Source organism: Lonchura striata, chromosome 9 (assembly GCF_046129695.1).
Source record: "Lonchura striata isolate bLonStr1 chromosome 9, bLonStr1.mat, whole genome shotgun sequence".
Taxonomy (NCBI): Eukaryota; Metazoa; Chordata; class Aves; order Passeriformes; family Estrildidae; genus Lonchura; species Lonchura striata.
In genome coordinates, this window is record NC_134611.1 from 18729044 (window position 1) to 18873222 (window position 144179).

At 38.6% G+C, this 144179-nt stretch overlaps 2 protein-coding genes across 2 annotated transcripts; one reads left to right on the forward strand and one right to left on the reverse strand.

Annotated features, from left to right (window-relative positions):
* Window positions 1-2639: 2639 nt before the first annotated feature.
* SELENOF (selenoprotein F) lies at window positions 2640-25399 on the reverse strand. Its single transcript, XM_021526737.2, has 5 exons — window positions 25291-25399; window positions 22179-22346; window positions 12880-12943; window positions 5249-5298; window positions 2640-3631 (listed from the first exon to the last, which is right to left on the reverse strand). The coding sequence occupies exons 1-5, from the start codon at window positions 25357-25359 to the stop codon at window positions 3500-3502; spliced, it is 483 nt and encodes a 160-aa protein (XP_021382412.1). The 5' UTR covers window positions 25360-25399; the 3' UTR covers window positions 2640-3499.
* Window positions 25400-26170: 771 nt separating this feature from the next.
* HS2ST1 (heparan sulfate 2-O-sulfotransferase 1) lies at window positions 26171-104119 on the forward strand. The gene is made up of 7 exons (XM_021526700.2): window positions 26171-26404; window positions 82549-82787; window positions 89259-89344; window positions 92876-93014; window positions 96426-96523; window positions 97579-97736; window positions 99501-104119. Exons 1-7 carry the CDS (start codon window positions 26281-26283, stop codon window positions 99725-99727), a joined length of 1071 nt encoding a protein of 356 aa, XP_021382375.1. The 5' UTR covers window positions 26171-26280; the 3' UTR covers window positions 99728-104119.
* The last annotated feature ends 40060 nt before the right edge of the window (window positions 104120-144179 follow it).

Here is a 144179-nt window from a genome sequence, read left to right on the forward strand (position 1 = left end):
GTGACAGGAATGGGAAACCAGTACCAGCTCCAGGGGGAGATGCTGCTCTGGGGTCAGAGGTCCAGGCTGAGCTGAGGGGTCATGGGGAGACTTTCCCATGGCCAGTGACACACCTCTGACTACTCCATGCAACCAGGAAAGTCAGGTTGTGGATCTTTTTTGTCACAGTCCCTTCAGCAACCTATTGCAAAGGTCGAAAGTGGCATTTGGCCAATGCCCTTGGGTCTTGCTGTATGTGGTGCCCCTCCAGGGAGGCCAAGTGTCCTGTGTGAGGAAAGCCTGGCCAGGCTCCCAGGGAGGCGTGTGGCAGAGGGGCCCTGGAGTTCAGAATGACAGGTCATAAAACTTGATCCTGTGTGACTGATACAGATAATTGAGTAAAGCATTAGCAAGACTCCACTCTGGAGACACAGCTGAGCATGTGTCTGAAACAATAAAACAAGTACAGAGTGGAATACTTGCTTTCTTCCCATGATTTTAATGTCTGCTGGAAGGTTTCCCTTAGCTCTGAAACAGATTTTTGCTTGCTACAATCATATTATTCAGGTTCACATTACAGGAATCTATGACTAAGCAAGTTCCCACGAAACCTTTCCAAGTGGCTTGTACACTATGCTTCAAATTCCTCTACATATCATATATAAGTGTAAAATGGAGTACAAAACACACTTTTTTTCTTAAAAGCACAGATATTTTCTCCTGAAAAAAGACTGCTTTTTTTCCTTAGAAGTAGTAGATGGACAGTTCATGTTCCAAATCGGTCATGCATGCTTGCTGCTTTTATTTGTCCTTTTATTATCTCTGAAGATTTGGCACAACAAGAGCATTATATAAGATTAAATAATTCTTACATAAGTCTGAGTGAATGCCTTTCATGAAGTACTGGGTGCTTATCATGGCTATAAGTAAAAATGAATCACTTCCTTTTTTAAACTGGAGCTTTCAACCTTGTATTCTGTGTGGTTAATTGCCACAAACCAAAATAACCTTTTGAGCTCTATGAATTTTCACAGCTGCAGACTGGAGGAAAAAACCTCTCACCAATAAATAGAAACTTAAGAATTTCAAAAAGAAATTATTCCCCATTCTAATTGCCTCTTTTAGCACAAAGCCCAGCTCACTTATGCCAGAATGCTAAAAGCTCCTAACAGGTCTGTAGAGCCAAGAACCTGAATATCATCCAAAGGACAGAATGAGAAAGAATAAAAACAGGACAGTATGAATTCCACATTTTAGAGCAGCACAGAGCACAGCCAACAGGTCAGGAAGTGTAGGTAATTAGCTTTTGCTAAAAGCTGCAGACCGAGTAGGATCAGGGCTCAGCAGCCCAGTAACAGGATCAGGGAGAACTCTGAACATGTCCCTAAATACAGGGAATTACAGGAACATACCTTGTGCATGCTTTTAAACTATGGGACTATGAATCCAAGGCCAGATTAGTCTGTGGAATAGGAATTGGCAAATCAGGAACCTAGGAGGAAAGTGGGAGAAAGGCTTATTTCCAGTGTCCTTAATAGAAATACTTGAGAACCAGTACTAGAAAAGGTCAGAAACTGTAGAAACAGCACTGGAACTCTGTTGTAAAACTCAGTTATGCTGGAGGAAAAGTTCTTTGGCCTGTCATCCTTCTCCTCTCTGGGAAGGTCATCTCCCGGTACAAGAGTTCCTTGCTTCTCTGAAAGACAAGTAAGAGCAACCCTGAAGGATCTGGTGTAGAAGTTCTGGGTGGGCAGTAGGAAGACATGGAAATAAAAGGGAGGCTGAAGGTCAGATAACCACTGGCTGTCATGTTAAGGAGGTAGCGTAAAGAAATGAGGAAAGCAAAGAGAAGTGACAGATATCAAATGAAGCAGACAGTCTCACTGAGGAATAGTAAAGAGTTACCTAAAGCTGGAGAGGAGGACAAAGTTAAAAACATTCTGCTATAACAGCGTGTTAAGTCATCAATACAGAAACTGAAATCCCTTGTTGGCAAACACAAAAATGCTAAGTGTTGGATACAGTCGGTATATTAAAAGACCAGTGGATGGCAGCATATTTTTAATACCAGGATACAGGGTTGTCATGCCACATGTTTTGGTTGTAGCTCATCTGCTGACTAACACATCATGTGTCCCAAGAACAAATCTGTGTTTGACTCTGCTAAGTCAGCACAAGCTGCAAAGATCTGTGCATTTTATGTACAGATCATGTTTCTCCAAGACAGTGGTGACCACTGTTGTAGCTGTCTCACACTGAGTCATCTGGAAGACCATGAGCATATTCACAAGAACAGGAGTCAGCTGCATACACTCTCTCTGAGTTTATAAGAATATTTGAGGAATAAAAATTCCAAATACTATGCCTGAAGAATCACCTTAGGGCATTACTTCTGATACTTCAGTGTGGTCTCAGTCCCAGGTTTATTGCTATGCTATAAAGCTGATGATTTCTTCTCAAAAGCTGGAAATAAAGTCTGTAAATTATAGACACATTTTTTTAGATATAAAATTATATATGAAGACAGAAACTGTGTACCACTTCAGGTCATAGCATAATACCCATCCAACCCAAATCTGGTGAGCATGAAGCAATTACAGCAAACACTTATTTGCTAATTAGACATCAAAAAAAAATGCCCAAAAAAACCCAAACTCACATTATTCTTGATTACCATATTTATTGACTCTAAGTGGAAAAAACCCAACAAGTCTTAATGGATTTGACTCATTACCATACATACTGTCTATATTCCCTGTTCATGTAAGTTTCAACCGAGAAAAATACACATTTTAAAAGAACAGTTTCTAAATTAATTTAATAAACAAACTTCCAATAAACTTCTGAAAGTTGGAAAGAAAGCTTTTCAAAGAGTTATAGCTCATGTTTTCTGAAGCAAAACATTTGATGTAGAGCACACCTGACATCTGACTTCATACACCTCAGAGGTTTTCTATGTAGTCTTCACTAAAGTGTACTTACTAAATGTTTCACATTATCAGAGCATGAGTTTCTCCATCAGCTTTCAAACCTGTGAACTATGTACTCACTGTAAACAAGGCTTCTATAAAAGGACAGTTCAAATACAAATAAAAAAGGGCATTAGTAGCCAAGTTTCTTTGGGAGATAGGTTGCATTTGGTTCTAAATTCCTTAAGAAAGAGCAGCAGACAAAAAGCATGGTAATAATTTCTATTATTTGAAGCTCTTCAGTTTTAAGAGTATTTGTAAAAACAGATCTGATTATAACAAACTGAGATTTGCATAATTAACTTTGAAACAAAGCATTCTTAGTGATAAATTCATTAAGAGTTGAAATAATGTTAAGACAAGCTATTGTTTGTCAACTTGTCAGATATGTGTGCTCAAGCTTCCCTTCTAATTATAAGATGTTTAGTACAGCACAACAGATATTTTTAAACTAATACAGATGTTGGAATGTTTCTTCAATTGTAGTGCACTTCATCTGAGAAGATTACCATGACAAAATATGAAAAGGAAAGAGGACAGAAAGCAATGATTTATAGACGTTCTAATTTTTCACTTAGAAATTCTTCCACACTATCTGTATTCCATTTGAGGATGCTCAGTTCTTCTGCAATGTTCCCACTGTCGTCCAGCAGCTTTAGTACAGGGTCAGAACCACGCACATACTGGGGGGAAAGAAGGAAAGTCAGTTACCTTAATCAGCAAATGCATTCTCCATGCTAACACTGCCCCTGCTCTCAAGTGATTTTAATCAGTTCAGACTTCTGACTTACATTTAATGTCAGAGAAAGTGGAGGAACAGGTTAATTGAAGGGGGGGGGTTTGGTCAGAAACATCTCCTGGTTCTCTTTGGTGCATCACAGCAGTTACTGCCTGTGCAGAGGGGCATTGCCATTGGCCTGGCTTTGAAGGAGGGTAAGAAGGATTTATTCCAACTGTTTTAAGTTACCAAAGCTAGATTTTTGATGATGAATGATTTATCTTATATGATCAACAGCCTTTTTACCATTTTAGAAATTCTGAGTCACTTTAATAGGTTGAAATTCTACTATCAATTTATAATGTAATCACATTCTTTCTTCCTGTGTTTTATCTGTGCCTACTATGCTAGCTGGTAACATAATTCTTCAGCATTTCTCAAAATCACTAGGTTCCAAATTAAGTAATGCAAATAAATTTAACTTTATGGAAAGATTTCCCCAGGAGTATTCCACTTTGCTCAGCTGAGCTAACCTAGTTGGTTTCATTTAATGAAGCTAGTGGTACCTCTTGCGTTTTCCAGAAGTCCTGTGAAATAAACAGATTAATTTTCACATTTTTTTCTGGTAATACTTGATACCAATTGTAGTCTAGACTGCTTTGATGTTCAATAAATCTTCAAAGTTAAAAAAAAAAAAAAGAAACAGACGTACAGAAGGAGAAAAAGCTTTTGAAAGAAACTGGGTAACACGGAGACACAAATGCGTGAGACAGACAGAGGAAATCTGTTTTACATAGAATCTGCTGCTGAGAAGACAAATCACTTATTGCAGCCATGCATAGTATGAAATGATTCCAGATGGTGCCATTTGGGCAACAGAGATGGCAGCACAAGATGTGAGAATCAAGATGTGTATCTTTGAAGTACACTTGAAGTTCACATAGGATTTTAAGAGGAAGATGAAGTCTTAGATTAGATCTTGAAACCAAAGAATTGCTGGAGCTTAAGGCAGTGCAGCTTATGCAACTTTGCATATATGCAAGTCTTAAGAAACACCAGTATATGCATTTTTATAAAGCTGGATGTCTGAAGTATATGGAGAAAAACCAGCACAATAGAACACAGCAAAGGAATTCTGACAGGGAGAAGAAAAACCCAAGAATCACTGAATGTATGGAAATGGGAGCTCCATAGGAAAACCAGGGGAGAACAAAATAGGAGAAACTATGACAAAATAGCTTGAGTAAATCCAAGATATCTATAAAGTAAGAACAGAATATAAACATTCCTCAGATTCTTTTCCCATCTGCTATAACAATAAGTTTTTTTGGATTAAAAGCAACCAAACAACAATAAAATAAACCAGAACCTCACCACCACCAAAGAATTACTACCAGTTACTAAGCAGTAAACAAATCAATATTACTAGCAAGAACTTCTAGAGATTCACACTGGCAATGCAAATATATGTCCTCTACTAAAGGATGACTTGATCAGCAAATAGAAAAGAATCCACAGGACTGTCCCCACCAAATGTAGTTCTTCATAACATCACAAACAAAAAAGTTAGGCTTCTACTTACCTTGATTTGCAGTCCCCTGAAGAGTTTTGGCTTATCACTCCTGACGAAAGCTACAGTTTGGAGAAAAGAAAGAAAATCAAATTCTCCTCTACTTGCATTAAGTAAATTTATGTCAAATTAGTATTCCCCAAATTATTGGTTTTTAATTATGCTTTAGAACATATTTTAATGTTTAAATCTTAGTACCTTCACAAAATTAATAATACTAAATTTACTATGCCAAAGAAACACCTATTTTTGCTGGTGATCCAAACAGGAATTCTGTCTGCTTGGAATTTCCTTGAACACTAGTGCAAAAGTGTAAGGCACTTTATCTGCACACACAACTGACAGCCTTCACAGACTGGCCCATATGCTGCTGCTAGGGAAATGGGAGGAAAAGCGTTGGAGCAGTCAAAATCTGGCTGAGGATCAGCTCTGTGAGGGAGGCTGAATGTGACACCCATCTCATCACGCTGCAGCTCTGCGGGGGACAGGGCACACAGGAAGCTGTGGGAAGAGGTGTTATTCTCTGAACAAGATGGGCAGTATTGTCTTGCAGAGATCTCTGAGATTATGTGTTGAAAACCAGCAAGAAAACAAAGCTAAAAACAGGAAGAGAAGCTTGTATTGCCTCTCCTCTCGACACTCCTGAAGGCTGTCGGTATCAAGGCTCTATGGGCCGTCAGGCAGCTACATGGAGAGAAGGCCAGGTCTGAGGTGAGCTGCTGTGCACCACTCCTCACCTGCAGTGCCTGTCAGCAGGCATTATCAGCAGCACAGGCCCTGCATTAACCTTAACTCTGAAAATATGAAGTATTTCAGGACAAAGTGTGAGCATAATCCCCTACTTCCTAGCACTTCACCCTAATGAATGCCTGAGTTCTAAAAATATTTAAAATTTATTAAGAAAATAACAGTTCTCATTCTTCTTCTTCTTCACATGCTAAAAGCTGAATTTAGTATCTATATTGACATTAAGTGGATTCAGGATGCTCCTGTAGTATGTCAGCGGCATCTCCCCAAAGATGAACCCTGTCAGTACAGACTGACTCCTACCAGGGTGCCAGCTGCATGTTAAAGCTGCTTTTTCAAGGTTAGACAACAATGAATCTCTCACAAATTGCAGTGCATCCAGCTGGTGCATGGAGATGAGCGCAACCTCAGGACTAATGTTTCAAACTGCTTGACAAAGTGTAGTGCTTTCCTCAGTAATTGCAGACATATCCCCTGGCATCTTTATACCTATCTTTACATTACTGCAGACAGTTACCTTAACACTTTCTCAGCATGGTTATACAAAATGGTATTTACTTTCTTCCCTCTTTCACCAAGCTCCTAGTACAGATAAAAATCATATACACTGCTTGCTGCACCAACTACTACACAATATAAACAAGTTAAAAAAATACTAATGGCCCATGGAGCTGTCAGATGTACCAGGGCCCTGAAGAAAATGAGTTGTCTCATTCAAACTGTCTTTATTCCTTCCACAGAGTACACACTAATGTCACTGTAAGCTGTGTACAACAATTTCAAATAGCACAAAATAACCAGTACTTGCTCACATACTGCAGTTTGATTCTGATTTAAACTCCAAGATGTATTTTGAACTTCAGTATTTCCCATGCTCTTGTGATACGTTGTCTTGATTGTTATCAAAAGTAATGTGCAAAAAAGCAGCAAAGACATTTCTTATTATTTGTTAAGTCCACAGACTGTTGAAGTGTTTCTGGAGGAATTTTCCATATTTTTCTTCAACTTAAATCTAAAGCTAAAACCAGTCTCTAGAGCTTTATATGAAAAGAAGGTTGTAAGAAGCAGTCAGTACAGTAGGTGACTAATTACAAAATGGTAAGAGAGCATAGTAAAATGGATAAAGTTTCTGAAGCAAATCTGAACTCTGGAACTTGACTGTAATAAAATATTGCCTTTGGGAAACAACCTCGGGTTACAGCACTTCAAGCTTGTAACAGGTGTGCGGATTTGTTACTTGAGTGATAGATGAAAGCTTATTTACACACAAGAGGCTGTTCTCTGGCTGCAGTGTTGGACTGAACAAGCTCACATAAAATAGAAACACATTAGGTGGAAGAAGAAAGTATTCTATAGACAGCATTACATTCTGCCACATTAAAAGTAACTATTACACACTTGTATCAATGTCAAATGTCTAAATCTTCTGAAAGCTGAAGCACTACAGAATGCTTTTCCTGAAACTTTAGACAGCTGGAACAAAATTAGTTTCTGTTATGGCATATTTATTTCTAATGCTGATCATAGTAACTTTCTGCATCACTCACTTGAATTGCAATGCAACAAAGAAAAACACTCAATGTACAAATAACTTAATTTGTATATTCTGAATTTCAGAAGCTAAAATGAGAAACTCAAATACTGACATGCGTTAAAACCACAGATTATCCTATCAAACGCTTTTTTTTTTTTCCCTTTCCACAAAATCAGTCCTTGAGTTGAATTAGCAATCTTTGAAATGATGGGGTTAGGAAGTCAGATGCAGTTACAGTGCACATTTAGGGACATATGACTGCTTGCTTATCATGGGATATGGTGCACATGCTCCACCTTCACACTGCTCCAACAGCTTCCCCTCTATACTCTGACATCAGCATTACTTCTTATGGGTCTATCTATAAATGGTATTTACACATCATCTATACACTATTATTTAGTAGTTTGTTGTTTAATACTAAATCCTATTCAAGCTATCTCCCCATTTTCTTCTCTCTGTAGCAGCTTTAGAAATTACACACCACAGAGAAATAAATCTTTCTCTAAGCTATCTGTGGATGAGCAGGGGAGGCATTTTCCACAGTGACTTCTGCAAGATGAACCCTCAGCTCGGTGCCATGACACCATGTTCTGGTGAATTAAACCCCAGACCAGAAGTCAGAGCTGTTCTTCAGACAGCTCTGCAAAACCACTTCACCTTATGCTCCACTAAAGGATGAGCAGTACCAAAGCACTTCTGTTGGAAGGCACTCCTGAGGTGTTCCTGAAGAGCAGTCAGGACTGCCCCACAATCAGCTACAACTACAGGGTCAGAGAAGGATCAAGTGTGTATGAGCATTTTAAAGCCTGGCCCACACTGAATAGTGCTTTAAGGACATAAAACAAGCCTTTACTTACTACCACAGTAGAATGGAGAAGTCACTCCTATTACAATGTCCATTTGTTTTGATACAGAAAACAGAGGTGTAATAAAGTCTTGTGAAAACTAGTTTGTTGGAGTAAAATCCCAGAGCCCTAAGTGGAGACTGTAGGAGCCTCAGAATCACTGTGGCCAAAGGGCGAGTCTGTGTATATGCACACACACCTGCACTACTCTCGGAGGTGCAGCAGGACACAGCACAAGAGAACTTCCTGACCCAAAATGGACATGAAGCCTCTCCCCAAGCAGAACAAACAGTTGTTCTGAGTAAACTTGAATAAACAGCAAGTGTAATATTACTTCAGATAAGCTAAAGGGTAGTCTGCTTGCTTGGCCATGAATTATTAGACACAAGCTGTTTGAAAGTAAGAAATTTTACTGAGATGCAAGTGCATAATGTTGCAAAATTTTACATAAAAAAGGCACAAAGGACTTGACCATACAGACTTGACAATTTTATACCTGAAATGAACTTGAATTAAAAAACATTTTATTGAGGCATTGCCAATTATCAAGTGTTAAATCCATGAAAAAGAAATCAAACAAAAGGTAGAGTAAGAGAGGGACATTTTATGAAGACAGGAAATTCCAACCTTTAATAATGCCACCAATAGTAAAGCATTGCTAAGAAAATTGGAAATACTTGCTAGAAATGTGAATATGTAAATCACTGGGCAAGGCAAAAGCACTGTCTTCCCTGAGACATTTGTTTTGGGCACAAATACATGCTCTGCAGTTTTGAAGATGGTATGAGTCTGCTTCAAAAGTTACAATGAAAGCCAAGCAAAAAGACTGAACTATGGCACACAGCAAGCATTTATTTACATTTTAATTACTGTAGCTCTGTACCTTTTGGAGACCTCAATTTGAGATAAAAAATTAATAATTCATATGGCACATCAATAACTACTATTTGTAGTCTCCTAATCAAGTTACAATGCAGCTGTTCGTGATTTTATAAAAAGCATCACATGCTTTCAGAAATGAATCCAAGACAGAGCTCCAATCAAGCCTGAAGAAGAAACTTCAAAAAATCCCAAAGATGGGGTATTTTGTATAAGCAGTTGGGCAAGAGACATTTCTCAGTCTGAAGGGAAGTACTGTTTTAATTTGTGCATCATCTATTTGCAAAAGATTACAATAAAGCAATGCCTCTCTCCCACTACAATATCCATAGTTCTTGGCAAGAGTTTTAGTAAAGCTTTTATCTGTGCAAGATTTAAGGTTAATAGAATTTTCTTTCTTTTGTCAGTATTTATGAATTGCAGATTAAAATAACTAGGAAATGAGGGATCTTACCTCATACAATACAATCCCATGAGAAATTACATTTTAGTAGCTAAAAGAATTCCATTAAGACTTGGAGAAGTTAGGTGATATAAAGTGCTGATTGACTCTGAAGTCAGAGTATTTAATGTAGCTGCACACTGCATCAGTTCAAGGATTAAGGACCTTGTTTCTAGAATAGATTTGCTGGGAGCATGTCCATTTCTTAACTCACAAGGAGAGGTGAGAATTATTTTATGGAAAAAAGAAAAAGAATGGAGAGAAATATTACAGGAATGTTCAATGAAAAAACCCTGTCTAATTCAGTTTTTTAAACAAACTGGAGAGAATGTAGAAGTCTAAACACCAATCTCTTATCTCATGGTGAGCAGAACACAGCTGCCACTGAAAAGTCAACTTAAAACAAATATGCAAGATTAATCACTGACCCAGCTAATTCATTATTCTATTCCAGAGCCTCGGTTTTATGGATGTCTGCTAAAAAACTGTCATTGTGTTACCTGATATATTAAGATATTGCTTCATCTATGAATCTTGTCACTTAGATTTTTAATATTCTACTTTGATAGAGTGCTTTTATATGACAAATATTTAAGAACAATTTTATACAGAACTATTTCAAAATATATGTAATATAGAAATTAATTTTAGAGTACAGAATTTATAATGAAGCACTTTAAGGGGAACTTATCAGTAAGAATATTTCAGTACTGAATTTAAAGGAGGCATACAGAAATGTGGTCTGTTATCAGACTTATCACAAGAAACTGTATCTGAAAAACCTAACAGACATCCTTAGCCACATCACAAATGCCAGATTTAGTGGTTTGGTGTGGCACTACAAACATTAACATCCAGTTCAAGACTGAGATAATCTTGCTGAAGACCAGACTTTTCCATTCTCTTGCTGAGGACTAGATTTTTATCATCACTTTTCACTCCTTTGCTTTCCTAGTATATACAAATATATTCCATATGTAATGATTCTCACATTTCAGGCACACAGGTGGATTGAGCAACTGTTTATAGCTGAAGATTATATAACCAGTAATTTTGAAAGAAACTTTGACAGAGAAGGACTGAGCAACCCACAGCTTCTTCCAACTGTGTAACTTTTACAAACCTTTATTAATTCAACAGATTTCCATCCTTAACTATTTTAATATGTGAATCGCATAATAGAAAATCCAACCACAACAGAAAAACAATGAAACAACACTGCTCATCCCTTAGCCAAATAAAACAATCCAGATGTAGCCTGAGACACATCAAATCTGTGGGACTAAGCCAAGTAACAAAACAATTTACACAGGTATTTAGAGGTCAAGACTTCACAGTTATTAATCTCAGAATACAGTAGTAACATACATTAATCCATGTAAAATTCTGCAATTAACAATGCCATTTTGTGTATATTCTTGGGAGAAAAACCAAACACATCTAAACAAACTCTTGACAAAACCCTCACAGAAGCTATGGAAAAGGATTCAGTTATTTGTGATGAGACATTGTTGGTGACAGGATACACAGTTGAATGAAGCCTACACAGAAAATGCTTCAAAAGCAGCAGCATGACTTTAAGGCAATTACCTTCCATAGCAAATGTCCAAGTGAAAAGCTGAAATAAAAACACTTCTTGAATGCAAATGTCTTAAGATGGAGACATTAAAAACTGTTTCTGTTAGAAGTTAAAATAAAGGAGAAAATCTGGGTATTCTGAGATTAATACTAGTGAAGACAAGTACCAGTAGAAAGAATATATTCTACCGCTTTTAAAAATTTCTAAGTATGCTTCTAATACATATGCCATCTTCCAACCTCTTCTAGTACCCTAGCTGTAAATTTGGTTAAGGTAAGTTTAGATTGAGTAGCTGCAGAAATTGGTGATGAAAACACAAAAAAAAATTAAGTGCACTGCTCAGTTCTTTATTAATTCTTACTGTACTAAATCAAAACTGGTGGTCAGAACAGAGATCCTTTTTAAAAAAAAATGAAATGCATCCAGCCACTTTAAAAAGTAACCTATATGATAAAAAGAATGTAAATATTTGAAGAGGTTCAGATAACTAAGAATTGAAAGGAAAAAACACCAGTCATAATTTTCAAGTTTTTCCTTCTGCACCATTCCAAGTCTTTGGAACATGTTTCAAAGTGTGCACACAGCAGGAATTGAGGGCCATTCCCTTCAAGAATCTACACATGAAGATAACTGAGGACACAATGCAGGCTGGAGTCAGCCTAACAGGTTAACCTTTTCCTTCACACCTATGGCTCAAATGAGCACTTAACTGTTACAAATCCAGAACCATAAAGCAGTTGAGTGAATGGGCAACAACAGTAGAGAATATTTTTATCTTTGCTAAATTTGAATGGTCATGGAGATAATATGGACTCCTGCACTAATGAAGTTAATCTCCTTATGCCCCTCAAGTATGACAAGTCATTTAATGAATTCTAATTTGGACATTTTATACAGTGGAAAAGAGAAGAGAACTCTGGCCTTGTCATTCAACTCAACTGTGTGGGCAGAGGCGCAGGAAAGGATATAATGCAGTACAACTTACGTAAATTGTAACCTGTTTTAAAACCCTTTTTTTTCCACACTGTTTGTCAGCCAGCCTTCAAACAGGAAGGTATTAATACTTCCCACAGTAGATGGAGACATGCTGTTTGTGCAATTTTAAATTCTGAAGCTAGATTAGTACTTATGTCCAACTATGTCCAAAGCACAGCATTAGGGAGTATAGTACTGGTGTCCTCATTACAGGAAAAAACCCAAAATAACCATAGTACTGGTAGTACCTAAGCTCCTCCCTAATTTACAATAAAAGCCCAGTTTGAAAGTTCTCAGAGATTCTTTTCCTGCAGCTTCCTCCCATCAGACACTGATGGTACTGATTTTCCTTTTGCACTACTGTATTCTGTTCCTGTTAGTTGACTGTCATTATCCACTGATAAAACAATTATATGGCAGGATTTGTGAAAATAAAATTGTTCCATAAGTGCACAATATAATTTCATCTATCATTTACTGGAGACCAGTTCTATGAGTTTCTGGTCAATGCAACTTTACTGATACAATATACTGAATTTATGACTACTTGTAATGTACTTGAAAGTACCTTTTCAGCAGTACTTCATTCAGCTGTGACAGCATTTCATATTTGAAATACATACTAGTGGCTTTACTTACCCTGGACTTGAGGGAACCGTCCCAGTTTTCATCCACATACTTCTAAGACAGCTCCTGCATAAAGCTGTAATAATAAATAGAAGCTGTTAATGACAAAAGTAATCTAAATTACTAGTTTATTTATAGTGTGTTATCTGTTGAACTATTTTTCTCTGAGGAGACAATATGCTACTCTGTTGATACTAATTACAAGATCCTAGACAGAATCACAGTTCCAGACTGGTCTCAGATTATGCAACAACTGACTGTTCACTCAGGATACATGATAATTTTCATTCATTATACTAAAAATGTAAAAACAACAACAAAAAAAGATCATAAGATATACTGTTGGTGTAAAGAAAGATTCATTTTAAATGCAACTGGACATGTTACAATAGCAATTATGGGTTAGTAATAGGAAAACTATTTCTTCCTTCCTAAAGATACTAACAAAATCTCATTAAATGAAACTTTATTTTCCACTTTAAACCTAACTTGAACAGTGAAATACTTATAATAAAGATAAGGCAGTGACTTTAAATTTCCCATTTGGGCTACTGGTTGATTTTAGTTGATTGTGTTTACGGAAAGAGCACAGATTACTACATTAACAGGTCTTAGGTGAAGTAATATGCACAGGCTGGGCTAACTTTGATACTTGCACTTAAAGATCAATCACTTCCGTCAGCTGTGCAAGTTACTCAGATTCAGTCTCCTTAAAATATAAGTTAGTTTCAATTTTATACAATATCTAAACTTAAAAACTGTTCACCTAATTATCTTGCATACTGTCATATTTTTAGACTATTTTGCAACATGCAAATGATTCTATAGTTTGGTGAATCTTAAATAAATTAACAAGATTTTCCAGCTACTAAAATAGAAATTCACACTTCAAAGTAAGGCATTTTAATATTACACATAGTATATATACTATATATATATAAAATAATGTATACCAAATCACTTCCTTCTAAGCCTTAAAACCCAATGTTTATAGATAAGCAGACAGAATGGGCTTAATTAAAGAATTTTTAATTTGTCACCTTTCATAAACAATTTCATGTTCTTTTAGACAATGTTTTCATAAGAAATTAGCAAGTCTGAGTATAGAAAATATAACCTTACTGGAATTACATAAACTCATGTTTCACTTAAAATATGAACTGTGAACACAAGTAATTAAAACTAACATTCATGAACCCCTCTGAAAAACCAAACCACAAATGATACAACAGAAATCTCCAAGACAATTTTATTAATATTCTGTCACCTATCTGATGGGGCATTATAGACTACCAAAAATACATGTTCATTTCTGAATATTCAAATTCTGATTCAGGGCCAACTCAGTATTTGCTTAAATACTATGAATTAGAACATGAGAAATACTCTAATCATTTGCAGGGAAATCACACCTTCTCTCTTGGCGTGAACTAATCAATAATCATTACTTCCATGGGAAACTGAAATGAGATTGTTACACTGCATTATCTGTTCAGAACAGCATCTCAGAAATTTGCCTAACTACAGGTACATTCTCAACTAAACATTGTATTTAAGATAAAAACCTAAGATTTGACTGTTAAACCCCCAAAATACTATGAAACAACACTCAAGAGATCATAAATACTCAAGAGATCATAAATAATAGACTTCTGAAAAGCTTTTTCACCACCCAACTCAAGGTTTTAATTAAAAAAGCCAGTGATAAACAGCTCAGATACTAGCTTGCATAATTAAAATTTCTCTGGAATTAAAACTTGAAGTTATTACAAAGATGGAGGAAACATGGCACAGGGTTAATAAACTTCACTTACATTGTCTCTTTGTAATTTAAAAAAAATATTCAACAGTTCTATCAGCAGTTCTAGATTTAGATATTCCTTTGCATAATCACTAATCCACTGAACATTTATACTGATTTATCTGATGCTGACAGCTATCTGCATTTTTCTATCAAGAAGTCAGTATAAAGAAGTAGACAAAAGAATAAATAGCCTTCTATCTAGTAAATTAACTATTTTATGTAAGTCTATCACAAGCTAAGTGCAATCAAATTTAGGACAACAGTAAAATGAACATTTTTGAATTCCAATTACTGCAAATTATTCTTAGTAATTTTCCTTCCAAACAAAATTTTTATGGAACAAAATCACTGTATGAATCTACAGTATGTATTTTGTAACACCTCACTACTCCCAGTTTGTAACTCCTGGCCAATATCTTATAGAAATTTAAGAAAGAAAACAGCTCAATCATTGATGTCTACATTTTGAGCTTGTAATTCTGCCATAATTGAAACCTAAATGTTCTCATACAAAAAGATTTAGATTCATGCTGGGAATAACATCTGCTTTCTCGATGGCTAGACCAGGAAAAAAGAAGAATCAACTGGCTTCATTTATAACTCTAAACAAAGGTGTCTTTTGCAAAAAAAAAAAAAAACAGGTTTATTTGCATCACTTAGCCCACCACAAAAGCCTAGTTGTTAATATCTACCATCTCATTGTGTCCAGAGCAGATGTTCTCCAAGTTTCCTTCTGAAGGCAGTCACTGTGTTCAAGTATTAATAAGAATGACTTGTATCACATGGAAGCACACAAACATCTCGAGTCAGTTCATTACACAATGCTTAACTCATGAGTTAGTTCATTTTAAAGTAATGCTTCACTTGTTTTACTGCTCATGGAAGTACTAGATGCAATGAAATAAAGACATTCTAAAGTATTATTGGTGTCCATGTTAACATCCAAAACAAGTGCTGATTCATGTCTGCATCTATAAAAAGAACTTAGCTTTTTTTTATAACATTTTACTACCACGTTTTCTAAAGTTACTGTGACAATGTTTGAACTTTTCCCTCATCTTTTTCAAAGCATCAACTTGAGTTTATTTCAAAAGTTTTTGGAAAGCATCTGAAACTCTTGTAAGAGTCCATACTGATGCAATCAGGATGGCTCTTCACAAATGAAAAGTGACAAACCACATTATTGGTCATGCCTGCTTTAAATATGGAGAGTGCTAATTATATCAGAATAACACCTTTTTGCGTAAGAATTATGGTAGTTAAAAATATGCATTGTAAAAATAAGGAACTTTAACTTATATGAAAGAAAACATTTTGCCTGCTATTAAGAAGAGAACTGAAGCATTTTCTGCATGACACAATTCCCGCAGTGCTTCATTTATACATTGATATGGTATTGTTATCAGTTACTCATGGTGAAGACTCCAGAAGAAAAGTGATATTCATGCTATATAACCATTAATGTTTACAACCAAACAGGAATTCAGACCAAACTGAACTGCAAAAAGTGGTATTGAACAATTTGATTGATTGTAATAAAATTCTGTTAGATTAAGGTGACAAAAAAGAGTTAAATAAAATACAGCAAGTTATACCTCATTTCACTTCTATGACATTTTATATTTTACACACTGCTTTCTTCTAATTATTAATTCGAGGTGACCCTGCCTGACACAGGTAACAAAGTGTCATTAAGGCTGGATTTGCAGAGCTGTTTGTAACAAGCTGACAGTATCTGCATGTCTTAAAACATGAAATGAAACAGGCTGGTAAGGCAGAGCCACAAAAGGGGCTTTATGGTACCTGGACTCTCTCCAATATGTCCTCTCCTAATATCAAACAGTTTCAAAAATATAGTTAAGTTCTGAGAATAAGCAGAAAAGCAAACTTGCGACTACAGCTAAACCTCTAGAATTTTCACCTCAGATACAAGATTATCTTCCATTAAATATTTAGTAACAACTCTCTTCCAATGTAAACACTGTTATTATGAAATTCACTACAATTCTAATTTCATATTATGATATAAGCAGGTCTGCAGAATACAGGTCCTCATCTCCTATTGACTACAAAAAATGTCAAGAAAAATACAGATGTTATTATTCTTAATGGCCAAAGTTCCTTAGTATAGGCAAAATGGTACTGTTGAAAAATAGGGTAAATGACCTCTTATAAAAGCAGGCAAGTTAATTTTTACTGTGTTCCATCCACACAGACAGAAAGCAAAGTTGTCCTTCCGAGAAATTTACAACAAAAAGAGATTTTGTTGAAAGTTTCTTTTGCTTTTTTTCTAAACTCTTCTAACTAGCAGTTCATTTGTGACTTTTACTAGGAATCTAATCTTCTGAACTAGAAAACTTCAAAAGAATATACACTGAGATACAGACTATAAAATATTTTCTGTGGGAGAGAATGCACTTATATAGGAAGCTCAAAGTTTTCAAAATCCCTCTTGTCTTTCCTTTTCCTGGAGGCAGAACATGAGTAAGAATCTGTGGGTTAACAGGGAACAGCCAGAAAGCCTCACTGCCAGGAACATTATGAATTACTGCTCTATAATACAGCAAGCCAAGAAAGTCACTTCTACACACACACACATCATTTCGAACTGATGTCATCAGTAAATTTAGCAACAAAGCAACTTCTACCACTGACAGCTCATTATCCTGTGAAGGGAGATGCCTAACTCTAAATAAGAGTGTGGAAACAAGTCTAACAGTCAAAAACCAGTTATGTGAACCAGTGCTACTCCTGTGATTAGTGATATGTACCACAGGCAAATTGCTCTGAACAAAGCTAAGCAGAATCTAAGCTCTCATTTATTTGTGGGGAAGGAAATTCCGACTGAATGTAAGGGTGAAAAGAAGTCACAATGATGGTGTTTAAGCACTGAGGAATTTACTATGCAAGACTGTATAACCTGCATTCTCTGAGATCCTCAGAACTTTGAGATCTGCTTTGAGTAGGAGACTCAAAGGAGACTTTTTATTCTATACATAAAAAATTCTAATTAAAAAAAATTAAAAAAAAATTCTAATTAATTTCTGTAAGTATTGATATTACTTACACTTCCTTTACATCTCTGAGATGTCAAACTAAGTAGTTCTCTGTTTTTAACCATTGAGTTGAAAACCAGAAGTTCCAATGAGAGTAGACCTATTCATGTTAAGAGCCTCTGGCAGAACAAGAAAGCAGTCAGCAGCAATTTGAGTGTAGCACTCTAATTAGTGTAATGAAAATAAAAAAAAAACCTGAAAAATGAATGTAAATTGGGTCATACAGGAGTAGCCAGAAATATTAAAAGCATTTCAAGTTATTTTTCTTCCACCAATTATTGTGAGTTTTGTAAATGATTTTTTGAGTTTTAAAAAGTAAGTCTGAACAAGAATGTGACCTTATTCCTCCTTATAATTCATGACAGCACATTTAAGAATTCTACATGTGTAAAAGGGTGGAGTTTTAAGAAAGCTTTCAATTTGTTTTGTTGGTTTTTCTAATAGAAGAAGCACCTAGTCATTACACCTGGTGTCATGTTTTCCAAGTCACCAAACACCTTAACATTACAATACGACAAATACTTGACAGCAGAAATTTAAAGTGCTGAAATTCAACACATATTAGAGTGAGCAAAATACATTTTCCAATGCTCTATCTAGATATATTGATAACTTTTATGGGTTGTAGCAATCCTGAACAGTGCAACTATAAAATTTAATGTATTGCAAATTTTATCACAGAGTTGATTTTTAAAATAATTTGAATTTTGACACACATATATTGTTGGGATAAATCTAAGATTATAAATAAAATTAACGGAATATGCTCATAGCTATGTTTGAAATGATCACACAGCCTATGTGAAGCTGCAGATGGAGTGCAGCTATTTTCAGCTACTGCAAAATATGGACAATCTCTCCTGCTACTACAATTTCACGCACAGTTAGCTTCACCTCCATTTCATCCTTCTCTGTTTTACACACCAGCAGTACTCTGCATCTGACAGACTGAGGCTTAAAACTTGCAGCTGTCTAGAGCAATACTGTTTAAGCTGGCTTCTGAATTAGTGTGAGATTGCATACAAAATCTCTAGAGGAGAAGAAAATAACCAAAACAATTTTCATTTTACCCACAGTCCAGTTATGAAGTAATTAAAATATTTCACTGGACAGGTGTCAGCAGAAGCTCAGAGCAAGACAAATTTTGTGTAACAATAATATCTCACAGCTATTTTCCACAATGTCAATTCACAAACTACTGGACCAATAACAAGAGCAGGATTAATAAATACACTTCTTTCAAGGCTATGAAACAGTTCAAATCTATAAACATCACATTTGAGGTTGGACTGATAGTATGCAGCATGAAATATTTTTAGGCCTGAGGATATTTCATAGATGATTTGTGAAGAGCACCAATTATGTAAAAATTCTCATATAGATGTGCTATTACCTTTAGTTTTAAATTCTCATTTAGAACTCAGGCACAAGTCACACAATAAACTAACTCTTGATTTTCCTATTTCTAGTATTTGCCATGTGACTGCAAAGACAATAAAATTCAAATCCTGGCATGTCCTGGAAGCCCAGTAGCTGCCAAGGCTGTTTGTTGCACAGACCACCAGTGTGCTGTGGCAGCTCCTGGGAAGCAGCAGCTGCTGGGTAAGGAGCGAGCTGGGTCACACACTGGGCTGTGCCTCAGAGCAGGGCGGCTCCTGCACTTGAGGATGTTCAAGCACAGACTCAGAACTTCAGCAAAGCCAGAGCACCCCTGCTCTGGAGCTCAGCAACATGCCAGGCTGCTAATCAGAAAGTCTAACATCTTACTCTGAAACCCTGCATCTCAGTGTAAGATGAAAAATTCTACAAGCAAGAGAGTAGGAAAAAAAAGCCTTTAAGAACTTTCAATATTCATTCACTCTTTCCTATCATATTGTCATTAGAAAGATTTCTGTGGTAACAGAAAAAAATGGGGAAAAGGAAAAACTATAGCAAAAGGCAGCATTCAGTTTTCATAGTCTGCATACCTAGCATGAAAATTCTTGTTTAGCAGGATGCAACTAAAAATTATATTAGTTTTTATGCAATAATAAAATCTCAAGCTCAATTACAGACATCTGTTACAACCAGCATTATGTTAAAACACTAGTCAATTCAAAATGTGATGATTCTGAATGCAGTCTGTTAAGGTAATATTAACTGTCTCCAAACACTAATTTTCCATTGGCTAGTCTTCAAGAGAATTTACTGAGTATGAGTTTAAAAAAAATGTAAAACCTCCCAACAATCAACAAATCTGAAATAAACATTTCCAAACAGTAGTACCAGTATAAAAAATTTCTACTTCCTGAAACAGCATTCATAAGAAAATTAGAAATGATGCTACAATAAATCATAATGTTAGAACAACCCAATATTTCCATTCATGCACACAATATGGAAAGCCTGCATTCAAACTCAGATATGAAATGTATGAAAACACTATCATAATCACTCCTATACTTCAAGCTGATGCTTACCGTATTAGCTCCAAATCTCAAATATCATTCGTAATACATTTCTTCAGAAATAAGGAAATATAAAGTAATAATCAAAATCTACATTGTTCACATTTACTACAAAGCCCAAGCAGAAAATGAAACTGGATAAAACACAAATAGATTAAAAAAACAACAACTTATGAGATACAATTTCTTGGTTCCTGTGAATATACAAGGAAATTGGATTCACTATGAAGGAATTTGTCAAACACCCTTGAGACCCTGTCCAGCTCTGAGCTATTTATTTTACTTCATTGATCATGACTAAAATAGAAAAAGTTTTCAGACTAATAACATTTACAACATGAAGTCCTAACCACAAAATGGCATTTGCTTATCCTTGCACAGAAAGTGTAATTATCCACTCAATGAAATCTAGGTCTGATTCAGGAAATTAAGAAGGCTACCTATTAATTTAATTTCTGTTATTTGATACAACTTTTATTAATGTGATGTTTACAGTACAAACTAACTTAGATCCTTAAGCATATTATTGATAAATTAAGACATTTTTCTCACAAATTACATTGACAGAAATGCAACATAGTTCCTCTAACTTATTTTCCCATCAAAAGACAACAGAAATTGTCCTGCTCCATAAGTTCTTCTGCTACATTTTATGCAGAGGCAAAACTCTAAGAATATTACCTGAGCAAGTTAAAGCATCCTCTCTTTACACAAGGACACAAAGCCTTGCTGCTGCTGCTGCCAGCACAACTGTACCTGAACATGCTGGAGACCCTTTCTATTCTGTCACTCCCTGTTTAGTACATTTCCTTAGACTATATTCTGAAACTTTTTGTGTTATGTATATATACGTACATATTTATATATGTATATGTATACACACGTAAAATAACTGGAGCTTTCCCCAGAGACAAACTTTCCTTTATAAGGTTCATACATCTAGCAAAGAAAAAGCCTTGCATATCAAGTCCCATAAGGATTGTATTTAAATATTACCTTGTTAATGCATAAAACTTACAATTTAAAGTCTGTCAATATTAGGAAACTACTAATTAAACTATGAATTCTCTGCCAATCTCAAACATATGCTTCTTGATACTTAATATATTATACCTAACACTGTAATCAGTAATTTTATTAAAAATTAAAGGCAGGCTTTCTTTTTTAAATATTAGGCTGAATTTAATTGACAGGAAAAACCTGCTAGATTTCATCATTAATTTCATTACATCAGTTATTTCACTATCTCCTAACCCTTAAAAATAATTTCAGCACCTCTCATCCTTGAAACTTCTACTTTCTTGATAATTCATTTGTCTTCACTATATTCTAGAACACTCTTAAATTACCACATATTAGAAAACATGCATTCTAACAATTCTTCATTGATAACATACCTTAAGGATCACAGATATTTATTTACTACAGATAAAGGAAAGGTTTTGCCTTAAACAGATTGAAGCACAGCATGAGCTCTTTAGACAGATCATTCCCAAAATACCCAGCAGTTCTCAGGGCTGCAGGATGGAATTGAGCAGTCATGCTGCCATCAGGTTTGTGCCACTCCAGGAGCTGGCCTGGAGGCTGCAGCAGCCTCTTGTTGCCCAGGCCTGAACTCAGCTATCTTGGCCATTGTGCTATGGGCCAGTGACCAAGCAGGAGCTGTCATCAAGCACCACTCTCCTCATCCTCTTCTTCTGCCCTCTTCCAATCCCATGGATCTTCCTTTTAAAAGAAGCTGGATATAGTTCCCAAATATGGTGATGTCACACCAGAGAAGGGCTGCCAAAGAACCAAAGGTTCCCTGTTGGTACAGGGCCATTATTTTACAGCAGTATCGCAAGTCTGGAAATCTAGACCCTGTAAGATTTATATTTGGCTATGAATAAATGCTGCTTTTTCCTCTTGAGATGATAACCCAGATTCTCATGTATTTTTTTAAATGAAAAGTTTCATAAAGATGACATGTTAAATTATTCCACAAGGGATTAGTCCAAAACTCACCTTTCTAGTTTCCAGCTGAGCTTCTTCTTGGCAGCACTCCCTGCAGAACGGGTCCAACTGATTCAGATTGAACTGCCCAAGAAGGTTGCAAGAACTGCACAGCAAGTTACTGGAGAAGCCCAGCTCTCTGCAAGCTTCTGATGACAACTGTGCTCCATAAACACTTACCTGAAAGTCAACACAATGTTACACTTAATATTAATTTATTTTGTTAAAAGATGGCTTTAAATGCTGCAATGATTAGAAAGAACAAGTTAGTCACTTGTGACTGTTTTACAGTAATGCCTAAATGGTCAGCCCTAGGGTTCAAAACACCACCCTACTGAGGAGGAGGGTCTTGACCTATCAGGGAGTTCTAGACATTCGTAATATATACATTCCAAGGTATCAGACCTTCCAAAAATAATTTATATACACTTCTGATAGCTCTATTGCTTTCTTATTGCTAAGTTCAAGTTAAGAAGAAAACCCAAAGGTAATGAATTAGCTGAAATGCACATGATTACAGCTTTCCAAAGCCTCCTCTTCAAAAAGAATTTCAGTAAGTTTTGGATCACTGAAAACTCTCAAGGAAAGTAATGTAACAGCTAAACTCAGGAAAAACACACCAGGAAGTGATGAAATTAACCAAAGTGCTCAAAACGACATCCAGGTAGGATTTTAATTTCATGATTGCATTAATGTTCCAGGAAAATTGCACACACTATTAAGTGGAAGTGCAGATAAAAACCTGCAATTCTGATTTATCAGCAAAAGTTTAAGACAGGCCATTCAATTACATGGTTTCTATGCAAAACACCATCTCTGCTTTTTATCGGCGCCAAAATAACGCAACCAATGACAACACTGAAATGATATTTGGGTTTTGTTCTCATAGAATCACTAAGGGTGGAAAAGACCTCTAAGATTATAATTGAGTCCAATCATTAACCCAGCACTACAGTGTTCAGCCCCAAACCCTGTCCCAAGTGCCACATCCATGTGCCTTTTGAACACTCCCAGGGATGGTGATTCCACCACTTCCCTGGGCAGCCCATTCCAGTGCCTGACCACCTTTTCAGTGAAGAAATTATTCCTAATATCCTCTCTAAACCTCCCCTTGTGCAAGCTGAAGCAATCTTCTCTCATCCCATCACTTGCTACCTGGGAGAACAGGCCGACCCCCAGCTGGCCACACTCTCCTTTCAGGCACTTGTAGAGACTGTGAAGCTCCCCCTGAACCTCCTTTTCTCCCAGATGAGCTCCCCCAGGTGCTCCTCACAGAACCTGTGCTCCACACCCTTCCCCAGCTCCACTGTCCTCCTCTGGGCTCACTCCAGCCCCTCAATACCTTTCTTGTAGCAAATTCTCATTCCCACTTTTTTACACATTGGCTTAAAACCTCCCCTTGCAGCTGCTTGCTTTGGAGGGGAAAATGTGAGAGAGGAAATAAGGAAGGGAGAGACAGGAGGTGGCTTTCCCAGATGCTTTTCAGTCTGGGTAAAAGACCCCAGGCACAACCCAGTACATGCAAAGCACCAGAGAAACAATGAGCATCACTGTGCTCAGAGCTGTGACAGGCACCAGCAAACTCAACTGGATGATGACAAGCCAAGACTCAGAAGAACTATGCTGGGTCCAACAGAAAAGTACAGGAGAAAAACTATGTTTGTCATTCAGCAAAACAGACTTCTCCTCACATTCACATGCCATCTAATCCATGCAGCACACCCAAGTTACGTAGAGACAAAACCCATTTCCTCTGCTGAAGTGGCCAGCCTGCAGCTGAAGGAAAGACATGTCACTTGTGTGACAGATAGAACACATTATGGATTGAGGATTGGTAGAAAATGTATTAGGTGCCTCATTATTCTATTTCTCTGTAGGTACTAAAAAAGTCAGAGTTAAAGCACGAACAGAGAAGTATAAAACACAAAAAACCTACTCTGAAATCACTATTTTATCAGGAAAAAAGCTATTTTTCTTCTTCCTACATGGCACTGTATGACAATGGAACCCTGTTCTACTGGAATAATTTAACCTTTTTTAAGGATTTTTACTAAGGTAATTAGTTTTCAAAGTACTGAGTATTTACCTTTTTTCAAGTATTTGTTTTCTAAGGAATACTGGCAATAAGAAATACAACAATGACACAGTAGTATAAAAAGCCCCCAAGGAGCATTCTGAACCCTGCTGAAGCTATATTTTAATTATGGCTCACTTATTAAATTAATGATGCCAATAACTAAAACCATTTTCTTGCACCTTGCTGCTTGCCATCCGCCCCTTTGATGTTTTACTGTCATGTTTTCACTTCAGTGTCACTGAAGTGTCACTGTTCCCCTGGAGCAATAACTGGGCTGTAGCACTGTCACTTTGCTTCCAGCAGCCTCTCTGTGACATCTTTGCCCAGCAGATCCCCAATCCATGAATGTAAAGCCAAGAATCTCCTGAGGACTTTTTTTTTTTGGGTTGTGTGTTTGAGAAAGAACCAACCAAAACACTAACAGTGTATGAAAGCAAGTAAAGGCTCCATTTCATGATAATTCCTCACTCAAGTGGTTTTGGTTACATAGCAAGCTCAAAACACCTTGAGAATAAAAGTACACAGAGGTAAAGGAAAAAATAAATAGAAGAAAGTCTCTATCCCTAATATTTTTACACAATTTTTAGTATCTTAACTACCACATTTTCAGGAAACAATAAATCACTAATCATAATAAATGTCTCTGATTGGGATTGGAAAAAACCCCTCACACTTCAGAAAGCAAATTCCCATCAGAACAAGGTAATTTCAGGCACTTAGTAAGTGATGCGCCTCATTTCATCAGCGTTTTCTCCACAAAGGCTTTGGCTCCAAATACATACTACACTGTTGCTTTGTTTTCACACCAAATAATTTACTGTATTAAAAAAAAAGGCAGCGCCAATGCAAACTATTTTAGAAAAAGGGCAGAAGTAGAGCCCAGTTTCCGACACGGAACGCAAAAGAGGCGCCACGGCCGCAGGAGCGGGAGGAGGCGCGCCCCGGGCCACGTCTTACGCCGCCTTCCCCGCCCTCAACCCCGCTCTTTCTCGCAGGAGCTGCAGCCGCGCTCAGCCCCGAGCGCGACCGCGCCGGCCGGGCTCTCACCGCCTGCAGCCCCAGGAGCCAGCAGAGCCAGCGCCGCCCCAGCGCCCGCAGCTCGGCCGCCGCCGCCATCTCGGTGCCGAGCGCCCCGCCAGCGCCGCCGGGCCGCGGAAGGACCTCACCCACGGCGGGTGACCGACACACCGCCTGATGCGGGAGAGCATAGACTTGCTCCCAGCCCCAGCACTGCAAGCAGAAACTGCTAACCCAGAGTATCTCCTGGAATTCTAGAGCAAAGACATTTTAGCCTGTTCAGAGCAGTGCTTCGCAGCGAGGCTGGAGGAACTACCGTTCCCCAACGCTGGTCGGGCATTGCGGAAACCACCCCGAATAAAGCCCTTTTCCCTTTCTCGGGAACTGCCAACCGTCACCTCGGCCCCAGCCCGGTGACTGACAGCCGGCCCGACCAATACCATTGTGCTTTCCCCACGGCCTGCGGTGCCCGTGCCCAACGAGGAGGGGCGGATGGGCGGGACCGCAAGCAGCGCCTTCCAATCAGAAAGGGACGCATAGAGGCGGGACACCGCCCCGCTCCGGCGGCGCAGCGCGGCTGGGGAGGCGGGGCGAGTCCCGCGCCGGGCCAATCGGACAGCGCGAGGGGCGGGGCCGCGGCAGCGCCGCCCAATGGCGGGGCCGCGGGGCGGGGCCCAGCGCGGCCGGCGGCGGCGGGGGCGGGGCGGGCGCGCGGCCGGGCGTTCGGTTGCCGAGCAGCGCGCGCAGGGCGGGCGGGGCGGGGCGGGGCGCGGCGGGGGCCGGGCCGGGCCGGGCCGGGCCGGGCCGCGCGGGCGGGGCGGGCGCGCTGCGGGCCGCGCGCGGCGATGTGAGAGCGGCGGCGCCGGGCCCTGTGCGCGCCCCCGGGCCCTGTGCGCGCCCCCGGCCGCGCTCCCTCCGTCCCTGCTCGGCCGCGCCGTCGCCGCGGCTCCCGCCGGCCCCCGCGGGCCGGGCCCCGCGTTATGTCGTGATCCCGGGCGGGCGGCGCTGCTGCTGCTGCTCATGGGGCTGCTCAGGATTATGCTGCCGCCCAAGTTGCAGCTGCTGGCGGTGCTGGTGTTCGGGGTGGCCGTGCTGTTCCTGGAGAACCAGATCCAGAAGCTGGAGGAGTCCCGCGGCAAGCTGGGTGAGCGGCGGCGGGCGCGGCCGGGGGCGCGGGGGGCTGCGGGAGCCGGGCCGGGCCGGGGCAGCCCCGGCCGCGGGCGCTGCCGTGCCCCGGCGCCGCGGGACCGGGTCGGGGCGGGCCGGCTGCTCTGCAGCAGGGGCTGTCCGCGGCAGCCTTGGCCTCTGAGCGCATCTGTTTGCTCTGGGCGGTCGGGGCTGGGAGGACAGGCGTGTCTCCCGTGTCCGAAGGGGCTCTGGCAGAGCCGCGGTGCCCCCGGCCGTGGGCAGCGGCCCCCGGCCCTGCCGGTGCCTCCTCGGGCACCTGGCGAGGCAGGGGAGCAGCAGCCGCGGCGCCCGAACCGAGGCTGGTGCTGCTGCTGCTGCAGCCAATTACCATCCTCACATCTCATTCCTAATTCTGACTTTTTACTAACGCTTGGCACTGTAATGGAAAGCACGGTGTAAAGGAAAGAAAGCTAAAGATTTTGCTCTTAATGACAAATGGGTAATTTGTTTACCACTCATTTAATGTAGGATGTTATTTTCTGCATTTACTGAGTGTAGTTAGTGATTTCCTAGACTGTCACTGAGCTGTGCTAAAGTGAAAAGCGGTGAACTAGAAATCTCTTGTGTAAAATTTCTTCTACTTTTCCTGCCTGAAAGGATATTTTTAGAGTAATATCTGCCTAATAGGTAATATTTTACTTATTTTACTACTTTTTTCTGTTGTACATAAGGCTGCAGAACTTGTAAAGATTTTACATTGCTTAATTAAGGGTCTCCTGGATGTGAAAAAACACCATTCTCAACCTAATTTGTGGTGCCTAGGAGTTGTGAAAACAGAGCACTGAGACTTCTGGTGTATACAAGATAAGGAACTGGTTTGCAAACATTGTGGATTTGCTTTCTCCTATTATTTAACTATACAAAATATTTACATTATTAACAGTAGTTAATAGAGTAAATTGAAGTTTGTAGGAAGAAAAGTGCACATTGTGTTCCTTCTGGTGTTAACAGTAGAAGTGGATTTGAGTGACATGGGAAGTTTAACAATGAGTTTTTAACAGAGTCCACATAACTTAATGTTGAGCTGTATGAATGCCATTGGGATTTTACTTCACAGCATTTCTTTTCCTCTCCACTCTCTGAACTGCATATTAGTGATTAGGGCCCTGGAAATTGCAGTGGTTGCCTGAGGTGAGGGAGGCCCTTACTCTGCATACTTTTCAACTGAAAGTTCTTACCAGTTATAATTGAGGCATTTTTTTGCAGAGTCTCAATAACTGTAAACAAGCATTTGAAGAAGAAAACTAAGGAAATTGGAAGATAAAGCAAGCAAGTGTTGCCACAGTGCTGAAGGTTCAGTGGTACTTTGTATACATCTGCTTTAAAGTGGTTCATAGCCATGGCTTCAATGCTTCTGTTGCTGACAGTGTGTGTTACTTTAGGGAAATCTCTTGGCATGAAAAGGATAACATAATGTGTGTGAGAATAAAGAATTTTGCTGATAAAACTTCTTCCTCCCTAATATATATGCGATGGACATGTTTAACTTACATATTTAGAGGATTAAAATACTCAAACTGCTTTGGGACAAGAATCTAATCTGATTTTTTTTCTTGAGGAGAAGGGAAAACTATTGTGAAGTTTCTTAAAATTAAAATGGAAAGATTTGCTTTGTGTGCAACTTACTGGTGGCTCTCCAAAACCTGTGGAAGGAAGGGGAAAAGAACTTTCTACAGCAGCTTTGAACTCAGATTCCAGTTTTTTGTATGAGAGTATGCTTGTTAAAAAGCTTCTAATTGTCTGAATGTCTCCCTTATCACATCTGGTATGTATTTTATGACTAGCAAATATTCATATTTCATTATGGCTGTTTTTTACTATCATGATTGGTTAGATTTCTCCCGAGCTGCATTGTGGAAAATGTTTTTTCCAGATCAAAGTATTTAATTGGCCTAATACACTTGAATGCAAATTTTCTTCCCTGCCTCCTAAAAGAATGGTGTGGGTATGTGTGGAGTGATACTATGCTTTGAGGGTAAGGACAAAGTAGCTCTTTCAGTTTTGTTTCAGTGGGTGCTTTATGTCAAAAATCTTGTTACACAGTGTTTGGGGACTGGGTTTTGAGCTATGCCATGTGTTTACATTGATGTATCATATGATAAACTGTCATCTTGGAAAGTTCTTGTAAGAGTTAGGCATTGGCTAGGAAAACCAAATTACTTCAGATTTGATAGGAAAATAATTGTGCAGTCTTATTAGCAGTTCTAAAAATGTTCAACTGTACTTTCAGACAGAAAGGGCTTTATCCAAATCCTTCTCATATGAGCAACTCCAAATTCTGTAGTGAACAATTGGGGGCCCTAATTTCAGTTTAATAACTTAAAATATCTTGCCTATAAAGTGAAATTGGAGCGTGTTTCAGGGTGAAAAAGGAATAGGAACCACTTTTTTTTTTTTCTCTAAAACTTTATATGGGTAAGCTTGGTCACCCTGGCAGGCTTCTTAGTTGAGAAGTGAAGGACATATAAGCAAATGACCATCACAAATGCTGCTGCTTTTTGTTGACAAAATTGCTATGATCCTTTAAAAGGGTATTTATAAACATGTGGGCTTTTTCATATGAAAAATGACTTCCTAATTAAAGAAGGTAAATCAAAATATTAACTTCTTCGCAGCTATGTACAAGCAGTTTGTAGTGGTGAGATCACAAGCAGAATGTGAACAATTTGAAATATGTTTTTTGTGAGATTTCTACCTACAGCTATTAATCTTTCATATTATTTTCAAGTTTACATGATAAATTTGCATGCTCTCCAGACTAAGCTGTCCCTAATTGCCAGTGAGAACTTTAAAGTTTTTATTTAAGCATGGTGTAGGTATGTGCCCTAGCTCTAGGAATGCACAGGTCTAATAGAGAATATTGCACATGAAAGGCAAATGTTGAGGTTTAACTGTTGTTCGTGGAACAGAAGGACAGAAGTAATGTCTGGCTGTCCCTTTTGGGTTTTGGAGTGCAGCTCTGCCTTCGGTATAAATTGACCTAGCATTTAATATGTTTTATGTGTACCATGCCATCTCCTGCATTGTCATTAGTATTTGTGGTGCATTGGATCAAAAAAATGATCCAGCTGGATGTAATCAATCTTCTCTTCCCTCCACAAGATTTTGTAATCTATTGGTGGGGAGAAGGAAGAGCTAAGTTCTTATGTGTTCTAGTTCTTCTGTTTAAATAATAGTGTTTTAAACACCAAGCAGTAGATGCACTTCAGGTTTTGCTAGGAAAGTGGGAGAAGACAGTGTCTCATTTGAGGATTGAAGTCTGTAGGACTGATGAGAGAAGGTGAGGATAGGAGATGGAGAAAGATTGCTCTTTGGGGGGAAATGAAACAATAATGCTGCTTTCTAGCATTTTAGTGATGTTTCCATATTGCATTGGAAAAAGGCTTTGTCTGAGAAACAGAATATACCATAACAGGGAAAGCAAGGATTGAACCTGCTTCAGATCATGTTGAAAAACTTCATAGCTGTAATGTGGGAGTGTTTCTTCTGTTAAGTGATAACAAAATAATGGCTCATATCTGTTAATTCAGCACCTTGAATCCAGAGTATGGAAGTCTGTCATTTAAAGAAATTCGTAATATTTTACTTTTTACTTTTTCCCTTTTTTTTTTTTTTTTTTTTTTTTGTTTAAAAATACTTAAATTGTTTGAAAGGCTAAGGCTCTTTTCATCAGCCCACATAAGAAAATTTATTTATGATTTATTGACAGATGTAAAAAAAAATTAAGGCAGTTTCCTACTACCCTTGCTGGGGTAGTATCTTTCTAAGCACTGTGTGCCTAATAAACCACTGTTCTCTTGAAGTTAAAGGATTTAATTTCCCAATGGTTAAGTCTTATGCTTTATGGACATAAAATACTCTGGGATGATGAAATGATAGGCATTTCATGTTTCCTTTATTTAGAAATAAAAAATCTCCTGTTGTATGTTGTTGGGAAATCCCTCAGAAAATGTATTAAGTTGTCTGTTCTAGTATAGCACACATGGTTCCTTAGCATATTGTTATTTTTGCAATTGAGCATTTATAAAGAGGGACATAGAACATTATAAAGAGGAGTTTGTGATTGTTGGCAGGTCTGGCCACACACAGCTATGCAAATAATTTCCTAGATTTTTTCCTAAATATTGCCCTGTTACACAGTAGCTATTATTTGCTCTTGAGTAGCCCAAGGCATTCCTTCAGAAGCTGTTTTATTGTATGCTGGGTTTCATGAAAAAAGAATTGTAATGGTGCTTCTTCCCCATCCAGTGGAACTTTCTTCCACTTTGTCTTGCTGGTTTTATCACACTTTTTCACTTGGTTCCCTCTTACTGTTCCCTTTCACCATGCCTCTGGTTGTCCCAGGCAGTCTCAGAATAAATTTTAAACTACTCTCGTACTACAATTGTACTTCCCATTGAAAACTGTGTTATTGAACAATAGTGTAAATGTTGTTCTGCTTTTTACTTATGTTGTTGTTTGTGGTTTTTATATTTTTAACAGCTTTTTGGGGAATAAATGTTACAGCTGTTGGTGTTCTGTTTTCTGTGAAATTGGTAATGTCTGAACTTTGACTAGTACAGAGGTGTGCACATTCCCAAGCACACATCAAGGCAGCTCAGACTTTCTGATGGGGTCTGTGACTTGATCTCACCACTGTTTGCTGGTACCCCAGCAGCCAGTTCCAACAGTGGCAATAAGAGGCATAACGTTCTAAAATATCTTTCCCCTTCTGAAAGACTGCATGTGAGGAACTACAATATTGTTGGACCTACTTTGCAGGCATTGTGCTTTTAGTGAAGTAACTTGGAGAATTGGTGATCTGACAGGGGGATATTTTGTTAGAGGTATTTTGAGGGCAATTGTGAAAGTTTAAGTGGATTTGAGAAAACAGATAAAGCACCTCCAGTCCCTCCAGCCATGGGCAGTGGATGAAGTAATCACCAGGTAAGGCACTCTATCTTTCTGGGTTCTCCATTGAAAAAGGCCAGATTTGAGCCAGTAATAGCTATGTTACTTAGTAAGGCACAAATTTAAGTTGAAGAGCACATAGAACTATAGTACAATTCTCCATGGAAATCCTGGAGAAGAGGCATATTTGCAGTCACCTCTTCGGGACAGAAAAGGCTCGTGGGACAGTCAAAGGAATGTGAGTACTTTGTTCTTCATTGTGAATTAATGCAATAATAAAAATTGGTAAGGATAGCTGTGAGATAGCTCAGCTGTGAGTTCAAGGCTGGCAACTTCAGGAGAAAGTGTTCAAAGGAGTTCTCCATGCTCTTCTTCCATATCATTGTTTTTTTACTTAGGAAGATAGATTGGGTTATTTTAATAATGAAATACCTGTCAGGCTTTTCTACTGTGCTTAGCACTCTAGAAGGAAAAGTGGTAACAAGACTGGAAATCGGAAAAAAAAATACATTTGATGCCTTTATTTATTCTGTTCTAAAGCAACTAAAACAATAGCATTATGGCATAATAGCATGCCAATGCTCACTTTGTTTTTCTTGTCTATTTTCTACTTCTGAGCATGGCAAAAGCATGTAAAATTTTCATATCTGCAATATACCTCTGAAATCCAATAGTTGGAAGTTTCTGTCTTTTCCTTAGCTCTCACTTAGGCTAGTATATATATACTACCTGTCCAAAAGAGACCTTGTGAACTATGTAGACCTCGGATTTAATATAACATGAAACCATTGCTTTCCAGTTTATCATGGTTGACAAGGAAAGTTGAGGATGCCCCATCCCTCGCAGTATTTAAAGACAGGTCCTATGCCTCTCTGAGCAACCTGCTCTAGTGAGAGGTGTCCCTGCCCATGGTGGGGATGTTGGAACTAAATGATCTTTGAAATCCCTTCCAACCCAAGCCATTCTATAGTTCTGTACACATGTGAAGTGAAATAAATTGTAGAAATTTTTTTTCTTCCGTATTTCAGAAAACTGACATATTTGAAGCTGGATTTTTTTTTTTTTTTCTTTGCGTAGCTTTGTATTGCCCCAGGCTATTTAAGTTAGGGATAGTTAATGGAGAAGTAATTTCCATATCTACTCACTGGCAACCATGAGTCACTCACTGCTAGACTTATGGCCAGACTGGTCTTGTCTTCTAATAATGCCTTCTCTTGCCTTCTCTCAAGTTCTTGCTTCTCCTTAGGAAATAGATGGCTTTTGCATGTGGAATCTTCAATTTATTACTTCAATGGATCAAAAGACAGTCTTTTTGTGTAACTGTGTGCAATCTGTAGTTTTTGTCACTTATCTAAAGTGTATTTAAACCTTGTCAAAGCAGTATTAAACTAGTGGTAAGAGCTTTGCTTGAAATCTGTTTATGTATCTGAAATACTAACCTGGCAAGCATAATGAGAGTTCCATGCTGCAGAAAAATAGCTGAACTAGTACGTGTATTTGCATTATTTTTTCAACTGGAAATAGAAGATAAAAGACTGAGTGAAAGGACTCCAGTGTTGAGAGAAGTATCTGAAATTTGGCCAGCTGGCTGCAGCCTTTCATAAATATGTACAGACTCTTAGCTGCAGTCTGGGGGATAGGCAGTATCTTTTTCAAACCCTCAGCTTCATGTGGTGCTCAAGCCCGTCCATTGTGTTGGATCTCCCGCTCCCTGGAAAACCCGCGGCTCTGTGAAGTTGTGTTCAAAGCCCAGCATCTTGAGAACGGTGGCATTCAGAGAAGTCTTCACCACTTAGGAGAGAAAAGCAAACCTCTTTCCTTGCTGGAATTGGTCCAGCTGGTTCTTCATTCATCTCCCAGCTCCTCAACACTTGAGCTTTTAAGTTCTAGAGAACTCAAGTCCCTCCATTTGGCATTCCTAGCAGTAATTACCTTTATCAGAGTAATTTCAAATGCTGATTATAGTTGGCATGCCCAGGCACTACCCTAAAGATACCAAGTGTCAATACTCATGGAAGCATTCCTGTGGCACAGATTTGTATGGCTCTGTGTTGGTAATATGCTGACAACCGGGACATCAGTGTTACTGCAGGATGTGCCTGCGAGTGTCAGGGACTGGCTTCATACTTAGTGTCTGTTACTGAGGGGTTATTTCATTGCTATAGTTAAACTTCTTAGGGCTTTAAATTAAGTGCATACTTTGACCATACAGGTATTGTTTGCAGATGTGTCTGCAGAGAATCCAGCTGCATCCACATGTCTTTTTATTGTCTCTAGTACTCAGTATATTATTGCTGTCCTTACTTTGCAATATCCTTGTGTCATAATGGTTTCAATAACATTATTGCAATAATAATTATATTCAAGTTTTCTGGTACTGATAAAATTCATTGTGAGTAGCTAGAAGTCCAGAGCAGTGAAAGATTACAAGAAGTATTTGGAAAGAACCTTTCCATCACTTTGGCCCCATCTTTGTCTTCCTTCTTCATGTCCACTTTCTATATCTGGTTAGAGATTAAAATGACAGCTGACATCCTTTTTTTTTTTCATCAGTCTGCTGTTTAATTCTGAATACTGATTTGTGTTGAAACATATGTAAAACTTAAGTGCTGTTTTGATAAAACAGCTTTTGATGATTTTGAAGTGTTTATGCAAACCTTGTGCATAATTGCTGTAAAGCTGTAAAGAGTGTGGAGATGGGTTCTTAGGTTCCTTAAATTAAAATGCATATATTCTCCATTTGCTTCTGTAGTGGCTTTTCACTCAGATGATCTTATTTTCTTCTTCTTTTTTTCTAATATGTATAAAAATACGTAGGTGAGAAAGAGTATGAAGTATATAAATTTATTGTACGTATAATGCTATGAAATATAAATATGATCTATGTATATATTCCTCACCCTGATTGTCTGTATTTTCTGATGTTGTAATATAGGATTGATCTTTCTTGCACAGCGGATTGAAAGGCAGTAGCATTTCATTTCACTTTGAAAAAGGTGCAAAAAGGCAAGCAATTGGACAGAGATTATGCTTATGCATCTTGCTTTCTGCAAAATGAAGGGGGAATCCAGTTTAATTTTTTTTTTCCTCTTGAATCTTTTCCCTGTATATCTTTCCTCTTTCAGTATTTCTGTTACCTTTTCTTCTGGATATATTGTTGTTGAACATATTCGGGATGATTGCATGAATAGCGTATCTGTATTTTAGTTATTTCCATTTCTTTGCATTAGTTCTGTGGAGAGCTTGGGGAGAATGAGAAGTCTCTTTTTGCAAAACATGGAATTTGCAATGGATTTTAATATACAAAATCTTAATCAACAATTGATTATATTGGAGTTGGTATTGATCATTCATTCTAAGCAAAGGATTTCACTAATTCTAAGAAGGATTTAGAAATTTAGAGTAAAAGTCAAAAGATAGGATGTAAAAATGATAGAATCTTACTCTGACACATTAAATAGATAAAAAATTGCCTTCATAATGAAACAAAGCACTAAGATTTCGGCTCCTTCAGCATTTGAGTGACAGACGTAAACTGGGGAGAATATTATTTTTGGACTATGTAATTCAAAAGTTTTTATTCTTTCAAGAAAAGGGCATTAATATTTATAAAAGCTAAGTCCAGCTGTGTCCTTCCATTGGTTGCAGTAAAACTGAGATCTCCCAGGGTTTTATTCCCAAGCTGAAGGACAAGAACCCTATACCCTGTCTCCTGACCAAAACACTTGAGCGCAAGCACGTGATTGCTTTCTGAAGATGTGGTTTTTTATGTGACACACAAAATAGCTTACATGAGGATCTGAATTTTTTGAAACAAAGCCATATAATGTTAGGGTTTTTGTATGCTGGAGTTGAGTGAAGTTTTTTATTGGTAAAATCTTACTTCAGCTGCACTCTCAGAACTTCAGAGCCAAGGTTTTTCAGCATCTCACTTGAATGCCTTAGAGTTTGTCCCTCTTTCCACCCTCTCAACCGTTTTTTATATTTAAACCAAACAAAAGACCCTTACAAAGCCTTCCTTCTTATCTGAGAATAATTTAGACTGTTTTAATAGATTTTTAGTCAGAGTAGCTATTTTGTATTAAGTTTGTTGATTCTGCTAACAAGGCAAGCTTTTGAAGATAAGTACCTAATAAATAGTTTGCTGTTTTGTGATGAAGTGATTAGATCTTGATGTCCAATTTGATGACTTCAGACTGTGTATAGTGGGATTGGACTGAGTGTGTTTTTGAACTCCATTTCACTTTGAAAGATAACATTTCAAGAGTAGATGTGTATTTGCTGTTTGAAGACTTCCTGTCATAAAAATGGCCTTTTGGTGTATAAGCATTTAGTAGGAATTGGAATGTTTTGTAAATTTACTGTCTTTCTTTTTTCATCAAAACAAATATTTTTAAAAAATATTTCTGGGTGTCTCTCCCTTTGCTGTCCACATTATTATCCAATGTGCTAATTGCACTGCTGCTCTCAATTTGAGTGAGGGCAAAACTTGCTCTGGTGTTTTCTCAGAGCCTCTTTAGGTTTAAAGTTAACTTCAACAGGAGTGTCTTTAGTATTTTTGTTTGATCAAGCTATAAAAAACACCCTATACAATTTCTAGCATATTGCTTGATTTATGCCTGTAAACAAAGGCTTACTGTCTGTGTTGATTGTGTATACAGTAGTCTAGGTAGTTTTGGCTAAAAATGCCAGAATGCCTTACTTTCTAGTTGGGCTAGTAAGATTCATTTTAGTCCTTGAACTGCCCCACAAACGTGCATTCTGAGCCAAAAGCACAGGCTGAATGACCAGAAATACCTGTCTAAGCTTACACTTAAACACCAGTGTTTATGACCTGTCATGTCTGGTACAGTCTTGAATTTTATCTTTGAAACTATTCAATGGCCAAGGCAGCTAGGGTTATGTAAAACCTTCTACACAGAATTCAATTGGAGCTGCTTTGATTAAAAAATTTTGCATTTTGAGGGAAGATTTTGGAATGGTTGATGAAATAAAATTTCTTTTTAGGGGCATAAGAGGGCTGGAGAAGTCATAGAAGAGCTATTGAAGTTAGCAGAGAATGTGTGAAGTGCTCTCCCAGCAGTGTACCTGGCACTCTGATGGGAGAGTTATCACCCCAGTGATAGCCAGGGTAGCAACCAGAGCTGTATCCAGCTCCTCCACCAGCAGGAATCAGAGCTTGGAGCATGAAGTTAAAGCACGCTTGATGTCATTATCTGTGAGCTGCCCACAGTCTTTCTGATCCCAACAAAAAGTCAGTGAGTATTGGGGAATATGCTTGTTTTCAAGGCTGGCTTCACTAGTTTAACACTCCAAATGGACTTGCTTCTGATTCTTATTGCTTTGTCATTTACCCTCTACAATACCATTAAACCTTTCTTTCCTTTCTGATATAAAAAATAAGCATAAAACTGAGGTGTTGGTTTAGCACAAAGAAATGATAAATCAAACAGCAAAACATTTAAATGTATCCTCTTCTGGTTTTCCTGTTTGTGCTTTCTAAACCATACTCTGAAAAATATGGTCTCGCTGACATGCTTTTGGGGGCATTTTTCTAAACATTTGTGGTTGCTGGAACAACCCAAAGCATTGTTCTACTGATTTTTATGCGCCTACTTAAATTTGATTGAAGATGGCAAGGCAGTCTTAGTAGGAGAATTAAGAAAGAGAAATAAATTATAAATTATTCACATATCAAGTTTAAAGGAAAAAAAGTGTGTGAAGGAAGAATGAAGATATTGAAATTAAAGCAAGGTTTTATTCCTTGTTTTAATTCATAATGAAAAGCCCTTGGAAACTGAGTGACTAAGGAGCACTGGTGGTGATTTTGTGGAGGTTTTCAATATGTGCACGCTTTGGGGATGGAAGCCTGTGTCAAGGTTGCAGTTGAAAACACATACTAAGTAATGATATGTAATAAATTTTGTAAACTGGTGCTATAAAATACTCATACAAGATAGTTGTTTTGATGGAAATGATGAGTAAAGGTTTTAAATGTTGAGATTGAAATTTTAATTTTCAAGAATGAATCCAGGAAAATGGTAAACTTTTTTTAGACTTCTCATTATTTATCTTAAAACAATGTGGAAATAAAAATAACAAATAATGTGCTTTTTAAATATGAGAAAACCTGCTGAATGTCTGACATGACACTTAAGCAACAAAATCTGTCAAGTATTCATACAACAGCAGCATATATGAAATAAAGTGATTGTTCCTACATTTATTATACTTTATATATTAAGTATTTGAATGTAAATATAATCTAGAGATAATTACTATGCAAAAGAAACATATATGAACATCCTCTCAGATATCCAGGAATTGAGTTGGATGAGTTTTCTGGCCTTGATGGAATTGCTTGTCTACAAACTCTGCAAATTCTGTTAAAATCCTTCAACCTTTACTGTAATAGGTTCCACAATTAAATAGGAACCTAAGTTAGCTTTTCTACAGAAAAAGAGGTTGTTCTTTTTCACTTGGTTAAAACCTTGTTGCAATGAATTTGAGGAGCTAAAAAGCCTATGATGTTCAAGAATCAAAATGCATTGATTTCAAAATTGTCTAGTCTTGTTCTATTGTGTAATTTCAGTTGCATCCTTCATAATTTTCCTGTGGTATGAATACTTTTGTGGTTTTTTTATTTTTTTGGTTTTTTTTAATAAAGGGGTTGTTGTGACCAGAAAATGTCAGTGTAAATGTCTTGTACTTGACAACTGTGTGTGGTAGATGCACATACTGAAGATTCTTGTGGCAGTCTTGTGACTAGGGGGTTTATTTCCTAATAGTTGGAATGAAACTATGCGGTGACACTGTCTTTTATGATTAGTTGATAAAGAGCTAAACTTTGTGTTGGTGTAAAAAGGACTGGTTTGGAGTTTTGTTTTGGGGTTGTGTGTAGGGGGGTGCGTTATTTCTGGGTTTTTTAACATGGACATCCAAGAAGAACATTTGAGAATGCCAACTGCTGAAGTGACATTTTCTAATGAAAATTTAAGATTTCTTGCCGTGAGTGGTCTGACAACCACTGGATCAACAAAGTGCGCATGACTTTCCTTGTTTGTGTGTTTTGTGGAAATTTTCCTTTTTATGCTTTGTGAGCCTTGGCTACGGTGCTAGAATGAAGAACAATTTTATTGAGCTTTTTGCCATTTTACAGGTTAATTTGTGAACCACTGACTGAATAGGACAACCTTTACAGACTGTAAAGGGCAGCCTTTAACATGGAGTAACAATCAAATAAAACAGTCTGTTGGGCAGAGTAATTTTCCCATGTTTTACATAGTCTGTACATGAAGCAGGAGGAAGGTTGGGGCTGCAGGCCTTGGGATGATTCACAGCAAGAAAAGCAATGATGTGATGGTAGGAGGTTACTGCTGTGGATCACTGTAGGCCATCAAGCATGGAAGCCTGCAGTAGCTCTTCTGCCTCTCCTCTCTGTGCAGTCACAAGGATGTAGCTGATCAGCTTGTGTGTGTGGAAATGGCACATGTCCTTGTATTTTTAAAATACCCAAAAGAGCCATCCTAACACCAAAACAATACAGTGTGTTTGATCTGTGTCCTTCACAAGTGCATTGCAGGTATGTGACATTACAAACTTGTATATGTACTAAAAGCTACTGTTTGCATTTATATTTGAGTTTAAACTTGGTAATTCTTAACAAAATTTGATACATGTTGCTATGGAGAATAAACTGTATTGTACCACCTGACAGAGAACTGCTTTGTCTCCCTTACTCTGTTAAAGCTCCATGAATTAGGTTTGAATCAGCCAGGATGCTTACTCAGGCCACTGCAGCCTCTCTGGGGGCATGGACTTGGCTTCTTTAAGCCTGTTCTGACCAGCTTTTGATCCACAGCTCACTTAACATTGCTGAAGTGTTGCATTTATGATGTAGGTTTAAGCATGAGTCTGTTCATGATGTGTATTGTCCTGAAGTGACTACAAATAGAGATTTACAGGTCTTCTTTCTGTGTCATTTGTTTGTCTTCACATGAAATAAGGAGAAATTTCTTCCCTTGAAGTCCTGTAGTCATCCTTGTGCTGAGAGAATCTTTATAGTTTGGCTTAAATTATTGACGTATTTTTAGTTATTTGTCCATATGGATTGTTAATTATTTAATAAATTATGCTCAGTATGCATTGAAATTAAACCCTTTATAGAGTCAGATACATTTTATATTAATTGGAAGTAAGCTTATTAAACTGACATTTCAGAAGAGTGTATGTTGAGAAGACCAATGACTGTTTTAGAGACAGTGTATAATTTCTGCACAGTACTTCATAATAAAGTCATGCTATTAAAGACTTTCCAGTGTTTAATGTGTATATGGACAAATATGTTATGCTTATTATTTGACTCCTCAAATAAGCAGTAGTCTGTCAGTCCTAGGAGCTCACTGGCTATTTCAAGAATTTAACCTCCTTTTGACACTTCCATTTTTTCTTCCTGTGAGCAACTTGAATGCCACTTACTCAGCAGTAAGTAAAATAAAATCAGCTTAGGAGAGCAGCATACAGTAAATGTTGCTGGTAACAGAAAAGGCATGTAAAATTGCTTGTAAGATGATAACATTTCATAATGTTCTTGAAAACAACCTCTCATATATTGATTTTTTCCCATATTTTTTACCCCCCCTTGCAAATATGAAATGTAGTCTTTCAAGGAGTCTTATTTCTTCGTTGAAGACTTGCTGTATTGATCTGAAACCACAGAACTGAAATTGATAATATTTTAACAGTGTTCCTTTTCTAATGACAATATATGGCCTTATGTTTAAGTGGAAATCTTGCTGCAGTATTTCTGTTACTGGAATTTGTGGACCAGTCAGGGAAGGACGTCACTAAAAACCCCTTATGAGATACTGCAAATGGAATACTTCACTGACATCTGTGTGAATGGATAGCAGACCTTTGTAGACATGATTCATGGAAGCATACTGCCAGCTTGCTTCAGAATAAAGTGATGGAAGAGGAAAGATACTGAATAATCCTGTATGAATGGATACAAATTTTTGTGGTTTCTTTTTGGTCTGGTGCTCCACTTATCACAGGCCAACTAACGAACACACTCTTGTTAGTGCAACTTTAGGTTTCTGAGCTATGATAAATATAAGAAACTTCTCTCAGAACAAGAGACGATTTCACTTTCTCTCTTGCTCCCTTTGCCAGATGCTGAAATTAAAAGTGTATTAATTATTCCCCATGATAACTATGTTGGGGTTGTTGCAAAGCCTTACTGCTACTCCAAAAACATTGTAAGTTTAATAAAAGTCAGGACTCTAAAATTAATGAGAGAACTTCTCCCTCTCTCTGAAAAAAATGAGGGTGAAAAATTGCATAAGAAAGCATACAAAAAGGCTTAGGGTGATTTTTTTCAAAGTCTGGTTCTGAAAACAGAGGAAGTACAGAAGGTCAGAATAACAGTGTAGAATTTTTGATGCTTTCCAGTCTCACTTGTCCTCTTAACTCTACTGTCATAAACCTGTTGCTTCAGAACGTGGCAGAGTGTTTGTAATCCCTCAGAGGAAATGAGTTTCAGTTACAAATACCATCTTAAGCTAATTTGGCCTGGGCACTCAAACACAGCACTGTATATGCAGTAATACAATTACTGTATTTTTAGACATAACAACCTGCAGGGTGAGGATAGACAACTGAAAGATGCCAAGAGTCTGTGCAAGCTTGGCTTTAGGGAAGAATAGGAACTCAATAGGTCCAAGTAATTTAGAGCCTGTTAAATTTAGTCTCTGAACAAATTTTTCTGTTTTGGAAACTACACAATATAAATTGAACATTAAATCAACAAATAATATAATTGTATTCATGCATTCGTGTCTGCATGAACAGTGTTTTTAAACTCTACTGTAGTGAAATTTATGCTAGGAAAATGGGCCTCCAATCAAACAAACAAACAGAAAGCCCATTATGAAAAACTCTGCTTGAAGTTTTGCAAACTTTAAATGTGCAAAATGGTTGTTTCTTATCCAGTGCACACAAAAGCCAGTTGGTTAATAATTTCACAAATGGTTGGGAACAAAATGAGTTCAGGATGATGCACTCTTGTGTCTCATAAATTCTTGCAGAAAGTGGTGTTATCAGGAGAACATAAAACACTAAACAGATGTATTGTTGCATACAAATTATAAAGGCAAGTTAGGCACAGCTTTACTGAAATGAGATAGGAACTGGACAGTGAATCTGATATTCCTCCATTTTCCCATTGCCTTTGTGCTCTTGCTGTGTTTATCCCAAAAGAAATTGTTATTGTATGGTTTCACAGCACTTTCACTGAAGAGGACAGTGTTGCTGCCACGCTGACTGAAACTGTATGGTCTCAAAATTGTAACATCACATAGTAGAATTTTTTCTAGCTATAGTTTCAGCTGTAAAAAAAACCCATTGCTTGACCAGTCTTCAGTAAAGCCACATTGTAAGGTTGGTTTAAGTCGGGGGGATTTGGTGAGGAGTAGACAGTTGTTAATAGTGAAACTGATGTCACACTGGATACAGTGGTACCCAGGGAATTCTTTTGCATTTTATTCAAGTGTATATGTACATTTAAACTTAAATTCTAAAGAAGTCTGTTTAAAAACCCAACTAAACAAAAAGTGCTATTGTTTGGGAACAGTTTTAATGTATTTTGAATAGCAGAGTTTAAGTCATTGAGTGTTGAGGCTGTGTGGGCTTTTGAAAAATAACCTCATAGTGTGACCTCTGCAGGTATCTCCTCATTTACAACTGATTTCTGCTCCTTCTAATGCTTTAGAGAGAGGGCTGAATGGCAGCTGAATGTGATTTGTAATGTTTTTCAGGTTTGTAGGTTGTTAATTAGCTAGGAAAAAATCTCAATCTTTTGAAGACTGTGATTTGAATTGTTACTTGTATATTTTACTGAACATTAATTTGTAGTTTGAACTTGTGATATGTACTTTCCTATTTGTTTAGAGATTATTGTGCATTGTTTGATGATAATGAGCTTTTCAGGGGAAGAATCTCACAATACCAAGTGACTGGGTAATGGCAGGTGAAACTTGTCATATCTAAATGTATTAAGAGAAAAACAATCTCAAGTTTACATATGTTAAATTCAAAAATGGCTGTCTTCACTGAGGCAGGATTCTTGGGGTTACAGAAGTTATCTCTGTGGAAACTGCTGATCAATTCTCAACAATGGCCAAAAATGCATGTTAAAAACAATTTATGAACCACATGAGAATATTTTGTTTTCTATTGGGTGCAGCAGTTCTGCTGTGTTGGCCTTTCTTGCCCTTCATCATGGAACATGTTATAGCAGACTTGGAAAAGATCTGTGGCTGCTGAGAATAATTAAAGAAATGGAGCATCTCCCTATATGGGGATAATAAAGTAGACCAAGGGTCACCAGACTTGGGAGAATATCTCAGGAAAGGAATGGTAGGAGCCTGTATCTATGGATAAAGTGAGCAAGGAATCCCTATTATACAAGTTGTAGGAAACAAATCAAAAATTAAATAACTGCTGCTTGATAGCCTCAAAAATGCTGAAGCAAACTGGTGGACTGTACAACACAATGTCCCAGCATGAAATGATGATTGAAATGCTTAGAAGAACTAGGGATAGAAAAATCATTAATCTGAAAATTGATTAATCTACTGAGTTGCCAATAGGTGGGTGATGTGAAGTACATCAGGAGCATAGAACCTTGTTTTTGTCTTCTGCAGATGTCAGTTGGCCTTTGTCAGAAACAGGATATGAGAACCTTGGTCTGAACCAGTAAAGCCCTTCAGGTAATGTGTGCACCAGGACACTTGCCTTAAACCACCACTTGTCCCTTAATGTTCCCATTCATCCTTTTCAGGGAATGCCTGACAACTCTTCAGCATTGCATTGATTTATAGCATTTACCTCTTCTGAAGGCATATAAAGGCTTTTGTTTATCATTAGTCCCTTAAATTTCAGGCCAGATCTAGGAAAAGTTTTGTCAATCCGTTTCTTCCAGGAAGGCATGTAGTCTTGCTTTGAAAATGTCATCAAGAAAGGGAGCATTTTCCTTGTTCATTTGGAACCTTTCAATATTTTGAAATAAAGCCACAGTTTCTTAAAATCTGGATATGGTTGGTTTCATGTTAAAGTTAATGGATCTCACAGTGTTCTCTATATTCCCTCCTCACCATCCTGCAGTATTTTTCTCCTGTGAAGGTACTTAAATCCTGTAATCATCTCACTTCTCAACCTCTCTGAAAAACTAAACGTGTTGAATTCCCTAAGCCTCTCATTGTAAGGTACCTTTCTGATTCTTGAATCATTTTTATGGCACTTCTGCACCCTCATAGTTTTCTACCAACCACTTTAAAATATGGACAAAAATAGTATGGAATGTTTCAGCAGTAGGCTCCTCCCTGTCATGCACTTCATTGTTTTTCCTCTGTTTTGCCCTCCTGACCCATCAGTGGATGCTGTTTGTGATTGCTTCTGCACCTGCAGATACAGCTGAGGTGCTGGTTGTGTTAGCAAGATGCCATGTTCTGACATTTCCCAGTTTTTACTGAAATCTAATAGCAGATAGAGCTCTGATAACAGCAGCATTATATGAAATTGAAAGCAAGGAATTTATCATATTATCTCCAAACTAAAAATGACAACAAATATTTGCCTTCAATTTATTTGCTAGATAGTAGCAACTTAATTTGTAATCAAGATATAGAGCTTTTATAATATGGAGATAATAGTATAGCTAAAACCTCCAAACTCTTTGAAGAGTTGATACTTGCAGTTTTTAATGATTTATTTTACTGGTAGGAAAATCTAGCATCTACCAAACAAATCTATCAAACATTGTGAATACATTTAATGTGGAGTTTCTAGTTCCAGTCCAAGCTATAGTTTAACTGGCATGGAGCCATATTTGTTCAGCTGTGCTGCTTTTATTTTTGAGCTGTTTTCAGGTTTGTCCACATGATACTCAGGGATTCAGAAGGATTTCTTTATAGAAGGCAAAGCAGGAAGAAACCCAGATCTTAATTTTAAAGATCTAAGTAGCATTTGGTGTGTGTTTAAATATGTGTGAAGTATTTACTTGAAACACTGCATAATTCCCAGTGTTACAATTGTATGAAACATGATAGAACACAGTTTTAGGATGAGGGGTGATTTACATTCTTAGTATCCTGGTGGAATAAATAACATATTAAGATAACATGTTTCTTTATTTCTTACAGTTATACAGTGGAAGAGAAAGCAGCTCACACTTTTATCTCTCAGGTTTTGTTTTTTTTTCTTCATATTACCATTAGGAAAACTATTTCTCTTATTTTTCTTTGAGAAAGTACTGAGGCTTTTTAGATTTTATAACTGACCAGTCATACTTCTGATGTTTGACTACATTAAGTATTTGAAAAGTAATTTCTTCTTTCTTCTTGAGAGGAGAGCAAGTTACTTTTCTGCCTCAGTAGTTTGATTTTTTTTTTTTTTTTTTTTTTGTGATATGCTTAAGCTGGAGATGGAATAATTTTTTACAGTAATATTTGTATTTGAGAAGTGACATCTTTTAAAATTTTAAGAATTTTTCCCATGGCAAAGCAAGCTGCTGTCTATTGCTGCTCCAGATGTAAACTTTTAGAATTTTTGGTGAGGTATCTTGGTGTTCCTTGCTTTAGAGTCAAGAGCTTGAATGCAGCTTAGAAAATAATTACCAGCTTGTTATAAAGTGCTCTCTTTTTTATGAAGAAATATTCTTGGAGTGCTCTTTGCTTGGACTGAAGTTGTGACTGTATTGAGCACCCAGAGAGATAGAAGTGGGTGCACTTTGTCCCTCTGGTTGCCTATGTAGATTTGTTGAATGATGAAGTAGAGCAGTTTATACTTCTGTTCATTATTTTGTGAAATTGAAAATATGGAAACACAGACAATCACGGTTGTAATGCCAAATATGAGAGTAGTTGCACTGCTTTATTTATGTAACTGTTTCAATAAAGTTAAGCAGTATTTTGTCATCTTTGGGTTTTTTGTTTTGCTGGAGTCCAGACCATAGCTCAGTTCTTTGTCACTGGGTATTGAGAGTGTTTTTTACAAGAGCATGTGTATCTGATGTTTACTGTAGCAGTCACCACTCTGTGAGGCTGAGACTGCATTTACTGTGCCTCCCAAGGTGTGCTAAAGGACCGTGCTGGTCTGAGTTTAGAGGGACACAGGCAAACCAGTTGGGATATTGGAGAGTCTGATGTCTGCCTAGCAGTACCCCTGGTGTGATTGGAATTGAACCTCTCTCAGATACTGATAATGCAGGACTAAAGCACAACAAGCAGTTTGTGTTAATGAAGAAGATTAAGCCCATCTTATGGCTTTATCAGAAGAACAGAGCCTTAATTTTTCAGGTGAAATCTTGTCATAAATGGAGCTGCTTGGGCTGAAGGAAAAACGTTGACCATGTATGTTCATAGTATCTTAAATTAGTGGTTATTCTAGACTGTAAGTATGTTTCTCCACAATGAGAAGTACGTGGCTTGGATTTTACTTTAATGTTGAAATAATTCAGTTTGTCTTACTTCTCACAGTTTTAAAGAGTAGGAATAGGTAGATAACTTAAATGTATGCAACATATGGCTGAAATATCACATACACTAAAGATCTAAAAATCAAAGTTGCTGTCTCCATGACAACTGTAGCTGAGCCAAAGAGTTCTTTTCATAAAGACAGCAGTCATGCACAGTAAAAGTTCAGAGTCTGGGAACCTGACTCCTGGCATGCTTTGGGATCCACATATAGATCTACAGGGAGGTGCTATTTATGTTTGTATCCACTTAGACCTTAAGAGTGTCACTTGTTCCCAGCTTTTGCCTACAAAACACATTGATGGGAGTAGAGTGTTTTTGTAATATCTAATTGAGATGTCTGACATGTTCCAGATGGGAATAGCAAACTAAGAAGTAATGCAACCTTGGCAAAGAGGAATTTTAAATGGAAAATGGGAGGGTTTCTGTCTTTAATGATGTGGATGAGGGATAATAAGGGCTTTGTCCTGTGATTTTTGCTGACCAGAATTATTAGTATGAATACTCATAACCAGACTCTTTCTGTGTAAAGATTCTCTGATGCTGATTACTGGAAAACTTTGGTTATTCAACTTTTCAGCTCTAGTGCCACTATATTTTGGTCATGTCAGGTGGAAATTAATTTTTCTTCTCTCTGATGCTAATTGTTCATGTCACAAAATAGGAAAAGTGAATCTTGATCACAGGTAGTAAAGATACTTAAAGCAAGCGAACCAATATCCTAACTATGGCAAGTTCTGTATAAACACAGGGTTGCACTGGTGTATTTATTGTGCTTAACTCCCATTTTGTTTGGATTTTGGATTGATAACAGAACAGAAATTCTATGAGATTAGTTACTATTTTACCCTATTTTGAGTATCCAGACATAGATAAACAAAATGTGGATTAAGCAAATCTGTCTGCAAGTTATTTTCCTTCCTCCAGGCTACCCAGCAGAGAAGCTTTATTTTACCCTATTGAAGCAAATATTTCCAGTCATATTTTGGCTAGTTTCCAATTTAATCAAAATATGTTTAGATTACCTGTTTTATAATTTAAAACTAGATAAAAGCCCTGTTACTTAAAAAGGGAGGATAATAATGATGCTATAAGATACCACATAGGCCCCCACTCCCCCAATTAAAAAGTAACGCTTTTAATTCATAAAAACACTTAAAAATGTAATTGAACTTTCTATAAACCCATTACTGTGACTCGTTGCCATTACTTTGATTTGAATAGTTCAAACCTTTACTACAGGGACAGCCTGTATAATAATAGAATGGTTCATTTTTTCTGCTCTGGATTCTCTATGTTAATCTCAGTGCCAGTAATGGAGTTTGATCATCATATTTCTGGAATATAATTCAAGAAAATTTAATCCCCTGGTGATAAGAATTAGCCTTTCCAAATGTGCTGTTATAAATCCACATGAGAGCTGGGCTGGTGGTGGTTGGCAGTCAATGTTAGCAAAGTGGATGGAAGCTCAGTGTTTAGAAATCCAGTGCCTCCCCTTCATAAAAGAGCTCTGATTCATATTCGCAGATTTTGCTATCTTGGTTTAACTGATTCTCTGCCTCGTGAGCCTGACCTTCCAATCTACCCAAGGTGGAGCTGCATGGCACAGGTGGTAGAAGGGACTTTGCACCAGCTGATGGAGCCATTTGCGCTGATATTCCTCAAGGCTGGACGTGAACTTCAGGCTGGAGCAGAAGCAGAGTCCCAGCTGAAGGAATCGTACACGATCATCAGGAGTTGGATTGGGCACTCAGACACATCCAGGCAGTTCCATCCCTGGCTGCGTGTTTGAGGGGATTAAGGATGGAGGTAAAGAAGGACTTCAAAGGGCATGGGCATGTAAAGTATCCGACTAGATTTCACCAGTCAGGAATTTCCAATACAATATGAATTAATAAATAAACCTCTATTAATGAAAAACAGGAAAATCAAATTAAAATTAAATCAATTAAAATACTGGCGAAGCCCAGCAGCAAATTTTCTTCTGCTTTCCACAACTTGAAAAATGTTTGTGGACAGTGACACTTAACCCTATTCTTGAATCTAGTGCTTTGTGTTAGTGATGAGGGCACACTGTTCATATAATGCATAATAGGTGAAGATTACCATAGAAGTTCTAAGTTGGGTTTTTAAGTGACATTGTTTTTGGGGACATATATAAAAATGCAGCTGTATTTCCTGACAAATGGATTTGTGGTTAATTTTTTTTTTTATTACCTGAAACAACTAAATATACATTAATTTCTCTCATTGAAGTTTTGTCTCATGCATTAAGTTTGGAAATTGAATTTGTAGATGGCACTCTTGGAAAAAGTGCCACCCAAATGAAACATTTTTCTTCTGGTTCCTTAAGTGCTACAAATGTATCACAGGCTGAACATAAATGTCACCAAAGCAGAATTCTTAAATACCATTTTCAGAAGCAGTACACTGGAAAATATGGTATTTCATTTCAATTTTTCCTTACCTCCAGTCCAGGTGGAATTCTTCAATTCCTGTAAAGTATATAAGACCACATCTCAGCAAAGTTGTAGGTTTTCTGAGCAATGCAGGGTTTTAGATTGTGCAGAATCCATCCATCAGAATTCTGCAGATTCTTGTATAAAAGAGCATAATTTTTTCTATTCCTTGTTTTCAGATTTCAAAATTGACTGTTCATGACTGGTTTCCCAGGTTCTGTTTTGCAGACCAAAAGTCTTTTGAGAATATCTTATCTTTTGTTTTAGCAAACAATGCATAATTGATAAACATCCATTGAAAGTAATCTTTAAACACAGAATTTAAAGATCTCTGTTAAATGGTAAAACATTGATTAGTAAGAGACGAATCCTCTTCCCCAGCCTAATTCGCAAGTGAGAGGAGTTGCTAAGAAGGAAGTTATTGGCATTGACAAAACTGTTAGCATTGGATTTAAGTACTGAAAGCATAGATAGGCCTGGGTTATTGTGTTGGGTTGAACCTTCTGTCTCAGGGGTTCTGTATATGCAGCATTTTCCCTTTTCTGAGGTGTTTCTCTACAAACAGCTACTCCAGCATGTCAGATTGTGTGATATGTGTGTATTGTATGTATCCCAGTGCTCTTTGTACCTCTAAGACTTCCATACCCTTCTATGATTTTTTTTTTTGGGGGGGGGGTATGGGATGTTTGGGGGTGGTTGGATATTTATAATTATGCAAATACAACTGTTTAACAACTCCAGTGTTCAATTACCAATGCTTTCAGACATTCCAAAAAGTTGTTTTTCTTGGGGGAGAATGTGAATGAGAACAGCTCTTAAACCTTCCACATCCTCATTCAGGATGTTATTTAACATGAGGAATTGTTTTACAATTTAGAATCTATATCTTTCTAATCAAAAATATAGCTTGAATTTAAAATGTTTTGTCCGGACTTCACTAATGTTGTTCATTAGAGGTTTAAAAATGCAGGAAGTCTGAATTCCAGACCGGTATTCTTCATTATAAACTGAAAGATAAATAGAATACAAAGGCTTTCTCTTCATAGTTTTATAATGCAAACATATTTATTGGTTATCTAAGTAGTTGCAATTTAGAATCGTATTTAGAACTGACATTAACACATCAAGTTGCTGGTATTGATGTAGTTCTGCCAACCAACACATTGTACAGTGGGGTCACAGTGCTTGGTACATTACTACTAGGAACAGAGTTGTTTTTTTTTTATGGTGTGGAACTTTATAAGAATTCTTCCAGTAAAGTCCATCAAGCTTCAGTCCTGAGCAGAAATCTGGTGATAATCTGATTCATTAGTTTTAAAGCAAGTCAAAGTTAGGTAAACCATTGAAAAATAAATTACTGATACACAGACTTATATAGTGATTGCTGCACATTGATGTAAGCTGGCTGGAAAAAGAAATGTTGTAATCTCGACTTTTTGCTGAAAAGAATCCTTTACATGGATGTGGGTTAACTGCTTCATTATTGCCTGGTACAATCAGTACAAGCATGCCAGTTCTATTTTGGAATTTGGAAGTCTGAATGGGACAGATACTTTGAAATATCTTAGAATACTTATATTATCTAATGCTGATTTTAAATAGCAGTTTGATCTTGGCAAGATCAGCCTGGGCCTTCCTGTAGCTAAGCTTGAACAATAAAATATTTAATGCAGTGATAAATTGTGAGGTTTCTAACAATAGTCTGGATCAATCAAGATCAACTTTATGCTTTGTGAGTTGTTTTCTAGTGGTGGTCACCATCTAAATAATGCACTAACTTGACCATAACCTTATGCCATGTGAGTTTATGTCCTGGTGGAGAACACTGAATGAAGCTTTCAACTTTGTGGGCAAAAATTCAAAACTACTAATGCTCTGAAACCACACTGGATGGAGCTTTGAGTGGCGTGGTCTAGTGGAAGCTGTCCATGGCCAGGGGTAGTACCTAAATAATTGTTAAGGTGCCTTCCAACCCAAACCTCTCTGAGATTCTGTGTTATTAGTTAAACCATTGAAACTAATTGCTCTATGAGTAATGTTGGGATCACTTAGGAACATGTTGTGCTGTGACATAGGATCCCCTTCATAAAAAACGTAGGGATTCATAGCTCTGGTATTGTGTTGTATCAGCTTAAATAAGGACTATCCAAGGAAGAAACAGGAGAAAGGGGTGAATATGAACACAGTTTGAAGAGTGTTAAAGCCATCCTTGACTAGTCTAGGATATGGTTTTAATTAGTAGGGGAAAGATGTACTTGTGAGCAAATAACAGATTCCTATTAATAGTATTTGGAAAGGAGGATATTGAAAAATAGTTATCCTGAAAATTCTCTGCCAGATTACTTCCCCTTCCTTTCAGAGCAGAAATTGAAAATATGAAGTGTGCTTTTCAGATTCCATGCTATTCTGTGATGTCTGACTTGATGTCATATATATTTTTAATTTCTAGTTTAGGACTTCACAAATCTATTGTTTTAGAAGCAAAGAGATGAGAAAAACAGGCATTTAAGTCTAAAAGTACACCAGACCAACTTATTAACAGAAAATATTTTGTGTATTTATTACTACTAAAAATCCAACCCAGCTCATCCTCTCATAAAATATGTACCATACACAGTAAGTTTGTGCTTATATTAATTTTAAGAAGTTGTAGTAATAATCTAGACAGTGTCTCCACTCTCATAGTCATGTATATTTGAAATAATCTGCTATACTAAGGCATTAATGTGCACTCATGACTCTTGTTTTTTGGTGATATTCCCACTAAAATATAAGTGTAACTTGCATTACCTGCAGAATATTGCTTAACATTTGCATAAACATACATTTACCAAATTGTACCAAGAGGGAAAATGAGGCATAATCATATCATAATTGCATAATCAATTCACCGTGATTATATTTTCTCCCTTGATGCAATTTAGTAAATAGGAGTTTGGGTGAATATGAAACAGAGTTTTTTGCTTACTGTGATGTGTTCAGCTAGTTTTGGGTGGCTTTTTGACTTCAAAAGTTGTAAGAAATATTTTTTATATTTAATTCAATTTAGGACACATTTCCCTAATGACCTTCTCAGATTGTGCAGGTATTTTCATGGAGATTAGATCTGTTTCTGATGGCTTAGATTCTCTATTGTCCTAGATGTCACAGAAGTATGGTCACAGAATGGTTTGCATCTGAAGGGACCTCAAAGATCATCCAATTCCAACCTCCTGCCATGGGCAGGGACACCTTCCACTCGACCAGGTTGCTCGAGCCCTATCCATCCTGGCCTTGAACACTTCCAGGGATGGAGCATCCACCTCTTCTCTGGCAACCTTTTCTAGTGTCTCACTGTCCCAACAGGAGAGAATTTCTTCCTAGTATTTAAACTTAATCTCAGTTTGAAGCCATTCCCCTTTGTCCTGTTGGGACATGTCTTTGTAAAAGTCTCTGTCCATCTTTCCTGTAGGCCCCCTTCAGGTGCTAGACAGCCACAGTTAGGTCACCCTGAAGGTTTTTGTTCTCCAGGCTGAACAATCCCCATTCTCAGCCTTTCCTCATAGCAGAGGTGCTCCATCCCTCTAATCATTTTGGTGGCCTCCTCTGGATTTGCTCCAGCAGATTGATGCCCTCCCTTTTGCTGGGGATCCCAGAGCTGAACATGGCACTCTAGGTGGGGAGTACTGCCTGCTGTAGGAGGTTACTCCACATGAGAGTAACCAGAAGAATATGGAAAATTCCTTAATGTAAAACTTTTTTTCCATTGCTATTAGTTTGATTACTTAGTATTACTAACATTCCTTTACAGTACCAAGTGATGTATGAAAGCTTTGAGCAAAAAAGGTGACAAAAGCAGTTTGATATCTGAAAGTTACTTTTGGTGTGTGGTAAAAAAACTACTTCATAATTTAATACAGAATAAAGACAAGAAAATAGCTTAAATCTTGGGAGTAGTAGTATGACAAAAAGGTACTTGTCAGGTGGATTATATAAGTGTAGTTTAAATCTCAGTATAATTTTCTTAGTTCTGCATGACATAGCTCTTAAGAAATATGGAGTATTACTGACTATAATACAGATTCCTACACACTCTGGTGTATTTAGGGTTTTGCAGCATGTTTGTATAGGGTGTATTCTAGCTGTAGCAGGGGTAGATGCTCTTATGTGGGCAACTAGCCAAAGGAGCTAGAACCCTGTCATGAAAGTGTTTTTGCTATTGCAATGAGGTGTAATCATGTGGAGGTGGAGGAGAGGAAGTATTAGATATGTAGGTATCACAAGTGCCTTATAAATTAACCAGATGCTCTTTACTTTGAACTGTATTGCTATTTTAAATTTTCAGTTTTCACACGGTAAGATTCTAGGGCTTTGTATATGTCAGTAGGTGTCACTGAGAAGCTCTGCCATTAAAAACAGAATACAGTCTGCTGACTATGGTGTAAATGACAAGGCAGTTGTAGCTTTACGGCTCTGATTAAGAAAGTGGAGAATGCAAACTCTGTCCTGAGAAAGTTAGTGACTAAATACATAAGATTACATGCTCAGAAGGGATGGATGAGTAATGAAAAGATGCAGTCTTCCTTAAGCAAGGACACACATTGCTTTTCTTTATGCCCTTTGACTTTTTTATCAGTCTGAGACTCCTAACCAGGACTTTGTGGACTGTAAAATTAACAGTCTTTGGGTGCTTATGTAGCTAAGGGGAAGGCCTGGAACAGGGGTCCCTCTGTGGACCTGGCTGGGCTTAAAGGAGATGCTGCTGCTGCTCAGCTGGGGGTTGCTACCTTGCTGTTTTGCTTTGACAGAAAATTATTATGTGCATGCTTTCTCATCTGTTTTAGGCTCCCAGTTTAATCACCTGATAAAGACTAATAAGACCTAACTCACCTGACTTTCCTTAAGGCTGTTTGTGTAAACCTTAAACATGATTTTTCCAGAGGAGAAGCTAGTAATAGCTGATAGAGGTGAGCAGTCAAGAACTGTAGATCTTTTTTAGGTGAATATGAGTTTAGGACCCAAGGAAAACAACCCAATTGAATTTCTATAGAAATATCTGTCTGCAAAGTAGGGTTAGGCAGATATAATCTGATTATTTTCTTCATTAGAAAGGAGTTAAGTTACATAATTTTTCAAGTCTAGTTTTCTCTTCAGTGAGTCAGCAGGTGCTGACTGACACGTTTAACAGACAAAGGCATAGCTCTTCTGAGTGTTATATTTATGAATTTTTCTCTTTACATAATCAGTATTTATGACAAGAAATTGGTTGCTTTGTTTGTTTTGAGCAAACACATCAAACATCAGTATCTGCTTTGTTAGTGATGGACAAAATTGTACTAATTTTACAAGCAAATTCTTAAACTTTTATACAGTGTATTCCTAAAAAGGTCTTAACACATTTTTTTTGTTGTTACTAGCATTATTTGATGCACAGGATATGCAAACCTCTCCATCATACAAGATGTAACAAAAGTTGTACCCCTGAAAAGAGAAAATGAAACCCCAGAATTTTAAGATTTCCAGTAACAAATAATTTAAAATATGAATGGTCTTGTACAAGTGAGTGGAAATATTCACTTGCTTAATTGGAAACTGAGCCATTAGTAGTCAGCTAGTACAGGACTAGATGTTTATCTCTCTTAGATATAGTGGTCTAAGAATTAAACTCCTGGGGTATAGGGGTGAATGTACTGTCTAACTGGGCTCTCCTCCCTTTCTGGAAAACTGAACAAAGCTCTTTTTCTATAAGTAGCTTGCAAAATTCCTTTAACTATATGTTTCTGGTTTAGTGTTTCTAATTTTAGGAAGTAATGTTACAAAAATCTTGAAATACAGAAATGAAATTTGCTTATATTTCCATTAAAATGTTTGTCACTTATGTAATGAAATAGTTTTCAGGTTTTGTTAAGGTTTTTTTCCTGAAAGTTGAGTTACACTGAAATGCACAAGAATTGTATTTTAAATCATGGCTTTGGTTTTTTGTTTGATTTTTTGGGGCTTGGGGGCAGTTGTTGTGTTTTGTTTGGTTTGGCTTCTTTTTAATTAGTTTTGTTAAGACATCTTAACTTTGCTATATTCTGTTTCCAGGTATCCTGTAAGTTATATTTAATGTTACTGTGAGGGAGAAGAGGGTTTGAAAAGAATGCTGCTTTTCTGAAAAGCAGGCTAAAATCCAGACCTATTACTTATTCATTCCTCAATGTTCTAGATGACTTAGGGATGTTCTTTGACATTCATTATTTCTGGCAGCAATGCTGACTTAGACAGACCCCACTACTCCTTCCCTTGGTGCTTGTGCCAAATCTGTATAATCTTTGTGGGATACAGAGGTAAAATGAATCAGACTTGTTTTACCATGTACTACCACTGGTACTCAGTTATAAAGACTGAAAGAGCCATGAAGAATGTGGATATTGAATTAATATTGGTATATTGGTGGTTGTTTTTTTCTGTTTCACTCTTTCATTTCTCTGAAAATAGATATTTGGACATAGAAGCTGGCTGCTGAAGTATTGCTTCTGGACATTGGAACAGGAAATGACAAAGTTGATTTTATAGAAGATTAAAAAATATATCCTGAAAGTATTTTAAGTATGTATGTTCTATAAGATCAGATTCCACTTCACCACCCTGTAGAATTGAGCTAAGGACAGCATGGTAGAAGGTATGTATGGTATAGGAGTTCTAATGAAGAGTAAAGAGTGGTAGGTAGAGGGGATAGAGAAGTAACAAGGATTGGTGTTTATTTCTAACTGTGCTCTGTCTGAAGTTGTCACATTGTTAGTCACTGGATTCAAGACCTCATGAAAGCTGTAAGATTTCAGTTCAGGACTCAGGAAAAAGCCTTAATTGAGCTACAATGTTTTCACTTCAATGTGAGATGTGGGTTATTCCATAGTCCCTGTTTTCTCATCTGTGGAATAGTTTCATACATTGTGCTGCATTATCACAGCTGCATCTTCCATGGGAAGTGTTCTGTGGGAAGTCAGCAGAGATGCTCTACTAAAGCTTTCCTGTCCAGCTGTTGGATGGACATTCTTTATCTTCCTCGTGTCTGAAGAAGATAGGGAGCTGGAAGGCTGGCTGACATGCCCTTCAGCTTCACTAAAGGCAGTGATGGTTTTGGGGAAAAGGTTCAGTGGTTTTAGGAATCAGTTGGGCTGCATACCTGGGGGCCTAAGGCCTTCAGTTGGAAAGGTGCACTGCAGTCTGAGTAGTGAGATACTGCTTGTTCTTTGGATAGCCTGGGTAGCCAGGAAAATATATTTGTCTCCAGCTGGCCAAGTGATTGCAGCTTTTCTTTAAGGATTTGAATAGAACTGCAGGCATCCATCTTTGTCATCTTTAGACTTGATTACTATAGCACACTTTTTCTTTACGTACTTTATGCCTGACATTTTGCTCTAATCAGCATTTTCAAGTGAAACTGGTTGTAATTGGGTTTGCTAGACTAACATGCTTGGTATTTTGCATTATTTACAAGTTTTATTTTGTAATTGCTTCGTATTTGATTATCTGACATTTTATATACCTGAAGACTGACTTTATGGAGCATATACTGAAATATATCTGGGCACACTAGCAGCCTACTTAATTCATGAGAGCCTGAGTCTTACAGTTTCTAAGTCTGGATACATGGACCTGAACTGTCTCTGTGGATTCATAACTTCTTTAGCCTCCTTGCTTACTGAGATCTCTTCCATCATTTTTCTAGCTTGAACAGAATTTCCTTAGGTTTTTTGTTGTTGTTGTTTTTGTTTTTTTGGTTTTTTTTGTTTTTTTTGCATCATGCAGCTGGTAATCTCTTGCAGTTACTTATGATTAGAATCATACTGTTTTTTAAGCCTCTGAAAATATTTGAAGTTCTGCACTTACTAATAAAAAAGCCTTCAATTTAACAGCAATAAAAATAGAAGAGCATAGGGATTGTATCTGATGCTGCTTGCATTACTTAAAATTATATTCATGGATTCTTTATGCACACTTGCTTTCACCACCACACACACTCCCCATCCCACTGCCAAGACCCTCAAACCAGGTGTCATTCTTTTCTTAAGCTTAAAAATTTCATAAGGTCTGTGAATACTATGCCTGCCAGTAGAAGAAAAAAACAGCTAATTTAACTATTGATACTTTGAGTCATACTTCCTTACATACATAGCCTGAAATACCTTTTTAGCTGTAGCACTTCAAAAGGAAATGCAACAGTATAAACAGTGTCTGAGGAAATAAATAAATAGCTTGCCAAATAGTCTGCTTTATTTATGGCCTGACAGCTTACTTGTGCAGTCGGACATACAGATTTAGACAAGCGTATTTGAGGAGGTACTTTAGAAATATTTCTTCACACTGGCTCTATAGAAAACCCATTGACCTGTAAAAGGATGCTGCTGAGTGCTGTATGTTCATCTGGATAGTAAATGTATTTTACTGGTAAATTGTAAATGTTATTCATCACTGGCCCTAGCTGTCCTGAAGATGTTTTAATGTGTGCTTTACTTAACTCAAGTTTTCCTCTGTGCTTGCAGTCAAATGCTACTCAGTTTTCATCTATTTAGGGTAATGACAGCAAAGAATGGCCCTCAAGATTTGGTTACAATAATGAAGATACAGAAATTCTGAAAATAGCCTGATGCAAATAGTGTCTGCATTTGTAGGACAGTGTTTGGTTTAATCTTTGCCTTTAATATGTTGATAATGGGAATGTCCATGACCTTTACCTTCCCTTGGCTGAAGCTTGCTACATTTTTATCATTATTTCTCTGCATTTTCTTTAGATATCATGTTCCTGATTATTGTTTTTAAAATCATATTAACTGATTCCCTCAGTCTCCAGAGAAAGTACACTGAAAAAAGTTCTCTATCCCATCTTGTAACACAGAAACATTTCTGATGCATCTATTGGTAAGAAACAATATGGGAAACAGAGCAACTATTGAAAGAAATATTTTTTCTGGGAAGAAAATCCCCTAAAATGTAGTGGAAAACAAGGAAGAAAGAAGTGACTCCATTTTATGGCTATAAATATCATTCTACTGCAATGGTGAGCAGGAAGTCCCTGGTAAGGAGCTGCTTGGCCACTGCACAGTAATTAGATTTGAACATATCTATGAAAGAGATACTCTGGATATTTGCTGCAAATAGATGAGTAGCCTCTTATTTCTGACTCCTATTGCAGCTTTCTCTCATTTTCTCTGACTAGAATGTCAGCTTTTCCTGCTGATACATTCACAATTGATTTGCCTAGATAAAGTGGAAAAAAGGTTTAAAAATTTATTATTGAATATAAATGGAAATATGTTTGTTTCTATTGATGTGAGGGAAGAAGATATAAATAAAAACATTTAGATCCTATTTGTTGTGGAGTAACACTTAAATTCTTAATAGAGTTTTGGATTATAAAGTTAAATTCAGTGGTTCTTGCACAAAATGAGATTAAATTAGGAGACCTTTTGTTTTACTATAAACTTTAATGAAATTTCAGATTACATTGACAGGCTCTTCAGTGCATCAATAGGCCTGCACTAAAACACTTGCTGTTTTCCTTGGGGTATTTTCTGTTACTTGAAAATGTACAGTAAACTAGTCATAACAATATTTTCTCATGAGAATAGTGGTGAACTAAGGCCTTGGTTTGACATTACCAGCTCAGCTTCTTTTTGCTGCCAGATAAATTCAGTAGAGTTTATAGTGGTATTTCCAACTATATTAGTTGTGCTGATTTGTTGGTATGGTGCATTATAATACCATTAAACTCTTAATAAAAAATTAATGTAAATAATTAGTCTATACTACTTAGAAGTCGAGTGGGGCTGATTTGTATAGGCAGAGGCTGCCTGCTGATTAATGGCATTCATTCCAGTAATGCTGTATTTGTTTTAAACAACAATTGAGTAATTATGTGCAGAATGCCAGGTATAGAAGGTGATTCTCAGGCAGATAAATTATAGTCCTTCATCTCATTGATTGGGTCTGCAGTGGGCCTCTTGATTCCTACTTGTAAATGTTTCCTATCAGGATTGCAGAAAAACCTGAAAATGGGGAAACTGGTACTTTCCTCTAAATATGAAATATTAGGATAAAAATCTACTTTTGGGTTGTGTAGTTTCAAAACAGTGATTTAGATTATCACATTCTTAGAGCAGTAATTTTTTGAGAAAGCTGAAAGGTTACACATCTTCTAAGGCACTGTAGTGAATGTAGAAGCTGGGAAGAGGAGGGGGTTATCTTCTTATCACTAGACCCTGGAATATCTTGAGTGATTAAATACATAGTTGGAGAGAGACCATGTAGTTCCAGAACCTAAACTTCTATGATTTCATTTTATGAGAGTCTGATTAGCTAGTACTGTATAATTCATTGGATAAATGAGATTACAGATTGATGGTTTCTTATTCTAGTCAGCAGGAAAACCTGATTGATGATAAAGTGTGGTCAGTATTCAACATGTTTTAATATTTTTATTAAAGCTTTTAATTCAGCTCTTAATTCTGTGAAGGAGGAATGTACAATGGTATGTGGGCGTGTTTTTAAAAAAATTATCTAATGCTTAGAATATGATTTTACTCAATGCCTTCAAGAAGAAAACTCAGAATGTATATGTGGTAGAAAGAACAGATCATATTATCAGGCATGGAAACTATAAGATGCAAAGAATTGTTTTCCTCTCCAAAAGCACAAAGAAGTGACTGCAGTGGTTTTAAGATCAGTTTTAACATAGATTATAAAAGTGGAAAATGCAAGCAATAATGAGCTTAAGTCTAACAAAATGAATGCTTATAAAAACCAGCAAAACTAGTTGCTGTCCATGAAACAGGCTGAGGAATATAGCCAGATTCTTACTTAGCACTGCATCTGTTTTTGAGGCTAATAGCATTGCTGACATTTTCCTTTGGAATTCTGGCATGACTTTCACCTGACAAGGATTTCTTTCAGAGAAATAAAGCTTCTTCTTTTAAAAAGTGAAATAAATTTGCTGTTAAAGAGAATGTTCATCTCTAGCAGTCATATACTTTCTAATTAAAAATACCTACAAAAGTCATTATATAATTAGTACTTGTATTGGAGGGGAGGGTAAGCATGTTTCTTGAATGGATCTGCCAGAGTTTCTTTCACCTACTTTATTAAATCACGACTGATGAAGAGCAGTTAACATCACATGGTGCCAGACCTTGCAGGTCTCAAGGGGCCCTCAGAAAAATACATCAAAGTACATGAATTGGGTATGTGTACCGTCACAACTGTGTATTTGAGGCAGTCTGATACTGCATTTTTCCACATGGAAACCATGTGGATAGGATGAATTCTCACATAATTGAGATTAAATTGATAATGTCTAGTTGCAGCGTAGGACAGCATCAGTGATATCTTGGACCTTACTCTCAGGGAAAACTACAAGATGTCTAGGTAGAGTAAGTGTGATAATTAAAATTCAAAAGTTTGTTGAATGAAATTCGTGCTTAGTGGAGTACCCTTCATGAACAGATATGGAACAATCTTTCTGTGTCTTTATACAGGTACTGGCAGCTTGGTCCCATGCTAATACACTCTGAAAAACAGCTATCCTTTTTTTCTCAGGGGGCTGAATTACAACAGTTAGGTTTAACTAAACACAATTCTCTTAAACTGTAATTAGTTTGAGAAGTGTCATTTCTTGTCAGACCTGATAGTGCAGGGAGTGGATAGTTGCTCACCTGGTTTTTTACCCCCAAGTATATAATTTTGTGTCATTTGATACACACCAGAGAAATAAGTAGGGAAAGGTAAGCTTTTAACAGCTGATTTTTATTTTACTGATAGTTGCATGCCTATTGTCATTCTCAAAGGACACTGGGGACTAAACAGATTTTGATAAGGTATGCAATGCAATAATGTAATTGAATTATCTACACTGAGTAGATAATTCATTGCTATCTTGACCCTCTGCAGTATGCAAGATTCAAACCTAGCACAGAGTGTCCTTTTGCACAACTACCTCAGTGTCAAGTGCCCAAACAGGTAATTTAAGGCACATTAGAAAACTGCATTAGTATCAGAGTAGGGCATAAGGTGATGTTGCAGCAAAATAAATCCTATCTAGCTATTTAACAAAACATTTCTGTTGAGAAAATAGAAAATAAAATGTGCATTCTGGTGTGCAGCTGAAGTCTTTCTTCTGAGAAACAAACCTGAATAAGATTTCAGGACATTATTCTTGAAATATTAGCTGCTCTTTTGTGTCAGTCAGGGCTACAAAGAACTGTGATACTACAACTGAGGTCTGAGCCCAAGTACTGATTATTGCCCCAGTTGTGGAATCTGGGAGGGTAGCTGGAGGAAGGAGCAGGGAAGGAATCACTGCTTTATGAAACATGAAAACTTAGTGCCATCCTTTTGGAGCTGCTTTAAAAAGTATTTGTGTAGATTCCTTTGGTGTGGTAAATGGCTTCTCTGATCACATCTATGAAGATTTTTACAAGAACCAACTTCAAACGAAAACCTGTACTTATTTTTCTGCTACTTTTTGAAATACTTGTTTTGCAACTGGCATAATGTTAATTTAAAGCTATGAAAAAGCACATTGTCTATTTAATCTTTATAAGCATATTCACTAATTTTGATTTCTGTTTCCAGTGCAGAGTAAACATTGGACTAAACTCTAGCAGTAGTTTAGTGTTTATTGTGTAAAAATGTAAATATGCAGGAGTTTTTATCTGAATGTTTTACAAACTTGACTAAGTTAATAGTGTTAGTGGGGAACAGCCAAAAAGTTCTATCTTATCAAATAATACTGTTTCACAAAATATAAATCAGGCCATCACTAGTCATGAAACTTTATGTAGCAGTGTATTAAAGTTACACATTTAAAGCCACTCAAAATGTGAGTGTTTCTGTCATTTCATCCTGCATTAAGCTTCAGATCTATGTGTATTTATTGTCATAGGAATTTGTGTTAATGTAGTGCCTGACTGCTAATGAATAATTTGCAGAAGAGGTGGACTGACAGTTTCTCAGCATATTGTGTTTGCATTTTAATGAACATTTTCTGCTTGGTCATGATCAAAATAGAAATGCATTTACATAATGTTAATCAAGTACTTGTTCTTAACATTTGGAAAAGGGCAGGTCTTAAATTTAATTTTTACTGTGTGCACGTCTAATACAAATTTAACAACTAGTTTAAACTACAAGCTGCTGTCATGGTGAATACTGATGGTAACTATCCCTTCTACGAGTTCTATATTAAATGTTTTTTACAATGTTTTATAGATTGATATTTTATAACTTATTCCTTTTGCTAGCCATTACCTGAACCTTGCCTAATCTTACTTAACCTTTTTAATTTAGAAGATCCATTTTTAGCTCTTCATGGAGTCATAATTATCTTCTGCTGGTTTGGTACCACTTTTTCTTTGGAACCAAAAAGTAACAGGTGCTTATAAAGATCATTGACAATTTTTGACTTGCATCCTAAAGAAAGCAGGTTTTTTTTGTTTGTTTCCTTTTGCTTTGTTTCCTCTCTCCATTGTTAAAGTAGAAACCTAGTCAGCTTAAAGCTGAAAAGAAACAGAGATATATATATAGAGGTAGAAATAGTTATTTTTAGACAAGGTGATGCCAGACCTCATTTGTTTACTGCCTCTGTTACTTGTAATGGTATTTTGTATAAAAAAATTATGGAAGGAGGCGTAAGAAAATAATTTGTGACACTCTTAATTAAAATGTCAGTCACAGGCAACCTGTATTTGCTATATAATTTTGATGTTGTTTTTTTTTTTATGTTGGGTTAGTTTTTTTGTGTTTTGATTGTTTTCTTTTCTCTTCATTTTCCAAAAGTGTCGTATTTCTTGGTTTCATTAATTGACTGCCCAAAAGTTAGCATTCACCTTTCTGGAATCGGGAGGTCTTGTGGTAAGAGAAATGTGTATTGGCTCCCTGGAATGTTTTGGCCAAAAGATGATCTGTCAGAGCACAGGGAAGTAGAATGGAAAAGTGAGAAAGATGAGACTATAGGAAAAGGAGGACTAAAAAAAAAAACCCAATGGGTCATTTTCCTGTTTCTGTGAAAGCATCTTTTATCCCTTTGCACTGACTGTGCCCCTAATGGTACTGCTGGGCCTGCTTTGAAATTTCAGTGTCATTCCTGTGGGTTCAGTTAATGCAGTACTCTTAACTATCTCACAGTGTTCAATTGTCATAAAATTCATATACAGACTGTATGAAGCAATTCTGTCCCCGAACTTGGTTCACATAGGTAGAAACCAGTTTTTTATGAGCCTCTGACTGAGGTAAGTCATCTGTTACTAGTGTTAAAACTCAGACCATTGGACTGGACCCTTTATTCTGCAGTAACCTTGCACAATTCATTTGTTTTTGGATAAATAGCATGTCTGTGTGTACAGCTGTAGGACAACAGCAGGGGAAAAAAAGGAACTGATACCAGTAATAGCAAAGCAATGAGAACTTGCTTTCTCTTTTTAATACTCATCTATGTGTAGTGACTTTATTCCTGTGAATTGTTTGATTAAAGCTCATGAATTTACTGAGAAAATACCAATTTTTCTTTCAGCTGCCTTTATGCAAAACAAATAGTGGTCTGAATTTTACTGTCCCAACCTTTTCTTCTTGATGACTATGACATTTCCATAGCATCAGAGAATTTAGACAAAATGCCTTTCTTCCAGAATGTCCATTGCTTTCAAGAAAAAGGAAAAATCATAAGAGGATCAAACTGAGAATCAGTCGTTGTCCCTAGGAGGTGAATTTTGTTATATTTCAATACAGCCACTGAAAATGTGCAACAGTCTTGGTTTCCTTCAGTTCTTTGCTGTGTTTCCATTGAAAACTCTGTCACCTGTTTGTGGTTTACCATACTGGCTGAAGCCACTGATGGAGATAGGTTTGTGGCAGGAGGCTAAGATGGGAGGTAAGGCTGAGGAGGAGCAGACATATGGCCCATTCTTCATCCCTCTTAAGGGATGGTCCTTCTCAGGCTCTGCTGTGTGTCTGCCTGAGCTCTACTTTACAGTAACTGAGAGGCCAAAGGAGTTGACACATACTGCGCTGGCATCTGGAATTTTAGGAAAGCTAAACAAGAGCAGGAGGCATCTGTTATCACCTCTACTATAAATACTTTGAAGGAAGCAGACACTCTGAAAGTAAAGCACAAGTTTAATTACCAGCTTCATAAAGATTATTACTGGGTTTGATTTTATGGATAATTTGAATGGTGTACAAAACGTACATATTAGTTGAAGTTATATAATGAGAATGTGATGGTGTGTTTTGTTTTGAGAAGGAACAGCAATGTTTTAATTGTCCAGATTCTTTCTGAGGGGACATGAATTAACAGTTCACTGTTGTGAACCTTTGTATTCTTTCAGTGCTGGGAAGAACATTGCAAGCTGATATATAATAGTTGATTCCAAAATAGATATTGAAAATGGGCTGTCCTTGTGAGAGACAGAAGAGTGATTATTTTCACTTTGAAATCAGAATTCTAGTGTCTTGAACATGTTCTTTCAAATATACATGAGCATATTTAATTTTTTTATGACAAAATTTTTTCCACTCAAAGTTCTGATTTTGGTGCTGTAAGATTGTGCTGGGTCTCTGCAATTCAAGAATGGAGAAACTGATCCCTTGGTGTAAGTTTATTTTGCATAAGTATGCTATATCTGTGTTGCATAATTATAGACCAGCACTACAAGCAACAGAATATTACATGTCTGGAACCTGAAAAACTCCTTTAATTTGACATTTTTGTATTTTTTTGTCAGTCAAGGGTTGGTTTCATTTTACAGAATAGCTGAATAGGGAAATGATGATTGAAGTAGAAGCTGTTTCAAGCACCTAGTCTGTATATTAGTCATCTGCATGTTGCAATATCAATGTTTTATTCTGTAAAAGAGTTTTTCATTCTCTTTTTTCTTTTTTTTTTTTGTAGCAAAATATAGGTATAAAAATGCATATGACTGACTTGGATTGAGAGATAAATCTCTAAAAATACAGCATGGAGCAGAAAACAAATGCAACTGAAACAAGCCCAAATAGTTTCTTTGACACAGTGCAGTGATTATTTAGACTTTGACATATATAAGAGAGCTTAAGAAGAAATATTTCCAAGTGATTTCTGTTTGTCTAGTGTTCACAGCTTCTTCAGGGTGAAAGTGAGATTTTTTTCAGGAAGTGTATATGGATTTCCAGAGGTAAATTCCTGGTGAAGCATTATGGTGGTTATAGAGAAAAGGGCTGGAGTTGCCAGCGCTGTGAGCTCCGTACCCACGCGGGTGGTGTGTGCAGGAGGAGGTCGGGCTCCGGGGAGGCTCTGAGGCATTGGGTCAGCCAGCTGCCGCCAGGCCGGGGCACTGAGCCCTCTCCACAGCTGCTGCCTCCTCCTGTTCTCTGAGCTGCAGGGGTTGTGGTTTGGGGCTCAAGGGCAGCGCCGGCCAGCACAAGATGTGGCTCCCAGCAAGAGAAAAGGGAGAGGCCGGCAGCCGCCCGAGGCACAGCTGCAGCTGCTGGAAGCACAGCTGGAGCGCCGAATGTTCCAGTGCTGCCCTCAGCTGACTTGGTCTGAGCCATGCTGGGTCCCACCAGGTTCTTCCTGCTCTTTTGGGGCTGGGGGAAGTTAAGTTTTGTTTTCCCGTTACTGCAGGCCCAGCATAGGGCCAGTCACCATTTTGCCTTTGGGAAACCACACTGAGCGCTGTCTTCAGGAAGCATTTTTGGTTGTTCTGTGGTGAACCCCCTTTTGGGGGAAAAACACTCTTTGGTACACTTTTATTAATATTGTTGTGGTTATTACAGTTTTTCACTAAATTGTGATTGCATCTTATAATCTCTCCAAGTGTTTCCTCCACTATCAGAAGGAGGCAGGGGATAGGAGACAGCTTGAAGGGGTTTAATTTTCCTGCTGGGTTTTAAAGCAGAATAAACTTAACAAAGTTGAGGTAGCAAAATTTGGCTAAGGGGTAGAATTTGTGAAATGCCAACTAGAACAAAACTCTTACTTGAAATAAAAAAATAATTTTTGTTTATTTTCTATAGGTGTAATTGACCTGGGGGAGGTGTCTTTCAACTGCCCTTGACTTAATCTGGGGACTGTTTCTGCATCAGTTGACAAATGTGGATTTTCTTAGATAAGAATAATAGTGTTTCTATTCCTAAGTGTTTTGCTTTATTCCTGCTACTTTATTTGTAGTTGTTAATGGAAACTAGGCAATGGCAACTTGTATATGGGCATCTTAACATTTGGGTTTGTTTAAGACAGAGGAGTAGGAGCTTCAGAGGGTTTGGGAAGTGCTGGGGAGATTTGACACTGGAAACTGAACAGCTGCAGGCTTGGTGCTCAAAATGACACCAGTGAGAGGTGACAAGGTGTGTTTGAGAAGACCCTGATAGCTGTGAACAGAATGCAAGTAGGGCCGTCATAGCTGGGAACTCACAACTGTGAACTTCATTACGAAGTGCTTGGCATAATCATGTACTGATCAGCAGTTTTTGGTGTTGATGGCAGGGAGTTACTTTGGATGGGGTTTTTTTATTTGGGATTTGTTTTAGGGTGTACTACAATTGAGTACCAGGTCCTTTTTCCCCTACAAGAAGTAAGTACTCTGTCTTCCCAGTGGCAAAGCTTTGAGAAGAAAGGAATTGGATGATACATTCTTCCCATTTAGTTCACAGGTCTCCAGTTAAAAAACTTGTTTACTGTTATTTGTGGCTGCCAGCACAAATGCCAAGTGTATTGGAAGATCCTCTGGTTCCTCACTTGGATGTATTGCTGCATGCTAGTAAACCTCTGAGTAGAACAGTGACTCTGTATTCTTGGTTACTATTCAGTCTCTAATAAATGGACAAAGAAATACCTTGAGTAATTTTATAATAATAGGTATGTTCTGTAGAGCAGAAGTTTGTGCTTGGAGGGAGTTTAAGGGGAGCTGAAGTGATGTCCCCAGTGTTCTCAGCCTGTTCACAAGCCTTTTGTATGTCATGTTGTATTACCTCTGAGCTGGAAGATACTAAAACAAAATCCATTAGGACAAGACCTAATGTTATCTCAACTGCCTTACATATAAAAAGATAGATGAAGACTATCATTCTTCTGATAGAGAAAGCCACATGCCCATTCCCCTCAAATTCCTGCGGCTTTATAAACAAATATTTGTGTTTATTCTTTGATACAGCAGACATAGAAAAAAGGCTGAGGCAGTAGATTGCATAAGCCTAATGGTTGGAAGATGGGATCCTCAGGCTGCTCACTGCTTTCTGGCCTCAGAGTGTTCCCATTCAAGTCTATTAAAAGCTACCTAAAAAAAAAAATTAAAAGCTTTTGAAACTGCTGGATTTTTTTTTTTGTTTGTTTGAAAGTAGCACTACTTCTTTACCTCCAGTGCATCTGGTTAACCAGCAAGAGTGCCTGTTGTTCTTTCATTGTAGTGTACAGCAGTATACTTTTCTACTCCCTTAAGATGGTTTCCCACCCTTTTAGGGGTTTTTTTTATTGCTATTTTTATTTTAACTTCACTAACTAGAACTGTGGTTGTGTCTTAATGGTGGTATTCAGTAAACCTTCAGACTCCTTCTTTCCAGTTTGGGTTAATAGACAAGTTCTTACTCAGCTGCATAATGTAAATTAAAGGAGAACATTGTTAATTATGAATGACTCGGCTTATTAGTTGTGTCCAGACAAATATTGCAGAATTCTAGTGCCCTTCTCAAGGGTAAGTTTGAGATAACTGTGAGCTGCCAGGTTTACTTTGTGCAGACTATTCCCAGCTCTCAGTAAATAATAACACAGACTTTTTGAACTTTAATGCAACTATATGTGAATTTACATGCAAATAAGAAATTCTGGATTAAGTGTTGGCTCTTTAGTGGAGTGTGGAATAACACAACATACTCTAATTGATAGCCAAATTAAACATATTTTTTTATTTTCAATTAGTTTCCTTCCTCCCTGTATTTAATGCAGTTTGACCTCATGAATTCACTATGTGAAATGGGGAATTAAGTATGTTGTCTTGGTTGTGCCTGAATTCCTAACTGTTGTTAGCCTGGAGTAATTAATAGTAAGGCCCTCCAATATTCAAATCCTTTTGGAGATCATCAGTGATCCTGAAGGTTGGTTTGTCTCTTAAGAGTATTGAAATAGAAGGAAGTCTGTATGTTCCTTTGCCTGTATTGTCTTTGTGCAGAAGGAGAATGAAATTAAAGAAGCTGAATGTGTAGAATAATAATATTCCATAATATTTTATTTTCATTGGTAAATTCATGAAGAAAATAGCAAATTCAGTCTATGTGCAGACTAAAAATTTATGCTACTATTGATTTACATGCAGAAGGAAACATTCATATAGTACCTCATGTGTTCTGACGTTTTATGAAATATTTTGGAGATTTTTAGTTTCCAGGTAGCTGAAGTTATGAATTTTATCAGTTGTGAAATACAGCTCCCATGATCCAGATGACAGCTGTACCTTATCTCCCATACTCCCCATTCCTCTTGGATGGCATGTCCAGCAACTGATGATCTCTGTATTGGGTTTTAATAGCATTAATAATTACTTTTCTTTTTTAATTCCTGGCAGTGAAGCAGAAGGTTCAGATTAAGTGCAATCCAAGACAATAATGTATTTCAAAATAGTTGTATTGATTGCAACAGCTGATATTACTTTGCCCTGAAACAAAGAGAGCAGTTTATTTTCATAGTAGTTTTTAGTGATACACCTTAATCTTTGCGACTGGAGTTTTTCATATCTGAATGATATAAACAATGTGTTTGCTATTCTAGCCAAGACAGTTCATTACAACTTATAATGGGAAAATTTAATACATTTTTGGCCTGTGATACAATAATCAGTTCTGACAAATCTGTGAAGCTCTGTAGCGCTTCAGCGGTTTCTACTGATTTCAGCCAAAAGAATTCAAACCTGAGAAGTCTTAATTTTTAACTGTAACTGAAATGTGTATGTGTTCTTTTGTGGGTAGTTTATTGGTTTTGATCCTATATTGTGTGCCTAAGGATAAAAACATAGGCACAAATAAGATTATCCGGTATGTAAGGAACATGAAAAGATATGGATTAAAATAGGTTGCTGTTTCATAGGCATTACATGGATGCCTCTGTTTTTTTCAGTGATTTGATGTTGGCTAATGGAAAATGTTAAGCATATTTCCTTCTTTTCTTTTTATATAAGTTTCTGACAGGAAATCTGTAGCTAAATATCAGTTTATGATTTCCATCTGTTCATGTATAATAGTGTCTTATAATGCAGTCCAGATTGCTGCCCAATGGAAATGTCCTATAGCAGGACATAGGCTTTCAAGTGATTGTTGTACATACTAATTATTTTAGTAAATTAATACTTCATATAATTTTGAAGATGCAGAACTCATTTTAAAGACTGCTTTCTTGATGCAAAAATTTCCACTAATTAGCAAAGACAGTGCCTCATCTTTCTAATATTTTTTAAAAGAAAGGTTTGCATAGTTGTACTACTATGGTAAAATAAAAAAAATAAAATACATCCTTAGATTCAGGTAGGCAACAGAAACAGGCAAATTGCTGAAATGCTTTTTAGTTGATAACCCCTTTGATCTCTGCAGTGTGTTTCTCAGCTAGTGACAACTAGATTAGGGAGCATTTATTGTAACAGATATAATTTTAATTCTGAGAACTCAGGTGATTTAGACTAATTAATAAAACTGTTAAAACGCTAGCTTTTGAAAGATGTGTGTCAGCATGTTTTACAGTGAAGATTTCTATCCTTCCCCTGGGAGGAAGGACTTGGTAATGGGAACCACGCATTCCTGTATGGTGAGAAAACAAGACAGCAAATAAAAAAACCTTACCTGTGTTATTCATGCTCGTCATCACATCAGTCTTGATTTTTGCACAACTGACTGTAAATCATTGCAGGGGAGCTGGACTAGATAACCTTTCAAGACCCCTTCCAACCCAAACTGTTCTGTGATAAATGGTAAATTATTGTTGCTTTTCTTTATAAAAACTTCGCAATCAAGTTATCTTAATGTACCTGTACTGCCTGAGAGTTTCCTACTTTCACATGTAATGGTAATGTGAATAATAAAATTAACATAATGAATAATTTTAATATTTATCAGTTTAGGACAATTTTAAGGACAGCTGTATTGTGTGTTAAATGAGCCAGGATGCTGTCTGTGACTTCCAAATTGGGCTGAAAGTTCCTCCGAGAGGCAGAATGGTGCTCAGCCTAGTGAGGTTTAGCTTTGTAATAGCCTAAATAATTATTATTAAGAGTTCTCATTTCCTGAAAAAAATGTGTTTCATATCCATGGTGAATTTTCTTTCACCAAGAATGTTTGCTGCAGTTGTTTCAGTGGCTCTGAAAGGTGAATTTCTGTGTGTTTTTGCAGCTCAGTTGTTTCCAGTCAGAGCTGTTTCCAGTGGGTAAGCTGATTTCCTATGGTTTGCCTCGGTGGCTGTGTGCTTTGCACAGCGTGACCCTTCACAGAGGAGCTGGGGCTGTTCCATCTCAGGTGGCGAAGCTGGAACTAGTCATGAGTGACTGGGTCTCCTACCACTGTGGAAAATGAAAGGCATTGGATTCAGCTGCATTTTGGACGAAGATACGGGATGAGTTTATGTGTGGGCTGGAAGCAGGGGTTATTCTCAGACGCTGCTGTCCGCAGCAGCTGTGCCGGCAGGCGCCGCTCGGCTCCCGTCCCCCGTTCCCCGTCCCCCGGCTCCCGTCCCCCGTCCCCCGTCCCCCGTCCCCCGTCCCCCGGCTCCCGTCCCCCGGCTCCCGTCCCCCGTTCCCCGTTCCCCGTCCCCCGGCTCCCGTCCCCCGTCCCCCGTCCCCCGTTCCCCGTCCCCCGGCTCCCGTTCCCCGTCCCCCGTTCCCCGTCCCCCGGCTCCCGTTCCCCGTCCCCCGTTCCCCGTCCCCCGTTCCCCGTCCCCCGTTCCCCGTCCCCCGTCCCCCGGCTCCCGTCCCCCGGCTCCCGTCCCCCGGCTCCCGTCCCCCGGCTCCCGTCCCCCGTTCCCCGTTCCCGTCCCCCGGCTCCCGTCCCCCGTTCCCCGTCCCCCGTCCCCCGTCCCCCGGCCCGGCAGCGCGGCAGCCTCCGCTGTGGAACGGGATTGCGCCGGCAGATGCACCGGCAGCTTCCCTCCTCGGGGAGGAGCAGAGAAACTCCTCTGCTTCCAAGGTGGTGAGAGGCACCTTTATTTCATTTAAAAACAAAACCTCACAATACCTAAACCAGCTCTTTTCCCCCCTCTGAACAGCTGGAAGGCACAAAGGCAGAACAGAGCTGTGGCAGCTCTCTGTGCTTTTTCGTTCAACAGGAAATGGATTTTGAAATAAAACTTGCTCTGTAAGTAAGTAATTGTAAATACAGCTCGTAGAAGTCAATATGTTACAGAAATTGTACTTCAGAGAAAAACAGGTTAAAATAGTTCATGGGGCATACAAAATTACTAAAGTACCAGATATTTCTTAAGTGCCACATAGAAAGTCAAGTGAAATTTCTACTACCTGTTGTAGTTGCAGTCTTGTGACTACAAGAGAGGGGCCTTTTCCATAGACTCTGAAATAAATGGCTCCTGCTTTAACCAAATTACCATTAGGATAATATGTTCACATTTGGGAACACACAGGGGAGGCCACTTGGACAGAAGAAACTCAAATTTGACATAGTTTTGCTGAAAAAATCACTATACATATGTACTGCGGTTCACCCTGTATCTTGCTTAACAGTTCTCTTCTCAGTTGGTTATAGGCTAGTAGTGTACAGGGATGTGAAGTCCTGAGCTACAAGAATTTAGATACAGAATTTCCCTTCGATGAAAAGTGACCCATTTTCTCATTGATAGTGTGATGTATGAAACGTAGTGAGAATTTTTACCCTGAGTCAATTTTAACCCTGCATATTGATGTCAGCCCAAGATATCCTTGCCTTCCAAAGAAGAAGATAAGTTGGTATGAACTAGGTGTCAGAAGAGGTGTGAAAATATTTTAAGGTGGCTGTTTGGAAACTAAGAGAAGTTACTTTAATCTAGGAATGTAGAAGAGTAAGTCTTCAGAAATTATTTTAATATGCTCAAGGGAGGTTAGTGTTTACAACTTACATACAGCCATAGTGTTTCTGCCTTTTAAAAGATAAACTGTGAATTGGAACAGAAGATAAAATGATGAAGTAGATATAGAACAGTAACTGAGGAGTTGAAGGATGAGAGTATGCACGTTTTCAGTGTTCACTCATCATGGAGCTTCCTTTGCACCATGTCATACTATAGAGGACTATTGCTTCCTGACTTTCCCTCTGTCTTTTCTGCCCAAACTTGTGTATGAATTGTTCCTACCATAATACGATGTCTTCTGAGCACTACTGTCATATGGGTAATTCCCTCTTTAACCACTGCAATTAAATTTGCTGAGTATCATGAGTCAAAGTTCAAATTATTTTATTTCCATTTATTTATTTTTAAAATTTATTTTATTTTATTCCTTATGTAACAATGTTGCCAGAGAGTCTGTATCATGACAAAACGTCCTTTTCAAGTTTCCCTCTGCTCACTTAGTCTGAAGAGCAACTGCACTATTTAATGTGTATCTGGAAGGTGATGATGTGTCCTCAGAATTCACCAGTGGTATGTTTTGCTTTGCAGTATCCCAGATAAATAATGCATTTCTTATAAAAACCTGCATCAACCAATATATCCTCCCACAGAAATTTATGGTAGTGCTTTTGTAGCCCCTCCCCTAGTAATGGATTAAAATATCTGATTTAAAATTCTAAAGTAGTAACTTCCCTTTCATATAGCAGAAGGGGAGGACTTGGGTGTTTTTTCATACATGCTTTATTAGAATTACCAACAAATATTAATATACATCTTTACATGGTTGCAGCTTGTTAACATAGAAATGGACTTTAAAACCTTACTGTTCATATATGCAAAAGTAGTAATTGAGGCTTATGGAATTTGAGGATCGAGACTTAATGCAACAGCAAGGAAAATTTAAATACTGTATACAGAAATCATCGATGGTCACTGGAGACTTAAACCAAAAGCACATCAGAATTCGAGTACATGAATGGAGTTGTGAAGAATAGAAAGGGAATGTTTTAGATTAATTCAGTAGTTTTCATACTGGCGTAGAAAGGAAATGTTATGTCTGTACAGCTTCTCTGGGGAAAGCTGAGTTCAGACCAATACCTGCACCTCTGGTGGGGATACAGAACTTCTCAGTGTCACAGTGTCTTTGGGAGCTCGGGCTGTGAAGTTTTCACAAACCTTTTCTTTAAAATTGAGTCTTAGCATTGCTATTCATACCTGTGCTGACTGTGTAGTATTACTTTAGGATCAAGTTAAAGTATCATCCGTGCATTGGTATTGACAGTTCAAAACACTTCTGCCCTCAATGGCAGCAAAAGGATTATTGCCTTATAGAGCTCTGCAGGTTTCAGCCTTATTAGAAATGGGTTAATGCTAGATTTTAGCCTATTGACTATTGTTGGAAGCAGATTACTTTGCTTGTATAAAATAAAATCTGACCACTGAAAGTCTTAATGTCTGCAAAGTATAATCTGACCACACATGTGGGTGTTCCTAGTATTTGGTTTGGGGTTGTTTGGTTTTTTCTCAAAACCAGTCAACTCTTTGGATCCTGTGGAATTCTGACTGCTAACAAAGCAGTATGTAAAGCTAAATCAACTTTCTCACCATAAAATAAGTATTTTAATGAATTTGAAATACCAAAAGAGAATCCTGATTCCTTTTTCTCTGGACTTACTGGGGGAATTATTTTTGTATTTTGTTTCGGTCACATTGCCTTACCCATTGTAACATTTGGCAGTTCTGACGTTTACTAAGTTCACTGATGGTATGTCTTCTGATAATGAATAATTGTGGTTAGGAAACACTGGTAGAGATTGATGAATACAAATCTATTGTATCCCTCACTACTGTGGGACCAAATTACTGAGCAGGGGGCTGGAATTGTTTTTAGCTTTTTGTAACAGCTACCTGAGATGCAGTTGAAGGAATTGTTTCCCCTTTTGTTCTGGACAAATTTTCATCAAATAGTCCTTGTTCAAAAAAAGATCTGGGAGAAGATCAGAATATTTCTCATGCATGTAGGAAAAGAATTCCTTTTAATTAAAAAGCTTAATCCAATCTAAATCAGGATTAACACCAAGAGGCTTGCAATGAGCCAGCTGGCTCTCCTGCCAGAAGGAAGTTTTTTGCACAAAACCACCTTACTCTACACATCACTAGCCTGGACTGTTTCTGTTTTTACCAAGCACAAGGAACTCTATATTACATTGACATTAAATCAGGTCAAGCTCTTCCTTGTATAATTTTGATTTTGCTAATCAATGTCTGCTGCAAAGAGATTTATAGTTGTGATGTTGATATGCGAGTATTTGAGATATGATTGCCACTGTTTCTTAGCATGGAGAAGATGTTTCTGGAAAGTTTGCATTAGCTGCTAGTTGTGTCACAAATTTTCTATAATGCATGGTTTCAAACCCATATTGAGGATTTCATGTGGGCTTCTCTTGTGAAAGTCCAGCTGAACTTCAGGGTATGGCCGGGGAGGGTGTGCATTGAGAGGACACTGTTAATGTTCTCTCTGTGGACTCCTCGAGTGCACAGGGCCTCTGGTCCCTTAAATCCTCTGAAAGTCAAAGGGGAGAGCTCCCCTTAAAGCACATGATTATTTTATTCATAAAGGAACCAGGTTGATATTGCCTGTATTTTTATTCCTAGTTCTGCCTGAGAATAGCTAGGACTTAAGTGTGAAGAGGGGAAGGATACAGCAAAAAGAGTTTTCCAGAGATAATTAAAAAGTTTTAATTTCGTGTTTGTTGTAATTCTAGCATTTAATTAAAAATGAGGGGGCTTTTGTACTTTCATTTACTTAAAATGGCTTTGATGTTCCTGAAATGTAATTTTAAAGTGGTCTGTATGTTGTTAGAGCTTATCTTTATTCATGCTTATCTTTTTGATCTTGTAGATTAGGTCTTTAGGCTGCAAACCTTAGACTGAAAAAAAAAGATAAAGCAGTATTTTTTATCTATGTTGGTATTTTACCTACATGAAGTAGCAAATATCTTGATTAACAATTCACATTTTTGAGGGAAAAATAAAACTTCTGATTTATGTACAAAGCAGCCAGGATATAGAATTAAACTGAAGTTCTTAAATTAAGCTAAGACCAAGATAGATGGTTTCCATAAAGAAAACAAAAAATGTAATCAAGAGCTTATTTAATCAATATTTTAAAAATGTAATTAAAATTAATTCTGTAATGATTTATCAACTGTGGGGCTCAGGCAGCATGCAGGCTCATTTCTGTTTTTCTAAAACTTCTTTCAAAACTTCTGTTTTACACAAACTCCTATAACAACATTAAGGTTAGAAATCATGTTTGTCACTGTAAATGCTTAATCTATACATAGCTGGTGTCAATTCAGCAAATATCACGCTCTATCTGTTGGTGCTACACAGAGTTCTTGTAGGGTTATTCTTGGTACTCTGACTTCCTAAGATTGCTAGTAAAATGTTTATCTCTTCTACCTTAACCACGTCAGCTGCCGCTCTGATCAGAAGGCAGTGCTGTTTGCTGCCTTCCTTTTTTTGGCTGTTAGACCAGATGGCAATAGCTTGTTTTCCAGATTAGGTTAGTTTAGCCAAGATGTGTGAAGACAAGCAGGGGTATAAGTGCAGTATGTTGCAAATAACAGTATGTTGTAGCAATTAGTTTTATTAAACCTGATGCAACTTACTAGAATTGTAAATCCTTATTGTATTGTCCTTACATACAGGCCTTTCAATTATTTTAACAGATAGTTTAGTGATTCTTTTTGCTTTTTTGCTAGTAAATACCCTTTTTAAAAAGTAAGTGATTATATGGCTGCAGAAAGCTCATGTAATAATATAAATAACAAATATATATAGATAAGCACCAGTCTCCAGGCTGCCTTACTAAATAGTTAGACACTCTGTATTGATCTTGCTTTTTTCACTATTTGAATTGGATTTTTCTTGAAGGAGTGACATGCATATTTGTATAGTGGAATACTTGTGACAACTGCATATGTGTAGAAAACAGTTCCATTAACTTCTCTTGCTAACACTGGAGACCTGCATTAAGATATTAAGGCACTATAAATAACAGCAAGCTCTACTGTTATATACTCAGCTGATGTTATTATTTAGAGAACAAATCCCTGGTTAGCAATTTATTCTTTGCTCTTATCATAGTCACAGTGCTTCGTAACAGTTTACTGACAGTTTCAGTGTTCTGAAAAGTCACCAACCTTTTCCTTGGGTGATTACATCCTGTACAGCTATCTGTTTGCTTGTCCCAAGGAAACAAGAAATTGCAAGTGACGGGAAGACGAATGGTGACTGTTGTGTTTGTTCTCATGCTAATTCTTCAACTTGAAGTCTACGCTTGGGTCAAGCAAAACAGTTCAATCTGAAGTTGGAAAGCTTATGGATCTGCTTGACGTGTGCTTATTTTTAAATATACTACATCATGGTGCCTAAACATTTTGATCCTCTAGATTTTTACCTAACTTGATAGTTGGCAATATGTGCAGTATTCAGGAGTCATGGCAGTGATGCTGTAGTTAGAGATGAAGATGTGTTTTAACGATGCACATTCTGTTGTAAAGGATTTACAAACTCTTGAAAATTTCATATTTGGTGGAATTAAGTCTTGTATTTTTTTCTGTTTTATTGGATGCTGTTTTACCAAAGTATTTGCTATAAGCCATATTATTTCTGGGAATAACATTGCTTGTTGGGGTACCTAAACATTTACTTATATATGCAATTTGTCTGATATCTAACTTCCCATGGGATTTTGTCTAGTTTTGCCCTTCCTGGGACAATTTGAGATGTAGGCCCCTACCTGTCCTACATATTACTAAGAGACAGATTGACTTAGTAGTACATGCATTGTATTCCTGGTCTTAAATCCAATAAGAGCCACAACATATTCTTTAATTAAGATACTTTGTGCAGTGAAATGCCGGAAGAAAAATATATAAGGCTGTATGATAACTATAGTCTTAAGAAAAAAAAGAAAATAAAGAAAGCAAGTACTTGGTCAGAACCTGATCTCTCTTCCTTAAAAAAATTGCAGAAAAATGAAAAATGCAGGCTCTGATGTTCAAACCAGGTTGGATGTACATGTGAATTAGTGATTTAATTGTAAGAGGTAAACCTTTTGTCTTTTCGTTTAAAATCAAAGCCTTAACGGTATTATTGAGTAATCAGTATGCTTCTACTGACATGTTCAAAATAAAGTCCTGGCAAAAATGCTGTTTTGAAATAAAGTGACAGATATCAAATGCCAGTGGAAGTATAGCAGGCTTTTAGAATTGCTACTTCTAATTTTCAGGCAGCTGCTGCATTAGATTTCAGTTAACACTCTCAGTACCTGTGTTGGGATTTCTGAGAAGGGTTATTTTTTTCTTTGAACTAGTTCCATTGTGCATTTGTTGGAATTTAAAGTTTGGAGTTTGAAAACAATTCTGTTCTGTGTGGACAGTTCTGAAGTGCAGAACAGTCTTTTCCCTCTGTTCTGAAAGTGCATTAACCACTACAAAAGAAAATGTTTTGGCAATATTAGTGACTTCTGCTTGGTCACTAAACTATTTATTACAAAGTGCCTTTTATACCTAATTCTTTTCATGCATTATTGGAAAAGAAACAAGCTGGGATAAAATTTCTGAAATTAGTTAATATAATTTCTTGCCGCTAAGGCAACTGAATTCTTAGAAAGGGAAGAAAACATGAGATTTTGACCTGACTGAAAGAAACTTCAGTTTACTTTTTTGCTAATATTTTAAGCTTTGTACTCTGTTTCCATCCTGGTTTGTGCTTTGCAGGTGATCTTTGCTTGCTATAGGTCAGAACTGGGTTCAGAGCACGTAATGTGCTAAGGCTGTCCTGAATTTGTAGACTTTTTAAAGGTTAAATGTTAAAGGTTTTAGCAGGTATTCCATAAACTGATTAAGACCAACAGTCTTTTTTTTTCTAAAATGCAAATAAATAAAATACCTTAAGAATTGTAAGATGTTTTTAATAAGGAGAGTAGTTCTGAACACTACTAATAAATATCTAAAAGAAGAAAGCAAAAGGTCCAAGTTACTCTCTTAACCAGGGTGAGTTATGGCTATTGCATAAGGCAGTAGCAGTGCTTTGCACAAGTGTCATTCCCTGAGTGGTATCATTGTTAACCAGCATTATTTCTGGAGTTGTGAAGTGATTAGTGGGAGTGAGGGGCTGGGAATGCAATAGGACCATCTACCCTTTGTCTAAGGGCTCTGCTTGGGTACCAGTGTTCTTGCTGCATGACTGAAAAAAATTAAATGAAATTGCAGTTTTGTTTCTTAGAAATCTCTTTTATTATTTTTGCCCCCAAATACATATTGATCTTTAATTCATGAAGTTTCTAGAGTGCCCATGGTGATTCTGCTCTTAGTAGGACTTAAAACTAGAGCAGAATAGAGTTGTCATTTATAAAGGTCTTTGGAAAAGTTGGTATGTTAATACTGATGCCTTGCACAAATTTAACTTCAGGCACTTTTTATTAATTCAGTTGATATTTTGTCTTCACATTTAATTTGGTACAGTGACACATGTCCTCCATGGCCATAAATTGTCATTGTACCGTTGATTCTTCTTCTCTCCATCCCTGAAGTATTGATATCTACATACAGCTGCACTCTGGTTTGCAAGTCGTGTGCTGCTAAGCAGCTCCCAGAGGAGACCACATTTCAGTGATGGATGAAGACTGTGTGTATGTGGTGGGTGTTGAAAATTATTCAGAACATCAGCTTTGCTACAGATTTATGATTCGGTTTTAAGCTGCTGTTCAGTTTTCATTCTTCATCAGAGGAGATTGGAGTCCATAGTGACTAGGTTTGCAGTCCTGCTCAGGTTCAGTATTTAGGCCAATCATGCATTTAAGGAAGCTTTTGGGCAGGGAGACAGCTTGAGAGCTCTCAGTGCCTCAGGCTACCAGCTGCTTGCCTGATTGGCCTGGGAGCACAGTGGAAACAAGCTGAGGCACCAAGTCAGCTAGCTTCCATGTTGCTCCCAACTGGAAGAAGCTGCTTGTTGGTTCAATGTGGTGTCCAGCAGTGTAAATATCCAGCAGCAGTTTGCTCAGGGCCGGTGCTATCAAGGCTAGCTGGCCAGCTCCTGCACTTCCAGCTAGTGTGACTGAAGTTTAAATCCATGTCTTTTTCTTCTGTTGGGCAACACTTGAAAGCTGCTGAGCTAAAATTTATTTTAAGATGGAGTCTTTCCTCATCTGAATGGGAGCTTTCACAATGAAGCATGGCAGGCACATAAGACACATTGAAGAGAGAGCCTGAATAATATCTGTAGATGCATACAAAAAGAAAATACATGTAGAGGACAAAGAACATCATTTGGGGAAGTAGAGCCGTGTGCTCTGAATTATTCTTCCAGTTACTTGAACTTGATTTTGACAGCCAGCAAGGCTCAAAATGTGTCTTTCATCAAGAGTGTTAAGTGCTAAGTTACCACTTAGCTAAGTTAGAGGGTAAAGAAGAATTTCTGATTGTGATAGATTTCTTTGTTCAGAAATCCCAGGAGGTTCTTATGCTTCTGTGAAAAATGTGAGGAATCTGAAATGTTTGGTTTTGTTAATCTTTAAGTTGTTAGAATCCATGACACGCTATTTTCTTTGGGAAGATTTTGTATGCAGTTAACACTTGGATTTGAAGAAAATGCTAATGAGCTTGTTTTACCTAAGACATTTATCTGTTTGAATGTGCAAGGAATGTAGACTAATAACTGCTTATGATCCAAGTCATTTGTTTCTATAATTATTTAAATATTGTTCATTTGGGTGATTTGTTTCTGTAATTATGTAAATATGGTTCAGCTAGGTTTTCAAATATTTTTGGAAGTATGTATGGATGCACTGCATTTTCACAGGTGATTTTATTAGTTGAGATCCTTGACCTGTCCATTTCTAAGTGTTTCTTGTTAGTAAGTTTTGAGCTTGTTGGGAAACTGATTTGACTTGAAAGGGCAGTGACCTTGAAGTGATGGCATAGGATGAAATGTTGCTATTAGTGCTTCTGCTGAAGGAGAGAATATAAGTTGCCCATTATATGTTATTTTTCCCAGCATGTGACTGGGAAACCAATTTGTTGCTAGCCATGATATTTTGTGGTTTACTGCTACAAGAGGACAGCTCAAGAAATGTAAGTTATGCCAAGAGGCTGAGTTACAGAAATGGAATGAAGGTGGATTTAGAAGAACATGTAGACAAATAGGTGAGAAAACAAACTTGTTCTACTGTTTACAAAGCAGCTACTTCAGCCAGCTAAGGATTTTCTGCAAGTAATTAATATGCTGGTAAATAATCAGCTCAGCAACTGTTATTGCACTGATCATATTGGTACTGCCTATGTGCAAACTGTCCTTGCAGTTGATGAAAGCTTGCTTGCAGGACAACTGCAGATGACAGAACAGATGACATTCATCCCAAAGGTATAGCAATTATATTGTGTATTAAGGGGAAATTCAACAAGCAATAATAAAAAAGTGTGAGACAGAAGATTTTATGCCTTAAAATTATCCTGTATTATAGTTTCATGAAAACCTGTCTTGTACTCAAAGGTATCACTTATTTGAATGCCACATATCTTTTAAAATGGGTGTAGTTATGTAATGTGAAATTTAGAGTGTATGATCTTAACATTGTTTAAGCATTTGGCTCTTAATAAATTTGCATAAGTGTTTTTCCTACAACACAATGTTTAAATAGAATGCGGTGAAAACAATGAGACTGTTGGACATTTTGTCCACTGAATCTCTGAGAGGAAAGAAATCACCCATCCTGATTTTTAGAACTTTTAAGAATTTATTTCAGTGAAACCAGTCCAACCTTACATTGACAGCTTCTTGTAATTAAAGTTATATTTGCAGGGCTGTCATCTAAGGAGATTTTTTGGTAAACACGATATATTTAGTAAATACACCTCCCTATCTTCCACATGTAAAATGTCTTTAAAGCATTGCATTTTCTACCATAATTCTAAAAACATATAAGTATTGTTCATTTTTTAGCCATTACAGGACTTTTTCTTCCAAGATTATTTAAATTTTATCTAAGAACAAATGAAGTAGTTAATCAAATGCCCATTAATTCTCTAACTTCTGATTACATAGATATCCCAAAGTCTGTTGCATCTTACCATTACTGGACCTCTTCCCCTCTCCAAATAATAAATTAACTAACCTTATAAATAAAAAAAAATGATATGCATAATTTTAAGAGTTAAACTGACTTTTCAGTAAGTAGCAGAAGAGCTTTCTGACTTCAGAAACTGTTTGTGATTGGGAAAAAATGTGCACTTTTACAAAATATGCAATTTTCATTACTGTATTACTCATAGACTAGAATGAAATAGGCCCTCAGGATGGCTGACCAGGTTAGACACTTCAAGGTGCTTCTTCTTGCACTTCAGCAGCTTATATCCTTCATTTCAGATTTCGTTTAACTATTGCAATTATTTCAGAAAGGTGATTTCAGTGCTTCACTTTAAAGATCAGTTTTAGTTTGAAATTTAAAGCCTCCTTTTTTTTTTCATAATAGGACTGTCTGTATACATTAGGCTTGTGAAGGTTCTGCTCCTTACTGAGTTTTTGCTTTCCCCCTTGCAATGGGAAGCTGAAGGTGGCTGGATGCAATAGCCTTTCTGCTAATTACATCCAATCATGCAGCTTTTATATCTTATGTATGGTCTTTAAAGTGCCCTTATCACACTAATTCTTAAATCATCAAGGTTTAAAATACCTCATTAGAGAATGCTTCTCATCAATCCTCTTGCAAATCATGTCTCTTTCTCACAAATGTTTCTCTCTTCCATGTAAGTGTCATCAGCCCTGGGGTTCTGTGCAGCTATGATTAAATCTAGCTTATATTCTACTCTGGTGTAGAAAATACCAATCAAATTTGTTTCATTTCAGCCTCTCTAGGTGGTATTCACTATCCATGTAGCCTTGGGCAGCCACGTGGTTAACTGTGTTCCCTACCTAATGCTTTCTCTAATCTCTTACCTGGCAGGAGGGGGAGTTGCCAGCCCCATTCTTCTGTAGCCATCTTCAGAGAGATGAAACCTGAGTCTGTTGCTTCATCTCTTTCCAAAATAGGACGTTTACCAGCATTGATGGGAGAGGTAGCAAATGAGAAAGGAAGGAGCAAAACCTGTGACTGGTGTAGTGGGGAGCAACAGATGTCATGTGGAAAATTGAGATACACTCAATAAGCATTTCCTACAAACATTTTCCTACTGATGTAACTTAGTTATGGGGTGTGAGATATGAGCATATGAGAGAGTGAGTGAGTTTAAGCTTTTAAGCATTTCAGGCAGATGGAAGTTTGTGGTTTAAGACAATTTACGTAGAATTTCAGGGTAGGCTATTCACAGCTTGATGATTCTGCTTTAGAAGTGATTTTATGTTAGAATTAAAGAGATTTGGTGAAAGAGAATAGAAGAAGCTGGGCTAAAGAATCAAGGGAAGTAAAGGTCAAGAGCTGCTGGTGCTGTTAAAAGTGTGTCATCCATAAAGAGCTGTACCCTGTAAAAGAACATAATACAGAGAATTACAGGTTACTCTTGTGATATCAACTTCAGCGTACACTGTTGATAAATGCAGATTTCTTTGAATACATTATTAAAGACAGTATCACCATACATTAATACAATGAAAAAAGAAAGTGCTTTGACATCTGTATTACAAATTAATACAAATAAAGTACATACTCATCTGGAACAGAAAAATACATGAGTCTGTTACCTGTTTTGTAAGCATCTCTTGCTTCTATTATTGTCAAACTTCAAATTAATAGAACCTTCTTCCATTATAATTTTTAACTAGGGGTATTGTAGAAATCATTTATTTCAGGGATGTCACCATTTTCATAGTGCATTATAGACTTTCCTTTAGAGATGGTGACTCTAAAGACAATGATATCAGTGTGACTCACAGAGTATGGTCTGTGTTCCCAAAGCATATTGTATTCTAGGCTTTCTGTTCTGTGTTGGACTGTCTTTCCTTCATTTTTATTGATGAAGTTTTGTTCAGCTAGGACAGAAATACATAGTACAGCTAGTGTTTCCTTTATTGCTCAGGAGTTACTGCTTTTCACCAGATTGTGTTCTAAGGTTTGAGACTTACATTGAAATTTTATGTTTTTCTTCCTTAACAGAAAGGGCTATTGCAAGGCATGAAGTCAGAGAAATAGAGCAACGTCATACAGTCGATGGTCCCCGACAAGATGTGACACTGGATGAAGAAGATGATGTGGTGATTATTTACAACAGAGTACCCAAGACTGCCAGCACATCCTTCACAAATATTGCCTATGATCTCTGTGCAAAGAACAAATACCATGTTCTACATATCAATACAACCAAAAATAACCCTGTTATGTCTCTGCAAGACCAGGTAAGCTGCTGTATTTGGGATGCCTTTATGAAACTAGGAAAGAGCACAGGAAAAAAGTTTTCTGTTGTGAACTTGGGTGATCTGATGTATGTAACTTCTTCATCACATATTCCAATATAAATGAAATTTAATGTTTTCATATTTCCTTTGTAGAGAATGAATAATGTTTCTTAATAGGTTGAGGTTTTTCTTGGCTATTGGAGGTGGTAAGTGTCTGTTTATTGGACAAAAACAAAGCTAAAAAGGGGCATGACTGGGGTAGAAATGACCTGTGTTGTTGTAACTGTTTTGGCTGTGTAATACAACTTTCTTGCCATCCCCATCTGCAGTGAATGCAGTCTTAGGCAATTTGCTCTCTGAGTAGTGCAGGCACTGTGCCATGCTGTCGGGGCTAGACTTGTGTCTTTGGTACTGGGGCTGGTCAGGTCTCACAGGTGATAAAAAACATACAGAAAAGTGCTTGTAAATAGCTTGTTCTGCAAAGGACAGGTGACTTTGCATCCATTAAAAATTCTCACTAAAATCACTGTAGTACCAGACTAGAAATGATCATGACTGCTCTATTTAAAAAAAAGTATTTTAAAAAGATGATGAGGGTTCAGTGCTGTGTTTTTTATTAGGCTGGGGTGAGGAAGTGGGTTTATTGGTTTATTTTTGTTATTATTTCCTTGGCTGTCATGAGTGCACTTGCAGAGAATCCAGGTTAGGTATCTGAAACATCACTGTCATCAGCCCTGCCTGTAAAACCAATGTTTCTGAACTCTACTGCTGGTTGTATGCTGATCACTTAAGTTGATATGCAGCAGAGGCAGGAGCTGCTCTGCATTGCAGCATGTCAGCACTGAGCCTTCCAGCTCCTACAAGTGCATGTCTGCAGGCTGAAACTGCTCAGCACAGCTGGACTGGGGCAAGGGAAGCAGATGCTAAATGCCCTCTATTTCCAGTTCTGTATGTGGGAGAAAGGTTGAGATAGAGTTCTCTGTGCAGAAGAAATAATAGACTTGGATGATACTGGACTTTGTTTTGTGATAGTGGAGTTGTGTTACTGTGGAGTATTTCCTCCTGTAAAATTGTTTCCTACATATGAAGGTGGCACTGTCATACATGATGACTCTGTTTATAAAGTCTGGTAGTCATCACTATAGTCCTGTGTGTCGCTGTCGAGGCAGGACGGGAATGAAGAGACTCTGACCAGATCAGAAGGCTGGTGAAAATAAAAATCCGATTTATTCAAAATACACTGCTCTTTTATACAGAGCTTCGTGAGGACCAAATCCATTGGTTCTGAAGTGAAAACAACCCAGAGCATTGGTGCAAAGTGCTTGATGCACAGTGATAGAACTTAACTAAAAACAATGTGAAAAAGAAGAGAGAGAATTATTTACATTCTTTTCCAACTCTTTCCCAGGCTAGAAACTCCTGTTTCTCTCTTTGACTGAATCCGAGTCCCACACTGTCCACTGCATAGAACAAGTACTAAACACCTGTGCACTAAGCGCAGTGTGATTTTTTGAAAGATTTATTAAGCCTATTAATTATTAATTAAAAATCATAATCTAGTCAGGTATACCTAGTACTGCACTTCCCACCAAATTCTGTTTCTGTCAGGGTGTCTCTTGAAATGGAGGTCTGTCCTAAAGGTTAGGAGAGCTAGTCATTGAATAGGTATAAATTAAACACAGGCTACCTCAAATTTCTACTTATGTTTGAACTTAATTCAAATAAAATTTGTTCTTTGCTGGCTTAGTTTTATAAAATAGAAACTCTTCATCTTCCCTCTAATAATAATCTATTGAAAAATGAAAATCTGCCTGTGCTGAGCATGTACACAAGACTGTCAAGCCCTACCTTCATTTGATACTATGCTCTTGTCCAAGGTGGTAAATTATGTAGTTTAATTAGACACTTGATACTGTTCTTTGGTGGCCATTAACTGGGAGATGCTGACAATGAAGAACTTCATATATTGCACAGTTATTCAAAGGTGCAGAAGTAATTATTCATCTTCAATACATGGAGATAACACCTTGCCATTGTAAATCATAGTGCATAATTCAAGAGATGGCAGGGGTGCTGAGTGGTAGCTGATGATGTTTACTCTCTGTGGGCTTGGATTGGCATGACATATTCATATGCCACCTTCACCAGTATAGCTCATTTGGGTGCATTAGGTATATATGTGCCAGTAGTAAAATATATAAATATATAATAGAGACAAAATTGTTCTGTTAGTGATACTGTCTGTTAAAGCAAATCTCCCTGAGTAAGGTGAAGATTGCTTTGGGCCTGGCAGAAATTTGTAAATTAGTGAGTGTTCTTTTGTGCAGTTTTTCTGCTGTACTTTTTCCAAATTACTGTAATTCTGTAACAGATTTTAAGTTCTCGGCCCATATGTGAAACCTTTACTTCTTGAATGCAGTATGAAAAAAAATGACATTTAAAATTTACTACAAATATAGTTTGTATCTGATTTGAGATAATCCAACAAGAGTTCCTAACACCCATTTTAGTTGCAGGTGTAACTTGTCCCAGCAGCCTTCCTTTCTTTTGCAGCATCTCTGGAAGCAGGGTCCTGGGACCTGCCCCTCTTTCCCCAGTGGGGCCTTTTCTTCTCAGCAAGCTGAGTGCCATGTTGTTCATGTTGCATTTCTGATCTGTGTGCTTTTCTTAATTAAGTCAGAGTAGTTGGTTGAGTTTTACTTGCTGCTTGCATGTTTCAGCAGTGACACTTTGTCCATACAAGAATGCCTGTGTTACAGCTATCAGGATGGCATACCAGCCACACAGACTTTATTGCTTTTGTTACATGGTGAAGTTGTCATTGAAAACACTTAAAATTAAATTACTGTTCTACATTACAGCGTGTATTTTTGATACATTATTTAAAAAGTGGGTGTGAGAACACTCTCTATACAGTTACGAATGCTACAATTATCCAGTGTTTCAGTCCCTCAGCTAGCTGGTTTCTGTTTCTTGGGTTTTTTTCTCCTTCAGTTTCTCTCTCAATTTTTCTCAAAGAAGCAGCATGAAGATATATTATCTTGCTTCCAAGTGCATTCTAAAACAGTTGGTCTCTCAGAGGACAGTATAGTCATAGTGGCTTTAGTGGTACTTATTTCCTCTGCTGGGGCAGGTTTCAGTGACTGTCAGAAGTGGAACAAGTGAAAAGCTTGCAGCAACTCCTTTAGAAGTGGAAGTACTGTCATGTGCTTGTGAACATTTAAGAATTTCCCTTATGGAGTTGGATGGCCTACTGAGTACAAGTGCTGCATGTGTGCCAATTGTATTTTTCCTTCTGAGAAAGAGCTGTTAGTGCAAGGCAAGTATCCTGGCTGTACTGTGGCTGAACTGGTGAACTTAATCTTTTCATCATCTCACAAAGTTGATTCTCAACTGTCCTGGCCTTGAGCTTGCTTGTGGTTGTTCATGGCATGCAGACAAAGGTGTGCCGCTTGCCTGTTTCCAGCATTCCGGACCCTCTGGTTCAGAGCTAGCTCATGCACGCTCACACACACTCAGACACATTCTTGCACACCAGCACATACACACACTCTTGGACACTCAGACACTCTCACACTGAGCCACAAGCACAGCCACGTGCACACACCATCAGATTCACTCAGACACACACACTCTTGCACATGTGTGCACACATGCATGTGTGTGTGCACGTGGCTGTGAGTCTGACTGTGAGTGTGTCTGAGTGTTCATGTGAGAGTGTGCAGTCAGACTCTAGGGAAAAGGCACTGATGGTTGCAGTTAATGGACAGAGGTCAGAACTTACAGCATCGCTTTAGTTTGCACACATGGCTTTTTCTCAGACCAGGTATGCTGGTTGGGTTTTTCCTTCTTTTGGCACACTAGGAGTTGTTTTAAATTCCTACTGTCCTAGAAACTGCCTCTGTTTAACTTAACTTTCAGGATGTCTTATGCCCCTGGAGTACATTTGATCTGGCTTTTTAATTCGGTGAACCTCAGCTGATTTCCCATTTACTGAAGGCTGTGAAGCAACTTTGTAGCTGATTATATTAAAGCACTGTGAAACAACTTCACAGGGATTCCATTCACAGCTATCTGAACTTTTAAAGTCACCTCAAATTTTATTCATTTGGGCTCAGATGGGGAAGCTTGCTCTGTCTCTTGAAAGCTACCGTATCTGCTAACCCCTGAGAAGAAAAGTAAAATTGATCATATTTAACAGTATAAAGCAGTGAACAGTATTAATCTCTGACCTAAAATATGTGAATCCAGACTCATTAGGCTGTCTGTGACCTGGAACAATTCTGGCTTTTGGAATGCTGCACATTATGGGAGAAAAAAAAAAATACTCTTGCCTGCAGGCTAGTTGTAAGTGTTAAAACTATAGTTCTCAGGGGCTCAGCATGTTGCAGTTCCATCTTAAGACGTATGTAAATGTCACAGGTGTGTTATAAAACCTTCCTAGCCTTCTCTTAGCTTGCCTGGTGTTAGAGGCTAGACTATCCATCCTACATTCATAAAAATTTCCATAGCAGACAATAACACTGTAAGACAAAGGCAATAAAGGATTTTTGTAACTGTTACTGAAGCATCTACAGTTTGATGCCAAATGGCTGGCATGGGGATCTAAACCAAAAAACTTGGGATTTTGTACTTAACATTACCTTATGTCTAGTCCAAGTCTATTAGAAACTGCAATCTAGATGATGTAAGATTTCAAAAAGCTCATTCATGGAAACATAAATGTACACTTTAATATGTGGGCTGCACTGCACAGCCTAAATAGCTTAACTGGTTTACTTGCAGAGTTGTATCAACCAGCCATTACATTTTGGGGTTTGTGGGTGAAGGAAGGAAAGGGGATTGATATTTTGTATTTAGGAAATATCTTTGCCAGGTAAAAAGTATTTATAGCTGAGGCTCTCCACTGAAAATATCTTGTCATTAATCTTGGAAAGATAGAGTCAATGGAATTGTGGTTTATTTCAGTAGCTGTAAAGGTAGTTCAACTGGATTCAAAGTCCCATATTATCAGTTTGTGCTATGGACAAAACCAGACAGAAAGCCAATGCAGTTTATGAAACACCATTGTGTAACATTGTGCAGTGCTTTTCAGCTAGATTTGCCACCATTTTAATGTGCAATATATGCTTTAAATTTTGTAATGCCACAGACTGTGAAACTTGTACACTAAAAAAATTAATGTTGCCTGTTAGTAAAAAGTAGTACAAATTTCTGTTATCTGAGAATCCAAGAACCAGTGTTTAAGGAAATAAGGTTACCAACCTCTTAAATCATAGACCATGAGTTTTGCACAATTGAAGAAACAGTAGCAGGCCAGTCTCACCTCTTAAAATCTTCAACTGGTAGGATATAATAAATAGTAAATATTATGCTTCAGGACACTCTCAATACACTTGACCTTACAGAATGGTAATTAGTGTGTTGTCTTGAGATCTCAAACTTTCCGTTTTTGTCTCTCTTGTCTCACCTTAGACTGTTTGTGGTTATCTGTTTCTCTGTATAACAGAAAATATATTGCAGATTTGCAAAGAACATTATCTTTCAATTCACAGCCTCAGATATGTCATATCTTTGTCAGACAGCTCAGGCTGTACAAATTTATCATCCTCTCTTTATTATCCAATTCACTAGTTTTGGAATAACTTTCAGTTACATGCTTTGATGTTAAAATACTCTGTTCATTTAGTAAAGGCAAGCTCTATCAGGATTTGCACATCCCACTTAATTTGATCATACTCTCTGGTTTGGGGCATGTATCTTATTTTGTTCTTTGAAATGTAAAGCTATTCCTATTTTTGTGAGGTTTGCCAGTAAGTGCTCTATTAGCCCTCATTGAAGGGCTACTCATGCCCTTCATGCTACAGCATGAGCTTTAGCATTAAACTTCCACTGAAATGTTAGGCTGAAGGTGACTATTCAAGATAGCAAACTATAGATCTGATTTACATTGCATGCATTTATAACATTTCTGGATTACTCGTGCATTGCATTTTGGGATGGAGGAGGAAATGAACGATCAGATTGGTTTCTTATGTCCCAGTAAAACAGGTCTAAGAACATGTTGTAAATCTGGTACACTTTTATTTGAGGGACTGAATACAGATCAGACAATTTTATAAAATATGTACCTGCATTTCTACTGAAAGAATTCTGCATTCCTTTCCAATTACAAATAAAATGGACTGACAAAAATACAAATGTTTGTTTTGCTGATGTTTTTGTGATAGCTTTCCTTGGACTGTCCTTCTGATTGCTGTATTCTGCTTTAGTTAGTTTCTGATAATTAAATTCTGATGACCTAAAATCAGTCATCTGTATGCTGCAGGAAGGTCTGTTTTAGGGGGCATAATTTCTTTATAATACTCAAAATAGGCTTTTTAGTCTAATGCATTATAAGAGTAAAAGCCAGGAAACACCGTGTAAATGTGCTGAGCCGTACAGAAGCACTTTTTGTGCTCGCTTTCACAGGTGCGGTTTGTGAAGAACGTGACTTCGTGGAAGGAGATGAAGCCGGGATTTTACCACGGCCACGTCTCGTACCTGGACTTCGCCAAGTACGTTCGTGCCCGGCCGCGCCGGGCCCGCCCGCGCCCTCCTGCGCCCTCCTGCGCCCGCGGCCCGCAACTGCAGCTCGGGCGCGGCCCGCGCCGCGGCGGGCCAGGGGCCGCAGCCGGGCCGAGCCTCGCCATTTCCCTTGGTTCCTTGCATGATGAAATGTAGCGAGGCTCTTAAAAATGAAACCCTTTAGATACTGGCATCAGTGTTCCTTGTCTAAATTCCAAGCTTGTTTTGCTGAAAATCATGGCTGTTCTCTGAAACACTGGCAGTTCTGGTTTAGGGTTGGCTTCCCATTTGGAGAAGTTTAACGTACCTGTTCTCAAAAAATCTTCGCGTAAAGATTAACACCACCTGCCTCTGAAGTTATGTAATTCTTCTCTAACTTAGAATCCCTTTACACTTTTTCAAAATATGAAAAGTTATCTTTTGAAGTAGTTTTCTGGTCTATAATAGTTTGATTCGCTAGAAAAAGCAAATAATTCTTGTGGAGTTAAATGCTGCTACTTCTAAAATTAAATTGAATAAAATACCTTAAAAATCATTCCACTGACTTCAAAGGTTCAGGGTCATATCTTTATTCCCACTTTCATATGTTTCTTTTCTTGTCTTATTTTTGCTTCTGGATCTAAAGCTGTGATCCTCTGTAGCTCAGTCTTATGAAACCTTCCCTTGAATTGACAAGTCAGTTTTGCTTAGGATGCTTACTAGGCAGAGCTTGATCTTGCACTTGGAGCATGTAGAAAACCATTTAAAATTGAAAGTGGAGTTTTCAGATCTCATTACATTTGACTGCACAAATGATAGTATCCACTACTTTTACCTCTTGCTGATAGTCACTCAGCGTTTCTATGTTTCTGTGCATTAAAGTATTTATTTAAATTCCTTTTTGTATGTAATAATTCCTTTTGTTTAGTCATTCCTTTTAATTATTCATTCTATCATGTACACTGATTTTTAATTTGGAATTTTTATTACAAAGAATGAGATGGTGAAGTGAGACCTGTGCAGATTCCCAATATAGTACATTATCAGAAAATGCTAAAAGCTATAGTAGTAGCTGAAAATGACCAGTGGCACCAAGTTTACAAAAAGTAATAGGCAAAAAAAGTTACTGACACGTCAGTCAATCAAATAAAACATATCAAAATTGATTAGTTTCCTTTCTGCCGTTTTAAAATTAAAATGCTTCAACATTAATAAACATTTGAACTGAGTAACAGCTTTCTGGTGCAGAAAAGCTGAATGTTATTTTATACATGAGTTCGCAAAGCTGAAAGCATTTTCAGATACTGGAACTCTTGAAACTAAAATATTTTACATCTAGAAAGCATCTAAGCAGTTTCACAGATTTCTTTCATCTGCATCTTCCCTCCGGGACTGTGTTATCCTTGTCTTTGTTGTTTGTTATCCTTTCACCTGAGTGATTTTTTTTTTTCCCCACAACAGCTTGCTTTCTCATACTTTGGGTTTTCATTATTAAAATAATATCTTGAATACGCTGGTTGTGCTTGGCAAGGCCCACACCTTTAAGGCTGTGAGGTATGTTCTTGTAATGAACATTCTTGTAGTTAAGACGTGTAAAATATTTCAGAAGAGTCGGTGATTCCTTACACATGGACATCAGACTTAGATCCACTGTCAAATACCAGAAATACCTCTTAAAATATGCTGAAAATTAAAGTACTGGATTCAATCAGTAACTCACAGTATTGAGGACAGGTTATTGCAATCCATCCATATAGAAATTGTGCTAATAAAAGTTTTAAGTTTTTTCCCTTTTCTTTTTGTCTTTACAATTTCTTATCCACTTATTCTCTATTTTCTCTGGTAAATAGTTGGGAAAAAAAGTTCTTTGACAATGCAATTACCAATTCATTATCATTATTAATAAAGTCACAGTAATAATTTATGTTACCAGGAGGTTTGTTACTGGAACTGAAACTAGTTCTTCAAGCTCGTGTGCAAATGTAGGCTATTGTACAATCCAGCACAAGCATTTCTAAAGACTTGGACATCTGCATTTAACCCACAGATACGTGCTGTTCATTGGTTCCTCTGCTGCTGTATGGAAATGTTTGTTACAGCTTTCTCAGCATTTCCTCGGTAGTCTGTGGAAGGGGACAGTGCATGTCTCATGCACTCTTTAAGTGGAGCTTAAAGAGGCTGAAGTTCAAAGCCTGGACTTTGCATCAGAATGGTTGAAATATTCACACCCTGTCTACTCTGCAGACTCTGGGAAGTCAGAGCTGGCAGGCAGACAGATGTCAGCAATTTTGCCTTAGAGTGCTCCTTCTGAATCATTGGTACTCTACTGGCAGCATTGGAGAATCAATTGCTCTTTCTGTAGCCTTTAACAATTTCTCTGTCTGTAGTGCTTGTTTATGGCAAAAACAATGCCTGTAAATTGTTTTTTCCTAACTTCCTCCTTTCTGCTGCTTTTGCTACATTTCTGCTCTTCAGTTTTTCAATTTAACATTCCTCATTATTACCAGTATCTGGTAGTAAAATTTACCCCTTTAAAAATCATGGTGCTGCATGTTAAAACTATGAGTCCTCTGTTTTAGCCAAGCTAAGAGCATGAATGACCCTCTTTTGATAGAGAATGCTTTCCCAGTTTGCATAGGAACAGAAGAGAACTTTTTTTTCCAGCTTCAATCTTTCCTTCAGGATCCTTGACACACTTGTAATTTCCATTGTCATATAAACTCTTTAATATTTGGATACCATAATTGTTTGCCACAGCATGTCTCAAATGGAAAAGAAAATAAAACTGAGAAATGTATTATAAAAGCTGACTTGAGCATAGATCACTGAAAGGTAGCTTTTGCACAAAATAGTTTGGTGGTTTAAATTTTTCTCCTGTGTCATATGAGCTTAGCACCTCATTTCATCTGGCTTTTGTTTGTAGTGGAGTGCATCAAAATTTACTTAGGGTAAATGTCTATGGAAAAATTTATTCTTTAGCTAGAAAAGTTAATATGGTTACAGATTCTATCTTGGATTTATATTTAATAAGCATAGCTCTGCATTCAACCAGACAATGGATGGGCTCTGAGCTTTGTCTTCCTGCTGTTAGAGTTAATGTCTCGGACAACTGGAGATTTGCCAGGAAAACCACTCACAGCATTGCAAATCCCAGTTCACAAGGGCAGGAACTCAATATCAAACTTACTTGGACTTATTATAAAAATGTATGTGGCTGCTAAACTAGTTAAGGCATTTTTAGAGTCAGGATGATTATGTAAATGTTTTTAGTATCTGTTTGTGTGACAATATGTCTGTTTTGTTCATTTCTTTAGTAATAAATCTGTAAAATCATAATTTTAGACAGACTGAAATTGAACTTATTTTGACATCCATGTAATGCACTGGATATGAGGATGAAAAGAAGTGATCATTAAACTTCCTCTCGATATCATGTGTTCTGTGTATGGATTTCAGTTGTAGCAGTAAAGACAGGCTTTTACGTATTAGATGATAAGCTTTGATTTGTCCTTTGAAAGATGTTTTTTCCTCTTTTACTTTAGATTTGGTGTTAAAAAGAAACCAATTTACATAAATGTCATAAGAGATCCTATAGAACGCCTAGTTTCTTATTATTACTTTCTGCGCTTTGGAGATGATTACAGACCAGGGCTGCGGAGGCGAAAGCAGGGGGATAAAAAGGTAAAGTACACCTAATAATATGTTGAACTTATTAAGATGAATCTGAAAACAATTTTAAAAATGCCCTGATAAAAGCCAAATTGTTATTTTATCAGCCTTGGTGATAGTGATGGCTTTGTAAGTTCTTTTCTCCATTTTCTGTCCATACTGGAGCAGAGCATGATTTTAGTATGTTGTCTGTACCCTTATAAATTCACTGTATATTGCAATTTGTTAAAAAAAATTAAAAAATGCATTTTTTTAATTGTTGTTAGGTACCCAGAATTATAATTATCATATTAAGCTTATCCTCCTATCGTATACATACCTTATATCTTTTCTTGTTGAAGACTGAGACATATTTTTTCAGTAAAAGCTGTAGAACTGCTGATGCTTTGGCTTTGTTTATTATTTTCATATAATTATCAACCCAATTTATTCTATTTTTTTTACAAACATAAACATTGCAATGTCTTTTGGGAAACTATGGATTATGACACATATATTTCTGTACTTCCTCCTCATGTCTTAGGTGGCTTAGACAAGTTCAGGTTAGCACATTCAAACATTGGCTAGTAGTACAGTTTCAGGATGGCAACATCATTCAGATTCCATAATGGATTTGTTCCAGAAAGAATCTATACCTCTGCTGTCATGGTTTGCAGTATGACCTTTCTGAGCATGTTGGTTTGGATTTTTCTTATACTGGGGAGAAAACTAGGGTATTAAATATACGAGTATGGTTTACAAAACTGTAGCTTGAACATTGCAGAATCCTATAAAATGTAATGAATTTTTGTACTTCACAGAGCCAAATACTTTATACAGTTTCAGGGATGATATTTTATTAAACTGATGCTGTTTTTCTGTAACATTGACAATTTAGTGTAGTGCTGTGTGGGTACCAAGAGACATTGAAGAAACAAGCAAAAGTCACACAAAATATACAGCTTAGTCTATAAACACCATAACAACTAATAATAATGAGTAATCATTTTGTGTGCTGCCTCCATTCAAATAATGCTTTTTAACTATTTGGAGCAAACCTTTTCTCTTTTCTTTCCATTTGGGAGCTAACTGGTCCTCTGTTACTTAGGCTTTAGCGCCATCTTCAGTTACTGCATTTCAGTTTGTCCAGGTATCCTGAAGCACAGCAGCATAGGAAGAGGAAAGCTTCAAGAATAAATTGAAATTAAGTTTAAAAATTGTCTTTATAGAACTGGCTAAACAGATGAACAGGTGATGTGATATGATATCATAAAAGCATTTTAAATAATATAGATCTCATCTTTTGTTGCCGGTCTTCCTCTTTCCTGCTGGAGATCAGTTGCTTGGAAAGCTGAGCATGCTGCTAAGTCTGAGCTGTTTCTAGGACATAAAACTTACTAAAAAGAGTGAAATTTAACCGTGTTTATTTTAATTTTGAATTGTAATCCAAACAACCTAGTTAGGTAGTCCCTGGGAAACATGCCAAAAATTCCTTAGCGTTGCTGCTTGGTAGACTGCACTGTAAGCTTTGATTTGCTGGGAAAAAGGTCATATGCATTTCTGTTTATAATGCTTGCAGTGCATTGCATTATTAATTTTATGCTTTTCTGTTAAAGGTGCTTTTTACATTTTGTCACTACAATACCACTTTCTTTAGGTCTGAGAGACTTGTTGACAGATTTAACATGATCTGTAAGCATTTCAAGTTCATTTGAAGTGAAATTGATTTACTGTATCAAGCTTCTGGTTTCTTTCATGTAAATCAGGTAGTACTATTTTTCCAAAGTGTCCCTGGGGAACTGTCAATGTATAGATGATGTAAGCTTTGCATACATTAGTTATAAAATTCAGTAAGCTCAAAAATGCATTGGGCCAATTGCAGTTTCCTTATTCTTGTATGTGTTACAGTGGATTAATGAAAAGCTCTTCAGTTGAAAAGTAGGGAAGACCAGAAATTACCTCTAGTAAAACTCAATTGTTCCTTTATTAGTGGAAAGGAATCTCAACATATTTTATACTCCTGTCCCCTCCTAGCCCATACCACGGCATTTATATAGAAGAATTCTAAACTAGGTTGTTTTCTGTATCCCTGTGCTTCCTGTTAGCTTGGCTCCAAATGCAGAGTCTGTAGAGGCAAGGGTTTATTTATAATAAAATCTCTGGATGGAGCAGCCGAGGTAGGTGCATAAGAGGAAGTGGGGAAGGAAGTCTGTCCTATTTCAGCTTACTTAGAAAATGGCTTGCTTCCTCTTGCTTATTAATTGTAAAATAACCTGCAGGTATAAGCAAAGAAATCTTTCTTTGCACAGATGCCAGTTCATTTTTAGTATAAACATTCATAATTTAGGAGGTGCATTTAACAATAGATGAGTGCAGAATTTCCCTACAGAACTATGCTAAGGAAAGCATACCAATGTCTTGCTTCCCTACTTAAGCTGCATTTTTATCTATGATGTACGACATGTACAAGCTATTCCAGACTCAGAGTTCAATGTGAGCCAAGGCACCACAGTTTATTCTCTGCTTTGGCACAGTATCAATAATTTTTTCAGATTATCTCATAAACTTCTCCTCAAAATAGAAGCAAATTGTGTTGTCCTTGTTCTTAAACTCAAATAATTACACAAATGTGTTTTTACATAGTTGCTTTGAACAGAAACTTGTAATTATACTGAAGAAGCAATCTAAAAAGTTGTCTGTGGGATTTTTTTTTTTTTTTAATACAGGCCTTATATCTTTATTATAAATATCATAAATACTTCTAGTAAAGCATTTACAAATTCCCTCCAGTACTAATGGAGCTCCTTTTGGAACTGTGTTACTGCAGTTGAAATTCTGTTACTACAGCTGTGTATTCTACACCTGTACTAGAGCAGGTAGAGAGCAATATTGTATGGAATATTCTGTTACGCTGTGAACAACTTCTTTTCATTTCTTCTGATTGCCAAAACAAAATTAGCCTCTCAAATGACAGTTATTTGTCATTATTCAAATGTAGTAGAAGCTTGTTTAATCTAAAGCACAAAATGCACAATGTTCTGTTTTAAAAAACATCCAGCTGCTGCAGGATCACACAATTACTTATGGCATTTGATGCTGTATCTTTAGTGACTTCATTTATAGGGAAAAATAATTATACCAACACTTACTGACTGTTTTTGGTAGTTTTGACAAATAGTCTTTGCTAAAGTTATATCAAAGGTATATCAATGTATCAGGTAAGATCAATTGTTCATTAGTTGTAACCATAAAGGACTGTCCAAGTACTATTTAGCTGAGACACTAGATCATCCTAGTAACACTGTGAAAGCAAGGCTTCAAATTTTTTTTCTAGAACCATGTATGTGTTTTTCTGTCCCCACTACATTTAGCAACTAACCAGTTTGAGATATTTGATACATATATGAGATTGTAAAGCTCAGCTCAATTTTGTCTTTGTTCCAGACCTTTGATGAATGTGTGGCAGCTGGAGGTTCCGACTGTGCTCCAGAGAAACTCTGGCTTCAAATTCCATTCTTCTGTGGCCACAGCTCAGAATGCTGGTAGGGAGATAAATGTGACTTGTTCATCAAGTATATCAGTGCTGAAATCTAAACTTTTAACAAATTTCAATATGTAGTCCAGTTGATAAAAGTGCGAGGGACTGAACAGAGTGCAGCAGTGGATACTTGAGTAACAGGTTTTCTGTTGAAGATGGATTTACTGAAACAGTTTTGCAGTTCTTTAAGCTAGCAGTATGTTACAATACTGTATCAGCAGTCCTGTGAAGGAAAGCATGTTTTCAATTTTTAAAATAATTTTTGCAGATTTAGAGTCTTGACATTTTTCTCTTGTGTCAGACTAAAGTACCCTTCTTTTGGCATGGAGATACTTCAGTTCAAGCTCCTAAAGTTCCTGGGGAGTACACAAGAATTGAGATCAGGATAAATTTAACTTTTTAAACATTTACCAGATATCCAGTAGTCAATGCTACTTAGCAGAAACTGAAACAAAAGCAAATAGTGTCCATCTGTCAATGCAAAATATTTTATAATAATGGCAAAGATTTAAAAAAACTCTTTAGCAAAAAAAAAAACCAAACCCTAGAGCTTTTGAAAGACTCTGAGTGATAGCAAGGGCAATTATTTGTCAAAGGTTTTGTTCATTCAAACACAAGCCAAGTAAATGGTCACTTGGGAACTCCTCTTTCAGTGCCTGTTTTTCAGACATGTTTACTCTCTGGCCATGTGGAGAAGCAGAGAAAGAAAGAAGGTGCAAAGGGGAAGGTCTGTTCTTGCCAGATTTTTGGTATCTAATGTGAAAGTAGAGACACAGTATTAATATTGAGACAGTGTAAATCCTCAAAAAATTGCTTGATTAGAAGCATTAATCATACACACACACACTGGATATTTTTGTTTAGACTATTTTATAAGTAAAGGAGTCACATTTTTAGGTAAGAGGAACTGGAAAGGGAAATGAAGTTAGGAATAGTTATAACTTGGAATAAGTCTTGCCTTTCCTATACAAATGTCCTGTTATGAAGTAATCTCCATCTAGGGACTAAGGATTGTTGGCTGACATCAGAACCTGATATAATTGTTCTCTGTCATTTTAGGAATGTGGGAAGCAGATGGGCTTTGGAACAAGCCAAATACAATCTGATTAATGAATACTTCCTAGTGGGAGTTACTGAAGAGCTTGAAGACTTTATCATGTTATTGGAGGCAGCTTTGCCCCGGTTCTTCAGGGGTGCCACAGAACTGTACCGGACAGGTATTAAAATAGTTGATTTCCATGGATTTTTCATCCACTTCCTGCCTTTTTTAGTGTGAATTCTTTAGATCTAGATGAATAGCTTTGAGTCTCTGCCAGGTTTACCTCTCAGCTGGATGATGCTCCTATAGAAGAAACAAACTCCTTTTCAAAGATTCTCAGTTCTCTTTCTCTCTCTTTCTCTCTCTTTCTCTCTCTTTCTCTCTCTTTCTCTCTCTTTCTCTCTCTTTCTCTCTCTTTCTCTCTCTTTCTCTCTCTTTCTCTCTCTTTCTCTCTCTTTCTCTCTCTTTCTCTCTCTTTCTCTCTCTTTCTCTCTCTTTCTCTCTCTTTCTCTCTCTTTCTCTCTCTTTCTCTCTCTTTCTCTCTCTTTCTCTCTTTCTCTCTCTTTCTCTCTCTCTTTTTCTCTCCTCTCTCTCCTCTCTCTTTTTCTCTCCCTTTCTCTTCCCCCCCTCTCTTTCTCTCTTTTTCCTTCTCTCTCTCTTTTTCTCTCTCTCAGGGGTGATGCTAGTCCAAGTATCCTTCTGCCTTACACAAATGATAAATATTTAAGGCTGGGGTAAAGGTAGGTGTGTAGGTATACTGCATGTAACATGTAAGATTTTTTTTTAAGGTTTTCCATTGGCTTCAGTTTTTTAAAGTGGCTGATGTGGCAGATTTCCATTTCCTCAGAAGCCCTGCTGAAATTAACTGTGCTCAGTGCAGCCTGGTTGGCTGAGCAATAAAGCCTGAAGGATGCAGAGACCCAAGCAGATGTTTACCTTTCTGGGCTCCTAGCTATGAGAAGTAGTTCAGTTTCTAGGAGCTGGCCATGCAATTTATAATGAAGAAAAGATCTATCTTAGCAGGACCTCTTAACTGCAAATAGAGGGAAAAAGGATCTGATGTACAGAGCCTAGATATACAGTATTAACAAGTTAATTACAAAGCAACAGCACTCCTTGGGGAAAATCTGGTCATCATTTTGGTCATCTTTGTCTCAGAAACTCTGCAACAGGGATGTGGCTTATGTATAATTTATGATAGGACTATAGTAAGCTATTAAGATGGGAGAATAATGATTTAAATGCTATTAGTAAAGATTGTATTTTGATTAGAAATAGACAATTGAAATCATGTGAAAACAATTTTTTTTTTCTCTTTTATGGAGAGCTACAGAGAGCTACACCAGAACAGGGAGGTTTTTGGTAGTCTGAGTTGAACATAACCTTTCCTGGAGGTATTTAAATGATGTGTAGAAGTGGTGGAGGTATTTAAAAGACGTGTAGGTATGGCACTCGGGGACATGGCAGACTGGGACTTGGCAGTGTTAGGTTTGTGGTTGGACTCGATGACCTTAAATGTCTTTTCCACTCTAAATGTTTCTATGATTCTATGAAAGAAGTCTCTGCAGTTTCTAAAATTCTTAACATTTGATACCAGATTAGCAACTAAATAATTTAATTTTGAAAGACTAGTTTTGCTCCAGGTACATTATATATTATGGAGTAATCTTATTCCTAAATGAATGTTCATTCCCTGGGTTTATTAGAACAATCAGGAAGAATTGAAAGAATGGATGCAAAATTCATAAACATTTAGTCAGAGAGGCTGCAGTTTTCCAACTTTGCATGTTGTGTTAATAAATTTTGGATTAAAGCCTGCTCCTTCTAATGCAGTTTATCAACATACTGAGAGTATAAAAACTCTGTAAATAACAAAGGACTGTAAACATTTTTTGAGCACATGAATGTGAAAGTGAAGTTATTGCTTTCATTTTGCATTTAGGAAAGAAGTCGCATCTTAGGAAAACAACTGAGAAAAAACTGCCCACAAAAGAAACTATTGCCAAGCTACAGCAGTCTGAAATCTGGAAAATGGAGAATGAGTTCTATGAATTTGCACTGGAGCAATTTCAGTTTGTCAGAGCACATGCAGTTCGAGAAAAAGATGGAGAATTGTATATTCTGGCTCAAAACTTTTTCTATGAAAAGATTTACCCTAAATCAAACTAAGAATGCTATACTGTTAGATTTATGGACCTAAATCTTTGGCCACATCATCATCTTAGTCCTCAGCCATGGAAACTAGATTGCTTGTAGATCTCCAAGACATTTCTTTATACAAGAAAAGTGGGTTGTGGATGACCTCCAGGGCTTTGGATATAGCTGTGTTGGTAATCCAGAAGCAAAGGCTTCATTTATTTTATCTAACTAATATTTTCAGTGGGAGTCAATATCCTTAACCTGAAGAAATCTACACTATAATTCGGAGCAATTAATACACAGCAGTTCTATTTGAAAATATAAACAATCACAAAACCACTCCTGTTGTTGCTCTTTTTAATTTTCAGAGCAATTTATTTTCATTTATACTTCTGTGAAGAGGAAATAATTTTTCCCCAGCTTTCAACATGGAGAATTTGGTTGTATACAGTATGAGTAGTCCTAATAACTGGTTGACATCTGTGCTTTGTTTTAGTGAATCATGTCACATGATATTAATTGGGATGGTTAATCATGTTCTGCTGAGAAATGCTGCTGCTGCTGGAATTGCCCATATTTATATATGTGGTTTTATTAAAAAATTACAACTACTCATTAGTGTTCAAATGTCATTTTCATATTAATATTGTAAAAAGTTAAAGAATCAGAGCAGTGGGGGTTTTATTTTTGTTTTTTTGATTACCATCACCACTGACTGAGGTTGGGAAAGAAATTTGGTATTGTCTGCAGTTCTAGTTGATCCTTACACAGTGATATAAAAATTGTAAATTCAGTAAGTTTCTCCATGGATTCTTTGTAATAATTGTAAACTGAGGTATTGGTGAATCCATATTATGACTCTCCTAGTGAGCTGTGGTATGGCTAGGGTTTTCCTACTACTTCAATACTTTTATCTGTAGAATATTTTTACTGAGGTGCTTTATAATGTGTTTTAAAGCATTGCATTTACAAAAGGAGTAAAATGCTGTAAATACTGCTTATTTTATGTATTTGGACCAAAAGGTTTAAAGTAACTAGTTTAAAGTGGGGTTTTTTGCACTGGTTCTGTTACGTGTGAAGTGAAAAACATCACATCTACTTCCTGGCTGAGTTAACTGTTGGACATTGCTGAAACACACTTCAGTGACCTCTCTGACTTCAATACCAGAATGTTTTCCAGGGATTCTCTTTACAGAAAAGTAGTCTTCATCCTTTTATTAGGGTAAGAGAACAAGAAGAAAATTGTCGTATGCAGTCTGGTTGGGAAAGTTGCAGTGAACTTGATTGACATAATTGTATTTGTGTAACTGCCTTACGTGACTGTTGTAAATTTGTAAGTTGCAATTATTAACAATGTGAAACACCTGGCAAATGAAGTAAATTGAAATTTGAGAACAGATGTTTGGGGCCACTGCATTATATAGCAAATGGCCATGGAGCACTGCAAGAATTTTTCCTATTGAATTTTCTTAAAGATACAAGTATTTACACAACTTCCACCTGCCTTTTCTTAAAAGTGCTTTTCACAGGATTTGATTGGGAAGGCACTGAGGAGACAAAGAAAGGAATGGTGGGAAAGGTTTCAGTTCTTAAGGTATGATGCTGAAGGTTTAGTTTAAAATTACCAAGTGGAGTTTCTTTAACCGGCTTGTTCTTGTAATGAAAACAAAGGAAATGGAAAATGGTCTGTGAACTGGATATCTGCAGCCAAAAGTAACAGCCCAATTACAGAAGGGATAATGAGGGACTATCAAGTACATCTTACAGTTTCTTTGTTTTCTTAGATTTTTCCCCTCTGATTTTAAAAATAGATTTCTCTTTGTTCTTCCCAAATAATCAGGGAAGTTCCTTCTCATAAGTTACCATTTATATAGCATGAACCATGCATAAGACTTCCTGTTCTTGTTCTTGTCTGTTGACGTCAATAATAATGCCAACATGTTTGGATATAGGATGTGTTAGGTCACACATGGAGGCATGTTTCCTAGCTAATGAAAAGAACTGAGGAGTCATACACAAAAAGTAGTTAATGGAGATCTGAAAGTTTTCATTGAGAAGCAGACATTTTTTTTCAAAGTAAAATAAATATTTATAATCCCAGGAAAGATTTCCGCTCAGTGATAGTTTTATGTTAGACTTTTTTACTATGTTGTTCCAATTCAGTGTAGCTTATCTTCTTGAATCTCCTTCAGAATTTTCAGCAGAGCACCTCTAAGAGAGCTGAAGATCTTGCTAAGTGAAAATGCAAAATATTCATCTAAGTAGGTATGTAGACAAATGCTTCTCTATTGACAAGAAAACAATAGACAAAACTACTGATTTCAGTAGGGTCTACAGAAACTTCTTCTATTCTGTAAGCGGTTTGGAAAGTTATGTTTCTTTTTATTCCTTCCAGAATTTTGAATTTCTTAAGTACAAGACTCCAATAACAAAACCAATAAAGCAATGCAATTTTTTTTTTACTTTTAAAAGAGCAATATATTTTTCATAGTTCATGTAAGATAACACATTTTATTTAATCTGATATAATTTCCTGTTCTTTGATGTAAACTGTGCAGGTTGAGACAAAAAAGAAATTTAGGAATATATTTTAGAAATGCTAAAAACAATTGGAGCGGTACTAATTTCAGATGTACTCAGAAAATGTGTTCATCTGTAGAACACAGAAGGAACCAAGACTGTCTACATTTATATCTAGTGCAACCATTAAGGATAACTGTGAACTTAGAATAATTTGAATTTAGAACTATCAAGCTGGATTTCCTAAAAGACAGCTTAGGAAAATGAACTTTACAGATTTTTAATATCTATTTGTCTTCTGTTTGGAAACAGAAGCAATCCAAGTTGTTGCCATTAAAAATATTTTACACTATATAAATATGATTTATCTCATGTATTTTCCCTTAATGATTCATAGAGGAAAGCAGCAATATGTGAATTTTTGTTTTTGCAGGCTGTATGATCAGTAAACTATTATGCAGCCTCCTGAACACAGATCTTTTAACTGGATTCACTGTACTCTGTAGAGGAGTGAGATTGGCTTTTTGCAGGGCTAAGTTCATTTGAAAGATGCTGAAATGCTCATATCTCTACATATAGTTGGGAGTAGATTTTCTTACACTGTTCTGTACTTTCTGTACAAAAGTACCACCCAGATTTTGTGCAGAACTCTAGTCCTGTTGAAACTCTTGATGTCAGCACGAGGCACAAGGTCCTGCTGTGCAGGCGACTATGCAGCCATGCCCACAGCGTGCTTGGTGCACTTGTGATACTCTGGGCAGTGCTGGTGGGAGAGCAACAGTGGTTTTAGCTCCTTCCCTTAGTAATTCTGCAGCCACACAAGAATTTCACTTTTATTTTGTTAGTGCATCTATAAGCAGACCCAAGGCTAGGATGCAGAATGTCCTCTGTGCACATTCCTGCTTGTTCTGGGTGGATTTTCTAGCAGTCTCTCTTTTATTGGTATGCTGATCATGGCTTCATTTTCAAACACACATTAAAATTTATAGCTATACAATGTAGGAGATGGAGAACCAGCCCATCCCGATCATTTGAAAATGCCTTTTCTGGGTATTTAGTTTTTCTGAAGATGACTAGCTATTTTTACATTACTGGAATAAACTTTCGCTTATTGATGATCTCAGAGTAATTCCATCTTATACTGGGGAAAAAATCAGTTATTTTCTTTTACACCTCTGTTAAAATTTCCCATTAAGCTTACCTGGCTTAATGTGTATATGTATACTTAAAAGTGTATGTGACAAAAAGGTCTGTGGATGATACTGTCTGAACTGTGCTGCTTAAGCAGTCAATGGAAAAGCCTGATTCAAGTGCACTGCCAATCTAGCTCTTCAAAATTAGAGCATATTTTATGACTACTAGAGATTAAACTTAAAGTTTAAGGCTGCTTAGTTGGATGGATGCTTCCTTTACTGTAAGCCTATGCAACTGTGTAACCTTTGCAGCAGTATTTATAGAAAGAGCCTCTCTTCCTGAGACTTTTCTGGAGCATAATTATAAATATTCGTACACTTGTACTGTCTGATACTTACATCATCAACTTTCCGTAGCTTCTACAAAAGAGACAGGTTTGTGAGCATTTCTAAAGCAGTACTGAATGTAATTTTGAAAAACATGGATTGTGCTTCATAACCTTTTTATTTTTAAATACACACACAGCTAAATAGTGCCTTTTTTCCTCACAATCCATGTTGAAGATGCTTGCTCCCACTCACCCTCCGTAAATTGATTCATTTGTGCAATACTATTCCAACTTGAAACAATTCTGTCATAGCTGTTTGAGAAATAATCTCCATTTTTCCTCACTGTGCTGCCAGCTTTCTGTTGTTTAAGTGTTTCAGTTGATTACCTAATGCAAATGCTATAAAATAAAACACCCATTGGGAAGGGGAAAGAAAAGAAGTCTGGTGTCCTGTCTTAATATTTGCATGTCAAATTCACGCTGAATGCTTTTTTTCTGGAGCATGTTGTTATACAGTACTGTGAACTTTATTGGCAGCTATTGTGATTTTGGAGGGGAGAGACAAGCTGGAGTGTAGCTCATCTGTAATAATTTAATACAGCTATAACCAAATACATTTAGAGGCCCTTAGAACTTGCATGGGCTTTGTGACCAGATATGTTTTAAGTTTGTAGGGGTTATACACTGTGCTTAAAGGTGTCATTGAAAAGTTCTTGATTTTAAAGCCAAGATTTGTAAGAACAGAAAACTGGCATTAAAACAGAGGATTGATACCTTTGTGCTTCCCTGCTTGAGGAAACAAATGACCAACCAATTGCTGTGGTATGAGAACACCCTCAGTTACTGCAGTGCTGAGAGTGATGTAAGAACTTGAGTAGACTAGAAATGTCATTTGCATTTGTAAGCAAGGACTTAGAACAAGAAAACACAGTGAGCATGGGTATGTAGCTGTTTAGGATTTCTGAGGCATACTGTATCCACTGCCCTGTAAACATCCCTGGCTGTGTGTGCTATGAAGCTGAACATCATCTCACCCTGCCCAGTTTCTTAGTGCAGTAGTTCCTAAACATGTCGTTCTCAGCCTTGACAATTAAGAACCATCATGGAATTGCTCAGCAACTTCCACTTGAGGATTTTGATGGCTTTTAAATCCCCCTTTTGTTGCTCCTGTGAATGGAAGTGATAGGTGTAATTGTGCACAGGAAACAAAGTCTCTCTGCTTTTATCAGCTGGGGCAAGTGGAGGAAAAAAATGCCTATATAGAGGACTTCCTAAGGTCTCTGTAGCTTAGGATGTAGTAAATAGAATGACAGCCAAAATAAGTTGCAATACAACAAAAAACTTTATTTAAAATGGCAGTAGCTCCTCCTCTGAAAGACAGAATGGCTAGTGTATGTGGTAGGTATTGGTTGAACCATTTTTTAACTAATGCTGCCATTTGCCCATGTAATTAATCTCAGCAATTGGAATTCATGAGAGGGGAGCAATAGAAAGGAAAGGTGGTTTTTGTTCCAACCAATTTTTTTTTTCAGATCCTGTATTTTCATTTTATTTATTGTTTGCATCTTGCAATTGATTTCAGTATAATTTCCTTTCTTTTTAATAAAATAAAAAAAGTTGCTAGTGAATGTCAAAGCAATACCCAGATGTTTTCTTCAAGCACAAGTCCCCTGCTATGACCTCCTCCCCCAGCTTCATTACCACATAACACAGATGTGGTAACTTTCAATAAGAGCTAATTTAAAAGACTAATAATTTTCTTTATTAAAAAAAAAACCTTTACAAAGAACACCTGTGGCCTAAAAATGAAGGCTTTGAGACCTTTAACCTTGTCATAATAACCAACTGCATCCTCATAAAAATGGGAAATACTGTGATAAACATTCTCTGCCCCTTTTCTGCACACTTACAAGGCTGATCCTGAATCCATTCTCGTATTTGCTGCACACAGACATTAACCTTTCATAATAAATATGACTGTCAAAATAATTGCACAGAGAATAATCTTCCTAATGAAAAAAAATTAAATCTGGGAACAAAATAGGTTAAAATGGTGATTCTTGGGAATTATGATTATAATTCAGGTATACAGGTAGTGCATTCCTCTGATGTCTTAAGAAATTATTCACTACTGTGTTATATATATATTTATATATATGTGTGTTATTTCAAACTTAGTTTCAGTATTAATAATGAAAAACCTTGTTCTGTTTTAAAAGAGAAGCATACCTAATTTGGTATGATAATTTGAATGCTGTAACTCTACAACTCTGAGTTTGATGCAGCTGTTACTGGAAAGTATTCTAAACTGTCTCTTTACCAAAAAAAGAGAAAAGCTAGTGTAGAGAATAATGGTCTAGAGGGCCTAAAGGCACTATTACAGTCTTGACAATTATTGATTGCTGTTTTTAGCACAGAATAGAATTTGGAATCCTTAATCTCCTTTATTTAGAATTTAATAACTTTAAAAATGTTGTATGACTTGGAGAATTGGCAAGAGGAGAAGGAATGCTAGAGACTTGTACAGTTACAGGCTGGCTTTGTCAAGACTGCCTCACAGCCGTGTGTAAGAATGGGTGTAAATATGGGCAAACGTCATGCAAAGCAGTCGATAGGGAAGGAGGGGTGTATTTATATCTGTGAAGACAGTCTGTAAAGAACATAGAAAAGTACAGGCAGAAATACAGACCACTACATATTGCAGTAATTGCTTAAATTAACAGCTATGATGGCTGTCTCTGGCCTCATTATCTGCTTTGGATCTTCAGTGCCTTCTCCTGACTGAATTAATAGACTGAAAGCTGCAGCCATCGAGGCTTGCTGCTATTATAAGCAAGGCCTGTACACCACCAAATGAAATGTCTCCTATTTATAACCCATCCATACACCGACTTCCCGCACTTCGCTGCAGTACTACTTACAGCTAAGCTATAGATCTGAAAAAGTAAATTACATTGACTGCTAGGCTCATGTGCTCTGCATCTGAGGTCTTTGCTTCTTGAAGATAAAATAATAATTGCATGATAGAAGTCAAATCTATAAAGTCTGGGAGAAAGCAACTTAATGTTCAGATTATGTGGAGCAAAAATGCTGCACTTTATTTGTGTCCATTCAGAATGAGTTCACTGGCTCAGGCAGATTCCAACAAGACATCTGTTAATACTAAAGGCTACTTCAGAGAGATGGTTGGAAACGTGAGTTTTACTGTCAGCAAAAATGGCTGTAAATGTTTTCCACAAAACTTTTCAATAAGGTTTTTGAGGGGTTTTTTGTAAGGCAAACAGGGAGTTTTCCCCTTAAAACAGAACAAAACAGGAATATGTCAGTGCCCTCCCCACACCAGCAAACATTCTTTGTCAGTGTCCTTTTATTTTTTTTATCCCCCAAGTGTGTGGAAAAACATGTATGAGTGTATGACATCTGTGTTCAGTCTTTCCCTTTTCTCAGCTGGCTCTGTGAGATAGTGTGCTAGTTTTTGTTCCTTCACAAGCCTTCAAAAGGACAAGTCTTATCTTGCAGGTATTGTGGGACATGAGATCACACTCCAGTATGGAGTTTATCAAACTTGGTGTTTACTCAGGGTCACCTTTGAGAGCCGGGTGGCAATGGAGGTCCCTGTCCTGTGTGTGGGGGCAGCACTCGTGTGTTGTGCTGTATTATAATGCTTGTGTGTGCTGCTGACAGCACAGGACAGTTTGGAGACATCTACCCCATGTGTCTGGCAAGGATACTTAACCTGGGGGGGGGGCGGGTGATATTTTTTCTTCTTTTTATACTTTTGTGCAGGAAAAGTGCCTGACAAGATGAGAATCAGGCTGCAATCAACAGGTTTTACTGAGCAAGGCTTTGCAGTAAGCTTATGTCTATCTTTGGTTCTATACTCCCTCCTCCCCAACTCACCCAACCAGGAATGTTCAAGAAAAATGAAGAGTGAATTGCAAGGCCAAAGGCAGCTTTTGAAGACAAGATTGAAAACCTTGTAAGTAGTCAGAGACACAGGCAGATGCATGACTGTGCTTTCAAAACCCAGCTTCATTGTGTCTCTCAGCATCCGAGTACAATTGGGGCTGTACTCAGTTCAAGTACCTAGGAAAAAAGTTTAAAAGAGCTTTCTGCAATTAAACATCCTGATGTTAAAGCTTGTTGCTTCTTTGACAACAGTGTTTTCCAAAGCAATTTTGTACCTTGTGACTGAGAGAGGAGAGAGAATCCCTGATGTCATCATGGTTTATCACAGATATTCACAGATGATTGTTCAGATTAATTGCATCATTTCATGTCTGGTTTGTGTGAGGCAATTTAAACTCTTTCTTATCTTTTATCATATGCATGAAAATTATGTGTTTAAAGTCCAAAATAGACTCTCTCCCATGCCACTCTCATTTTGTTTATCCAAATTTAAATAATGATTGAAGACTGGAAGTCTTCCTGTCTAGTTCCAAAGGTACTGCAGAAGACTAGGAAATAGGGACCTGGGTACCACAGCCATACTGGATGTTCTAAAATTTCTTGGAGTCTGTGATACTCCATAACTAAAAGCAATGCAAACTAAATGTTACGATATTTGACAGTATTTGTCCATTTGTTAGGTGTGGAGCCTGACTTTAGCTATTTATGTTAATATGTAGTTGCATAATAAATTGGTTTTGGGTTGTTTTATTTCAGGTTGGACAAGTATTGTAACTTTCTAGGAAAGCATAATATCTAGTTTTGTGACAAGGTATTAACATCACAACACTCTAGCATCTGAGTTTGTAATTGTTGACATCATTCTTTTAAAACCAGACAGAAAATTGGTTTCTGTTGTTTCATGCCATATTATGAAAATACATACGTACATTTCTAACAATTTTTTTAAAAAATAATTTCCTCTTCATATTCTCTTCTGTAATCACATCTGCAAGAAAAATGTGAGTTAGAAACATTAATCATTTGGGAGCCTAGTGTTTAAGTCTTTGAAGAAAAAGTGTTGCTTCTGCTGACTGTAGACTTTTTTGCCCAGGGTGGTTTCCTCTTTCCATATAAATCAAAAAACCCCATACTGCTGTTCTTCCCAAATCAGGTGGGGGCAGGGAGAACCCTCAAGGAATAAATAGCTGGTTTTCATGTGATGTTGCCACCACGAAAAACAGGCCATCAATAGAATCTTAAGGGATTTTTGAGAAACAAAGTTTAAGCAATGTAAATTAAAAACAAAGCCAAATTTTCACCCTGTCTAAAGCTGGTACAAATCCGTACTCACATCACTTCAAAACTGATAGAATTCCACTCTCTGAATGTCCTTTCATATGAGGAATGTTTCTTAGGGTTCTGCAGATTGGTTTCTAGGCTTCATCTGCTGATGCATCAACTCTTAATAAATGCATCAAATAATGAGATTTATTAGGATTTGTTGATATCTCTAATTCCTGTGAAGAATATACAAGAGATGGTAAAAACTGACTGCTGGCTGAAGACTTGCCTGTTGAAAAGCAGGAGAAAAGTCAGTTGTGGGATATTGGTGTCAGGTTTTAGGAATTATGATTTTCCAGTCTTTTAGATGACACAGATCATAACTGAGAAGTTTAAGTAACTTCCCCACAGTTACTCATCAGAGACAGATGTTTCACCCTGCACGTGCAAAGCAAGTAGACAAGCACAGGTGCCAGAACTGAATTGCTGCATCTGCCACATCTCATCTTTCCACTCATCTCTGGGCACCTGTTGTCGTCATCTGTCCAGCAGAGAAAAGTCCCTCCATCAGGTAAGCACTTTCTTTACCTATTTTGGGGCAGTATAGATGCTTGTTCTTTGTAGATCAATTAAAGAGCTGTGTTAGTATTACTTCACAGAAATGTTTTTATTGGCACATAAAGCAGTAGTGCTACAGATCCAAAGGAAGCCTGTGTTGGTCAGAGGTATTGCCGTGTGGCTGCCAGAATATCTGTTTATTACTGGATAGTAACGAATAAAGTCCCCTTATCCTTTACAATGTTTTGGTTAGAAAATCCGGTACTGTTGTCCTGTGTCAGAAGTAAGGCACTGAAACTGGTGAGGTTTACCTGCCTTGAGAAGCTGCATCTTCTGGTTGCTGCTGCCTGTGTGGGCTGGCCCAGCTGCAGCCTGGCAGCTGTGCCTGGGCAGGGCTGCCCTGTGCCCGGGAGGGGATGGCTCGCTGCACTCCCCTCTGCTGGCACTGAGCACGCTGCTGCCAGCTGCCAGCTACAGCAGCCTGGAACAGTTCGGAGGAACCTAGACCTGGTGGGTCTGCCTGCTGAGCTGTTTTGATACTGATGTGTGCTGAGATAACAGCAAGATTGGGTTTTTCACTGCACTCCTAAGCCAAGAGAGTCTGCAAATATAGCACTGGTGTTGATATATGTGAATTGCCTACAGCTAGGCAAGAACATTGTGGAGGAGCCAGGAATTTAGACCTCCTGAGCCCTACAAAGGCTGCTCCTGTCTTTTCGTTAATCTTCTTCCTGTATAACTTTCTACCTTGGCATGACTAATGTTCCCAATTAATGTATACTAACCTCTAGCATTTTAATATAATAAAGTAATAATTTATGTCTTAATGCGGAATTTAATTTTTGTACTTGCCTGTCATGTATCAGGTACCATGAAGGGTCAAAAAACAGGTGTAGATGTCAGGGGACCACTGTATTTGCAGCACTGCTCATGAGTTATGAATACCTCAAACTTGCTGTTGTTGGCCGTATCAGGAAACAAGATACTGTTACTTGGGACTCCAGAATTAATCCTAGACCCTGAAGTGGGAAATAAAGCAACATACAACTATGTTCTGAAAGTTGCAACTAACTTGTTTGACTGATTTGGAAAAGAGTCAGAACAGGAAAAGCTCCCTCCAGGTCTGATTCCTGTTTCTGAAGATTTGAAAAGAAATGTCGAAATTACCTTCTTTGTTTGCCTGCTATATTAACCACTTTAAAAAACAAGGAGAAAAAGATCAGAGAAGGTGATCTGATCCTTTTGGACAGCTGTAGCTGTTGTGAACAGTGGTGTTTCAGAGTCCTGTCTTGAGCTAGCCTTGTGGTGAAGTATGCAGCTGGTGGAAGGAACTGGGGAGACACAGAAAGCAGCATATTATATAAAACTTTTGTTCCCAGACCTATATCCCTTTTGCCCAAACTCCATTAATATTTAACAGGGTGAAAAGAGGTTATTCTACTCCATTTTGAAAAAGAAAGGAAGCATCTTTCCCTGCCCTAGCAAGGACTAGTCATGCAGAATGAAAGCATGAGGATATTGGATTGAGATCATGCCTAAAAAAACCTTTCCACTTTTCACTATACATTCAGGCCTATGTCTAACTGAAAACAAGCCCAAGAGCACCTGTGCCCTTGCCATGCAGTAATGCTGTCAAAAGGAATATTACCTCCCACTACACTCCAAAGAAATACCAGTGGGCCATAAATACATGCCTGTGCAAATTGAGGGGTAGAACATCCTGTTTTAGAGAGCAGAGCTCCTAGGGCTTTCCATACTTGCAGGACTACTGCACACTTTTCTGGAACTCTAGGCAAGTAACAGTTTTAAACTCTGCCCGACTGTTGCTGCAAAGGCCTCTGTAGCGACCTCCCCATCCCTGAATACCTACTCCGTGCTTTAGTTTTTCTCCCAGACTTTATAGAGGCTCTTGTGGCCTCTGAAAACTCTCCCCATCTCTAGCAGGGCTGGGGGTAGGCACCCTTCATAGGGCAATAACTGCTTTAAAATTAACACGTCTTTTTGCACTTGCTGCAATTATTTAGAAACCTCCTTGTCTAATGACCCACGTTAAGCCAAAGAGCATATTACTAGGGGTGTGCTAACAGCACCAGTGCACTAAACCACAACTGGCAGCCTGACCCAGTGCTGTGCTTTAAAAGGGCAGAGCCACAGCGTTGGAGTTGGAATTCTGCTTTAATTAGGCCATTACCTGACCTTCAAAGCTGTATTTTGTTCCTCCTCTGTATGCTATGCTGGAGGAAGGGCTGCTGGAGAAGACAGGAAGAGCCCTATCTGATCATTATCAGGAGCGGATGAAAGCCATGCATTGCCTTTTCCTTTTGACGTGTGCAATTAGTTTGGCTTGTGTGGAAGAAGCTTGTCACGGTAAATGGCCGTCTCTGTCCTTCCCCCTGCTGATCCCTGGCAAGGTCCATCATGCAAAAATCCATTCAATCACCTGTTGACAGTGGTATCCCTCTCATAAAACCTGATAATACACCATCATTAAGTACCTTTGCCCAGTGGTGGCCTGACACTACCATGGGCTGTTTTACAGGCTGAGTGCACTCCAGCTCTCCTCATAAAACTCTGTTTGAACCCATTTGTTTCTACATCTCTCTGCTCCCCTCCCCCTGCCCTTCAAAATAAGATTTTTCCATTTTTATGGGGAGGGAAGAGTCTTTGTGTCCAGGGCACATGGCATCTGTGGTGCTCAGCAGGAACATCCTGCCATTACCCCCACTTTTGAGCAATCCCCACCCTGCCAACCCAGCAGAGTCCCATGGCTGTGCTGCCACCTTTGGCCCACTTGTTGAAGATGTGTGTCTCCTGTGTTTGTCCTCTGTTGTCTTAGGCAGAGATCTGTGCTAATGCACTTACCCTTGGGAAACCAGTGAAATTGGTTCCTGCCTGGAACTGCTGCTGACTGCCACCAGCACTCAGTACACACAGGGGACAGACCCTCCATGGCTGTGTGTTGCAGATGGTTCTCACAAAAGGCAGAAGACCTGTTTAATGTTTGGGTTGATTATTTTTTTTTTTTCCTAATAGATGCAATGATTTATTTTCTTTTTAAATCAGTTCACTAGTTTTAAGTAAAACCTACTTATGAGAAATTAAGTCCAAAGCAAAGAAATCCAATGCAAGTGCTGAATGAGAGTTCACTTTTCATTCACCTCTTAGGCCAGTAGCAGCACGCTGCAGATGGGTTATGCCAAGGAAAGACATTAAACTTACTCTGTATCAATATCTCAGAAGGATGTGCATGTGCCTTTCCACTACTGCTGAAGAGATGGCCCCTTGCCGTGCCTAGCATGAGCCGTGGTCACAAGTCTCCGGTCATACCCTCCATCTCACTGCAGATTTCCTGTGTGGTCACGGGAAAGTAATTTTGAACTCGTGCTATCTCCTTTGCTTTGACCAGAAGTGCTGCTAATCCTTTTCCTCCTTGTGAAGTTGACTGTGCATGAACACAACTGTGTGGCAGGCCAGTGGCTGCCAAAGCAGTGTCTGTCCCAGGACTATGGGGATGGTCGTATCCGTCCCCGTTTGAGTGCTGCACCTCAGCAGATGGTGATGATACCAGTGCTTACCAGTGTCACTTAGATCACAGTGGACAATGTTTGAGAGAAAGGTGAGAGAGAAGCTTACTGCTTTAGAAGCTTTGTTTCCTTCTTCAAGCAATATTTGAAGGGATGGGGTAGCAGTTGAGTTAATTACAGGACAGAAATTAGATCATGTGTTACAAAAGGAGGGATATTCAGAAATGGAAGCAACACTGGATTTTTACAGTACTATTATATGGTTAAAAGAAGTATTTAGCTCTGGTTTATAAAGGGAGAAAATTAGGCACAGCAAGATCAGTGGCTTCCTCAAGGCCTGATAGGAAATTTTTTTTTTGTTGGCACTAACACAGGTTATGATGTGGCCGACAAGTGACTGAAGTCCTGTGCTGCCAGAGAGCCCTGGAGGGTGGTGTCTGAGCAGGATGTGTCCCTGGGCTCTGCTCAGACCCCAGGCACACGGACCCGGAGGCCGGGCAGCGGCTGGAGCGGTGCCCGCGCGCGGCTGCGCTGCAGCTCGCGCCTCTGGAAGCTCTGCTCCGTGGCCAGGCCGCTCGCTGGCCCCCTGTTAGGAGGAGGCACTGCACAGCCGCAGTGACACCGCAGGTGATCAGAAAGATCATTTGTGCTTTTTATCACTTCTATGATGAAAAAGCTTGGTCTTTAACCAGATGATGTTCTCTGTTGAATCTGAGGGCAGATAAACTAGTAGCTGCTGAATTCAATCTTGGTGAGGCTCTGAAGTGGTAGGATCACCGCCCCTGGAAACGTTCAAGAGCGTTCAGACCCTAAGGGCCCAACCCTAACGCTGAGGGGCTAACCACGGCCTAACCTGACCCAAGGCTAACCCCGAACCCTCGCCCCGTCCCGCCGCGAGATGGCGCCCGAGGAGCGCCGTGCCGCCCGCCGCGGCCCTCCGGCGGCCTTCCCGCGCTCGGCCCTGTGCAGGCAGGCGGCTGCTTGCGGCGGCTCGTCTTAGTGCTAAATTGAGCCCGGTATTATAGTTTAATGAAGGGCTGCTTCAAGTTAAATAATGACCTGGCATTGTATTTATATGAATGAAGAATTAACCTTAAAAGGTTGCCCTTCTCAGAAAATGGATTGCATGCTTGGCTCTCTCTATTGATTAGTTTAGGTATTTAAAGTGCTGCATTTTATCTCTCCGGCCTCACGGTAAATTTGTCATGATGATACTTAAAGGAGCAAATTTACGTTGTTTATTTTCACAATCCTTTTTGGCATATTTCTGGGGCTTCTTATGGCACCTTTGAGCTATATAGTATTGTGTGAAGGAGCAGTGATAACCCTTATGCTTAAATAAGCGTAACAATCGAACTTCTCTGTTCAGCTCAAATGCCACTGAAAAGGATGCTGCAGTGTGAAATGTGTATTGCATTGCAGCTGATGGAGTGGGGTGAGCAATCCTGAGGAGGTTTTCAAGAGGATTGGAGTCTTCCCGTGTTCAATGACTGACGGGAGGTTTTGTCAGAATTTCTGTTCACTCCAAAAATTGGAGTTCATGCCTCCTTGAAGGCTGCCAGACAATGGGAGCCATCCTAATAATTGTAAAGTACTTTAATACTGGGTAGTGTTAGGGGTTTTCAATGCGATGTGCAACTAAGCAAAAAGAGACAGGACGCATGCATGCATTTCTCTATTACATATTTCTGAGGAAATATAATAGGATGACGTAAAGTTTTTAAGTTAAATATGGGCATCTGGTTTTCCTACAGAAGTTTTTAAATCTTTTTTAATTTACTCCAAAAGTTATGGAGAAGTGAGAGGATTTTGTGCTGGAAGCCGCTCCCCTGTGTACTGCTGCGGGCAGCACCCCTAGCTGTGGTTGTGCCCCCTGAGATGGGCTGTTTCCCCAGTGGTGCTCGGGAGCAGCCTCAGCACTGTTCCTGGCTCTGGGGGATGGGCGAGGGCCAAGCTGTGCCTCAGTGTCCCCTGCAGGATGACCCCACTGATGCCTCCCACAGTAGTGGCACAGGGAGTGTGGGTGCCCCGAGTTGGAGAGCAGGAGGTTTGTGGGCCCCTGTGGCAAGGCACAGCAACATCTGCACTCCCCACACTGCCCCAGGGTCCAGCCGCCCCCTCGGCTGCACTACCCAGGGAGTGTGAGGGGCAGCCTGCCTCCACCAAGGCTCCTGTTCCCACAGCTGTCAGTCTCCAGCCTGCTCCTTCAGTTAATCTCTCTGGTTTCTCAAGTTTACAGATCTGCTTTTGGTCTCTGAGTGAGCGATTGCCACCCCTTTCCTAACCCCATATCCTGGCTGGCAAGGAGGAATATGCACACCACTTAAATTCCCCAAACAAAGTGGAAATGGAAAGTCTTGGGTTTAGTTGAAAAGAACAGCGAATTCTGCTTGCAATCTGTAATGCAATTAGTGTTATTTGACTTGGCAGCCGTCGGAGGGCCTGCGTGGGCTGTAGGCTGTGAGGGCTTGGAGTCAGCCTCCATCTAGGAAGAGGACTTTGGAGGAACTCTCAGTAATTTTTACATCTGAAGTCTCTCAGTGGTTTCTCTCCCCCATATCCCCTTCCCTCCACCCTCGGCATTCAGATGCTGCAGCCAGTCCTTATTTCCAGCTGCGAAGGGGTGAAGTCGGCTGGTCCTCCAGCTGCCGCCCTGCTCTGCGCCCCCACCAGCCCCCCCGTGTGTCTGCGTCCCCCCGCCCGGCCAAAGGAAAATAATTCTGGGTCAAAACTCACTGAGCCATCTGTGTTTCTGAGGCTAAATTATTTCTTACAAAGGAAATAGCATTAGGTCGGTGTATCTGGCTGCTAATTGCTTTAACTGGCTAAAAAGATTTCAGTCTGTTCCTGAACTGTTTGTGCAAACTTAACGGAACAGTATTACCTTCAGATCCTGCCCCAGCCAGAACATATAAACAAGTCTTCTGGTACAAAAGCAGCACAAAGTTTCAAGCTATGCTAACAGAGGTTATGAGAGACAGGAAGTTATGGGCAAATTGATTTCACCACTGGGAAACTTGGGATTTTTTTTGCCCCCCAAGTAATGACTGTAAAGCATGCTAATGCTATTCAACATTAGTGCATTAAAGTGTAGCCTTATTAATTTAAGGAATAAAGGCAACAAAATAAGCTGTTAAATTTAAAATATAATACATATATATAATGAGGAAAAAAAGTGTGAACACTTTATTCAAATGAAAATTCAGAATTGTTTGAGCTAGTGAAGTATGTTTTGTGCTGAGTTTTGACCATATGTAATAGATTTAATTATTAATTTCTCCTTTGTTCTATGCACACAGACAGGGTTCAAGGCACAGTCATTCTCTGGCTTTCATTGATCTAATTTGTATAATTATTGTCTGAATAAAGAACTACTCTGATTCCTAGCTCACTTTTTTCCTCTCCTAAGTACTACCTTGCTGCTGCTTTCCAAAAGGACAGCACCTGCCAATTCTTCAGGAATCAGCTGATCACTTCCAGTGATGAGACACGCTCCCAGTGACATTCCTTTTCAAGCCTTTTTGTCTAAATGAATTATTGTGCATACTTTATAATTTTATTGAACAAATTAGATTTGTCAAGGTCTAGCTTTGTAAATAAATAGCTAGAGACACATGAATGCATATTGCTGTTGTTCAAGGTCTCCTGTTCTATTTATGGAAGCCAGATGAATATGAAACAAAAGAGAAACTTTTCTCTAAAAGCAATTATCTTTCTGCATTCCCATCAGTATAATTATATTGCAGGGAATTTTAAGAAGTCATACAAGTAGAATAGAATACTTAAAATCATAGCTGGATAGTGTGCAAAAGCTGAGTGGAGCATCTCACCTCATGGTGACAAAACATGCCCTGGCTGGCTTTTCCCTTATACCTTTACACCTGACATGTATGTGGGAATTCATCAGAAAATAAGAACCTGTGATCCAAGATACACATGAAAAGTATTTCTGGTGAGAACTACTGAAATCCTCTCAATTTTGTAGTAGTAATATTAATGGGTTGAATTATTTTGTCACTCAGGCATTTAAAAAGTCATGGCCCTTACCTGTGAGCATCTTTAATCATGAGTTTTGTCTGACTTTGGTGATGCATTGCATTGGTAAAAACACGGCATCTTCTTTGTTTATGGAAAGATCTTCCCAGATGGTAAAAGGAATAAGGCCCAAGAACACAAAGCAAGGTCCAGACTGTGCTGGTAGAGGAGACCAGTAAAAATCATTATGTTGGCTGTGCTTAGAGATAAAACTTTTTAGAAAGCTGCAGGACTGACACATGGTTTGTAAAAAGTCACATCATTCTATGTGCAAGAGTAGACAAAGTTTGCCAGGAGAGTACTTTTTTTTTCATTATCAAATTTTGGGACCTTTTGCCTTTGTCTTTTGCCTTTAATTTATTCGGAAAATGCTTTCAGATCACCAAAATAAAAATAACTCCTGTTAGAGCACAAAGCGCAGCAAGAGCAGCTGCAGGGGTACTTCTTGAGGAGAAGTACCAGCAATAAAAAAGCACAGCTAAAATCCTTCTTCCAGAGCAAAGAAAAGGGGGTTCCTGCAGGAGGGATCTGCTTCACCACAGTTCATCTGTCACCTGCCTTTGGAAGGAGGTGCTATGGAGAGGTGAGGACATGATAGTGCAATTAAAAACCATTAAACAGTCCTTGTATGAAGAAGTGAAATAAAAGTGGCACAGGATAAATATATGGTATTTCTAGATTTGAATGTGTAACCTATATGTTTAAGTGTATGTTTGCATTTAATACTAGAAGTAGACAGATGTATTCTTTCCAGAGAGACTTTTCCCCTTATGTCCCTCCACTCCTGCTATATCCAGGGTTGCTTGCTTTTTCCTTTGCTGTGCCGCCTCTTTTTCCATCTTGCAGGCTTTTTTATGTCAAACAGAGCCATGTAAATTAAACATTTAAAACTCAGTTATGAAGAAATTATATATTTAAACTGACCTTGGCGAACAGCTTTAGCAAGTCAGGAGATGTTGGTAGCTGCCTGTGCCATGGTATATGGCTGCACAAAGCTGCACACCGTGAGATGCCCGTCCCACAAGGGCCATCTCCATGCTGCACACCCACAGCAGCTCCAGCCCAATGTTTTCTTTTCTGTGAAAGCCATTTTGACTGCCATGTGTTTGCATTTATTTCCTTTCCGGCTCTGTACATGACTCATCTGCAGCAGGACGGAGGAGCCAGGGCAGAGCTGGGCTGCCCAGGAGCTGCTTTCCTTAATCACCAGCCCTGTTTTGGGCAGCTTTCTGGAAGACAGTCCCATGCAGAGAAGCAGTTCTCCAAACTGCAGGAATTAACTTGTGCTTGTGTCAGCTGGGTTCAGTGTTGTTTTGCAGGGCAGGTATGCAAGGGCTCTCATACCATTCCCATACAAGAGACAAAGATGCTTTTCCCTCTTTAAAGTGATGGAGGCAGCTTTTATTTACTCAGACTTTGAATCTTGCCATTCTGTGTAGGTTACCCACTAAGCATCCTGCCACAGGTCTGACACTCCTAGGTTGTAGTTCAATCCAAACCTAATATTTTCTTCTTTTTCCAGAAGTCCATTTCCATCATATTGGCACCAGAGTTTTTTTGCATTTGTCCATGCCATGGGGCAGTAACTGGTTTCCTTTCTCTTCCTTCTGGGACCCTCTGCCAGGGCAGAAGCTATGTTTCCATGTGAGAATTCCTTTTGGGAAAGACTTTCTTTTTGGAGGGGCTATACTTGAACCATGATGGTATTTTAACTGACTTTTGTATTTTAGTAAATTCTCCTCCCCTGTCCAATAATCTGCAAATCTGTTACCAATCAAAATATGATACGTATCCTCAGCCAGTTTCAATGGGGTTTATTTCTATTACATCTGGCAGTGTGTCCAGAAGGGGGGAAAAAAAACCTCAGCCAGAATTAGCTGCACTCAAATCAGCTGAATTTTGGATGCGTTCAACCTTTTTGGCCAGACTCATTCCGGTTCATGAGAAGTAATTATCTCTTGAGCATCACATTAATATTAAAGATCCATAGGCATTACCATTTAGGCAATATACCTTCTTCCCAGCTCCAAAAAAAAAAATTATGTGGGATAATTGATCTGAACATGCTCCAAATGTGCATATGTCTTTATTTATGAATTCCAATGTGGATTGTTTGGGAGGATAAGATGGAAAAAGGAAAAGCAGGCAAAAAAGTTGAGACCTCTTCATCTCCCTGGCTATTTCTGTTAGAAGTAGTTATAATCCACTGAAAATGAGTTGTGAAAGCTAACAGTATGTAAATAGCATATGTTACAAACACTAAATCCCTTCAACTGGTACTCCTGATTCACACCTTTCTCTGTTTCTTAGATCAGGGAATTCATGGTAAATGCAGTTTGTGTCTGCCTGCAGCTAGGCCAGTAACTGCAGAACCAGGTTTGGGCACTTATGGATCTACTTCCTAAGGATGGCCTGAAATTGCACCCAGCTTCTGGCTGCTGAAGGAAAAATTGCCCCTGAAGCACCCAAAATGCTGTCTTCTGCAGGTTATCCATCAGCTGACATGCATCAAGTCCCAGACGTGGGGTGATGCTGGCTGTGCCATGTCCCAGGACGTGGTGGCCTCTGGTGTTCAGGCACTGCTTGAAGAGCGTGTGGCCAGCCCTGTGCAGGTGGCTGTGCTGTTGGCTCAGGGCTGGCCTTGAGCCACTGGGCACCCCTGTGCTGACACCCTCCCCTGCCTTCCATTGTGTCTGTGACACCTGGGCCTGTGCTGAGGTGTGCTTATGGGTACATAGCTGGTATTGCATCCCTCGCCCTTCCACTGGAAGAAAATTTGATTACTCCACTCTAGCCAGCAATGTCATTACGTTAAATAGAAGGGGAAGCTTTCCCTTACTGAATTCTTCAGTGTGTTCAGTTTCACTCAATAGGGTAAAACAAGTCTATAAAACTATCTTGTTTTAACTTCTGCATGTGCACCTACCTCATTTTCACACCCTGGAGAGGGGTGTCAGATGCAGCCTGACTGCCTGAGCAGTCATGGACTGGCCCAATTTCCTGCAGAGTGCCACAAAGGCCATAGATATCAACTTCAAAGGTAAACAATTACCTTTTATTATCACACATAGCTTTAGCTCTACCAGTTTCAAATAGCACATAATCACAAGTCTGTGATAACATTTACTCCTGATGAGAGAAAATTCACCAACTACTAAATTGCTGCTGAGATGACGGGAACATGAGCCAGGCACGAATTAACTGCTATGATGAGTCAGCAGACGTTAATGTCTTGCACCATGCTGGAGACATCTGCTGAGCCATCCACTGTTGAATCATCTTAAATATTTCTGTGTTATTACCCCTCCAGGAGCAAGCATCAGAGAACTTTTGTGTCTCCGTGTTATATATGCATAAGCTATTTTAAAATAAATATATACAGGCACATAACGAGTGTATGCATTTAGGTATGTAGGTAATTTTCAGCTAAGAGAAGGATGAGCAAGTAGCAACTATTTAAAGTAAAACATGCATGGAAATACTGATAGCAATTGCCTACATTTGGTGGTTGAAAAGTAATAGCTTTGCTTAGTTGTGGGTCTAATGAGCCTGGAAGGGTGACCTCATTTCTGTGCCATACACCCTGAACCTTCATGCAGACCAGCCTGTCCAAGTTCTCAAAGTAGGAATTACAAGTTTCTAAGGGCTCACTCCATATTTTGAAAATTAATCCCTCCAGAACAGCTGCGGGTGCTGTGCTCAAGTGGATCATCACTTTGGCTTTTCCCAGGTTTTTTCCCATATACCCAGAATGTCGATATGTGGTTAGATAAATGTAGTAATTAGGCACTATCAAGAGCATCAGATGAATCCAGTGGAGAGTTGCAAATGCCCTCTTAAATGAGATCCTTTTTCTCTGAAGGCCCTGCAACTGTGCCAAAATGCACTGTCCTCCTTCTGCAGTGGATCTTCATCAGATGCTAAAGGCAGTGGTGTATTACTGGGGGTGTCAAGGACTGTACTTTGGATGGTGTAATCATTGCACAAAGGAAGAGGCAGAGCTTTTATTTGATAAACCCTTTGTTGCATTCAGGTTAACTCACTGCAACAAAAAAAAACCACACACGTTTTAAACTCAGAGTATTTTAAAGTACATTGTCTGTTCTGGCCTTACTTTAAACTTTTGCATACATAATTACCCGACTGTATGCACTTGAGAACTGTAGTCATTCAGTGCACATTGTGCAAAGCTGCATTTTTTGAAACTCTGACTCTCAGAGGTCTGAAGGTCAAAAGTTAATTCTAGTGAGATGTGAGAGTTGTCCATGTTTGCCAAAACCATTTGTTATTTCAAGCATTCTGCAGTCTGAGTGTCACTGTTCCAACTTGTGTTTTTAAGGTTTCCCCACCCTCTGAATTTTCATATGCAATTGAAAAAAAAATACCGTCCAACCCAGCAAATGTTTTAGGAAGCAGAGTGAGAGTAGGCTTGGCTGTTGCAGAGGGGACATGGAAAGCACAGGCTGACAGTGGAGCTGGTGCCTCACAGTGTGGCTGTGGGACCAGACAGCCTCATGGTGCCCATCCTCCCTCTCCTGGTCTCCTCACTGCTGCTGATCCCAGGCCTGGCACCCACTCAGGAAGCCCATGGCTGGCTGCCTTCTGATGGAGGTGCTCAGAGACCTTGTCCCCTTCTTCCTGGGGCTTGGGATGGCTGCAGGTGCCTGCTGGTCCCCACTCCCGGGCCAGAGGACGTCAGGTCTTCTGAACTGATTAATTGCTAACATGCTTAAAATACCCCAAAGGGAATGACGTGAACATCCCCTGCATGCTGCATTTTGCACTCAAAAACTACTTTTTCCAAAAATTAACTATTCGTCTTGAGGTGCCCCAAACTAACAACTTAGTATTTAATGAACATTTTAAGGGGAAATTAAATTAATCTAAACAGTAGCTAGGTTTCAGACTTCTCAGTAGTGGCTGCACAAAAGTAAGGCAGTGTTTTTAGAGCAAATAAGAAATCCATCCTTTGAGGATTGGTTTACAGTCCTCCAGATTTTTCCATGAAGTTAATAACCAAGTGAAATGGTCCTGGCAGGAATGATCACATTCTTACTACTGCCCATTCATTACAATGGTACATCAGGAGATTTCAAGTAAATCACATGATTTTTCTGCTACTGTGGAAGACAATGTGTCTTCATATTGAGTTGAAAAGCTTTCTCCCATTTTGCATTGCATACTGAATTTCTTGGGCACAGTGCATTGACTCTTCTTGAAGTACAAAATGGAGAATAGAGCTGCCAGAACATTTTTGTCAATGGTTTCCAAAAACTATGGAATTTCCTGCCCAGCTAGATCAGATCAGCCAAAACTTTGTAATTGCTAAAAACAGCCTGTTGATTTTCCTCCCAAGTGTTTCAGCTGGCCTGGCTGAGCTTTCTCTTTTCCACTGTCTTGAGATGTTTCTCTCATTGTGCACTGTACTGTATTTTTATGGTCAATATATCCTCTAGCAAACAATTTCAGGCTGATGGCGGAAGGGAGATTGGATTCAGGTTAGAGATTTGAGCCTGGGACAGGGAGCCAGGAATGCCTCAGTTCCTGAATCAGATCTGCCACTAAATCAGGAATCCACATAAAGCAAAGCCACATGATGAACAATTGTATGTTGATTTGATTTTCTGTGCAGAGGAGGAAGTCAGCCTTTGAATGAAGTTCTCTCCTTGGCATGCCTGCTGCAACTGAAGCTGTGGCTACAGGTGGCCCGTGAGCCGGGGGCATGGAGCAGGTTCCTTCCAAGGAGAGGCAGAGATTGGTGAGGCTGCTGTCTAACTGGGGACCAGAAGTTTTCACTAGAGTGGTACTTGGACTGACATCTCAGTGGTAAATGCAAATAAATTAGTTAAGTACGCCTGCATGAAATTTTCCTGCTGAAAAACTCATTCTATAAAAGCATTTATACTGTATTCTTTATTGTCAGCTAATTCAGCCCAAACTCATTAAATGGCAGTGTGTGGGTTACTCGCTGTCAGTGAAATTATCAAAGGCATTTTTCAGCTGATGCACTGGGAAAGCATGTGCTTCAATGCCAACTAAAACAATAACGAGGAAATGTTATGATCAGGCTTGACCAAATGACCTTTCCCATTTTAGATTAGTTCTTAATTTCAGCACAAGGGTCATCCTGTGAGAATAGTTACAATAAGTCACTGCTCACCTCTCACATGAAAAAGAAGTGACTTATTAGAAATCTCACTCTACTCATTGCAGTTAATGAGATGTGGAAAGCTTTATAATTTGATTTGCTGGACCATATGCTGTAAAGGGATACTGCTGATTTCATTCCTCCACATTTAATTTAAGCAGTATGCAATGGCTTCTTCGTATGGCTACTTATATAATAAAAATTAACTTGGAGCATAAAAAAATAGACCATTGTGGGGTTTATTACTCTATGTGGTTGAGTTTCAAGTGTTTTTCATTGAAACATCTGTAAGTAATGTGTAGGTCTAATTTTAAATCCTGGCAAATATTTTCCATTTAACATTTGGTTTTACTGACAGACTTGGAGTGGTGGTTTTCAGAGCTTGTCAGTAACAGATACGTATTTTCAAAGATAAACAGTTTTTTAATTGAAGATAACTGTAACACAATACCTGCTTTTCCTACCCCTCTTGTATTTTAGTGGTTGCAAGCAGCAACACAGACACTCATCCCGTCCCCCAGACCCTGGCCATGGCAGCAGCCCTTCGATGGTGCAGGCTGTCCCTCATGGACTGCCCCAGGCACATGGAGGCACCTGGGGCCACACAGCCTCTGGGGAGCAAGTGTGGCCCCAGGCATGGGCTCACCAACAGAAGGAACAAGGTGGCAGTCATGAACTCCCTAAGACTGTCTTTTTCAGAGATGCCCCCTTAGGTATTTTGCAGGAAAAGTTACCCCTGGAGGGTGGATTTGGGCCCAGGTGGGGCTTGGCCGCCTGCCGCCACTCAGGAGCACATGCTCCACTCTCAGGGCCAAGTGTGCTCCCTAGCACGGCAGTGTCTCACCATCACAGCTTTACTCCAGGTTATTTGAGTTTCGGCTGCAGACAAAATGAAACAGCTCAAGCAGGCAGGCTGGCTGCACGGCCCATAAAAGTGGAAACTGCGCTGCCTCGTCAGCGGGCGTCGCCTGGCCCGGCGGGGCTTGCGCTCCTGATGCTTCGTGTGAGAGCCAGGGCCGTGGCTAAAGGTCGTTGTGGAAATACCCAGTGTGAGGCAATGAAAGGTCAGTTTGGAAGTAAATGTTAAGATTGTTTTTAAAAAGAAGTCCTGAAAGGCTAGAAATCTGGGAGAGTCACTGGTTTCACCTGAAAATGCCACAGCATTATTTGCAATTAGTGCCACAATGCCCACAATCTCCAAATACAAAGACTATGTGTGCTTTAATCTAACCTGTTGCTAAAACTTGAGATCAGGCCAAGAAATCTTGTGTATTTGCTGCCCTGAGGCGGGCCATGGCCCTGCATCAGCTTCTTAAACACCATTTTGTGAGGTGCTTGGTAGAGGGATGGCATTTTTTTGTGTCCCCCTACTCCATCCATCCCTCTCTCTACTTTTTACTGTTTCCTCACCTTGATTTTACAAACAAGTTTAATCCGGCTTTCAATGAGAAGTAATACTAATACTATATTATTCCCTTTAGACCCAGGCTGCTGTCTTACTGAACTCTGAACTGCAGCAGCAGAAAATGGGATTTTGGTGCAGGGGGATTAGCCACGGAGTGGGTCCATCATGTTGGATGCTGGTGGGAGGCCACTGAGGGGCACTGTGGCAGCCAGCAGGAGCATAGGGACCTCCAGGCTCCCGCAGCCCTGTGCTAAGCCCCCAGGAAAGAGTCTCACTGTTACCTAATTTAACAACTTTTCATTTAGAGAGGAAAAAATGGCTTTCCTACCAAAGACAACCCATTTCATTTAATTTGGAAACTGCCTTTAATACTTTGCGATGGTCTATGATGTGGGTTCCACAGCTGAACTGAAGGTGTGGGCTTGAGCCAGCCCTCTGTGCCTCCTGGGTCTGAGTTGCCTTGGTGAAGATCCTGACAGGGATTGAATCACAGGCCCTCCATGAGTTGACCTCCACATTAAAAATATAATCACAAAACCAGGTTTCAAGTTTAACACATCCCTGTTTTCTTTCATCAGAACTTCTGAAATGCTTTCTGAGGGGGCTGGTGGCAGTTATAATCTCAGCCACAGTGATTTCTCATAAACATTGAGAGAAACTGCAGCTTTACTGAATATAGCGTCTGTTTTAAATGGGTGGTGGTTCACTTGGTTTTAATATGAGTACAAGTACAGAGGCAAGTAAAATCTAATGAAAGTGCTTAGAAGATTTTGTTTGGATACCCCATAGCAGCCATGGTTTATACTAAAAGGGAAAGGATTTCTTTATAGCCAGGTCTGCAGAAGCCAGAAATTTAATTTTGCTCCACAACTTATTTTATTGCATTTTTAATTTTCTCTTGCATTACCCTGACCCTTTTCTATAGCTTTTGACGCCTGGTGCTTAATTACTTATCATTAGCAATGTACATGGGGGCCTTCCTGCATATTTATAAATGTGATCATTAGTACATGGGAAGACAAAGACTTCTTTAAGACCATCATTAGTTATTCTGTTTTCATAGAAATGTTCATTAGAGAAACTACCCACCTGGTTAAATAATTATAATTAAGAATTGGTAATCTCCTTTGCATTTTTAACTTGATCTTCAGGATGCATGTGCATAGCTAAAGGAGCCTTGTTTGGACATCTTATTTCTTTTGTTTTTGATTTGAATTGTCAAGCAGATTTAAATTATGTGTTTTGGAGCTGTGCACCCTATAGAATGATTTATGGAAAGATAGGTTATTAAAAAAAAAAAAAGGCAGAAAGAAAGAAATCAACCCTGCAATTATCTCTGAATTCATTAACTGTGCACTGGCAGCAAGAGGTTGTGTAAGCCATTTACTGTAATGCACAGTATGGAGTTAAACAAAATGTCACTGGAGCCTGATTTCCCTTTCCTATCCGTGGTACTCACTGCAAACTCCCAGACTGTGGGAGAGCGCTTGCAGAGAGGTTTCATTTCCATGTCAGGGTCTGGTGTTACTGGGAAATGCCGGCAGTAACTGGGATGGTGTCAGTAGTCCTGCTCCCAGCCATTGTGGGGAGCTGCTGGGAAACCTGTCCAAAATGTGCATGCCTGCCCATCTGCTGTGCCTGTGGGGGAGGGAGAGCATCACCCCGCCATGCCCACCGTGGGGCACAGGGAGGGCTCACCTCTCAGACACCAAGGCTATAGGAAGAGCTCGTCAGTGGCATAAATATCGCCTGTAAACAATTAGGCAGCTACTGCTCATTCAGGGCAGTTCTGAGAAGCAAAGGAAGTCTGCAATCAGTTATATCTCCAATTACCATAAAAATATATTAGCCATTCATTCATTTATTAATGATTCATCAGTTAACCACACATAATGAGCAAATAATTAGCAATGCTGTATGGTTGCCAAAATTGAAGAAGTGTTGGCATTTTAAAGATGAAAGGTTGCATTTATGTAAAAAGTCGGGTGGTGATAAAGTTAATACAGAAGATAATTATAAAAGCGGCTGTCCTATTTTAGAGGCTGAGGTCCCACAAAACTTGCCTAATTGAACCAAAATTAATATTCTTCAAAAGCACACATGTTACTGGTTCCTCGCTGCTGCATTTAGTGGGAGATCTCCCTTCAGTAAGGTACATCGCACAATACAAGTTAATAAAATGCCAGACAGCAAGACTGTGTTCTTTGTTTGCTCTGTTCAGGGCCTTGTGGAAAACAATAAATTGCATTCATGTCAGCCGAGGCCCATCCCTTTGCTAATTACCGTTTGGTGCTGAAATGACTTCTGTGAAATTGGGAGCATGAAGAAACACACAGCCGTACAAGGGAGGCTTTTCAGGCAGCGGCAGTAAATGTGAGATAGGCCTTAGGCACACAGATGTTGAAACAGTGAATTCCCCTACAGATTACACTAATGGAAACCCTGTCAGCATAAGTCAAATCTGGGGTCTGTGGTCAAAATCTAATTAATGTTCCTGTACTTAAAAAGAATATGAATGCCTGGAGGTGATGGAGAACACATAAGAAACTGGTTTGTTTGTAAAATTGCTGGTGTGGATGGCAACCGCCACCGAGCCCTTCCTTAAGAGGCAACACCTGCTACAGGAGCTGCTTGCACTGGTTGGTGCAGGGCTATGGGCACTGGGCTCAACCTCTCTTGCAAACCCCACACAAAAATAGCTCTTGGCAGCTGGCCCTCAGGGAACGTGGATAGTCATCGCTGTCACTGAACGCCTTCTCTTCGTTCAGCACGGCTGCTCAGAGTCAGCAATGCTGTTTAGGAAGTACCTGTAGCTGATGACATAAGAAAGGACCAGTTCCTCTTTGTGCAAAAACAAAGGCTTGGCCATCTACTTTGAGCTTGAGGACATTGCCGAGGCTCTTACAGCGCTTTCACAGCTGCACTGTGCATGGCCTGTGCAATAACAGAGGAAATGAATTTATAATGCAACAATCTCTTCATTTTCACAAGCACAAAATTCCCCTAAATACTTAAAATAACACTCAGAGTGGGACAGACCTTAAATTTTAAATAAATGAAACCCTAATCCAGTGTGTTGCTGAAACAAGCATGTTATTAAAGAAATAAATTTGAAACAGCAAGTGGTTTGAGAATTTTGGATTTAATTATTTAAATCTGCTTAAGATAACTCTCTAGCACTGTGTTTGGGTTTCCTGTTGAGAGCATGTTTTCTGGGAAAGGTATTCCACCCAGAACCTTGGAAATATTAACTTTCTCATGCAACAGTGGTTTAAGCAATAGAGACGAATAATTATTATAATAAGCACGATATTATATAGCAACTTGGTGGTAGTTTTTGGATGCAGCCTGTCATGAAAACTGCACAGAGCCAGTCATGTTTGGAGAAATCACCACTCTCCTTGGCTAAATGGTACAGGGAGTGTGGGTCCAAACACTCTTCAGGTAAAAAGTGATTCCCTTAGTAATGTTACCTACTCAGCTATTACCAATAAAATCTGAATCAGCAGATTTGCAATTTTAACCTAATTTGAAATATTATATTATTTAATAGGTAAGTGTTGCAAATCAGACTTAATTCATTACTCTTTGCTATACTTCAGTTAAAATTACTACTTCATCTTTAGAATATGAGATTATGTCTTAAAGCATGCATAGATCAAGATGGCAAAATCTGTCTTGTCTTTTGTGGGGCCATAACAGAAGCTTCCTGAATCCAGGCAAGAAATGTATTCAAGATGACCCAATCTGCCCAAAACCTAGCAGAGGGATGAGAACCAGGGTGGCGTTCCTCAACCCCAGCCACAAGCCAGGCACACGGGAATTCAGCTTCCCCAGCCAGGAGTGAGTAGGGGAAAAACCTCCAGCTCTGAGTCATATTTCCTTCCCCCGGGTTTGTGCTGGGACAGAGGGATACAGCCATGCTGCATGCTGGCTCAGTCTCACCACTTGGCTTGGCTCCTGCAGTACAAGCACACTGTAGATATTCTGTGGAGATCAGGAAATGTGTTTTTGTGCTGAGTATCCTCAAAAATAATAATTTATGTCTTCAAGGCAGAATGCTCATCTTAGCCATTTTCTTTTGGGATGTTCTCTGCATTGTCTGTTTGCAGTACAGCTCTTGCAGGGGTTTACATGCTAGTTTGGGGACCAGACTCTGTTGCTGAGTATTGCCAGCATTCACTCTGTCAGTCATGTTGGCCATGGTGGCTCAAGCACCAATCTCTCAGTAACAGGGATGAAGCCTTTTTGTTTTCCTAATGCTACTGGGGTTGCATTGATGTAACTGAATTTGTCCCTTCTGTCATGCATATGAGTGGGATCTTAGACAGTGTTCAGGTTTCTAGCCAAAATTTGTGGGGATAAAAAAAGGGCAAGTCCAGACTTGGTATTAATCAAGTTAAATGGTTCACTTGCTACTCAGAGGTCTGATGGTCAACACAGCCATGTCATTGTCTGATTGCAAGAGCACCGACCGATGACTCGGGAGCTGCTGCTCAGTTCAGCTCTGCATTCCCTAAAATTCACAACATGTGTAAGGATGCTGTTCAACCAAACCCCAAAGGATTTGCCTGGTATTCAGGTATACTCGCTGATCTACCTAGTGGTTATGAGCAATATTTTCTTTTATACGTGTTTTTTATTTTTAAGGAAGGGTCCTACAAATACTTCTTTTCTTAAGCAGTAATGTCTATGTTTATGTGTTTCATGAGGCAGATGTTGATTTAAAGCTTACTTCTTGCTTAAGATATTTTTCAGTCTACTGAAAGGGGTTGACTAGTGTCCCCTAGCTGAACCATTTTTTCCCTCTGTAGCTTTGACCCATTGATTTAATTAAGGTCTAATAAAGAGAGGGCTGAAAGATTGTTAAAAATCCTTTTTTTTTTCCACAGATCTGACCTATGCTGGTCTGTCAGTGCAATTTGACTCGCACATGCCCCCTTTAATATGTGAGCACACTGATACAGAGTTTGTCTTCTTTAGATTCAGTTGGTTTTTTCCCCCCAATGATAGGTCAGATTTAATTTTGATTTTAACCGAAGCAAATGCTTTCCTTCTACTTCAGTGAAAATAAGTAATGAAAAAATAACCAAAACAAGTCACAGTATCAAAAGGAAAGACCTTAGAAAGCTTAGTGGTGACCCTTTCTTTCTCTGTTTCCTTTCCCATCCTCCTCTTGCCAGCGTGGAGAGAGAGAAAGCGAAATGAAAATTCAGGGTTTGTTTTTCAATTAAGAAACAAGAATGGCTCAAAGTTTAGGAAATGTGGTGGGGTTTTCATTGAAAATGCTTGCTACTTTTCAATTTTGTGTCTTGCCTAGGTCAGTGTTAATGCATAAAAAAATACTTCACAGTACTTGTCATATTGCCAAACTCCTGTTTTCCTTTCCCTTCTCCTCCCACCAGCTCTGCAGCTTGTTTCTCTAGGGTGAGTAGAGCTGTTCCCAGCATGCTAATTTTGCCACTGAGCAGACTCATCTCTACATTGTAAAAAGGAGATTACCATGAATGTGCATCCTCACCACACTCTGCTTCTCTGGTAGGAGAGGACTTCTTGCGCTCCCAGTGCTATCCCTGCTGATTGCAATGATGGTCTTCAGAAGAATAAAACAGGAGGAAAAGTCACAGCTGCAACTTCAAGGAATGGCTCAATGCACTATTCGTGGCTTGAAAGAACAGCATTGCCATCCACAGTGGCAGTTTGTATGAACCTTCTTAGATGGCTCTCATGCTCAGATTTCTGTGCTGCAGCTCATTAGCAGGAGAGCTGCCTGTGGGCCTGTGGCAGGTTTGTAGTAAAGCAGGATGTGCACTAAAATCAAAATCCAGTTAGGAGTGGTGTTAGAGTGGTGTTATCCCAATGCTGCCTGGGCACTAACAATTAAACCTGGATGAGAATAAGACACCTGGACTTCGGGACTCGTGAGATGAATATAATGCTTGCTGAGGGCTGTCCCTGCCCAGGAAAGCACTAAAACAGGTGTATAAATCCTGCTGTGTTCAGTGGGATTTAGGCACCTGCTTAAACTTAAGTGCTTGTTTAGAGAGTTTCCTGAATGAAAGCCTGACAATTGTGCCCGAGAGTAACTTTTAAATTAGTTTTAATTTGTTCATCATAACCAGCTGTCATGAGTGTGTGTAAAAAAGGGTTTGATTCTGGAAAGATGAAAGACTTCCCAGACCCTTGGCTTTTATGTAAGCGCCCTTGCTGGATGGTCAGCATGCTGCTGAGCTGAAAAATCTCTGCTCAGCTCTGCTTTTATTATGTGTTGCTCTGTGGTCCCACTGGGGCTGCAGTGCCAGCACAGCAAACTGCCCTGCCAGGAGCTGGTACCACCCACTTGCACCTCACCAGCAGGGTCCCATCAGAGGCAGTCTGCAGGCTGCAACAGAGGAGGAGAAAGTCTGTGCTGTATTTAGTAGGTGAGGGCAAATGAAGGTTAGAGGAATGAGAGAGGAGGAGAGGAGATTTTTGCCCAAGTGGTAGAGTCACCTGAACCTCCCACTTGGAAATATAGCAGTCCTTTTGTACCACAGGATTCAGAAAGCTTCACAAGCTTTTTCTTTTAGGATATTCCCCCCCACTCTACAATCCCTTCCTTCAAGTTTGAGGATAAACTTGAAAATAAATCTAATGTTACATTTACACCAGTCTCAAAGGAAAGACAAAATCCAGCAAACTCAAATTACTACTTAATTCTGTATGTGCACATATTTACATGCATCATCTACTTAAGACAAGCAGGACTGTGTCCATGTAGCTGAGAGTTATTTTTTTCTCTAAATATGTGGTTAATTATTCAAGGGATGATAGCACTGCTGTGTACTCAGAAAGACTAAATTTGCAATTAAAACATTTTAAAGGCTTTCTTTTGTAGAGTCCTTAAGTAATTAAGCTGAAGTGTGAGACCATTTTATATATAAATGTACTGGAGCAGTGGTAGTTGATATAGTAGTTAAGGTCAGGTAGAAACCAACCTTGCATTTCAAGTCTTTTTTCCAGTATCTCAGTTGAAACCTCCCTAAATCTAAATTAATCTTCCAGAAATGTATGGGAAATTTGGTTTATGAGGGGAAAAAAAGGTCTTGCATTATTACCATTGTCTATCAGTCTTCCCTCAGCGTGACTCCATTCATTTTGCAACGCGTGACTGTTCAGCATTGCCCACAGCTGAACTTCAGGAGAATTTTGCTGAAACAAAGCATGTCTTGGGAAAAGTCATGTTGAGTGCCCCCACCAAGGCAGGAGCAGGAGCTCAGGCCTGCCTGGCTGCAGCCCAGGGGGCTGGGGGCAGGTGGAGGAGAAACCTTTTTGTGGCCCTCAACAAGGGACTTGGGGACAGCATAATGCTCAAGGTGGCAGTGACAAAACTGGGGGCAAAATTGGCTTCAGTTCTGTGTCCTGCTGCTGTGCTGCTGTGGCCTGTTCTGCTCCCCACAACCCTGCTTGGGCTTCCCTCTTTGCCTCCTGAAGCCATTCCCTCCCTTACAGTCTTGCTTCCTCTCCTCCTTGCCAAGTACACTGACTCCAGCCTGATCTGAAAATTAATTTTAACAAATAACATCTTGGGCCAAGTCAAGTTAGGATCTGGAGATAGGACACGCTGTGGGAAGGGAGCAGGGTGGGGTGGAAGGGAGCATGAACGCTCAGCCTTGTAATATGTGTGAGAGCTGATGTTCTCTGAGCAATCTAGTGCTTATTATTATTTCTCTTGGATAGGTCACCTGGGAGTGAAGGAATTTTTCATTTTAAATTTAAAAGAAATCTTTTATAATGCTCATTTCTGAAAGGAAAAAAAACCCTCCCTCATCATGGAAGCAATTAGATGGAGGACACACTGAAAGCAGTGATTAGTTGTTAATTTTTGAGCTGTTGGCCCTGACAGAGGGCTTTTTTGTCAAGGATTTCTTTTAAAGGATGCCTATAATCCAAGGTTACTTCTCATTCAATAGCAATTACCATATGTCCATTACATGCTAGCTACTGCTTGAGGTGGATGCAGTGGTCCCCATCAGAGCATGTGTCAAGTCAAAGTGCCAGCAGCTGTGTGAGCCACAGGATAATTGTTTCTATCTGTTTCTTCTCTTTTCCAAGTCCCAGTAAATGTTCTAAGGAGTAACTTCCCCCTTCCTTGATGCAACCTGAAAGTGCAGCCCTCCAGTTTGCATTTCAAGTTCCAAGTCAGCTGTGTCAAGATTTGAGCAACAACCAAGGAGGATAATGGCTCAGATGTAAGTAAGAAGTAAAACTACTGGTGAACCTAAGTTTGCTTTCTTTCTGCCCATCAGATTACAAACCTTAGCCCCACCATCACTTAAAAAACGAATCTGTAACAGCAAACCCTGCATAACTGCTCTATTGTATCAGATGGAAACCAACTAACCAGACACCACAATACAAAAAAACACACACATTGTACCTCAGAAAAATATGAGGCTGAAAAAACAGCAAAAAAATGCAGTCTTGTTAAAATGTGGACATGATCCAATAATAGAATGAGTAGGGAAACTTGAATAAATCAGAATCAAAAAACACTCTGCTTAAATCTTGAGGCTTTTTATTTGCCATTCAGCTTACATCAGTGTTAACATCTACTGAGAAATGCAGCCATTTAAAATTTGCAGTTCAATGTGTTACTTTAATTAGTATGAAAATTAAAGGGCAACTATAGGCCAATGTGAATGATTATGGAAATACATGTGCATCACATGCTATGCTCTCATTTAATTAATCGTCTTGTAAACTATATCAAGCACTTTAAGTCAGTTGCTGAGTATAACAACTCTATTTTAAATAACCACTTAATACTTAACAGGATGTGGAGAAAACACTAGCACACGACTGCTTCTCAAGTTTCAATGTCTGAGATTTTTTTAAAGCTGACCCAAGTCAACCCAAAGAATGTTTAACACCCTGTGTCTGCACACAAGAAACCCTCTGATGTACAGACGTTCAATTACATTTTTTAAAAACTGAGAAACATTTTGCAAAATAGTGACTTTAGAAAACTAATTGGCAGCAGCAAACTTGAGAGTCAAAAGCCAAAAGCTAGAGGGGACCTTTTACTACAGTAACTCTAGTCAAGGAAAATGAAAATAAAGGCATCTTTGTTTCTCAGTCAAATTAGCTGATTAAGAAATAAAACATTTTAACATACTTTAAATGCAGCATTAATTATTTATACGTGAAAAAATTAAAGCCAGGTTCCATGAATTACACTTTGTGTGTGTGAATTGAATGTTACGGGAATACTAATCCTTTTACATTCATGCCTTACTTCATTAGGCAAAACTAAATATTAAGGGCTCTATTCATTCAAAAAATTATTGTGCATTCAAGTCACACCTTTTCTATGTTGTTTTGTTTTTTTTTTTTTTTAAGAGTATAATTTACAGCCCTGATTTTTAAGTCCGATTCAAAAAAATCTACAGGATGGGCTCTAGTAAACATATATGTTTACAAAAGGCCAAGGATGCAGTAGTACAGTGGTGGGTCTTGCTTGTCATTGGTGAAAAAGTCCAGAGTAAGTCATGGTCTTGAAGCTGGTGTAAAATAGGAAATCAGATGCATTAGTATCAGGGAAGTTCTGAAATCTCTGCACCTTTTTTCCTATAGAATGGTTAGTAAACAATTACCTCACCACCATAAATTGGAAACAACTTATTGTTTCCAGTGACTGGGTGGTGCTTTATTCAAGTGAATGAAGAAAACAGGTGATTTACTCATGCAGATTTGTTCAGAGATGTACTTTTCTATTTTTCATATATGTCCATTTTGGCAATGATGTGTCCCATGCTTGGCTCCCTTGGGGGAGAATCCATCCACTGAAGCTGCACTGATCTGTGGGATGTGGCTAAACACCCACTGGAACTGAAGCTGGGACCATCAAAGTTGGTTGTCTGTGGTTTTTTGAAGGCAGACCCTTGAGTTAAGGAGCTTGTGCATTAATTAATTGTTTTGCTAACACTTGAGTGAAAAGAAATAAGAATTGAACTCTGGCTTGTTTCAGCTTCTTTCCTTGGGTGTTTTGTTGTTGTTGTTTTTTACTGACTGAAGAGAGGAACAGCTAGAACTGTGCAGTGATGATCATGTTGAACTTTCAAAATAATTAGAAGATTGACTTAACATTAAAGTAATAACTTTAAAGGAGAAGGGGGTTGGGTAGGAGAGAGAGAGAAAGGGGAGAGGAAGGTGGTGTGGAAAGCAAGAAATTATAAAAAAAGGTTTGCCCAGAAGCTTGCAAATTGTCAGCTGTCTGAATTTAAATAAACTTTTGGGAAACAAAAGTAGGAAGTAGGACAAGGTGTCAGATGGTTGGGTAAGATTGATGCATTTAATAGTTTAGTTAATATGGATCAACATCTGCCTTTAGTTACATCTGCACAACCCCCTGACTTCAGCAGTGTTGTACTTTTGCAACCAAGTTTGGACTGATGTTTTTAAATAGGCCCCAGTGCAGAATATCTGCAGAGAGCCTGCGGTGCTCAGTGCTGGTGTAATCAGGCAGCTCTGGAGAGAAGGGGTAATACAATATGTTATTGTTTCTCATGTAATTTTTAAAATACATTGAGGAGTAATATATTTTTTATAATAGGGTGCTCCCTGTCTCTTTAAGCAACTGTCAGATGTAGGATGTCCTTGTGCCAGAATGCTACGGTCTGCTCCCTCTGTGCAATTGTTAATTAAATCCATCCCTTATTGTAGAGCCTGCCTAGTCTCTTACCCATTCTCTTATCTGTGATGCCAGATGATGCTCAGTAATTCATGGCCAACCTGCTCCCACCTTCAATAGGGCCTCCTGTGCACTGACCTTAACCAGCTTCACCTTTTCATTATTCCCAAGGAGAACAGAGCTCCGAAGGTAACAGTTTTATCAACTTTTCCTATTGACCAGATGACGGTTTGGTGATAAATAAATGGAGTGTGCTTGAGCTCGAGGCCTCCCACACACCATCACTCCCCATCCTCTGGTTCCTGCTGCCTGCCTGGACACAGAGCTGTCCTCAAAGGGCACTGCAGGCTGCACTGCTGGCAGGCAAAAACCACCTTTGCCTATCCAGGCAATGCTACTCTGCCACTCACCCTATCAGCTGAAAAGTTTATCTGCTTGCTATTGGGCTATGCCACCTGAAAAATCTCTTTTTCCCAGTGGTAAGGCTGATATACAGGAGCTGGTAGAAATATTTTCATAGCTGACAAGATGTTTCCCATGAACAGTGTCAAAGATTTAAAAGCCACTTCTGCAAATAGGACTTTCTGGCAAATATAGTCTAAGCAAATCTTCTATTATTACCACATGACTAGAAATACTCCTAAAGTTCTCCTGAAAATGGGTACTGTACCAGCAGAAAGCAATATTCTGTTGGCCTGTACATTGCCTCGAGGGTATTTACTATGGTAATAAGATCAGTAATTCATCTCCTAAAATCACTGGGAGTACAAATGCTTATTTAAGTAGATGGTATCTTGATTACAACTGAGTTGGGAGAGTTCTTAAAGCTGTCTGTTTAGGCTACAGATCTTTTAAAGGCAAAGGGCTGGTAAGCACAAGAACATTGTGTTTCATGGCTACCTTACATTTTCAGCAATTCACAGTAGATACGCAGCACATCCCTTGACAAAATGGGCATGTGCAAATAAGTCAGGAAGTTAGGCCTATTGAGTGTTTTTTCCCTTTTTCTTTCCATAGAACTATAATGAAAAGAGAGATAAATCTCTCTCCATATCTAAATGGTTGGCTAGAACAAAGGAAACAGAGAGAAAACCATGTTCTAACAGCACATAGGGCCATTTGAACTCCATTGTCCTGGGAGATGCACTACCATAATCAGTTAAGAGACAGCATTGACCCAGAAAAACAATAAGGGGAAAGATCTGGGGGTAAAATTATTTGCTTCACTGCAGAGTAGGCCAGTGTCAGAGAAGTATACTGTGTTCTTGAGATTCTTGCAGCCTACCATCTGCTAGCTCACAAGCTCAGCAGGCTTCTTCTCTGGAAGTCCTGGAGGCAGAAGCTGCCAGTCTTGCTCCGCTGCTTTTGTTTGTTTACAAATCTGATCAAGAAAAACCATTGGTTTATGACAATGGCATAGAAATGGAAGTTTAAAGATCAAGTTTCTAATCCCAAACTCTGTCACAGGAAATGTTCATAGAAAGGATGATACAATTTAGAGATACAGAGATTCATCCAATTGGTTTATTTGAGGAAAAGCATAGTTTGATTTCTGAGAATCCAAAAGCAGTGCCCATAGCCATGTGCCAATAAAGTCTCAGGTGGTCCATAGTATTTCACATTGGTGATGTGGCATTGAAGTTGAATCACAGAAGAACAGATCTAGAAGTTGCTAAAACTTCTCTAGTTCTAGTTCTAGTTCTCTAGTTTGCCAGGAAGCTTGAGCCCTTAATGAGGGCATGTAACTAAAATGGAAGGCATTAGCAGTTTCCCTGCTGAATGTTGTTCTGTACTTTAAATTCATCGATACTGCTCCTTCTTTGCACAGTTATTAAGCTGAATATCACTGAGGTGTGTGCATATTTGATGAGAGAAATAGTTGTTTGTGCTCTTTATATATTTCAGAAATTAGAGATTTTTCAGCAGGCACGATTCTGCCTTATGAGACAGAATTTTCTCTCTAATTTTTTCCACAGTCATGGAGCATAAAAATTTGAAATAACTTTCACCAGTTTGATCACTGTTTTCAGACAGACTACAAATGCAAATGAAACTAATAATTTTTGCTGATGTTCTCTAGATTCCACCAGAATGTATGGAATTGTCTTTCATTAGTTAACCAGTGCTTAACACTTATGTAGCAATTCCATCCTCGGTGGCAAGCTTATTAATCAATGCAACACCTCTGAAAAGAATATTGCTATGTATTCCTGTTAGAGTGTGAAATTTAAAATGTATGGATTTGCTCTGAATTGTTGGTCAAATAGCTGAAGAAATCTCAGTTTCAAATTTGTAAGTTTGTGGTTTCTGTCCCCTGATTAGACCAGACTCCTCTGACACACAGACCCCTTTATGCATTTAATAGATCAAGCTCCACTGGGTTTAGAGCCACACATCATCATGGCCATACTCTGGCTTTGAAATGTGGTGATAACAGAAACGTTTTCTATAATTGCTGCCTAGAGGACCTGAGATGGGGATACAGCACACTGCTGTGATTTGCTCTTTGCAGCTTTGTTCAGAGTCGCAGGAGCTGGAATGTGTGTTTCTAGTGCACAGTAAAGAGGGTTGTGTTAAATGACCAATGCCTTTTTTCATGCTAATAGGTGTGACCTTGTTAGGCTAACAAAAACTCAATCCTGACATAGCGATGATAGTTTTGTCTGAAGTGAAATCCATTGGATTCCCTCACCTCTCTTCAATGCCTGCTCACTTTATGGTACTGCTGATTGGCTCTCCTTGCAACCAAGAAAGTGTCAGATGAGAGTATTTTCTGCTTGCTATATCCTAGGAAAAAGAAAATTTTCTATCCAATAGGCTTGGTTTGGGAAATGAGTTTTGCTTAATGTTACCAGCTCTGCAGAAGCCACCAGGCAAGTGCAGTGAAAAAGGCCTCCTATAAAGAGTGTAACGAAAGACAAACCATTTCCGTTGGTGACTAGAGGCATATCAATAAAAATCAACTCCTGCATATATCAAATAACTGATAGCAAGTTTGAAAGCTTTTCCACTTCCTTGTTAGTACCATCCAACTGCAATAAAACACATGGATTTCTCTGCTCCCCTTGCAGATACCACCCCCCCCACCATCTCCATACTGCATGTTTAAAAAAAAAAGTACAGGGGATTTTTGGTTTTAAGTAGCTCAGCCCATTGCTTTTAAAGGTGAAATTGTCTAAACTGTAGCAGGAGGGGAATGTCTCACTGCCTTACACTGTTGGTAGGCAGCCTGTGAGACTGTCAGCAGCCATGCTTAAATCGTCCTGCTCAGGAGTGACAACCCTGATGTGCTTTTATCAGGAAAGGAGCTTTTGGGATGTTTGAAGAGAAGACTGCAGATGACAAGAGCTACCTAAAAATTCACCTCTATGGCAAGTCCAGCAAGCATTGTCCCTGTGCTGGTACAGGAGAGAGCAGGGCTATGGGCCAAGCAGTGCAGGTTCCCACGTGCCTATGCAAGGCATAGGCTGCAGTCCCATTCTCACTGTCTCCTCAATAAGTAAGTTGCTTGGTACTGCCCATGGTTTGGGGTTGAGGCTTGCAGTTGCTTCTGTTCCTCACAGATGTTGAGTCTGGCCACTCAGGGCATCTGGTGTTTGGTCTTGTACTGTTAATAGGAACCAATTGCTCCTGTGGAAAAGAACTTGGCTTTGAGGATTTGTGCATCCAGATATTGTGAAACATTAATATCTAAAAGCAATATATGAGTTTTATATTCGTTTGAATGAGAAGTATTTTATGGTTTTTTATGACCCAACCTGTATCTATTTCATTGCCTCATGCTCATGGAAGTCTGGTGTCAGCTGTGGGGAGCCTACAAACCTAGGAGAAGTTAAGGGTCTTCTAGAAACTCTTTCCAGGTTTAATTTTATATTTAGATGTAGTTCCTTCTCACAAGAGAAGAAAATCCAGGTTCATGAGACTTCAAGACTTGGGAAAGGACATAGAAAATACTGAGGAGATCTGAAAAATACTGAAGATCTGCTTTGTCCACACACACACTGTCTGGAAATTGATTCCAGCTACAAGGCTTGGATTTGGATCTGGGCCCAAACAGTCCTTAATTCAAAGGCAAGACATTTATCCTACTGATATCAATGTGATTTCTATCACTGGCATAACTGGATAAGGGTCTATGCTGTGTTTAAAACCACAGATTTTTAGTTTGACCTGTAGGTAACATAAAGATAGGTATTAACTGGGAAGTCTAAATTTCTGGAAGTCTCTCTCTCAGTAGTTCTTATTAAATTCACTACTCCAGTATAATATAGCTTTCTGTTCTAATCATAGCACTGCTACACTTGGGCATGGCACATCAAAGGGGTTACCTTGCTCTCATAGCAGAATCCTCCTCAGATTCGCTCACTCTAGGGACCCACACCAGATTTCCCCGGTTCTGCACACAGGCCAGATTTTCAGCTCCCTTTTAATCTTTGACAATTTGAATTTATATGGAAAACTTACAGGTGACAGTCTGGCTACATTGAGACAAGTAGGATAGAAACCATGTCAGAACAGTTGCTGAAAGTCCTACGATGTGCTTAAAGCATTTCAAGAGAACCCTTGATCCAAAGTATCAAAGGGTTACAGTAAGATCAAGAAGAATTAAAACTGATGGTGTGCCAGAAATCACGTGCAGCACAAGGTCATTACTCACCCTCGTTAAAGTGGTCTCAGTACTGTGTCCTGATCTGAAGCTTAATTGAAAAGTTTCAAATCATGCATTATAATGAAGACAAGACAGCCACTGCCCATTCCACGACCCCTGCTAAAAAAGGCAGATCAGTAATAGGGCAGAAATCTAAGCAATTGCTTGAGGATAATCAAGGCCTAATGAGGTATCCACTTCAGTCTTTCAAAGGTGGAAGAACCTCTTCCTGGCACTAGAGAGAATGCAAGGGCTGATGTAAGCAGGTTCCTGCATCCAGGGAACAAGCCATCTGGCCAAAGTAGTCGCTGTCCTTGGCAGCGGAGGGAATACTGAGGGTGACACACTATCCATGGTGCAGGTTTGCAGCTGTATGAAAGGTTACTGCTATAGCTAGGCAAGTGTCTTCTCTTTTGCAATCATTTTCTGTTACCCCATACCTTGTCTCAATGTGATCAAAAGGAGCCCATCAGGTCTGAATTATTAGTTGTGTTAGGAACCAAGAGAGTGGCAATAGGAGATATATTACTGCTGATGTTATCAATTTTTTCCTAAAAACTCACAAAACCCCCAAAATGCGTTGATGTTCAACTTAAGTGTGATAACAAACTGCAAGTCACTATGACCCAAAGAAATCAAGTATCTCCTTACCATCTTCCTCTTTTTTTTTTTTTTTTTTTTTTTTGTTCTATTATCTGCTCTAGCAGAGAGGTCAGGGCCCATATCCACGTGATTATCTCCACATCCAGCTGCCAAGTTGTGAAAGCTACTCTTCCTGGGCTACTGCTTGGGCAGCTGTACTAAAGGGTTTGCGTATGCCTCTGCCCAACAAGCAGTTAGAGTATGGAATCACCTTTCAGTGTGCAGAAACCAAATGGTTTTTCAACTTTTTTAAATAGCCATTTTAACTAATTTAAACTCATATCTGTAGGACATGCTTTTGTCAGGAGAAAGTGACTCTCCAGATTCATATCTGTTTGCTGAGCATGTTTGCTTGTTGTTCCTAATCTCTCCTGTTTTGATAAGATCTCCCTCCTGTCTTGAAATACACCAGCCATGGAAAGCTAGACTAGATAAAAACATTGTACAGGGTTTTGGGTTTAGTGACAGAGGACAGCCTTCAATGATGGATTTGCTTAAAAGCATCATACTCAATGACAACTTACAAAAACTCTTTAGCAATATGGGACATTTTCTTTGGCCTTCAAATTCCTCCCTAATTCTAAATGCCTTTACAATCAAAGTACCTATTTGCTTTGCTATGAATCCTACTTTAATTTTCTTTTGTTTTTTCATGTAATTTCTTTCAGCTTTAACATGCAGCCTGAAAAAGAATGCTAACATAAATGAAAAGTTATAGTAAAATAGTTAAGCCCTATTTGTGCAACTCTTTGGGTAGCTTTCTCTAAGACCATGAGAGGTACAACTGGCTTCATTGGGACACCCTCATATTTAGCATTAAACCATGTGTTTTGCTGATTGTAAGACTTTTAATATATGACATATGGCATCAGCTCTACAAAATATTAATTGTTGGCTGACAGCCCTGCTTCTATCTATTGCTTGCAAATTAATACTGTAAGTCTGTGCATAAAAAGGCTGTCATCACCAGTGCCTATGGTCACTGCAGGCTGCACCCACCAGCCTGAGGACTGTGCATCTGTACTTTGCTCAAGAGGTATTTGTGTGCTAAGCTGCTGGTGCTGCCCATGGAAGGAGTGACTGAGCAGGCCTCCCTGCTGAGGAACCGGTGCCACTTTGGTTCCAGATCTGCAGGCTCAGCGCTGGAGGACGGGGCGCTGCCAGGTGCTGCATGCAGGCTGGAGCCAACGGTGGGACCAGCAGTGAGGAATGGGCTGCCTGTACCAGGCTGAAGGTACAGAGTCAAGAGGCATTTCTTGATATATTTTTTCTTGTTAACAACCAGTGATTGATTTAGCCATTTACAGAACTTTTTTACTCATTTTCTTGTATATGAACAAGGACAAAATACAGATGGAAGCCTAATGTGTCTTGGGATCAGGTACCTGCCTACTCTTCTCAGGAGTCTGCAAACCTCAGCTAGGTCTGATCATTTCAAATTTCATAAGAGTCCAACTCTCATTTTCCTCATCTGTTCCTGGCAATATAATCGCCTGCTCTTTTGTCATTGCACCATTCAGACAACTCACCAGGTCTCATTGCAATACCTTAGGTTAGGGATAGTTGAGCCTTAATTTGTGTATTCTACAGGTATTCTGCATGTGTGCATGCAGTGTTTGTGATGGGCCATAGATCATGGACTAGCCCTGCCGGTTTGGCTGTGAAGGATAAGAAAACCTTCCAAAAAACTTGCTATGGAGGAGCAGCATGAAAGTGAACTTTGTGACCAATATGCCAGCCCATATGTTTGCTGAATTTTAAGTAATGGGGGGAAGAAACTCTGATTGATTTTTTAAATGTAGATCCTGGAATCCATGTAGCAAAAAATAGGGCAGTTGAATTATCAATAGCTGATGAAAATATGAGAAGACTAATTATTGTATAGTCCTATTAATAAAATTGTACGGTGGCTCAAAAGGAAAAACAGAAACTTGCCAAAGAGAGCCCAGTGAGTTACTTCAGGGCAAAAATAGCTTCTATTATATGAATCAAAATATCAGCTTGTGTGCTTAGCAGAGTTCTCTGAACGAAATTCAAAACAATTCCATATATCCCAGTCCAGGATGGAATTAAAATGTTGTAAAGCTTCCCTGGAAGCCAACATTTATCTATTATGTAAGCATATTTAGATTTCATTTTGAAATGGTTGTTAAACATTATCCTTTGGCTGCACTCTAGCCTTCATTCTAACTTTTTTTTAAATTGTTGAACTCTGGGATTTTTATGCTAAAAAGAATGTACTTTCAGAACCAGATATGTCTGAATGACCAGTTACAGCATGTACTAACCCTGAGAGATATCCATTGAATCTGCCCCCCTCCTCCAATTTATTTGCTGTTTTCACAATCATGCCTTGCATTAATGTTCGACACTTAGCTAAACTGTGTGTTATGTTTTAGATGTCTTTTTGTTTTGTCTAAAAAATTTCCAAATTGGTATTAAGTATTCAAGATGTAACCCCTGTAGCAGGAAACTAGTTATCAGATTCATATAAAATAACTGGGCAATAGAAATAACTCTGAGGAGAAAGCATTTTTTTCCCTTAGAATTAATTTAGAGGGAATTTAATGCCTGTGAAAGGTGCTGGATTGCAACATCAGAGAACTGAAGCTGCTATTTAACCACAGAGCAGTTACAGGATGGGAGATGGCTTTACAAGATTCCCCAAGAGGGTTGACAAAATATTTGTCTCAGGTTTGGTGTCTTTCATCTAGCTGGAAAAACCAAGCTTTCATGTGCTGGTGACAGTTGCTCTCATTTTGTTAGCTTGCACTTGGGTGATGGAGAGAGCCATTGTATAAAAAAAGAAGAGGATTTTGCTTTTGTGATAGCGGGCTAACATTGATAATGTGATTCAACCTAAAAGACTAGATTTACTACAGCTGAGTTGGCACATCATTGTAAGGAACTATTGCAAGTAACAAATTCAAAGCACCAGGTGCATCCATGCTATCCCTGCCCTGTGCCACAGAGGCAGGTAGAACTGGAGGGGAAGGAAAAGGCAGACTCTGGGACCTGCACCCCAATTCACACTCTGACACCAACCCTGCAGTGCCTCTGGGCATGGTGCCGCTGTGCTTGGACCACTTCAGAGGGACTCTCAGACCTACTTTTGCATCTTTTGCATTCTCTTGCCACCTGTTTATCAGAGGAAAGATGAGAGTGGCAGGCCCTAAGCTGTCATTATTGGAACTATGCCAGGTTCAGAGTCCAACTCTCATATTTTCTCTTTTTTTACCCCCAACATTTCCAGAATAGTTACCTCTGAAGGCCATGTAGGGTGTCCATGGATGGGTCATAGGTCTCAGTAGTCAGGCTACTGTTGCACAGGTACAGACAATATCACATGTGCTAACTCCTAGTCTTGCCAACTGCAGAAGACACTGAAGACCATTTCTCATGATATAGGATATGCTTCAGTTTGTATTTTCTACTTAGTTAAATGAATATGTTAGGTGTTGATGGTTTTTACTGACAAGGAGGGAGAGAAGGCGGTAGCCTCAGGGTAGTTCTAATTTCCCACAAAGGGAGAGACTTTCACTGGTGCCTCCCCTGAGCTCATCAGGAAAAGCAAATCACCCTTTTGATGTGTCCATGGACCTGGTCTTGCAGGCCCACGTGGGACATGTAGCAGGCTGTCCACCATGGCTCTGCTATTCTCACAGCATGGCCAGATGAAATATATCCATGGCTGAA

Bases quoted from the DNA above. Each gene is read 5' to 3' on its own strand.
- HS2ST1 (XM_021526700.2), top strand. From the start codon at position 26,281: ATGGGGCTGCTCAGGATTATGCTGCCGCCCAAGTTGCAGCTGCTGGCG. The intron at 89,345-92,875 runs GTACGTTCGTGC...CTTTTACTTTAG, and splicing joins TCGTACCTGGACTTCGCCAA to ATTTGGTGTTAAAAAGAAAC. The intron at 96,524-97,578 runs GTAGGGAGATAA...CTGTCATTTTAG, and splicing joins GGCCACAGCTCAGAATGCTG to GAATGTGGGAAGCAGATGGG.